The 144,179-nt window shown below is 40.5% G+C and overlaps 4 protein-coding genes and 1 long non-coding RNA gene across 7 annotated transcripts; 1 reads left to right on the top strand and 4 right to left on the bottom strand.

Annotated features, from left to right (window-relative positions):
• Positions 1-26,087: 26,087 nt before the first annotated feature.
• LOC132328317 (uncharacterized) lies at positions 26,088-28,914 on the bottom strand. Its single transcript, XR_009486734.1, has 3 exons — positions 28,793-28,914; positions 28,271-28,408; positions 26,088-26,209 (listed from the first exon to the last, which is right to left on the bottom strand). It is a non-coding gene; the product is annotated as an uncharacterized LOC132328317 (long non-coding RNA).
• Positions 28,915-41,654: 12,740 nt separating this feature from the next.
• On the bottom strand, positions 41,655-74,850 carry SMIM38 (small integral membrane protein 38). The gene is made up of 5 exons (XM_059848410.1): positions 74,757-74,850; positions 72,892-73,028; positions 53,229-60,409; positions 53,051-53,123; positions 41,655-43,719 (listed from the first exon to the last, which is right to left on the bottom strand). The coding sequence occupies exon 5, from the start codon at positions 43,158-43,160 to the stop codon at positions 43,029-43,031; it is 132 nt and encodes a 43-aa protein (XP_059704393.1). The 5' UTR covers positions 43,161-43,719; positions 53,051-53,123; positions 53,229-60,409; positions 72,892-73,028; positions 74,757-74,850; the 3' UTR covers positions 41,655-43,028.
• A 7,637-nt stretch (positions 74,851-82,487) lies between these two features.
• On the bottom strand, positions 82,488-107,330 carry TPCN2 (two pore segment channel 2). Of its 2 annotated transcripts, XM_059848408.1 has the most exons (25): positions 107,188-107,330; positions 105,155-105,219; positions 103,883-103,959; positions 103,078-103,255; positions 102,339-102,455; positions 100,912-101,018; positions 100,369-100,441; positions 98,603-98,702; positions 98,229-98,294; positions 97,804-97,868; positions 96,615-96,712; positions 96,210-96,291; positions 95,764-95,850; positions 94,850-94,969; positions 94,488-94,547; positions 94,272-94,400; positions 93,576-93,625; positions 91,320-91,419; positions 90,975-91,046; positions 88,626-88,699; positions 88,176-88,266; positions 87,971-88,053; positions 87,374-87,455; positions 85,820-85,905; positions 82,488-85,101 (listed from the first exon to the last, which is right to left on the bottom strand). In XM_059848408.1, the coding sequence occupies exons 1-25, from the start codon at positions 107,297-107,299 to the stop codon at positions 85,023-85,025; spliced, it is 2,253 nt and encodes a 750-aa protein (XP_059704391.1). In that variant the 5' UTR covers positions 107,300-107,330; the 3' UTR covers positions 82,488-85,022. The 2 variants fall into 2 exon arrangements, with proteins under 2 accessions (XP_059704391.1, XP_059704392.1); XM_059848409.1 differs by lacking the exon at positions 107,188-107,330 and having other exon boundaries at positions 103,883-104,004.
• Positions 107,331-111,443: 4,113 nt separating this feature from the next.
• On the bottom strand, positions 111,444-126,151 carry NADSYN1 (NAD synthetase 1). 2 transcript variants are annotated; one of them, XM_059848407.1, is made up of 21 exons: positions 125,994-126,151; positions 125,804-125,864; positions 125,220-125,336; positions 124,284-124,337; positions 123,865-123,954; positions 122,976-123,027; positions 122,192-122,280; positions 121,236-121,353; positions 120,606-120,737; positions 120,003-120,077; positions 119,719-119,843; positions 119,469-119,517; positions 118,790-118,892; positions 117,946-118,114; positions 117,436-117,571; positions 116,765-116,871; positions 115,871-116,002; positions 115,657-115,726; positions 114,525-114,653; positions 113,875-114,051; positions 111,444-111,777 (listed from the first exon to the last, which is right to left on the bottom strand). In XM_059848407.1, the coding sequence occupies exons 1-21, from the start codon at positions 126,076-126,078 to the stop codon at positions 111,724-111,726; spliced, it is 2,124 nt and encodes a 707-aa protein (XP_059704390.1). In that variant the 5' UTR covers positions 126,079-126,151; the 3' UTR covers positions 111,444-111,723. The 2 variants fall into 2 exon arrangements, 1 of the variants encoding a protein (XP_059704390.1); XR_009486794.1 differs by lacking the exon at positions 111,444-111,777 and having other exon boundaries at positions 113,872-114,051; positions 114,525-114,649.
• Positions 126,152-127,746: 1,595 nt separating this feature from the next.
• On the top strand, positions 127,747-134,985 carry DHCR7 (7-dehydrocholesterol reductase). Its single transcript, XM_059848406.1, has 8 exons — positions 127,747-127,880; positions 128,881-128,984; positions 129,827-130,049; positions 130,619-130,709; positions 131,360-131,573; positions 132,031-132,235; positions 132,769-132,900; positions 133,494-134,985. Exons 2-8 carry the CDS (start codon positions 128,887-128,889, stop codon positions 133,956-133,958), a joined length of 1,428 nt encoding a protein of 475 aa, XP_059704389.1. The 5' UTR covers positions 127,747-127,880; positions 128,881-128,886; the 3' UTR covers positions 133,959-134,985.
• Positions 134,986-144,179: the final 9,194 nt, after the last annotated feature.

The raw sequence follows: 144,179 nt of genomic DNA, 5'->3' as shown, positions 1-144,179 counted from the left end.
TGTGGCCATTTTCCATGCAGCCAGCCTGGTCATCCAAGTGTCCCCTCTGGAGGGACCCTGCTCCTGCAGAAGTCACTCAGAGCTGTAACTGGCACCAATTCTCACAGCTTTGTTGGCAGCTATCGGTGTTTTCTGAGAGTTCCTGGTGGTAGCCTTTTGTCCAATAATAACTACCCCTTACAAGTTTCCAAGCCTGGAAAACATTCAAACCCAAAAAACTGGCTTAGTCACAATACAGTCTTTCTATTTCTGAGTCAGTCACATCCTTTCTGAAGGTCTAACTTACAAGTTTTGACCTCCTTGTGCTTGTGACATCCAACCAAACACCAGCTGATGTGCTTTGATCCAAAGTGAGTTTTAGCGAGCCTTTTCTATAAATCAAAAGCCTCTACAAGTCAGTGTTTTATAATATTAGTGGAGAATTCTTAAAGTACTTCTATATAATGACCAATATTTCATTAGCTATGATACTAGTTATTCTTAACTTCCTGTAGTAAAAGCCATACCGATGATCTCTTTTGGTTTGATGTGTGTTACAAACCTACAGGATAGAAAAATTCACCATGGTTTGGAAAAAGGGGATGCCTGAAACGTGTCTGCCCAAGCTTTAACTGCTGTACACATTATCCCAAAAGCTCAGACCTGCCAGGAAAGGTTCCTCTATGGACAGTGAAGGTCTCTTCTCCCAGGTTAGCAAGTGAAAGGACAGTAGGAAATGATCTCAAGTTGCACCAGGGGAGGTTTAGATTGGATATTAGGAAAAATTGCTTCACCAAAACAGTTGTCAAGCACTGGAACAGGCTGTCCAGGGTGATGGAGTCACCATTCCTGGAAGAATTTAAAAGCCATGAAAATGTGGCTCCTGAGGACATGGTTTGTGAACACGGAGGGGGAAAGACTGGACTCAGTGATCTTGGAGATTTTTTTCCAATCTAAACAATTCTTATGATTCTACAAGGGAAGGAGTGTTTCTAAAGAATGATTCACATTATCCAGTAATAAATGTAAACTATTCATAAACTGTTGGATTTAAGTTATTCCTGATCCTGTGATAGTGATTCTGTCACTTCCTCACAGCAAGACAATATCAGTCAACTAGTCCACACCTGCAGTTTTAAGCTGCAAATCTCTTAATGATGAAATAAGACTAGAAAGGACAGAGTGGGGCTGCTCCTCATCCTGCTGCTCCCACTTCTCCATTTTGGACACAGACCCTGCCCACCCTTCTGCTCTTCCCCTGCTCCCAAGTTTGGCTCTCAGACTCTGCAGGAAACAAAAACTGAGCTTTCTTAGCTTTCTTTGTCTCCAGGACACTGGAGTTTACCATCCTGACCTGAAGACAGGCCCTGTTCCTCCTGGCAGGCTCCAACAACAATTACCAAAAGGACAAAGTCATAGGAAATTGTTTGCTTTTTGTTTTTTGATTCCACAGGGTATGTCAAGGACAAGCTTTCTGTTTCTGGCCTTTTTATAGCTGATAACTTATGTGGCCAGAGATTCTAGAAAAGAGAAGGAAATCCAAAGCTGTCCGCCAAATTACAGCAGACATGGATCAAATGAAAAAGAAGAAAAAAAGAAAAAAGAAAAAAGAAAAAGAGAAAGAGAAAGAGAAAGAGAAAGAGAAAGAGAAAGAGAAAGAGAAAGAGAAAGAAAAAGAAAAAGAAAAAGAAAAAGAAAAAGAAAAAGAAAAAGAAAAAGAAAAAGAAAAAGAAAAAGAAAAAGAAAAAGAAAAAGAAAAAAGAGAAAAAATGGAAAGGTGGAAAGGAACTTGATGCCTTGTAACAACAGAGGGCTGAAGACCTTGAAAATTCACAAGCTTTTCACTGCCATCTAATGCTGGCATTAAGGGTCAAATTCTGTGTACCACAGAAAATCAGTTCAGAGACCAATTACCACAAGTTACAGCTCGAAAAAAGGAGGATAGTATTAAACATTGTTTAATAATAATATTTTAATAATTAGACACTTGTGTTTGGTTCCAACACCAAAAAGAACTGAATGAAATTGTGTCATCATTTGTTCTGAATTTCTAGGTCTGATTTCTTCCAATCTCAGCCAGAAAAGATTTCAGAGCACTTGCTATGAATTTACAGCCACTTAGAGAGGTGGATCATTCAAAAAATACCACCTTTGCAATGTTTTAACACAAAAGAGAGGGAGTCTATCATGAGGGACCTAAAAAAACAGACCAAACGCAAATTTAAAAACCCAGTCAGTGTTTTCTGTTCCATGTGCAGGACATGATAATAATTAATTATAATATCTTGTTCCTCTCTGAACCTTAGGACAGAGAATCACATCTTCACCAGAAGCCTTTAACCAAAGTGTAATGTTCTGAAAGTCCCAGAGTATAAATTCATTAATTTAGTCAAACATGCAAAAGACAGGTAGATACAAAATCAATTTGATTAAATAGGGGTACATTTTTCTTTCTCCTTTCACTTTTTTGTTGCTCCAAAAAGCCATTACTTGGTTCCTTACTTCAGCTACCATTTATTTCCACAACATTCACTGAAGTTGTTGAATAATAATAATTATTCCTGAAAAAAAATCCTTCTATTGCCAAGATGTGTGCACATCCAAACTGGTCCTTCAAAGAAATAACTGCTACAGAATATTTCATTTCCATGTTTTCCATACTGGTTTTTGATTCCTGTTCCTGAATTACTTTTAAAAAAAAAATCCTTTGTGTAGGAAGAAAGGTTTTGTACCACTTCCATAGAGAACCTGTAACCATGTAGGCGCTGTAGAGAGAAAGTGACAATTGTATTTCACTTTCCAAGCCCACTTTGGAAATTTTACCCCAGAAAGAACAGGAAATCCTCTTCCTGAAATGCAGATGTCACAGGAATGACAACTCCTACAAACCCAAGACACCAAACAACATTTTAGGACAAAAGTAAAGATCAGAACAATCACATAAAACACACACAAGGATTAATTGAGAAGAAGAATTTGTTAATGTGGCAGAAATTGACTAATGATACACCAGCTCCTGAGGGAAGAAAAGATCATCTACAGAGGTAGTGAATGCAAAGTACTTGGCTGACCCGTAAAAGAAAAGCAAATAACTTTTTAATAGGAAGTGAAAAAAAACTTATAAAAGATAAAGTTATCTTCCACTTTGAATTTGCCATTTTTTAAGCCATTTAATTAATCAGGATGTAGCATCTCTCTGTTTGATGACACCCTAATTCCACACCAGATAGAAGCACTCATTTAAAAAACCCCACAATCATTTGTAGGTGAGAATTCTGTTAGAAAAAGATTGCTGAAACTATAGCCAAGCATAATTAGAGTTATACAAATGCTGTTTCACAGCCCAAAATTATGCTGCAGTCTAAACTTCCTCCCTGAAGAAGTAGGTTGATCAAGAAACACCTCCTTCTAGTTTGGGGTCATGGATTCAGAGCAGCCTGGACCAGATTGCCCCCGACCAAATGTTACTCCCAACCGACAGTCCTGCCCTGATCCACTTGAAAAGAAAAAGTGGGAAGTTTTCTCCTTAATGGAACAGGTGTTCCCCCGACACAAAATCCCAACCCATCAGTCCCATTTGGTTTGCTAACTGGAATCCTTATGCATAGCCTAAAAGGAGGACAAAGGGTGGAAATGGCCATGGAAAGTTAATGACTCTTTCAGCACCACAGATGGTCACTCCAACTCCTCTAACTCCAGGAAATTGCCTAAAACTCCCTTATTCAATTAGAACCAAAAACCTAGAAAACCTCTTACGAGCAGCAAATTCGACAGGAGTTTGCCACAGGATAAAGTGCAAGAAAAGGGACAAAGATTTTTTGATACCTACCCAGGCAGGAAGATGTTTTATCACACCACAGAGCAGGGGTTTAACAGCCACCACAGGACTGTAAAGAAGAAACATTTAAATTTTGTGATCACCTTTATACATTTTGACACCAACAAAAAAATCACTGAGAAGTGCAACAAAAATCAGAAATAATCTGGTTTGATAGGAGAGGTCTCAATATTACATAACTTGATTTGGTAAATTCCTAATTATTCACAAATTTATATTAATTCCAGTTTGTTTAAAACTGTGTTGTATCCACATCTCCCAATTTTCAAAGAGCAAAATCACTGAAGATTTATCACTGAGGATAAATAGTTTAATATACTGAACACAGATGAATAGCATTCATGTGACAAATACTGACATGACAATAAGATCTTTGAAAAAGTGCTGGTATCTCCCTCAGAAATTGGACCAAAAGGATTTAGTCCATTTATCTCAGTGAATTTTAAAGATATCCCTGTTCCTTTGACTTTAGCCATATCCCTCTGAGGTGTGTTTCTATCTTTGTAGTTAAAGTTGGCTTTCTGTGAGAGACAGATATAAATTTAAACTCAATACTCTGGACATCCTTTTATTTTCCATAGTGTCATTGTCTTTGTTCTTCCACTTTAAGAAGTGAAACTAGCAATTCATCATACTGCCCAGTTAACAAAAAGGGAGAGCCTGTACAAAAATGGAAAATGTTGCTGAGGGTCTGCTTTTGTTGCCAAACTCTATCTAAAATCATTTCTTGATCAAGGTCCAGCCCATTTTATTTTTATCTCCTTCATAACACAAGAGAAACAACTTGGCAGAAGTCTGCAAAAACCATTGGTGGAGAGAATAGCTACTGGGTACCAGAGTAACTGGCAAGACACACAAGTGTTCTCAGACAGAACTATCAGGTGCATGTAAATAAAAACATAACTTCCATATTGGACTGCCATAGCCTGAGTGCTGCTTAAATCCATCTCTGAGGCAGCATCCACTTGTGCCCAGGTCAACCGAGAGTTGAGAGCCACGGACAACCGAGAGTAAAAACACGACATTGTTCCCATGTCTATCAGAACTGTGATCTGAATCCCTCTCAATATCCTCCCATTTGTTCACTGTGGGCACAAATCATTATCAAATCCAGTCTGCCTTTCATCCCAACGGTTGCCAGTATTTCATGGGAGTGAATCTCTGGCCTCTGTGTCAGTGTGTCTGAAATGCAGCATGAAAACCAGTCTTGAGTGAAGTATTTCAATGGAAATCAAACAAGCAGTTGCTCACATTGAACAGATAATGCCCAAATATAGAAAATTGATTACAGGTTGAAGGTAGTGCAGATAGTCAAGTACAGCTGGGGTTTTAGCCAACACAAAAAAAATCACAGTCAGAGAAGGAAGCGTTTCGTTTCTGTTGACTCAATCTATTAATTAAGGTAAACACAACTATTTTAAGTTCCAGGCAATACATGCATTTTTGGCCTAGAAATGAGTAATTATCTTGTTTGTGACTAATCTCAGTAGGAAATTTATGAGGTCCAAGGGCCGTTTCAGAAACATATGGTCTGATGTGAGTGCAGGGGACTGGACTGGAGGTATTTTTCTGCTTCAAAAGAGCATTTTACAATTATTACCCTTTTTCAAACTAAAAAAGGAAAGAAAGAACTTATGTCTCTAAAACTACATTTGACTTCATTTCTAAATCTAAACAGCCTTCAGATTACCACATCTCACCCCATTCTCTGTCACAACTTAATAACCATTCACAGCCAAAGACTCACAAATCATTTGTGCACTCTGAGAGCTTCAAAATAGGGAGAAACCAAGAGGCAATTTTTCCTCTCAGTTCTCAGCAAGGAATGATCCTGATTACAGGAAATGCTTTATTTTGAGCCTGACACCACATCTATGATCAGGTGCTGTGTGTACCACGTGCAGAAAAATGTTCAAGGTCAATGTAATCTACAGTAACAAAATTAAGCAGGTTTAGTTACCTGCACTGACTGAGAGGACTGGTCTTTCCATGACACAACCTCACATTTGTAAATTTACAGTGCACATTAACCAAATAGTTTCCAGAGACATGAATTTCATGGAGCTTTCCAGGGATTCTGGGGGTGGAAAAATATATTCCATTTGAGAGTATGCTCTGTCTGTGCCACAGTGCCTGTGGCAGCCCATACTTTTTATTCATCTACATCCTGATCAAAGCCTTCATTCCCAACAAGCCCAACCACTGACATCTACAGAGGTTTTCCAAGTTACTCCAAAAGAAGAGGTGTCTGAACATTTTCCATAGGTGTTCTAACAGAGTAAACAATGATCTCATACAAAAATAGCATAAAGGAAAACCTAAGCTACAACCACACAGCAAAGCAGAATGTTTAGCTCAGAAAAAAAATCCTCCCTTCAAGGAAGGCAACTCCTCTTTCAGTGCCACCTACAGGATCGGCTTCAGAGTACTCACACAACAGAATTTTTCAAGCCTTTTCTGGAAAGCACAGTAGTACACCTGGAAGATTCATGTTCTCTGTTTGCACTGTCTGGATATCTGGATAGTTTTGATTCATGTACCACAGGATTTGTACAGAATCCAGCTGCTGCAAGCATAATGAAACTTATATATCAAATCTCTTCTCTGTGTTAAAGCTGCTCTCCAAAAGGTTGTGGTAGCCAAAAAAAAAAAAAAAAAAAGAAAAAAAGAAAATAATGGACTGCGAGGAATTTGCCAACTGTATGTTTTACTAAACTTTAGAGCTTTGTATAAATGTGTGATATGTTGCAAGGCTCACCAATGTCAACACATCTACAGCCAGGATAATTTTCCCCTGTGCATTCTGTCTTTGTTATGAGCCTGATAATAACACACCCCAGATTTACCAAATCTATTCAACCTTTATCCAGAATGCTTGGCAGGGATCAGAGCATGATACCTGCTTATTATGTTACCACTACTACTACTACTACTACTACTACTATTGTTGTTGTTATTATTATTATTATTATTATTATTATTATTATTATTATTAATCATCCAAGGGTGTCAGGAAAATAAAAGGATTTAGGATAAAATCCTGATTCTCCTGAAGTCTGGGATTTTTTCCACTGGTTTTTACAGAGCTAAGATTTTGCTCCTGACCCCTGTCATAAAAACAACAACAACAAAAAATAATAATAATCAGAATAAACAATAGACAGCACAACACTGGGAGGTTGAGAAGAGGGCATTGCAAATCCAGAGACAGAACTCCATGGTTATGCAAACTTATTATGAAACATCACCACGCTTTTTCAAAGCAAAAATATAATAACCCAAAATAGAAGGAGTGGGATAAAGTGTCAGTGACTGTATTATCCTGTTTCATAAAAAGAAACACAGAGATCCACAGAGGTTTGCACCAATTCTTGGTTTTATGAAAACCAGATTACTTTGTAACTGAAGAAGGAATTTAAGAAGGAACCTTAGAAGCTGAATTTCTGAGCAGGAATTTAGGGAAGGGATTTTGAAAATGCAAGCTTTTTGCCCAGTGTCAGTCAGCGGGACCATTTTCTATGATAGGGTTAGGATTTTGAGCTGCTGAGTTCTGACTCCCAGCCCCACATTCAGAATAGGAGGTTTTGAAACACCAGGTACTCCCCTTATGACATGGACATCATCTACCTGCCCTGGCTGTGTCCTTGTGTAGGAGGGTGGAAATAGGCTTCTGCACAGGAGAAAGAACACAGAGAAAAGGAGAGGAAAGAACACAGAGAGGCTTGGTGAGTGTCACCAAACCCCAACACAGAATTGTTCACCAAGGTCTGAGTTTCCCTATTGTGGTTGCGCCAAGATTTATTAAAGCACAGCATGTGTTCACTTATTTTTATCCAAAATTAACTGAAAAGGCACTTCACATCTGCTCTAAGGGGGGGAAAAAAAAAGTTTGCTTATTTGGCAAACTGTTTAAAAATCTGTTTCTTCCAAGGTTTGTCTCTAGTTCTTTTTGTTTGTTTCATTGAGGTTTGGGGGGCTTTTTTGAGTTTGTCCATGGGTGTGTAGCTTTCTTCCCCTCCAGCACCTCTCTTCCTCCATCTGTTGACCTCACTTCAGCACATAGTTTCCCACTCACTTTGCCAAAAACATATAAAACTTGGGGCATCTGCTCCAATTTCTTTGTGACCTGCAATTGTATCATTAAACTAACATTTGCTCTGTTAGTCCCTGGAACTTTAATTAGGCTCTTCTGCTCTGTTTGCCCTCGCTCAGGCGCTTCCCTGTGGAAGTGGCAGGGAATGGCCTTGAACAAATAAGCTGGGTGAAAAGCCAGAAACCCCAGTGCTGAGTGTTTTACAGCACCAAGGACTATCTTTCCTGCATATGAAATGCTTTCCTATGCAAAATATTTTCCTTGTCGTGCATTTCCATCAATGCCCCCTTCTCTCTGCCATTCCTGAATTCTCCTAGTCTGCGGACAATCATATTCCAAACCCTCTCAGAGGCCCAGGGAAAAAGGTCCATTCCTTGAAAATTCAGTTTTCAGCCATGGATATGGGCCACACAGCTCACCTTAATTTCACCATCAATAGAGAAGTGTTGGAGTCTGGGTCTCTAACACTACTCTATTGCATATTAAGAGTTGGATGAATACCTTGAAATAGAAAGATTCTCCTGCATCAGATGCACTAATAAAGGTAGGGAGTAATTATGTGCACATATGAAGCAGCACTTGGGGATGTTTTGAAAGCAAGTTTCCACAAAGTCCAAAAAAGAAAATTACACTGAAATAAGTAAATGCCACAATTTTCAAAGTTAGAAATAATTTTGCCTTGTTAAGGTTACCCTTTACTAAATCTAGCAGGTAGAGACAGAGGATATAATATTTTCTACCACTGCAAACAGCTCCCTGTTATTCCAGCAGCTGCACACTAGGAATCCCAGAGTATTTCAGGGACCATTCTTAGAAATCAGATCCAGTTGTTTTGTTGATTTATATCTATCTCAGGTAACAAATCTCTTAGAAGGAATGTTTACAAGCTAGGCTGCTTGACATAGGAATCTGACATTGGTTTACCTTTTCAGTTGAATGAGGACAGTGGTGTTTCCTCTTTTTCTCTGTGATCCCTTCCCATGACAACATCATTTCTTATTCACATGTTTTGTTTAGGTGTTACAAGAGGTGTTACAGCTATCCTGCAATAAAGCTAAAGCCTTACAAGGTGTTCCCTTCCATTGCCACATACTTGGAGAACACTGGAACCCATGTGACATCAAAAAAGAGAAGGCAAACCTCCCAAATCCTAATACATTCATTTGATCATATTACATTGCAGTGTTGGCCGATGGGTGGATTTTCCTGGTACTCTCTCAACTTCTTAGAGGCACAATGAATCCAGAAGTATGTTCTTTGAAGAGATTATACCCTGAATGAACAATAGTGAGCATAGGGAAAAGATCCACTTACAAATACACTGCACAGGTACTGACTGACCACCCGGCAATGCTGGGAAGTCCAGTTTCATTAGGAAATCCCCAGGCACCTTGAACAAAGGACAGACATAGCTGTGGAAAACCAGGAAAACGGTAAAATCCTGCCTCTGAATCCATTGTTCTTTAATAGAAAACCTCATTTCTTAAGGTAAAACATAGCTCAGCTCTGAAGCTGTTCCAAAGTACAGTCCCATCAAGACAGAGATCCAAGATGCAGTAAAGGTACATGAAAACAAAAAACCCCCCATGTTTCCCCCCAAACCTGTACTGAAAAGACCTAGGGTAGATCTCATGGAAAGGGACCTTCTGAAGGTTTGCTCCACCACTGTGTTCAGAAGCATTTGAACATCATACAAAGTGTAAACTCAGGGGATGTGGTCTCCTTGCCCTGGGGAAAGTGGAGCTCCTACAGTCAGGTGGCCTTGGAGGGAGTCCCCAGCCACGGTCCCTTCCCATCTCCAGAAACTCCGAGGGCAATCTAGCATCCATTTTTATGAGCAGAGAGTGAAGAGAAGCACAGAACATAGAGTGGCACTGTTATGACAGAAGACTTTTTTCTGGGCTCTGGAAAGGTTCTAATAACCACCATTGCCACTCTAAAATGCACAGAATTGTATACAACTGTAATACCTCAGAATTCCTGGGCAAACAGGAAGTTACTTTGCTTTACTCATTTAATGATGAGTCTGGGGGAAAAGGTATCTCCAGTATCTCTTCATTCCTCCCAAGAAAAAGAGATTACTCAGGAGAATTGGATAGGTGTTGTTTTCTCAATGACATACAGGAACTGATTTTTTATTTAATAAAAATACAGTGCTTTTAAATGAGTATGAAAAGTATATATTATCAAACCACAGGAACTCCCCTCTGAAGTCCCCACACACAAAAAAGAGAAAAACACAATGGGCTAATTTCTAAACAAAGAGTTGTGCATTTTCCCATTTTAAACTGTTTATAAAAACTAAAACCCAGTCATACTGTACTGAGAGTGAGAAACAAGGGCTTTCAATTTATCCGTGCCTCTTCCTTCAAGTGTGCCTTTCACCATCTAAGAAAATCCCAAACAATAACAACATACTAAAGAGCCTAAACTTTTGGCTAAGTTTCCAGCTGCTAATTTTGTCTGTCATGAGCTGCTATTGTCAGTCTGAGGGAGGGATTAATCCCAACCTTAAAAAAAAAAGAAAAGTAGAAGATGCAAAATATACTCAAAGTAACATCTGTGTTTTCTGATTTTATTAAAGCATTTTGTCTTTGTTAAACAGAAATAACAAAACACTGAGCCCTTCCCATCAGTATTCATGACGTCTGCCTTTTCATACAAAACCCTCTGAAAGAAAATTCCCCCTGGAAAAAAAAAATACTCTCTTTATAAAAAAACAGATTGTGAGACAGATGATAGCATTGTTTAATCAAATTTCCATCTGAAAACTCTTTTCCTAGTTTTAAATTTAGCTCACCCAGTAAGGCACAGGCACTAGGAAGCACGTGGAAGTATAAAGTAGCAGCTCCTCCATTTTATTATCTCCCTTGAGCTTTGCAATTGGCAATTGAAAAAAGGGGAGGAACAAAAGTAGCAGACATAAATTAAGCCCTGCTTTTTAAAGTTCAAACTGAATTTTCTTTATTTTTCTACAGCTGTCAGATAAGCAGGGTAAACCCACTAATGCATGTTTAATATATAAAAACTCATAATGTTCAGTAGTACGACCTCCATTGGAGACATTAGTTCAGGCCAGTGAACTTGGAGTAAGCCAAGTGTGGAAATGTGGAATTGGGCCAGTGACCCCCACCAGTGCCTGTCATATCTGCTGAAAGCAAACTTGTCAAATATAGAAGGGGCAGAAGGAGGACAAGAGTATCCTTAAACCAGGGAGCAGCAGCAAAGCAAAGATGCCCATCATCTATTCACAGTTGTCTGTTGTTCACTCAGGGCTCTGGCCGTCTCAGGAACAAAAAGTCTGGTTATAGCCTCAACCTTTCAACCCTGGCTGGTCTGGGGGCCTTTCATTTCACAGGCTCCCCAAAGCTGATGAGTGATCATAAAGCTATGATACGCTCCTTGCTGTTATCATCTCTTCAGACATACTCTGTACCCAGCAGAAGAGGGAGAGGGTATTCCCAGGAGTGCTAGCCTGCCATAATAAAAGAGCTACTGTTCTTCCCCTTCAGCTACAAAAACAGTCTTTAAAAATAGTTGAGTGGTAGTAATTCCTTAGGATTATTTTTTTAATAAATCAAACCATTTTAAATAACTTCCTTACATCCCAACAGTGGTTTTAATTGACTCATGAATGCTTTTCCTGCTGCTTTGGCTGTGGCCTGATTTTTTTTTGTCCCCTCAGTTTCATTTGTACAGTTTTATTCCTCAACAAAACAAGATGCAGCTGCAGGGGAAAATCCCCTACGAGCATTTGCTTTCACAGGCAGGGGAACCCCTTAAACCCTCGCCATTGTCAACAGAAGACAGAGAACCTGCACTGAATTAATAAAAAAACCCTAAGAAATTTGTGGAACACTTTCAGCTCTATTAGCAACAAGCTTTGATGACTTTCCTCAGTGTTTATTTCCCATGTTCTATGTACTGCTTCCATGACTACTCTGTATTTCTAACTCTCCTTTTTGAACAAACATGTTGCAGGTGAGACACCTGATTCTGTCTCCAGCAAGGTACCAGTGATGGCCCTTGTGTGAAAGCAGATCTCTGGGGGCTGTTCCCACCCACGGCTCCCAACCTACCTACCCTACCCACCCAGTCACACATCAGCACTTTTGTCAGACATGACCAAGCACAGTTCTGTTTTTTAAACACAAGAAAGCCTGCTGGTGCTTACCATTTTGTATTTTCCTGTTTGGAGGGTGTATGCTTAAGAAAGCAAGCTGGATTGCAAAAAAACCTATAATTTTATCCTCTTCAATACAGAATCCTGCCCACCAGATGAAAAACCTGATGGTTCTTGCTGTCCAAAGCACTCTTTGAGTATGTCCCCAGTGCCTTGCACCGTCCTGCTAACATGGTTGGGTTTGATCACATTTTGTTATCCTGGAGATAAAGTTATACTGGGATAATTTTCAGACTTCTTATGCCATGTTCCTAAAAGATGACTTCTAGGACAGCCATTTCCAGGTTAGGTATTTTTAAGAGAGAGGTTTAAGGCTTTCATGTAATTTCTCATTTTGTTTGTTCCATTGAGATAAACTTTAGTGTCCTGAGTGAACTGTGGTCTACCAAAACAAGTATTTACAAACACAAATTTGAAAAAACTACATACTACAACATGAATAATTTCTGGCTTCAGTCCCAGAGAGGTAGATGAGGCAAAAGAATTAAGCTAATATACCTAAGAATAAATAATTTAAGTAACTTATTTTCACATGAGTGTCTCCTCTTGAGTTAATTATGCACACAGGCATTGGAAGAACATCTTTGTTTCTTCCAAGAAAGAAAAGTAAGAACTCTGCAAAGATACTAAAAAAAAAAATGATATTATTTATATAACAACTAGATTTTATAGCTAGTAGCTATAAAATAAGGTGAGTTAATTGTAGCTTCTGCTGTATCAAACACAATGGTTCAAATGCAGCATCACACCAGAGTATTACATCAAATGCCATTTAAGTGATGTTACCTTTTCAATAAGTCCTAAAGCCAAAAAAACCCCAAACAAAAAAACCTCCACAAACAAACAAAAAACCCCATAACCCTTGCAAGGGTTTTTATATTACAAAAATGGAGATAAACAATTTCATAGGTGCACAAGTGATGTATTCCTTATACATTCCTATATTATTTGCCTACAGTAACCTAGTCTACTTAATGACAAAGAGGAAATCACTGCTAAGCACATCTCATGAATATAAATCTCTGTTTCAGGGAAAATCCTTGGAATGTAATTGACAAAAAAATCCTTTAAATTGGAAGCCCTTAAAGTAAACTGTGTCATCATTCAGCCTCATTACTACTTCCCAGCTTAAAATGAGGGATGGTTAAGTACTGTCAAAATGCTCTCAGCTTCACAAGCCCTGAGGATGATTCCTGTGCACTCAGCCTGGTGAGATGGACTTTAATCTGCCATCATTACCTCTGAGATACACAACACTCTTGTGGAAAAAAAATCCCATAAGATGACCTGTTTCCAAATTCTTGCTGGTAACAGCATTATGAAGCTCAGTCTATTGTTTATTATTTTACATGTTATTTATTAGAAAGCTTACAGACAGCCCTGAGAATATTTAAGGATCCAGAGATAGAAATCAGCTTATGGAAATGGCTAAACACAGAGATGTGAAAAGGATGGCAAGATCAAGTCATCAAAATTGAGAAAGCCTTAAAAGTCAGACTTACGGTTGGCCACACAACCTTAATGGAACGTGAGAAGTTCTGGGCTCAGTGTGCCCTCATTTCCCTCTGTATTTTTGGCTCTGCCATCCATAGGATTAGAATGCACTCTTAAACTGGGTGAAAACCTCCCCACACCTGAGCAGTGATCCCTCTCCTTCTGCTACTTCTAACACAGATGAGAAAGCAGAATTTCACTCCATCAAAAGGTCAGAATGTGAGCAAGTAGCACATGCAGAGAAGGGACTTTTCCCTCTACCAAGAACTCCAAGTTTGGGAGGTTTAGGGATATTCTTCAGCAATTCACATTTTGCCACACTCTCCTCTGCTCCCCCGTAGGTTTGTTTTCAGTTTGTTTTTCTGCTTGTTATTTCTGGGGGCTGAGGTGAGAAGCACATGTTTGTTTATGGAGCGGTTGGTAAGGTTGGTTGCATTCTTGAGCCCTTTCCCATTACACTGATACTGAACATTCCTATAAACCCCATGGCCTTTTCCTAACACATTCCTCGCCCATACTCCAGGTTTTACTCTAGTAACTACCTCCTTTCTGTGCTACCTGCTCATCCTAACTGAAGACTTCATCAGCTTTTAAGAAGACCCTGTAGGTAGACATTTTAAATATATGATAAAATGTGATACATTTATAGGGTTGCCACAAAATAAATTGGAAGGCTTGAAATTTGGAAGGCTTTTCACCATGGTGTTTTATGAGGAGGCATATCTTGAAAGAGCTGCTACATTTGATTTAGCATTGTTCCTAACAAGTGTTACATAGTTTTCTTTTCCTGCAAAATTATCTTTAGTGGTTATTTTTAGAGTTTGGTTCTCTATATGATCACAATAGATCACTTTGCAATTACAGTAATTTTATACATGCTATTTTTTTAAAAAGACATCTACAGTCCATTTCAGTGTCAAATTTTCAAGACCTTTACTTGCAAACTAATTTATATTTTATTTTATGTTATACACTGACAATCAAGTGGTAGGCAAACTTGCCTAATAAGAACATTAACATTTATCCACAATGCAAATGGTTTCACATGATCAGAGCTCCTCCACATATTAAGTCTTTGTTCAATCTCTTAATGCATCAGCACTGGGGTGTTCATTAAGAAACCAACTATCCCTTATTTGGAATTTTATAAATTGTCATCCAGTTTTGGATGTACAACCACTGTTTTTATGAGACCTGCCTACCCCAAGTCTATGAACCACTTTCAAAACAATTTCAGATCTTTCCTCTGACAGCAGTTCAAAACCTAAAGATGTAATTTCACTTTCTGAGCACTATCTCCTCATTTGGTCCTCCCCTGTACCACAAACATGTATCTCATTAGACCACATAACATCCATGTTTAATTATCCTTAGCAGACTAAAATGCCAGTTTCCATATGGCTGATCTGTTCAATCTGCCAGTTTTTTTCATTATTTATTCAGGAAAAAAATGGCAATTTACAAAAACAAATTCTTTGTTTCCCCACAGAAAGACCAGTTTCTATTCTCTGAGCCAAAAAAACTAGAACTAAACAATATGTACAACAGAAGCAGATGTAGCCATTTTGGTGTGGCCTGGTGCTTTGAGCAAAGGGACAGCACGGGTAAAATTAATAGATTTACTTCAATGTGTTTAACCTCTCCTACTTAACACCATTTACTTCAGTGTGTTTAACCTCTCCTACTTAACACCACTCACATTATTCTTATGAGTGCAGGGAAATTTAAATTTCTTCACCCCAGTTTGCTGCAATCCCACCACCAGAATCCTGGTTCTGCTGATCAAAAGGAAAATACTCAGAGACCACATACCTAAATATAGCCAGTGCTTTCAGCTGGTGACCAACAGCCTCTGTGGTTGTTGAATTCAGCATCAAACCCACAGATCTATTTTGTATTGACACACTGGAATTGGTTTTCCTGGATAGCATCAATGCCAGGGTCAGCACTGAGGACCAGGGCTGCAGCAGCAGAGCAAACTTTAAGTTATTATGTCCCTTTCAGAGAGCATAAAAGTTACTCTAGCTTGAAGCCATATGGCCCAGAAGCATGTTGACATATCTCAGCAATAAAGGGTTGTGTTACAGAAGGGACCATGCCCAGGAGATCAAAAAAGCTGGATCGGCTACTTGACCAGTGTCACTCCACTGAACCCGAGCAAAGAGCTGGAACAAAGTGCCATGAACTCATCTGCACCGCTGTCTAGGAGCAGGGACCCTCAACAATGGCAGCACCTGCCAGATCGCTGCTCCCCTCCCCAATAAAGTCACCAACAGCCCGCTCACTGTTCTGTCATGTGCCTGGCACAAGGCCCCTATTGTTACCAGCCACTCTCACTCCAATAATTTCTCCTCTAAATGACACTGCACCACCACAGGTCATTTCAAGGGGACTGAAAAGAAAGATTTTGCATCTGTTTTGAGTTGTAGGCACCAAGGGGGAGGGGGCTTGAAACCCCTTGATAGCTGGCAAATGGTAATAGCAAAATGTCTCTATTGTTTGTGTCTGAACAAACAACCATACTACATGAGAGTTTTTATTGTCCTCAAGGCAATCTGCCACGATTGCTCCCCTTTGCCCATACTCTACAGAGAGAGAGAGAAAGAGAGAAAAAAATCTCCACAATAGTCACAGTTAGGAAACCTTAGTGAGAGTTTAATGACCAGCTACCAACTAATGGATGGTGAGTAACATATGGCAGAGCTTGGCCTCTTCACATATTGATTAAAAATAATTTAAAATTTAAAGCCAAGTTTTCTTGACAAGGTTCCAGCTTCTCAGCAGCCACTTAACAATCTGAATAAACCTAAAAGGGAAAAGCTTAAATTCTAACTAACCCAAGGCAAAGCAGAACAAAGTCATTGTCACATTACATAATTGAATCTATTACATTTACCCATGATTAACAGCCAACACTTCACGATTTTCTCCCTCTACCTAAAAGAGTTGCTGATGCAAACAGCAAAGCAACTCTCTACAATATTTGGTAACCTTTGGAGAGAGCCTTTATTAGACCCTCCTTATTAAACACAAATATTAATGGCCATAATCAAGAGCTGCAAGTCACAGTTAAACCACGTAATATTATTTATTGCAATAGAATGAGTCTATTCTTATGCCCTTGAAGCACCATTTGAGTTCAATGGTCATATTTTTATACACATCTTTGTATTCTTTTTAGATTGATGAATGTCAGAAGTTGTAGCACTTGAGATAATTGCTCCTAGTGGATGGATTTAAATAAAGTCTAACTGGATTACTTTTTATTTGCTCTCAAAACCAGCCACACACACTAATAAATGGGTTAGATTAAAGCATAGAAATTACAGTACCTGTCTCTATCAAGAATCAGATGTGCAGCTAAGAAGATTCCAAGTATATTAAAGGAACAACAACAAAAAATGCTGGTGATGAATTTTAAATGGTGCTTATTTGGAAAAAAAAAAAAAAAAAAAGGAAAAGTCCTCTGTGGCTCAGCTATACACACAGTAAGGATCTGGATAAAAACTTGGGATATTTGGAAGCTGATATAAATTGGTGGCTAAAGAATAAAGATCTCAGTTATTCTCAGGAGACTGCAACCTGCTCCCGATTCGGGTGCTGAACTGCTCCATAACCTTAGAAAGGTCATTTTGTCTCTAGCTTCTCCCTTAGACTGTTTTTAGTGGCTTCTGCAAAATGTTCTGATCTTTGTTGAGGCTCTGCCCATTAAATCAACACCAAAGGGTCACCATTATAGGGTTCAGTGCTGAGAGCCCCTTCAGATCCACTGCAAACATTTCCCACCTCTTGCAAAATAAAAAGGCAGGTATCATAAAAATTGTCTTTGGAAATGGCACACCCCAAGTACTCAGAGAACACCATCATTACCCTGCTTAAAGTAGCGGTGAGGCAAAATATCTGCCTCACTTATGATCCATGATTGCCATGGATCAGCTGAACTGGCAGGAGCTGCAGGGTGTAGGGAGCGCAAATACTGGGAGTAGCAAGGATTCCTTGGTTCCTGTGAACCCTAGTCAGAAGAAAGAGCAACACACAGAAACTGTGATGAGGGTGTTTTTGGGTATGAAGGAATGGCAGAGGATGTGTTAGAAAACACAGCACCAATGACATGATGGCATATAAAAAATGACAGATGATGGCAGAAATTCTGAGGGAAGAAAATGTGTGTTCTTTTCCCGAGTAGCAGCAACGTGGGGAGTGGGCAGCACAAGCAAGGAGATGCAGCTTGGTTCTCAATCAACAGGTCAGTTGATTCCATATTTTAGCAAAGTGACTTTAAAATATTTTAACAGTTTGAATTGATTACATCTGCTGATTTCTCTTTAATGGAATTGCTAAAATACACTTTAACAGCTGAATTTATTTCTAGAGATCTTCTATTATGCCAGCACATTAGTCCATGACAGAATTTTGAAAGGGATTAAGCTACATGTGGATGGAAGACAGAAAGAGGGATCCCAAAGTGCCACAGGAGTTAAGACCTAACTTGTTTAAATGCTTTTATAGGAACACCACAAAAAAAAAAAAAAAAAAGACCGGATATGAAAATATCATCTTTGAGCACCTATAGATGTGTCAAAATCTGTCTGGCAACTATGCATTAACTGCAGAGTGCTCCTTAGAGATAACAAAGAATGACTGTTGCATTTTACTGATTGGAAACTGGAATGCAGCAAAAGATCTTTCCAAGGTCACACAGGAAAATCTGTGTCAACACCAGGATTAGAAGTGAGATCATCTGGCTTCCAGCTCCATAAAATCATCCTTCCTCTCAAAAAAAAATTACTTGTCTTTTCTAACGATAAAAGCAGCTGCAGGAATGGGTGGTCTTCTGTATTTGCCTTTCAAGTTCAGAAATATAAGGAATTATCAGCCCTGGTCCTGCCCTGCATTTGGACTTCCTAGATGCTTCCCAAGGATTGCCAATGCACACTGAACATAGGAAAGAAGTGAACAGCTTCATTCTCATCTCATTCCTTCCCCTTCAAGCTCCCAACAGCAAACAACCTAAATCAGGATTAAGAAACTAATCCTCAGCACACTCACTTTTCTTTCAGGTGTCTCCACAGGATCTGACCACATCCCAGCCTTTGGTGTATTTTTCAAATCTACAAGGCAGGAAGCACAGGTCTTCATCAAAAGAAGAGGAACAAAGGTTTAGACCAGGAAGTTGCTAAAAATCAGACAGAAGGTAGGTTTTTGAAAGCAGCTTCCTAAGTCAAAGCTTAGTGTTTCACCTGTTGTATCCATCTGCATCCCAAAAGTCTGAAGGAGGTAACTGGGACTCAGTGTGGGTGCCAGTACCACCTTGTATTAACTCATATCAGCCAAGCATAAAACATTAAATGATACAAAACTGGGCCATTGCCAATTAGTTGTGGCATTTATTCTGCATTTGAAGTGTAATATGTTACCTTGGTTTGGTTGGTTTTCATATTTGGGACAACATCAGTGTGCCATGCTGTCATGAACACGCAAGAACAATCCGGCGGGATTGCAGCTGCCGTGGGAGCTTCTGGCAGGCCAGGGGTATCCACCAAGTGTCCACTGAAATTATGTTCTCAATTTTATACATTGTATAAACAGGATATAACTGAAGCCTGTAGAAGGAACCTAAATGCCTTCCACAGAAAATATGCTCAGCACACCAAGGGTGCAATCATTTCCTCTCAGGCAGTTGCACGTTGCCCATAAACATCATTGGAGTTTATGTGCACACAAATGATCTCTCAACTATTTGTCGTTAAATTTAATTAAAATCTCCTGTCTGAAGGGAAAAATAATAGGACCTGAGAGTGCATTTGGAAGCCATTAAGGACAGCCTTTGTGTTCTGTGGAAGGGCACATCACAGCTGAAATAGCCCTGTGTCAGTGCAAGTGTGGAGGAGCAGGGAAACACATGGCACTGCAGAGGGGCAAGGGAAGGCAGAAGAGAGGGGCTGCAGCCTCTGCACTTCCCAGGAACCTTGGATCTTTCTGCCTGACATCAGGATGCTGGAATTTTCATCATGGCAAACATTCTCCAAAAGGAAAGCAAAGGAGGGTTAGGAAACCCTCGTGGAACAGGTCTGATTCTGCTGCTCACTGGCCCTGTGGAAGGACAGGAGGGCATTTCCAGGGAAGTCAGGGAAGCACAGGCTTTGCATCACATTTGCAGAAGCTCCTGCCAGGCTTTGCATCACTTTTGCAGAAGCTCCTGCCACAGATATTTTTAGGGTCATGGAGGACTTCCTCCTCCCTTCCTTGCCCCCCTTCTGCAAGCAGGTGAAGTAAAAGTCTGCTGCCCTGAGCTATCTCTTTTAGCAATCTGATTAACATATGGACATACTCTGGCTTACTAAAAATGGGAAATCAATTTGAAAGGCAAGACAAATATTATTTGCTTTCTTCCCGTCTGCTGTGATATGTGAACACGCCTGCTTTCAGCAGGGATACAGGATTATTGATTTAGGGTATTTATAGTGTTTGTGCCATTATCAGACCAGCTATCAGAAGACTGTAGGAAAGGCTGTTTGACCCTACAGGCTATTTAAATATGTAGCTGCTTTAATAAAGTCAGATTTTCTTATTCAAGTTGACAGCAATACTATTTTATGTCGTGCCTAAAGATGCCATTTCCTGCTTTGTCATCCACTTCTGTTTGATAGCAAGTCAAATTAAATGTAATTATTAAAGGTCTCTCCTCTCTCCATGGTGATCCCCATGCATTTCCAGGCTGCTGCTCTGACCCTCTGGGTCTGCAAAAAGCTGATTTTCACTACACCATTGCCTTTTTACCCATAATCAGGCTGAGTCACTTTGCTGGAGGAAGCACAGAAAGCCAGAGGACCATTTACTGTAAGTGCAGACTGGCTTTTAAATAGATGAATTTTGAGAACTTTCTCCATAAATTATCAAGCCAAACAATTGTGAAGTGGCCACAGACAACTATCTAAAAAAAGAGAGCACTGTGGGCTTCCACCAGTAGCCAGGCCAAAATGTTAAATACTCAATTTGGATTGCTGCTGAGAGCATATAATCAATATCTTTCATAATAATATTTCATCCAACCCATAAACACCTCTCCACATTGCTCAAGCCTTACCAGAAGACCCACAAGTCGTCAGGAGGGCTTATTTTGGAATTAATTAATGATAGCCTGTGCTCACAGAGAGCTCCATGTAGCAACGTGTGGCTCTGTAAAGGGACATTGTGTCCACACAGCAATTAGTCTCAGGAGAAAAAGCACCTTTTAGGATTGGATTAGGATGGCTGATGCTCCTAGAAATATTGGGTTATTGGTGTGACTATCTCTTGACCCTTCCAGACTTATTTCTCTATCATTTCAAGTAGAAAATAACTGGACAAAAGTGCAAGGTACCGGAATATAAGTAAAAAATAATATACATTAGTTATTAAGTAAAGCATTTAATAGCCAAGCAGATTTTTAATAACTATTTCATGTGTTATGCAGATAAATCCTGAGCTGAGACTCACAAGAGTTGTATGTGATTCTTAGGTCTCTCAAGGCCTTTCTACAGCCACCCTTAGATCTTAGACCTTGCTGCTCCCTGTGAGTTGTCATTGCATCCCAGGGAACAGAGCTGGTCCTGGAACAGGGATTCAACTCAGGCTGATGGAAGCCTGAGACAGATCAAACTAAGGCAAACCCCCAAATCTAAAGCAGGGACAGGGCCTTTAAGATCTTCCCTCCCATGAAGGATTTGGGGACCTGAGGCCTTCACAGGAGAATGAGTGTGAATAACTAAGGCAAAGATTACTCCAGGAATTCAGATAGGACAAGTCAGACTAATGGAGAGAAGCACTGACTTACAAAGCTACATGGCTTGAGGTAACTCAAACAGAAACGCAAGTTTAGAAAGCAATTCTGTGCTCAGGATCTGGAGGAGCTACAAGGTCATGAGAAAAACTCGGTTTAATTCCACCACATCAGCAAACTCCCTTCTGCAGCAGGTCATAACTGGCTCACAAACATCTGGCTGCAGTTGTAGGGAAGTCCAAGGAGAAGGAATTGAAGCAGGAGCAGTGAAATCATCTGGGGTTATATCATGTTATAATGTTACTCAAATGCAGCAGGAATGTTGGAAGTCACTGACTGAGCAGCATCCTGGCAGGACAATTCCATCTCTGTGCACAGCGTGTTCCTGAACAGCCAAGGGTTCTGCTGGGAGTTAATCACAATATTTTCTAATAACAGGCCTAATTTGCTGCAAAAGTTACAGAATTAATCTTTGGGGTCAGGTAACCCCCCATGTCTCAAAGGCTCTAACACTCTATCACAGGCACTACTCCTTCTGACCGGAAGAAGCATTTAATAGGAAATCCTGACATCTGGAAGAGCACATCTGGCAACCATAATGTTTCCAAACTTGCTAAGGTCCTTTTACATCAAATTATTACTAACTTCCTTGTGTCATGTTCTCTCTTTACAAGGTGGGCCTGCATCACCCCCATTTATCCCACACAGCACCAACTGAGCAGCATCAATTATACAATAATCACCTGTTTTGTAGCACAGTGAAACTTTTAAGACATTCCTGGTGCTGGTGAAAAGTCGAGAAGTTTACAGTGAGGTGTCTTTTGGTTGTTCGGTATTACATGGCAGCTGAAAACATCCAGTCCAAGCTAATAAAAGGAGCACAGGAAGGAACATAAAATCTGAGTCAGGCCTTAAGCCAAGCTCTGTGTACAGGGGATGGGAAGGAGACTCTTGTATTTTCACATCTACTTGACATGAGGTTTCTTGCCTTTTTCTCTGGAGCAGTCTGGGGTTGCTGCTGTCAAACATATCCAACAACATGTCCATAAAGGAATCCCTAAAATACTTTGAAGCATCTTTCCCACATTGTAGGATAAATTCACAGGGGGAAAAGGATGTCTCTGAACAGTTAGAGAGTCTATCAAAACAGCATGGCACTCAAAAAGAAGATGTTTTGGTTGCCCTTTTACCAGTGTAAGTCTCTTTTGTCTCCAAGGCTCCTCATCTGCTACATTGTTGTGACTTTCCCTCTGTCCAAGTCCTTTCTTGTGACTTTTCCAGTTATCAAACCAAGAGTGCTCCCTACACCTCTCTACTGACATAACTCAGAGACCCTCACCACATAAGGCCTTGGAGCTCCCACTCATCCCTCATTGCCTTCCATACCCATCCTTCCATTCACTGCTGTTCTGTCTTGCCAGCACTTTGCAACTGGAACAATTCTCTGTACTTGCTGATGAAAATCTTTTTGTTGGGAAATAGCTGATATATAAAATATCACATAGAAATTATTTCACAGAATCACAGAATCATTAGGACCTTTAAGATCACAGATTACAACCCTTAACCCAGCACCATCCACGTTCACTACTAAACAATGTCCCTAGAACCATATTCCCATATCTCCACTGTCTGGTGCACAGCAACAAAACATATCATTATTGCTCAAAAAGTGTATCAAATCAGGTCAAACCATAATTGGGTTTCCCCACATTTTTTAACTCTTATTTAATAAAGTCTGCTGTTAAACCAAGAACAAAGTAGAACCTGAGACCGGATGTTCCCATGTCTGGTCCAACAAAAATTATTTTTCTAGGATGGACTTAGCTTAGAGGAAAGGAGCTATATTTACAATATTCTGTGCATCTGTGCAAAGCTTAGCTAAAATTGCAATAACTGTGTGAGGCTGACTGTTGAATCACAGAGCCCTGAACCAAGTGTTCGGTTTCCACTCTGCAATCCCAGATAATTCTCCTCACACTTTACCTTCAAGTAGCCGTGCCTTGACATTTCAAGAAATACCAAGGATACTTTCCCTGACTCAATGTGTGTTCCCTGCACAGACAGAGGGCATTTCACAGGAGTCGGTGGAACAGAAACATAAACAAACCCCGTGCCCTGGGTAGGCCTCTGATCAGGAATGCCAAACACCTCCCCCTGCTCCCTGTCACGGATATCTCCAGCCTCATGGGTCACTGCTGGTGGCCACAGCTTTGAATCACATGCTGGGCCTCCAATGATTTATCACCCCTTAACAGTTTTTGTGTTGAAGATTCCCAGTTGGGAGCTCCACTCCCCTTCCCCCCCACCATGAGTACTACCCAAGAGCATCAAAACCCAAGCAGGAAAACACACTGTCCATGTGGAAGCAGAGTTAAAGCTGTTTAAGAAAACTACTTGTTACCCACAGACACTTATAGCAAATAATTAGTGAAACCATAAAAGACTTCAGGAATTATGCAAAGGTTAAAAAGTTAAAGACGTGAAATCTTGTACAGTGTCTCCAACAGACTACATGGGTGTCTGTTGCTCTCTGCACATTCCATTTAAAAACACAGTCAGTCCTGCTTTTGATAAATCCTTGCTATGAGATTCACCTTAGTTTTCAGCCTCCAGCTGCTTCTGTGGAACTTACTTCAAGGGTTTATAATGTACAGAAAAACTGTGCACAGGAGAAACTCCATCACTTAGAGAGTGCCAGCACATGATGTGGTAATTTCTGGTCGGAGTACATGACCAAGTTTGTCTCACAGGAAACACTGATGCAGCATTTTTCATCCACAGGTCTGCAAAGTTTCCAGCACCTTCATTCCAAAGCCAAGCTGACTTTCAAATTCACAATGTGGGATGCTGCTTGAACCAGGGTAAAGCCAAGCTTTCCTAGTCTCCAGTAAAAAGGCTCTGGGACTGACCTACACATTTCTCAGGAACAGATAAACTTCCTTTACTTGGTCAGACTCACTGGGCAGTAATGGTGATACCAAGTCCTCATGCCTGTGTCTCAGATTGTGGCAATAACCCCTGCAGGTGGTGGTGCTGGCAGTAGTGAGGATACTATTTGTCCCTCTCCTTCTGTGTTGGGGCTCTGGTGGATCCAATCTATCCAGTTACTTTTTCTCTAAAACAAAACAAAACAAAACAAAACAGTGGACCACTATATGTGGGTTCTGAACACAGTTAAACTACCCATTATGCACAAGAGCCACATCATTTCAGCCACTGAACAGAGTTGACCATTTATTAGTATTTGTTTCAGTGGCAGGCCTTTTGAACAAATGGGTCACACTTCACTCCCGCTTCTCTCCCTCACACCTCTACTGTCACTCAATGGACTAACCAAAGACATATAATGCCAGCAACAGAAGAATCAGGTTGGAAAACAAAATAAAGTGATACCTCTCAGTGACACAGAAAATGAAGTCCAAAAGGCAAAAAGTCCAACTCATCAGCCGAATAAGTATCTTGGAGGGATGCATGGGAGGCCTCCTGTTGCCCAGGTCAAGGACACAGCTTCAGCACATCCCTTCTCCACTCCCATCCAGCTCTCATGCTTATGGAAAGCAGGGTGACAATGTGGATAGAGAGGCACAGATCTCATCCTGGCATGGAGCTGTGATGGAGCCAGGGAACACACACTACTGTGAGAACTGAGAAAGACCTGCAGCTGCCTGATTTTATGTACTGCTTTAGCAACTACCAACATTTTGTAGGTTCTTTACTTGTACAACATGCAAGCAGGAATTCTTATGGGGAGAAGGTGTATTCTTTATACGTTTAATCCAAATCTCCCTGGGCTAAGTCTCAATGATGCTAAGCACTCACAGCCATAATCAAAATCAAGCCATTCTGGGATTATCTTCTTTAAACACAAGGTGCCCTGTTATATGTAAAGTTATAATCTGTAAAACAGTGACTCAGTGCCTGTCCAAATAGAAATGTACAATTAATAAAGCATAACCTGCAACATTACCTTAAAAACAGGTAACTTACCTGGGAAAAAGGGCAATCCACCACTAAAACAAGGTTACAACACAAGCTCTCTTCCCACTTCCTTTACAAAGGCATGGAATGATAGTAATGATTGTCCAACACAATTGCTAGCACACAGTGTATAAATAGCATTTTTGCATGATGTCACACAACTACCACTGCCCTACATGGCAACAGGTCCCTAATAAATAGGTGTCTGTGACAATGAGGGGCAGGCCAGAACCCTTACAAGCAAATTGCTTCTTTCTTGTGGTTCTACCACTTGCCATAGATTGTGAGCAGAAGTATTAAAATCAAAAGCTAATACACAGGAGGCTTGTTTATTGCATTGTATGAACCGAAGAAGAATTTCCGCAATATGACACAGAAGGCAGAGTGCACAAAAATTCCTCTGACGTCTGAAGAGAACATTGAACAGACCTTCCTCTGTAGCCTTTCTCTCACATATCTGTGTTTTGAATTTTAACACAGCTGTGAAAGAAAAACAAAAAAGAAAAAAAGCCGCACCAATAAGCTTTGCTAATTGGGCATTCAAAAGTCGGAGACAAAGGGAAGTTTGGGGAGGAGATGACTTTGCTGTGGGCAGTGGCTGTGTCAGACAACCAATGACATCACTGCCTGTGTTGTCTCCATCACAATTTTCCAGAACAGGATTACAGTGATGACAGATTCCATTCCAAAACTCCCAGGCAGCTCTTTACATAGATGTTAGCAGAACAAAAGCATTACACAAGATTTCCTCTCTCTGTTGAGCAGCATTTGATGTTCTCTAACGCTCACCTTGGGAAAAGCTCTGGAGAACCATATGGACTTGGTGAAATCACACAGGATGTCCTGTCTCATAGGCCAAACTCACGAGTCAAGAAACCTCTGTGGGGCAGACAGAGCAGAGGAAGTGGGTTTTATTTTAGTGGTGCCTTTTATTTCCAAGAAGAGAGCAGGGATAACTTCCAAAGTTTTGCACTGCACCTCCAGGTCCAATGGCCACATGTTGCATAGAAAACTGTAATGGTGGCCTATTTGGGCTTAATGGGAAGTAGAAAAACAGAAAAAGAATCAACACTATGAACTGCATTAGAGAATTCTTTAGTAGCCACAAATAAGTAACATAAATTTTTAAAATCCTTTCACTTTCATCTTTAAAAACTCAGTTCCCACTTGTACAGAATTCTGAACACAGCTAGTTGTCTAAGAAAGCACAGGAAGCCCCAGCTCTTGATATTTGGATGTAAGCTTTCATTTAAAATTAATAACCACCATTGTCATGTATTTCAATTAAAAGTGGCCCAGTAGTTAAGAACTGATGTGCTCAATTAACCTAGTTCCCTTCTCTGATTCAGTTATTTTTTTACTTTCACCATTGGCAGGAAGTTATTAAATTGATATCCTTATTTTATGTGTAAATTTAATCTGATTTGTGTCTATTGCTGATTTCATCATCTTAAACAACCTTATTGACATTGCCAATGCATTTTTCTCCATTCCTCTGGCAGCAGATTGCAGGCCTCAGTTTGCTTTCACCTGGAGAAGAGTGCAATATACCTAGAACCGACTGCCCCAAGAGTAGAAGAACAGCCCCACCATCTGCCATAGACTGATCCAGAGTGTACTAGAAAAGGGTGAAGCTCCAGAACATCTGCAATACATTGATGACATCATTGTATAGGAGAAGATGGCAGCAGAAGTGTTTGAGAAAAGAAAAGAAATTATCCAAATTCTCCTGAAAACCGGCTTTGCCATCAAAAAGAGCAAAGTCAAGAGACCTGCTCAAGAGATCCAGTTTCTGAGAGTGAAGTGGCAAGATAGACGGCGTCAAATTCCCACTGATGTCATCAACAAGATCACAGCAATGTCTCCACCATCCAGCAAGAAGGGACTTTCTGGGTTTGTCATCTCCTTTAGAGCACCAAGAAGTTTTATTGTTTAATATTAAGTTTTCTTCTTAAGAAAATGAATTCAGATGAAGAGCACCAAGAGTTTTTTTCTACTTTTCTCCAAAGAAGTATTTTCTCCTGGACCGGTTGGGGGAGGGGTGGTAGAATCTGATTTCCTAGGGGGGCCCTTTGGGAGTTCTCTCCCAAATTTGCCCTGAACCAAGACAAACACATCAATTGGCGCCCAACTCTCTTCTGTGCGTCACCTGATCTGAGGAGAAATGTTTTCTTCTTCACAGAAGAAAAATGAGCAAACATTTTCAAAATTTGATGCATACAATTGAGCACAAAGCATTTATCTAATTTTCATGCTCTGTATATTAGAGGAATGATCAGAACCTAAAAGCAGATAGAAATAATAGCATGCATTCTTTTGGAGCTGCCATTTTTAAAAATTCCCCATAAAATGTTATAGTTCTATCTTTTTCCCAGACTTCCTTACACATGTACCTCCATGTTGGTATTTAGTTAAAGGAGAATCAAAGGAAATTTAACAAGTGTTATTGTAAGGAACCACTTACATTTGAGAGAACAGCTTCATGGTCATTATCTGGCTTGTGCTTTGGAGTTGCACTGGAAGGTTTGGACTTCTTACCCAGCTCCATTCCCTGCCCCAACCTGGTTTATTAATGCCAGTGAAGACCAGGCATATGTTTCAGACAAACTCAGTGGAAGTGCCTCCTTCACAGCTACTCAGGCCCATCTCTGTTTACTGTATAATTCCTGTGTCCCCTGCTATACCCTGGCATCTCTGCAGTGTGGTGAAATGAATTCAGATGAAGAGCACAGCTACTGACGTGCTGCCCAGCCCAAGTGATTCAGGCACATTCAGCTTCATTGCTGTGACCTCCCAGGTCCCCAGGATTTATCTCTGTAGACAACACCATCACCAAAAGCATCAAAAAGTGCAAGGAAGGTGCTGTGTTTCAGAAACTCTTTTTTTAAACCTTTAAGCGCAAGCACAGGCTTGTAATAAGAAAGTATTACATTGCATTACCAGGCATGTCACTGCAAGCAAAACCAGTTTCACATCTTGGGTAGTTTGAGAGGCAGACAAATACTGTGACTGTCTTTTTCTTCTTGATGTCCTTGGATAATTGATCTTGAGCTAGGAACTTTGCATTCCAGCAGAAGCCTGGATTAAAAACATAGACCAACAACAGTCAGCCATCAATCTTGAGGCAATCTATCCTGTCTGCAACCATTTGTATGAGCCATTAGCTATTCAGTAACTCAGGAAGAGATCATCTTTCAAAGAGAATAAACTCTCAGTGCATATCCCCATTCATTCCTCCTATTCTTTTGCTAATTCCCATCTATTACTCCCTCAGCACTTGCAGTGAAATTGCATGCTCATTGCTTTGGTCATATTTATATACCACATTACTAAGCATCAGAAAAGAAGAAACAACTGCTTTGGGTTTTTTCCACATACAATTTCCAACAAAGATTTGAGAGAGAATTTTCCAAAAATACTGCAGACCAGGATGCAATAATATCCTCCCGCATGTATTCATACCTTTATGATTCTCAGTTTTATCTATTTCTCCTGACATCATTCCTGAAGTGCAATGTAGTACCAGGAGTAGCAGCATTAAATTAAATTAAACAGCACATCCTCATTGTGATGGTCCTTTCTCACTGCCAAAGCAGAGTAAAATGAGAGGTCAGGTAAGATAAAGGAGACAAAGGCTTTGTTTTCAAAAAAGGCATCTCTTCAGAAGGCATCTCCTCTTCAAAAACTTTGGGGCTGTCTTTCCTGTGCCTGAAAATACTCTCATTTTATATACATACATTTTACTGAGAGAACATTCAAAATTCACCTTGAAAGTCAGTTATGCTGCCTGCCTGTATGGACCAAGGGCTGGGAGGAGGGATGCTGATTGCTGGATCTTTTCACTGTGCCCCTGCCTCTCCCTAGGCAGCTTCCTGCTTCATCTACTGCCCCAAATCAGCTCAGTTTTCCATCACTGAGGCAAACTCAGCCTCAATGTCTGCTCTGCTGTTCGTACATCAGTAGAGAAGAAGAAAGAAACCATTCTCCTTTCCTGGGCTGAGACAGACTCCTCAGAGCCCACTGGACATGAGCACATTGTCCAGTGTGTGTCTTCAGAGCACCAACCTACAGCATCCATAGCCTGCTGGACTTCCCAAGTAACTCCATTACTCAGTCTTCTTAATTGTTTAGGTAAATTTTTCTAATTGTTAACATCCTCTGGGGTATTCCCATGGGAATCCTTGTTCCTAAAGACCAACAACAGACTAAAGCAAATTGTATTACTTTGGGACTGGTCATTAAGGCTGTTACATTGTTTTTCCTTCTTTTCAGATAGCAATTACAGGCTGTGAAGTGTTATTACTTTTTTTTTCCCCCCCCCAGTACATTGCACTGAAGATCTTCCTGACCACATGAAGATTACAATTAATTAGCTCATGATCTTTCACTTAATGGACTTGGTTAACAACATCACATTCAGAACTCCAAATATATTTCCAAGCCATCAGGTTCACAGCATTTTATATTAAAGCTAACAAATAATTTCAAGAGATGCTTTTTCACTTTTTATAAATTGAAGCCAATTTGATCAAGCCACAAGCAATTTTCAAAGTCCAGGAAAATAGTCTGGTGCCTAATCACAGCAGAAGAGTCAACCCTTACAGATTAAGGGTTGATTAAGGGTCCTCTTTAAATTCCTAGTCTAAACAATCATATTTCTTAAGCAGAAACAGCAACATTGAAATAAAAAGGTGTAAGCTATTTGAAGGGGTTTTTTCTAATATAAAAAAGTGATTTTTTTTTTTTTAATATAAGAAGCATATATTTTCTGGCCAGCTTCACTTTAAAGGAATTTGATATGCACAATTAAGATATTAAGCATGGGCCCAACCATGTTATGAATTTAAGTGTGCCAGTACTGACAAATCATTGGTGCTTAACAGTTCTGTTTTTAAAATCATCATAATTTGACTTCAGAGCACTGCAAAAAGCTATAAAAGGATTTTAAGAGCTGGAAAATGACTTTTCTTTCCAGACTGTTCAGAGAACTGTACATTCATTGTACTTTTGAAAGCAATGTGACTTGCGAAACTGGCAACTTTCCCATCCATAATGTCTTAGAGATGCTTATAGCACATGATATTTTAATTGCCTGGTGACAAAATTATTTGGAAATAGATCAGTTTCACAATGCATTTGCTTCGTATTTTAAACAAAAAAAGCATAAGGTGTGAATATTGCTAAGGTCTGGACACAAGGCTGACAAAACAACACAACTATTAGGGGGAGGTGTCCATAACCCATCATCCTTAGTGCATCCATGAATCCATATGCACAAGCTTAGGTGTGGGGAGGGATTCAGCCTGGCCAGCAATCATCCACGTGCATCACAGATTCATAACCGTCATCAAGTTTAACCCAGGCCATGTCTTCTAAAGGATGGTCTCCCCAAGCAAGCAGTGGCTGCCCCAGACCAGCACTTCTCTCTTTTTTTTTTGGTTTTTTTGGGGTTTTTTTTTGTTTGTTTGTTTGTTTAGTTTTGTTTTGTTTTGTTTGGTGAATAAAACCGCAGTAGCTTCTAAACAACTACTGCTATTTGAAATAGGGAGCTGCTGGACAAAGAAGACAGAGCTACTCAAATGGCTTTGGATACACCACCTGGGAGATTGTCTTTGACTGCATGTGACACCTCTAAACCTGGACTCTTTTTTTATAGAACCAGTATTGGATGTGGTCATGTAACCAAACTCCGGCAGTTCTGGAATTTGTGCCTCACTTTCTCTAAGCCCATGCACAGAGAAAATTCAATCTGTCAACCACACACCAACAGATTTTTTCTAAAAATCCCACCTTTTTTAAGAGGTAGCAGGAGGGTTGATTTGCTTGGCAACTACATTCAGCAGAGAGGTGAAAATAATAAAGTGTTGAAATGTTTTTCATTGCGGCTTTTTAATTTGGAAGCTCCTTCCATTTCCCAAGATTTTGGGTTGTTCGTCTTATTTTTAAGTTATAATACCAGGGTTAACAGGTAACCTTACAAGGCATTCTGAAGTTAAAAATCAGGGAAAAAACCACTTCAGTACAATCCACAGTTTTAGACTCTTGAAACTGTGTGTGCAAAGGGTAAAGAATTTTCTTTTTATTTTATTTTACAAAGCACACAAAATATACACTGTACTTGACATGTGCACAACTCAGTGCACTTAATCCAAGTACCATTTACTGCACTTGGTAATTTGCAAATTTAGGTCCTGCTGAAATATCTGAAAGGAAATCCTCTTATGAGCATGATTTTGATTTACAGCAGCTAAAGTTCTAAGCAGTAGATGAGTCTCTCAAATATTTGTTTATAGGAAAAACGTGGGCCCCACTCCTAAACTGGGATTTTACTGGAAGGCTGGGGTGAAAAAGGAGTTACACCAGCGCTCCTTGCCATATTAGAGATCATGTTTTGTAAATGGGGACTGACCTTTAGCTGTACCAACACTAGTAGGTGTCACTGTAATTTATTCCTTCACGGGATTTCCTCTCTGGTGCTTCCCCAGTTCCGTGGCCTTGTTTATCAGCTCAGCAGTGCCTGTAACAAAACGTGCCCACATATTCCACACCACATCCTTACCCGGAGCAAGGGGAGCCAGACAACCTGAAATATGGAATGTGCATTAGCCAGCATGCTCCATAAAATTCCAAAGCTTGAGACCTTTTCACAGCCTGACAGATTTTCCCATATAGATTTCCACATTCCTGGCATAACCCAATACAGGCACTGCAGGCTGAATGATAAACAGAGACTCCTTCAGGAAACCTTGGGAAAGCAGAGCCTCAGAATATGACACTTTGCTCTGAATATTCCACAGGTGACCAAAGGCTGCACAGCCCATTTTTTCAAGACTGACAGAAAAAGTAAAAATGGGACAAAAAAAGTAACTAAAAGTATCTGGCAATGACCTAGCACCACCCTCAAACACTATCTTTTGTGAAAAATAAAAAATACTTCAGTACTTTCTGATCCTGGAAAAAGCAGAAGCAGCATTTCAGCAGACACATGATTTTATATTGGTTTTGCATTAGGTGCATCAATGCATTTTATTGCAAATAAATAAAATTTAACTGCAAATAATGAGAAGCATGAAAAAACAATTCTGCTAATTGACTCACTTCTATTTTTTCTATTTTGTTTATCAGCTGTGGTTTACACATATATCCACTGCAGCCTCAGACACAGGCAAAGTGCATCCAGCACTTAGAAGGCACTCAGAAAACAGGAGACTTGCTACAGGCAGCACAAACCCACTGAGCCAGGCTCTGAGCAGCATTCAAACCATGCAAAAATATCCCAGAGTGGAGCCAGGGCAGGTACATGCTGCCAGACTCCTCCAGGTCACACCCCAGGGGAAAGCAGAGCATCTTCAGAGCTGCTCTGCTTCCCATCAGCTGCCAGGGGCTCCGAGCTGGCACAGGTCTCAGGCATTGCTGGGATGCTCTGGCTACACTCATGGCTTTGCAGCCTGTGGAGCACAGGAAGAGAGGGGCAGCAGAGGATTGACTCTCTCACAGAGTGACTTCTGTGGTGCAAATCCAGAGCAAAACCTCTGACAGCACAGCCAGGAGCCCCAGCCAGGTTGAGTAATGAGGACCTTGTGTGCAGCCACTGCACGTAGTGAGAGCAGAAAGTACAAACAAAATAATGCACAAAGGACCATGGCTACTGTGACCGTGTTAGAGCTGGGAAAGCTTCAGCAGGTACTGTTTGCAGTAGCTCCTGGGATCAAAAGGGGGAATGTGCAACTCCCATTCTTACAAAAACCTGTCCTATCTGTTATCCAAAATTATCAGTTAAAATAAAACAAACGTGTTACCATGTGTCTTACCACAGATTTGGGCAAAGCACCAAATCTGCTGGGTCATACTGTCATCAGCTGTTACCCTTGTTTATGACTGGACAGCAAAACCAGATCCCATTATCTCTGCTCCCTCCTCACACTACTCTGCAATGCCAACAAAATGATAGAACAGTATTTCCACACTGGATCTTTAAGCAGGCAAAATCTGAAGATTATTTTGACGATTTCTGCCATTCTCAGTGATTTAAAAAAAAATATTTGCAGGAAATAACCTGAAATCCTGTGTCATCAAAAAAAATGATTTTGTGTTCTTTAGCATTCACCTAACTTTTAATTCTATGCAAAAGGAAAAAGCAGGTTCATTAATTAATAGATATCAAGTGCAAACTTTATATCCAAAATTGATATCCACTCTGTTGAGGTCAAGGTGCTAAATGGCTAAGCTGAAATTCTGATACTTAGTACAAATCATAGGCATGTCAACACCTGACTAAATCTGAGAAATTATATCCCCTGTACTACAGAACAAAACAAAGCCAACAAACAAACAAAAAAAATATGCTTTCCACTGGTGGAAGTAAATATTGAGAAGTAATTGACAACTGAGGAGAGCACACATTTTAGTAATTTTGCTCACCTATGGAATGCAGTGAGCTATGAGTTGAGTAAGAACTGTCAGGATTTCCAGCTCTCCTATAAATTAAATCAGGGTGATCTGAAGACAAGGAAACAAATACATCCAGGAAAGGTTTCTCCCTTTCACACATGACACAAGCAGCATTGATCCTAGCCAGTGAGGAACTTCTGGGAGACAAAATTCCCAGGTAATGGGCTGAGGGAGAACTAAGAAAGAACCATGACCCCAGTTCTGCTGAAAAAATGTTAATATTTATGAGAAAAAAAATTATTTTACTTCCCAAACGTGTCTTTACAGTCTTGATCTAGAGACACTGATAGACACATAGATTGTATACATTATCTGTTGAGCTTATTTTATTGTTAAAAATATTACTCTAACATGTAGATGACAGAAACTGAATTCATCACTAATAATCATGCACTATTTTGCACCAAAGGCAAATTTATCTGATTTTAATGTAGAGAACAATATTTTGATTCACTCTACATTTTTGGAATCCAGCCTGAAACCTCTAAATTTTCCCAAAATACAACTATGTTAATAAAAATCTCAAACTAATCAGCATAGAAATTACACATACTCTTAGCTAGAGAAAAATATCATGAGTAGAATTTGGGGGAGACTTTTCTGCTGCCCAAGCACAGCAGAAAATTGGTAAGCATCTTTATCTTCACGTCCAATAAATATTTTCCTGTCTTACTGAAGAATAACCACTCTTGTGTGATGGAAATATATTTTAAATATATTTTTTTTTTAAGTAATCCACCACTTGAACTTTCCAATTAATTCCTGTGAGCCACGAAAATGCCTGATGCAACACTGCAATTTTAAAATCGTCTGTGGTCACTGAAGCTGACCAAGCCACCATGTGTACACACAATCTCCACCAGCAGTTAAAGACCAAGCTGCAGAACAGGTGATGCCACCATGTGGGGCCTTGACTGCTAAATGAGGTCAACTGACAGGCACTGTTCTGAAGGAGGGGGACAACATGGAAAGAAGAGCCAAGGTTGGAGAGGAAGCTTTGGGAGGCTGAGCAGCAGCCTCACAGGCAAGCTCCTATTGTGCTCAGAAACAGAAAGAATTTGACATCTGACCTCTCCTAGGAGAAAAACCCAAGCAGCATCTCCAGAGCAGGCAGTGAAGCATGGAAGTGCACTGTCCACACAACAAAGAGCAGATAAACCAAGACACACTGGCTAAACAGATAAACAGGGAGCTTCCTGGGTGTCTCTGGGAAAGCCCTGAAGATCCATGCTTTGAGAAACAGTGCTCAGATATCTTGTGAGAAGTTCTGAAACATCACTGAGACTGCTCTAAAACCCTCCACATTCACAGCTCTTTTTAGAGTTTTGTGACTTACTTCTCCACAAGACTTCGCTGCAAGCCTGATTCTTGTATCAAGCAACATTAATGTTCTCCTCTTCTTTATCCAGGCAGGTGGAATTTCTATTGTGCACACTTGTGGCAAAACAGGCCATTTATCTTTCAAAAGAGCCATTAATGAACATCCTCCCCCATTAGTATGGCTGGTAAAGGCCTCAGTACAGAAGCAGAGGTGGAAGCACTGATCACAGCCCTTCCCACTGCAGGGAATGAATCTCCATGACATCAGAATTAATCCAGAATGACTTTTTGCTCCAGATGCACCCAGTGAAAGGGGCAGCTTTGCTACCAAGAACTCCTCAATCAGACACTCCCCATTCAACAGATCTGTGCAGTAGGGAAAGCTTTGCTTGTGTGGAACACTTACCACCACATTGCTCCAAGTTTCCTTCAAAGCAATTTATGTCCCATTTTGGGCTTCATCTACTGTGTGCAGGCTGAGCATCTTTAGCTCCTTCTAAAAAACAGCGTGGGCACCTGAACTCTAAAAAACAAATAATACCTGAGCCTCTGGAAGCCTGCTCAAGCAAATATATTCAGTCAATAAAATAATCTCAGCAGAATTCCAAGTTGTGTCCTTGTCTGATTTTGGACCAGCAAAGAATGCACAATCAAACCCCATTCTACAGGGCTTTGAAAACACAGTCTTCAAAATGGGATGGATTTGAAATCACTGGTTGGCCTGCACCAATAGCTTCACTAGTGGCTTCTGTCAATTATATGACACAGGGGCAGGTGAAGGGAAAAGATCTGACTGATCTGAGACCACTAACGATGAATCCTGTCAGATGGATATTTTGTAATAAATTTCTCCTCCTTGCATTTTAATTCTCACATGCAGCCTGAGGAAAGGTAAGCAGATTTCTTTCCTTGTTTTTCCAAGTTGGCTGCAGATCCTACTCAAGGTCAGTTGCTTGGTGACAAGTTTCTCTGGCTACAAAATAAATATTCCCCATCTGAAATATTTGAGAAAACACTGTTTTTCCTAACTACATTCCACAGTACTTGGGCCATGGGGTTTCCCAGAATAGTCTAAAATGTTAACAGGGTTACACAAACGACTTCCTCCAATTAGATTATCCCCCTAAGACAGACACAGATCCATCCCCATACACAGCACTGCTCACATATTCTTTAAACAGTATGTTAAACCTACTCCAGGGTCTGGAGCTCATGTGAAGTAGTTTAACTGCCTAGGAACAAATTAGCTGGCTGGATCCTGTGCCCTTTTAAACGTAGGCGTGGTGGGAGACATTTTGCAGGGAATGAAAAACTGGAAGTCGCTGTGTTCAGTCTGAGGTGCCCGCCAAGGAAAGCACATCTAAGGAAAGAGACAAGGGAGCAAGACACAAAACCAGGTATCTCACCACCAGGGATGATGCTCCTGGAAGTACCTGCTCTGGGGTCAGCACAGACAGTGTGGGAGTCGGGTGTCTGCAGGCAGCTCCCAGTGCTCCCTGCCATCCTCCTCTCCATCCTTTCAGTACAGCACTGCTTTGTCCAGGACACAGAGAGTACTCTCAAAACATTTGTCCCAGTGATCTATTCTAAGTACCATTGTGGACAGATTCTTATTTTTCAAATGCAAAGAGAAATACTGTGTCCTGGACCAGTAGGGAAGAACCCTGGAGAATCAGTTAACTCTGCACCTTTTCCCATCATAATGTCAGGGGATGTCTTCAAAGAGACTAAGACTAGGACAAGCATTTAGTGATGATTCTTTAATACGCTTTTTCAGCTCTCAGCACTCTGTAGTATAAGAATTTCCTGCAGTTAATAGCCCTTGATGAAGCCTTTTCCATGAATTTGTCTTCATGAATGACTAGGGAGGAGAAACAACTGATTCTAGATTTTATGATTTGGTAATAATTCCCAGAAAAGAGCACCAATTATATGGAGTTTTTAAAAACCCTATGCCAAGGAAAAAGGTATTCTTGAAAGAGCAAAATAGGGACTCTCCACCTCATAAGTATCAGTTAGAAACTTGGATGAAGAGTTTTAAGGCTGCCAATTCTCAAAGGGGAGACAGTCAGGGAATGGGTTTAAACTCACATGCTATAGACAGAGGTTCAAGTATTCCTTTAAATACAGGATCCAGGTTTCAAACTCACCTGGGCCTTTCAAAAAAAAAAAAATTTAGACATGTACCACTCATATGCAGTCTGGGAATCTAAGGTCAACACGAAAAATTAAAAGCCTCCCACACATACCTAAATGCTGGGGGTGTTTTCCTTCTAAATTTTTTTTTTTTAATTTCTTCATACACCCAGAGCACTCACATCTCAGAGCTGGAAGCTCCACATCTGTGGGATAGTCAACTGTGAAAAGGGTCTGGACACTAATTACACATATCTGGGCACTCATTAGCACTTTAGAGAGAAGGAAGTATTGGTTTATTCTCATTCATATGGGGAGGTAAAGGTACTTTTCCTCCATTTTGTTATACTCCTTTGCCAAGGAGATTACTTTTCCCAGATGTTCCTGCCCTATTTGCTGGACAGGATGGACAGTAGTTGCTTTATAAAGGCTCATGTTCTCTTCATTATCAGCACTTTGTCCACATTATAGGAATTATTAATTTCCTCCTAATTTTCCTCCATAATGTGTGTTTTGCAGATATTAACACTTTTGCATATGTCCGCATTATCTCATTTTGCAATAAAAAAAACAAACTACAGAAGAATTGCTTCTTTTGAATCTACTTATTTTACACATCTTACTTCAGATTCTCAGAATTTGATTTTTCAGTGTACCTGTTAATTTGTTAAACTGGGACTAATTTATTTGTTAAACTGACAGTCTGGAGTTCATGGTGATTGGCAAAAGCAAATAGCAAATTGGCAAATAAGCAAATTAGGCCAAGGATCTTCAGGTAAACAGCCACAAAGCAAAGAATAAGTATCTCTAAGTGTTTTCACTTGGAACTCAATGACTGACAAAGAATTAATTTCCTCATCGCTGCACTCCAAACTTCAGTCTTCCTAGAGCTCTGCATTTCATAGACTATCACTCTGTTTCTGGGATATTCAAAGCACTACTCCTGCAAGCTTTAGTCCCAGAGCACTTTGTCCTGTACAACAAATGAGCAAAAGAACCTGTCATGATACTCAGGGAACGGAGCAAAAATTGTATGTAAATCCTTAATTCTATTATTTTCCTAATGTCAGTACTGAACTTCGTCCCATCCTGTTAATACAGCCCTGTAGATGCTCAGCAAAAAATGCTCCACCAGCAACAATTTTTTTCAGAAATTTGCTGACAGCCAAAAAAAAGGATGTTACTTAGGTTCCAGGATTTATACCATATTCTAAAGGGATAGTGATCCAGCAAATGTTTTATCCAGTTCTTATCCCTTTGACAGTTCCCTGGACTCTTTATTCCCAGTTCAAAGCAGTTTGCTAAATAAGTCTTAGCCTCCTGAGTCATAGAATCATAGAATGTTGTAGGTCATGTATTTCCAACTCTACTTTTGTCCTGTCTGCTGATTGTCCAAACCATCCTAATTTCATCAGTGTCTCCAATCTCACTCACTCCTGGAGCCAATCTCTGTCCTACATGGTGCAGTCCAGCTTGCCTTTCATTAACTATGCATGGCCCACTTATCCTCTTTAGCTAAAACCTCACCATAATTTATTTCCCTGCCAGCTCCCTTATCCTCATTTCCTCACATCATACCTGATCTTGTACCCCTTGAATACGTGGTAGGTAGCTACATAATTTTCTTGATGTGAACAAAAGTTACATATACCTGACAGGGCTGAGTAAAAATTAGGTAGCTACATAATTTTCTTGATGTGAACAAAAGTTACATATCCCTGACAGGGCTGAGTAAAAATTATCTCCCAGAGTGGGACAACCACATCTTTAAAAAAAAAAAAAATCCAATATTTTTGTAGCATAGGAAAAACAATGTATTTTTTTCTAAGTCTTGTTCTTGGAAGACATTAAACTGTTTTGGCTGAAAGCTTCTGAAGAGAATTCAGACAGAGGCAGACACCAAATTAAACATGGAAAAATTTAGTTTGAAACTCCACTTTGACAAAGTTGTGAACAGCTAAAAATAAGCCTTAAGGGCTGGAAGTGCCAGGCAGCCTTAGCAGTAGATGCTGTCACAAGCCCTGCCTGCAGTGAAAGGGCCACCCTACTAGGTCACCCGCTTTGGTGACAAGCAAGCATAACCCGACTGCATTTCCAGAGTAACTCCGTGTCCCTGCCAACCAACCAAGATAGGACTTCTGCCATTTAATTGTCCAACAATTTGATGCCTCCATGAATCCTGACAGGGAGACCCTCAGAACTCTTCCCCACTCTCCAGGGCTGTGACATGGAACACGACCGTGCGTTGCAAGATCCCCCAGCCCCAGTTTCTGAGGTGGCAGTTCATGGCAAACAGCTGGTGACTGAGCCTCAGCTGTCCAGATTCCCTCTGTGAGAGTCAGTCGCAGCCCTACTTGTGTCCTCAGCCTCTCCTCCCCGAATTTGGCTGTAATGGACCTATCTAAAGTAATTAGGCCACCTGTTGCATCGCCAGATCCGTTTAAGGAAGTTCTTCGGCACTCTGGTTTACACGGTTTGACAGGAATTGTTTAAGTGGGTACCAGTGTAATGGCACTGCAAAGTGAAATTGTGGCATTATTTTAATCAATAAATATACTTACATGCTCAGATGACTGTGAGTTGTTGTAATTAGTTCTCCATACCATAATGCAGTCTGAAAAATGCCAACTTTTTGCACGTTACATGATGTGGAACGGGGATTGCATTTGCAGATGATTGGGATATTTACAAACAATTGAGTTTTTACAGCTCAGAAAGATGTTTTATCCCTGGTTAAAAACAAACAAACAAACAAACAAAAAGTATCAGTTGCAGAACTTGAAAATGACTATTTGTTTGGGGAGTAAATTTGGTTTTATTTGTACCATTCCTATGGTCACCATAAATTAGCACAGTCCTTACACAGACCAATTCTGCATCCATACCTCATACAGGTTTATTTTTGGTTTAGATGTGTAAGTAGGATCTATTTAATCTATATATATATCTATATGTACATATAGATATAGATATATATCCCCCCATCTTAGAGGTTCTTCACAATAATGTCTTCAAACAAAGAGTGGGGTTTCTTCTCAGTAGGTTACATGGTAATTTTGGCCACTGCTTAGCATGTAAATTATATAAATTAATATAAACATACCAAATATTTTTATATACAGTAGATTTTAATTTTACATTAGCAAGGACTTTAATATTACAGTATTTCACTTTTATTTTTCTCTTTATTTACACATACCTTTGTTTCATGTCTTGAAAGGGCGCTCCACCCTGTAATCTTCATTCACTCTGTCCACGGCTCAAAACTGACATTAAGCACTTGTTTATTTTTAAATACATCCTTAAATGCAAAAAAATCAATGGGGTAAAAATATCTTTTAAATATCTAAATGTCAGCACACTGCTCCATAGGAAATACCAGGAAATACCAGCGGATACTTTCACATCATACCACACTTAAAGGGCTTAGATTGTTCTTATCTCCATAAAAAGAGAGAGGGAAAAGACCTGTGGAGTAAAGAGGAAGATCTCAATCTACTTTATATTTTGCACTCCTGAAAGTGTGATAGTCCTAATTTTGTAATGCAGGATAAACAGGAAGGCTTCCCACATCCTGCAGGATGGGATAACAATATGAATGCAATGAGAAATTAACCAAGTTGCTATTAAAACTGCTTAGAATGCATAAGGAGTTTACTAGGCAACAAGATCTAAATTAACTCTTCAGTCAAAATTTTTATGATTATTAAATTAATTAAATGTGCCTCAAAACATGAATGTTTTAATAAACTGCTTGGGGTTGCAGCCAGTTTTACCATTGTAGGATATAGAGCAATATTATGCCAAATAATATTTGGCCAGACCACTCTTATAATCAGAGTGCAACTCACGTGACTAAAATAAGGTTCAAATCAAATGTTTTAGGTACATAAATACCAATGGATCCAGTCCATAGGGTATGGTCCATAACAAGACCACAAGCTCTGATTTACAGGGAAAACTTGAAATGCTGCCCTGCAGGGATAAAAAAATGAAAGTTGTGAATTCCACACTGGTGTCAATTCCAATATCCCCAAACGTTAAAGGCAGTAAACCACAACTTCACCTGTCCAGCTTCTCATTACTTCCGCACTTTTAAACAATTAATACAAAAAGTACACTGTCAAATGCAATTTCTATAGGACTGAAATAAAGAATGAGAAGATTTATTTCTTAAAGGCACTATCAATTCCTCCACAAGCTTTGTTTTGCACACAACAGCTCAGAATAGCAATGATTAACTGAAAGAAGAAAAATGGAACACTGTCACTATTTTTCCAGTTACTCATCATAAAAGGTATGTCGGCACATCAAGTAGACAACATATCACTTTCCTCTTGTGGTTTGCTGGTGTTGGAGAAACAAAAAATGGACAGAACCATCATTAAAATTAGGAATCAGAGAAACAGACAAGGGGTTAGTTACATCTACATATAATTTATTGTTGCCTGGCAGGATTTCATGCTCATGACATGCACCTTCAAGCATTACAGGCTGTTTTGTAGATTGATCATCCACCATTAATAAAATCTGATGCTGAAATCAATTGGCCTGACATTTACCCTGCTTCACCACCTAAGCACATACCAGATCTCATGTGTGATTTTTAGGAGGCTCTAAAAGACAAAATTACAAGGGCTGATGAGCACTTACTAACGACAAGCCTGTAGGAGTGTGTGAGTCATGAATGGGTCAGAAGCTCTGTATGAGAATACTGTATGCTTTTACCTAGCTGAACTCTGATATCATCACGTGAGCTACTGAGAGATATAAAAATAAGTATATGAAGTGGTAATCATCCCTTTCACATGAGATAGAAAATGATGAAAAAAAAAAAAGGATTTTTAAAAGAAAATTTCAAAGAGTGACTAGGCCAAGGATAGTGCATTTCTTGGGCAAGGTAATACAATTTTCCCATATTTACTGTAAAAAATTCAGCTCTTAAAAGACAGTATTACAGAGCTGCAGTAAGATTTAGGGGTTTTGACTTTATTCAACACCTATTTTAAAAAGGACACTTCATTTGAAAAAATTTGCTTCCTTTTTGCCAGGTAAGTTAAACCAAGAAATCCCAAGTTACTTTGTCCTTGGGCAAGTAGTTAAATCCTCCAGTGTCCTAGTAGGGTGCTTGTTTCAGGCTAGGCACGAAGGTCACTTGCAGGGCTTTGGTATCAAAACTCACTCATGTCGTCACCCCACCCATTGCTGGTGCTGAAGAGCAGCCAGAGTCCATCAGACCATCTCTGAGACACAGATCTTCTTCCATGGAGCAGGTTATTCCAGTGGTATCCACCTTGTACTGGTACTCATATACATCACTTGCTAAGAAATGTGAATATTTGGCAGGGTGTGGTTGGCTAAAATCATTCAGTCAGTTTCCGAGCTGACTGGCTGGGAAGAGCCATGAGGAATTTGGTAACAAATCAGCCAGCCAGGTAAAAATCCACTCCTGCCAGCCCACAGCATGGCATGTGGACACTGAGCACTCTTGGACTGCCCAGCAAGAGGGTTCCTTCCAGCTTGTCCACATCATTTAATTGGCAGAAGTCCACAAGTCTGTTCCCAACAGCAAATTCATGCCCAAGTTGGATAGGAAGTCATTTGACTCAATCAGTTGACATTCCTTCCCCTCTGTCAGCATAAGGCTTTCTGAAGGATCTTCACTCAGCTGCAGTCTCAGCAGGTCATTTCTCTCTCATCAGATCCCAAGGTAAAAGCTGCTCTAGCTCCATTTACCTTACCCAGCTCTCCCCATTGTCAATTCAGAGCTGAACGAGCCTTTTGAAGTCTCTTAGTCCTCTTTTTTTGTGCCAGGAAACCTTTGGGACAGTTTATAATCTATATAAGCACTAAGACAGGACCACAAAATGAATCGTATTAATATAATTACAACCAGTAAAGTCATCAAAAGGAATGATTCCATATTTAAGCTAGAATAAAGAGGTAATGTGAAAATAAATACTCTGGGAGATCTAATTATATAATGCAGTATTCAGTTCTGCACGGCCAGCCCAGCAAGTCCTCTGACATTCCAATCAAAGTGATCTCACTAGCATGTGAGAGAAGAGTCCAGCTGACAGATTTGGGACATGTAACGTACTATTTAGTCAAGAGGCCCCATGTGCTATTCATAAAGAATTAACAACTCTTATATTGACAATGACAGTATTGTCAGAAGACCTTTGGAAGGGGGGAAAAAACCTCCATAAACTCCGTCTCTGTAAAGTTGGACTTTTTTTTTGGCCCCTCTTTTCCAATGCTGATGTAATCTCCAAACATCTCCAGCAGCAGCTGCTCAGCGAAACCAGGCACCTTCTCCCTAGTCCCTTTCAGCAGCACACGCAGCACTTTCCAGCTCGGTCAAGACAATCAGGGCCTTTCTTTCACCAATTAGCTATCACTTCAAGAGTCCTGAGCTGTCCAACGAGCTCTTAAGAATGGTCTTTGCAGGAAACAACACTGGAGGAGGTTTTTTTTTCCCCCTAGACAAATGAAAAGGGGAAGAAGGGGAGGGGGAAGAGGGGGACACAAAAAAGCACAAGAAAACAAATCAGAACACAGAAGCTGTCCAAAATGCATCGCTTATTTTGTACATGGACAAATGCAGAAATGTCCTCAACAGCCAAGGCTAGAGCAAAGCACACACACACACAAACACAAAAAAAATGCTCCTACTTTCTTTCGGAGATAGTTTGTTTAGTCAAATACGTTAAAAAGGTTTCATAGAAAGAAGTGCTCTTGTTACAGCAAGTCTGAGCCATGCAAAGTGAAAGGGAACGAAACTCCTGTAAGATTATGCTCTGTTTCCTTATTTGGCTCTCCAAATGTAAAGCAGCATTATTTGAAGTAGACACTATAGGAAAGAACTCGGTTTAGCTCACTTTAAATATAGATGAAATGAGTAATTACTAAAACTGTTAAGATCTTTTCAGACTTACTAACTAGCAAGTTCCTTTCCCCAGAAAGAGTACTTTCTGTCTAAAAAGAAATTAAAGCCTGATTCAGAGACATAAGGCTTTGGGAATTCTATGTTCTTTTTTCCTTAAATCCAGGGTAAAGTAACACCTTGAGATTACAGGATACAGTAATATCCTTGGAGATGCCAAGTCCTCATTAGAACTAGCACAAACTCCAGGACCCACTTCAGAAGAAAACAAAGAACTTTCATTGATGTTTAAGAAATTCTTTGCCTGGGCCTGGACATGTGGAGTTATGAAGGCAAAACTGGGAAGGATCAGCCGTAAGTGAAATTACTTGGATATGGTTCAAGCAATAGCCTTGTGTCAGAGCTGCTTCCTTGATTTTTAAAAATTCTGCATTAAGCCAAATGTCATACCAAAGTACTGACTGTCAGTATCCTCTCAAAGTATCACTTTCTGGTCAAATTTGTCCTTGATTGGGGTAACCTCATGAAAGTCAATATGTGGCCTACTACACAGCCAAAAGAACCATATTTACACTGCAATTTAAAAAATTAAATAAAATACTCTGTTCCCTTTTATTGAATGTGTATCAGAAGCAAAGCCCTGGGCTTTGTAAACAGTTAAGTGGTAGAGCAAAGCAAATATTTTCAGGGGTTTCAGGAGTTTGTTCATACTAATGGGTGTTCTCAGCTACCACACGGATTCCTTTATGGAGGTGGAAAGCGTCAGAACTTATCAGATTGCTTAAAAGGCAAGAAAGTCTGACATATTGCCCTGCATGCATTTATGAAGCAATGGGAATCAACTCAAATCCCTCTGTTCAGGAAGGCTCAACCAAGGGATGAGTATACAAAATCAAGATTAAGGAGGAATCTTTGAGGAGGCACACCAAACAATGTCTTTTTATACCTACAGATTCCAAAAGCTGCTGAGTTTAAAGGGACTGCTCCTTTCAACTAGCAAAGACTTGGCTGAAAAAATGCAGCAGGCTGGTGATAACAAATAAATACACATGTATATGTTACTAGGGTCACCTACAGCTACAGGAAAAAGGATAAAAGGGGCCCAAAAGGTCTATCAGCTTGCCCTAAAGCAAAATCAACTACATCATTCCTGACAGCTGTTTCTCTAACCTGCTCTTTTAAGAGACCTATACCCACACAGATGAGAAGAAAGGAAATCATCATCTCATCTGAAAGGGATTTCAGCAGGAAAAACAGTTTGGCAAACTGTTCAGTGGCTCTATCTGCTGCAACACAACCCCTGCAAGACAGGGGCTCCACAGTATGCACTCACCTGGGTAACTGGCTCATTTGGTAGCTGTACAATTGGTTGAGGTGATGTTACCTGAATTTTTTTTTTTAGAGAAGCAGTATCTTTGTACCAGCCCATCTGGATGGCTCCAAGGAAAGTGCATCTTTTGTGACAACCCTCTTCCTCCAGTGTGGTGCAACACAGCTGTCTGTGCTCCAGCAGCATTGCTGAGAACCACCAACCTCAGCATGAGCTGCAATCCAGCACATCCCATGCCTTGGCCACCAGCTCCAGCTCACTCTGCTAGCACCGAGAAGCCTGGTGGCTACTAAAGGGCACACCCCAGGGATGAACTGGGGGTTCATTGCACTGCCAAGGAAACAGGTGCCTCCTCCTGCCTGGGCTAACCAGCGGTTCTCAGCACCGACAGTCCCTGCGAGGTGTCAAAGCCGGAACAGAGGCAGCACATCGCCGGTGCCTGGCACCAGGATGTGCCCAGGACAGGTTGACACAAAGCTGGGGCAGCTTCCCTGCCAGCTGCCTGGGCAGTGGCAGCTCCCTGGCTCCACATGCCACGGCTGTCAGCTTGGCAGCCCGCTTTTATTCACACACAGGAATGCTGCCCAAAATGGAAGGACATGCTTTCCTGCTTGGATTTCACTCCTTGGGACAGATTTCCTCCCATGGAAAATTAATGGCACAGCATGAGCAAGGCAAATTTAAATGCCAGATGAAAACTAGTGTGGCTGGATTTTAGAAAATGCAGTTTAACATGGGTAGTTGTTCTTCCCCACTTTGCAAAGTATTTTGAGAGCAAGTGAGGAAAAGCCTATACATTGAGCATTATTATTTGGATTTTCCCAAATTTACTTTTTTACACAACAGATGTTCCTAATATCTGGCACCATTTTTAATGATGTGCCTTTTTTCTGAAGAATGTATGCTGTATCACCCATAAAAGCATCCTCTCTCTTCAAAGTTTATTTTATTAAAATCATTTTTCAACCAGTCATCTCTCTAGGGAAAAATGACATGATAGAACAGTATTTCTGACAGGCAATATTTTATTACTAACATGTGTTTTCATCACACAACCAGTATTACTACCCTATTCTGCTATAAATATTTAATAAACACCTCTAATCTGTAACTATTTCCAAGACAAATTTAATATTTTGCTTTTAAATTATCACATAATTAATTGTCCTTGTAAATGCCCATTGAAGGGTAGTTTAGGGGGGAAAAAAGTATGTATTACACAGTCTTGTTGACTTTTAAAATGTAAGGCAACAGATTTCACATCTCATTTTCCAATTCCCTTATAAAGCAATCTCCTAAAATATCACTACACTCCCAAAATTTAAAAATATCAAGTAAACTTACAAGCGGCAAAGCAGACAAGACAACAATAATCCTAAAACATTCACTGTTATCACCAGTTTGAACTATATCCCAAAATATAAGTAAATTAGAATTGAAAAATAGGTTATTTGACTTACTGCATTTTCCACACATTCAACAGTCAGGATATCTACCAAAGGAAGCAGTAAGAGTTGCAGATTGGCAAGGCTAATAAGAAGTTCTGAGTTCTTTGTTGAAAAAAAAAAGGAAAAATTCAAGAGCCACACTTATCTGTCAGAATCAAGTCCCTTCTACAGTTATCAGAGTCAAAAAGGCACCTTGCTTCAGGTTACACATGTGAAACCTCCTGAGCAAGCATTCTACATCACACTGAAAACAAAGTACCACTTAAAAAGGGTCAGATCAAGACGTCACCACTTTAGAGGACAAAAATCTGACATTCAGAATCAATTATTGCTCCACCTAAGTTGTGATAACATGCTCATATCAAGATCATTAAATCCTGCATTGAATCAAAGCAAAGTCAACACCTGCCCCATGGGTTTTCTCCTGGAAAATCCCCAGCAAACACACTCCTCCCACTGTAATCAGCTCGGTATGCCCATTTCCATGATCAAGAACAACAAGGACAAACAGAAGATACTTCATTTATTACACATTTCATCCCTTAAGACTAACTACAGCCTCCATAAAACCAGAAGTATTAGTAAAACCCCAGCTCATCCTCAAAGGGGTCAAAAGTGAGATTTAAATGCAACAAAAGAGCACAAATCACAGGAAACAGCAATAAAAGTGAAGGGAAAGGACTAGAAGGAAATTAAACAAAACCTTATAAATCAGTCTTAAAAGTGATTACACAAAGACATCTGTATTTCCAAAAAGACTTGATGAGACCTCTGCTGTCATTCCATCACCACCTCCATGTGCTGCTGGATGGGGCAATGGTCAGCAGAAGACATCTTGGTTCCCTTTCATTTACAGGAATTTCTTACTAGGAATGTGATCAGAACATGACCCAGCAGTAGCAGAATAATAACACAGAGGCCATGATACTTAATGGTACCAAACAATTAAAAGATTAGCAATGCCCAAAATGTCCACCTAATTGCGAACAAATATAAAAATACAAAAATACTTTGTGAGTCAACAGAAAAAAAACAGGGATACATATTTAAATTTACATTATAAAGTTCAGAACAGCATGTTATCAAGTAATTATTATCTCCTTAGTGATCAGAGAGACCATACACAATTTGCTAAGTTTTCACACTCAGCTAGATACCTAATTTTTGGGGTAGAAAGAACCTCAGGATTTTTTGCTGAGGAAATTAAGGAATTATCACAAAATTTGACCAGGCATAATGATCTAGCCCTAAACCAACCTTTTCTGGTGCCCTCCCTCCATCAGTAGATTATTTTTTTCCCCACTGAATTAACAGAATTCGCATCAATACAGCAGAGAATTTAATGAGTACTATTTTTGACAAAACAACATTTCAACAAAATGCCAGCTTTTCAAACACAGAAAACTGGCATAACATGCTTCAGTTTTGACGAAGTATTTGCCAAGAGCTGCCTTCCAGAGCCCTACGATTCAAGATGAGCATAAACCAGACAGATCACAGTCTTCAAACATTATGCAGTCAAGGCACTCATGCGTAAAACCACAGTTTGAGCCTTTTGACGAGTGCTGTGGTCACCTGTCTCTGGGCTATTCCCAAGCCTCCCTTCACTTAAGATCCTTGTTTCCTTTTCACTGTGCAAAAACCAGACTGGGACTTTCAGAAATGTCACAGGATGGAAAACTCACTTCCCTCTCATCTGCAACTCCATGTCTTTGGCAGACCAGATCACTTGGATTATCCTCTGCCTGCGCTATACCAAAAAGAGTTCAGACCCAAATCTGCCTCTGGTTTACAATTAAATTTGGGTGTCCTGGTCATCCTTTGTTTTGACTGCATGAGCCAGCAGCCCTGAAGTTAAAGTTCTAATGGTAGGCCCCTGGGCCTCCATAAGCTGCCACTTTCCTACAAGGTCCACCATGTGACAAACTTAACAACTAAAGAAAAATTCAGACTTTCTAAAACTAACCATAAGCAAAATGTGCTTTGGCGAACTACAGACCTTGGAAACTACTTGAAGATTATATCACCCCACTCATAAAATGCAGTTATTGAAAAGAACTGTTATCCTTTAAAGTGATGGAAGGCAAACTTTTCACATGCTGCACTGACACTGCTCCAAACCTCATTTTTAAAAATGAAAGTTGGGCTTTCAGCAAACTACATTGTGTTTTGAAGTTTTTCATTCTACTAACAGGTTATCCTGCTTACTTTATAAGTCTCTTTGCACACAAAAAGAAGGGGAGCTGGGGCAAAGAAGGAAAGAAAAGAGTCCATTTGAAAAAATTACACTGCTAGATTACAAGAGTTGAAAGCTGGTATGTAACTTTGCTCCGGGTGATCAAACTGCTAATCAGGAATGCTGTCGGGAACAGAATGGAATTCCAAATAAATTAGCCATATCCAAGAAGCCAATAAAACACAGGATTAAGGCTCACAAAGAAAACAAATTTATTCAGCCTACTTTATCAGAATTCTTAATAATGTGTACTACTTTTTCTCATCACAGTCTGAGCTCTTCCACTGGAACAGTGTGGAGAAGGAAAAATGTGTTACACTTCATAAATCTCCAGCTTGTACAGACACCTAAAAACATTACAGACAGAAAGACACACAATGCCATTCCATATCAATACATATGCTTATCACAGCAATGGGAGAAATGTGCAGATTTACTTCCTCGACTTTATTTCTGAGGCACCTGACCAAAGAAAAGATGCTACACACTTCTGGGAAAATCTACAAAGCTGAAGGAAAAGGTTAGAAATTCACTGACCTCCATGCTAAAATAAGGTTCAACACCATATATATTATTCATATATATATTGAATAACTAACTACAAGAATAAATCTCTCTCCTCTATGACAATCCCATTGCCTCATGTTTTTCATCAAGTATAACAAGGAAAATTTGCAGTACTGTGGCTGAGGTACTGTCTGCAACTCAGCGCATTTGCTGTTTTCACCTCTGACAGCATCCCAGAGAAACTCTTCATAATAGTTTATGCCAAAATCATAGGAACATTAAAAGATGTGCTTAAGCTTCAGCCTCTCCTTGAACTGGAACTTTAATCTTTTTCAGGCTGGTTTTCCTCATCTGTGAAATGGAGTTTACAAGGCTCTTACTGTACAGCAGTTTGGAGACAGAACTAAATTTTTGAAGCATTTTTGTAACAATACAATTTTAAAAAGGAGATAAAATACAAGAATTACTTCATGCAGGATCTAGACACATAGAGAAATATCTTCCTGTGGTAGAAATGCATGTACCATCTAGGATCCTGAGAAAATTAGGTAAATCATAAACACAGTCTCACTTCAAGCCATACACTGTCCAGCACACTTATTCACTGGAAAAGAAGAGTCTGAGGACAATACCAGTTGCATTTACAGGACTCTGCCATATTTCCCTGAGAATCTGTGCATGCAGGCATTTCCTATCACAAAATTCATCAAGCAAACCACCAGCTGAGTGCAAGTGTTGGGGATTCATTTGCCTGGTAGTTCCCAGCCATGGCACTGTCCTGCTTTCCAAATGACCAAACTGCATGAGCCATTTCATATCCATGGCTGCTATACCAGGTATTTTCTAAAGAATTTTTGTCCCAGAAAAGGGGGAGTCCCTGTAAGACACCAGCTGCATCCCCTCCCCTTCCCATGATGAAACAAATTAAACACTATTTTTATTATCACCACTGTATCTAGTATTTTATTAAAGCACAAAAGCACGTGTTTTATCAAGTGTGATTTATATTTATTTTTTTGTCAAGTGTTTCCTCCTCCCTGTAAGAAGATATTTACATAAATACAGAAAGAAAAAAATATATTCCTCTTCTCTGGAATTGCACCTCCAGAGAGTGAGGGTCAGATGATGAGAGCCCTTGCTGTACCATCAAGCCATGTGACTGGAAGCGTTCTGTCTATATCTCAATGCCTCCAGAAAACGCACATTAAAAAAATGTTTGATTTGCACAAAATATTTTAAATTAAATATAAACTATGCTGTTTGCTCAGAAAAATAAACCAAGAAAGCAATAAGAACAAAGAAAACTTTGCATGAATACCAAGGAAAAGGGTTGATTTTCAAAAGGGTCTCCTTGAATAAAAACCAAATTTTTATGGTTAACTACTGCAAGAAAAGTTTTGATTTAGGGAACAGCAGAAAAGGACATTTTCCCAGAGATTTAGAGCACATCAATAAACTGTTTCAAGTCATTTGAGACAACAATTGCGGCAAATGAACTACCGGTCTAAAAAATGCTACCTTGTTCTACCTTGACCTGCCAAACAGGGCTGTGTACACTCTGCATTAATGGACGATTTGTGGGCTTGAGCTGAGCACAGGTGCAAGTGCTTGAAGATTTGGGGTGGATTTCTGCATGTCCAGGATACAGACCCAGGATTTCTGAGGGAAGAGGAGGGGGGTGGCTGCTGGCAAGGAGAAATGCTTCTCCACTGACTCTCTCTTGTCTGTTCGCAGGCCAGTTCTGGATTACTACACTAAATATTTGGCTTTATAAAATAATGTCATAAGTTACAGCTTGATCAGCAAGTGCAGTCCTCTTGTACCCTGAAAACAGCATGATTGAGGTATATCTGAGATTTAAAAATAAAAAAAAACTCAGAAAATAAAGCAAGGAGGTGAAAGGTAACTGTATCACTTTACAGACACAAGCTCCCCTCTGATTACAACTAATTAAGATATTCAGCAGCCTTAAAACAATACCTTTTTTAAATCAATGTACCCAGCCAGCATCCACTGCTTTTTGTGATGACAAATGCCCTTTGAAAGAGTTAATAGGCAAAGGTTTGTACTGGCCATGAATAGGGCTACCTTTAATTGATCCAAGAGCCTTAGAGAGCTGTCTTATAGCATGATGATGTATTTGGATTGCAAGTAGGCCAAAATAAGCATAAAGAAAATCTTTAAGACCATGAGACCTTTCATTTTTTCATTGCAGGGGGGGACAGTGAGGGGGAACTGCTGGGGAAAATGAGACAACTATGATTGCGTTATCTTTGTGCTCTTGCACTTAAAATAGATAAAACGACAGAAATTTTGAGGAAAAGAGAGGAAGTGATCAGACCATAATTCTTAGAATAAACGTCAAGATGTACGGAAATGTACAAAACAAGGCTTCTTCAGAATTAAAAAAAAGCCATGAAAAAAGAGGAGATGACCTAATGGTATAAAGAAACATTGATTAAAGAGATACCCAGAGGGAGAAAGATATTCCATCAGCTTTAACAAACACTGCATGGCCCCGAATTCCCTCTTAACTTCTCAAGTAAGGGGAGGAAAAAAATGTCTGTGGAAGAGGCAGTCACATGGATCCATTTATAATTTTTCGCCTTATTCCCTGTTCAACTTTTGCATGGTTTTGTTCAAGATGTACAGGAAATATGCACACTAAAAGCATCTCACAAAATTAAACATGATGGGTAAATTGTAAATATTTTACCCTGAGTAGTCAGTAAAGAAACAAAAAAAATCATTTTTATAAGGAACATAAAATCCATTCAATCATATTTTTTCTTGATGAGACTGATTATTCATTAATATTACCTAGTAATGAAGGAAGCAGTCTATCCATGGTTACATGTCTGTTTCCCTGCACTAGTCTTTCATCAGAAACTCACTTTTGGCAGAATCCCTCCCTCACAAAGCAAAAGCTAAACAGATTTCCTTGAACTTCTACAGGTGCAAATTTTACATCAAGGTAGAATTTTTTTTGAAAGTCTAAGGCAAATCAGACAAGAAAATTCCTAGTCTAAAATACTATTTTCAAATTGAATTACTGTGTAAGCATACTATCAACAACTCTGTAAAAAAAAAAAATCAAACAGAAAGTTGTTGGCATCTGAGATTTCCTTAGAAGACAGATATAGGAGGAGCTAGGAGAAAACAGTTGACATTGCTCCTTAGAAATAAAGTAGCAGAGCAATAAAATATCTTGCTCCAATATACACATCCAGATGCATTAGGAAAAGTGAGTCAAGTCCAGTTTCAACCTGGAACAGAGAACAGACAAGCTATTCTCAAATTCCTGTTCATCCCAAAGCCATGAACGAGCTGTCTTCTAGCAGCCACCCAACAGAAAAAGGTACAGAGCCTTCATTGTGGCCTGGGTAAAAATAAGGATTGAACTTACCTCTCAAAACAGCAACATATTCCCCCATTAGGAATATTTGCCTCCTGTGAGTCTTCCCCTATGCTACAAAGCTCTGAGGAAAAGAACAGATAAAAACTTCACATCACAACTTCCAGACATTTTCCCAATTAATCATTCTAAGCCCACATCACCAACCACCACAGAATTACAACCATACCCAGGTGAGCACCAGCTGCAGCCTTCAAAATAACCCCTCACTTCAGGGCACAAACATCAGCAGATGAGGAGAACCAGGACATGAGGACAGTGGCAACCGACTATGGAAAGCTGAGACAAGCTGTGCACATCCTTGCTTACTTCTGCATGAAGAGACTCAAAACACTGTTTGCATTTTGTGTTTTGAGTTGCTTTCATTAAAAAAAAAAATAATAATAATTTTGAGAAAATCTTCTCTCCTTGTTCCATTCACTTTCAATTCAGACTCCCAGAATCTTACGTTGTAGTTTAAGCCAAAATATTTCCTTCCACCTTATCAGGCAACATGTAAATTCTAGCTACCAATGGGTTTTCTGAAAAGTAAACAAATAAATAAAAAATTAGGATATACAAGGACGTTAAAGGATATCAACTTCTTTCGGAAAAATTCGAAATCCACTGCTTTTTGTGCAAGGGACAGCAAGTGGATTGCCCATCCCACTCTCCCCAAGCATGGTGGAGCGCCATTGTGTCACAAAATAGAAGTTAATCATATCACAAAATAAATATGTCCAGTAGCTTCCTATTCAACAGAAAAAATGGCTTTAAAAGTCCCTTGCAAACTACTTTATGATTCCATTCTATGAACTGGTACAATCAGCTTATTTGTAGGACACTCCATGCTAGTGAAGATTTCTACTGCTGCCCCTGGAGACAGCCTACAAAAATAGAGGCAATATTCAGATCCTGTTCACACACATTCAGTTCCACCAAATAACACACACTGATAGCAAATACCAGCAAAATCTGAGTCTTTTACCCAAATAAAGCCTAAAGGGTGTTTACAGGTCTGTTTGTTTACACAGAGACAAAACATGTCCCATCTGGAAGCACCAGTGGGAGCCAACAGAGCCCTACAAGGATGGCACCTCTCTACAGACTCAAACTGACCACCAATGTCAAAACTGTAAGAATCCCATAACCACAGGCTTCTCTTTAACCAAGCAAATAGTGTACTGATGAGAAACTGAGGCATGGAAAGGCTGAATAGAAATGAACACAGATTTTCCAAGGGGCATCTAATTTACAGCTGCCTCATAAAGCTAAGAGAAACATTTTTAAAGCCAGTTCATGTTGTTTTCTTGAAGGACTTCCTGTATTTGGTTAATTTTCACTCCTGCTTACACATGCATATGCACACACCTGGAACAGCTAAAACAAAGAAGGTGGGGAAAACTGATGAAGAAAGATAAATGGGTTTTCCAGTGCCAAAGATGGACTCAGTTTCAGAGAGAAGATAAAAACCCATCAGTTTTTGTCCCTCATGCAAGTGCTCAGACAAAAGTTTCCCAGGTTCCTTATAAACTGATAACCCTCCCAAATAATTAATATTTTTCAGAAATGGTCTCCAGCAAGCTTTACCTAAGAGCTAGCTGAGTCTCCTTACAAAATGTGATGTTTACCTGAGGTTTAACTAGACTATCATCTACAATCCCAGGCCCAAATACAGGGAAATAAAACCCACAATGTTTTCCCAAAGGAGGCAGAAGTAGTTTACACGCTGTATCCTGTAAAGAGGCAACAGGCACAGATAAAGTTGTGTTTTCAGCTCCACCAGAATAAATCCTTAGGAACTCCACGTTGACAGAAACCTCCACCCTAACTCTCCAAGGACTTTCCTCAGCTCAGCTGAGGATACTAAGGAAGCAAATGCTGATCCTCTTTTTTTCCCTAGAAATCTGCTTCACAATTCAACATCTTTGATGTAAATCTTTTAAAAGACTGTGATGGCATCAAGTAAGGAACAGGATGGGGGAAAGCCTGTTTCCGATTCCTCTGTGGGGGGACCATTAGGAGGAGGGTTAATAGCCCTGGGCATGCGATCAAATTAAGGTTTGTGCCAGTTCCCCCAGGCTTTCCCTTGCAATCAGCAGCCTCCCCAGGCTGGGCAGCTCACCCTCATCTCCTCCCCAAAGACAGCTCTTAAACAGAAGCACGACAGTCTGCTGGGAGGAAACAGAAAGATAATCACACAACTAACTTATATGGACAAAGTATGAAACAGGCTGAGGGAGGGCAAAGAGGGAGGGAGCCTTCGATAGCTTCACCTTTGGAGTGATACAAACCTAATGCACATTAAAAACTGAGAGGTGGGGGGAGCTGGAACTCAGACCTTCCCAACATGTGGATTGCAGCACTGAAGCAGCCCCAAGTCTAAACAAGGCTGGAGTTAGCATTCAGAGCACACAGCCTAGCAGATTATGGGAAAGGGATCGAGCAGCCAGCCCAAAGAGCTGGCGCCATGAACTGACGAGCAGAGCGCAAGTGATAAAGATTTACTGCGAGAGAGGAGGAAACAGTCCGCTGGCCCGATTAGAGCTGTGAATACCGAGTTGTTCAGGGAGGATTTTGCAGCTGACTGATCACAGGCTGTCGTAGCAGGCCTTGGACAACAGCTGCAAGGCTTGCTGGGCTGCAGAAACAAAAGGCGCCTAGCACGGTGAAAGAAAGAGTTGACAGGTTGTTGTTAGCAGTGGCAAATGTGTGAGGTATGTCACTGTGTGTGAGACGAGCTGGGCTGGGGTGCTGGGGAAGAAGGAGGGCAAGAAGCACAGGCAGCACTCAGAAAAAGAGGGGGCATCGCGGGGGAGGGAGCAGGGACACAGGCTTGGTCAAAGCGTTTTCCTAAAATCAGGCCGGTGTTTGTAAGGAGGACAATCACAAGGTCTGTTTACTGCTGCCAAGATGAATTAGCCCATCATCTCATTTATAGGACGAATCCGGTGGCACAGACTATAAGGTGCATAGCATTAAAGGGACTAATTAGACAATTCTGGCAAATCTGAATTAAGACCCTTTCTTTCTTTGAAAACTGGAAAGCATTTCTCAGGACTCCAGTCAGATGGTTTAGGTTTTGTTGGGCCTTCTCTTTCCCTTCTGAGAAGGGATATCTTGTGCAATTCCCTAACTAACAAGGGTCTACTCTAAATTCTTCTCTGAGCTTCAAGAACAGTTGTTAGGAAGCTGCTGGCATTTACATCATATCTAAAAAGGTCCAAATGAAAATCCTGGATTCTGCAGGAATTCAGCTCCCAGGGACAAACTTTACAGCTGGTCCCTCCTGTTAAGAGTGGGTAAACCAGAAACCCAAATGAGAACATACCTGAGCTTGGAGCCTGCAGATGAATTCTCACTCACACACAAAACAAGCGAGGTTTTTCAAAAGATGGCTTCTAATCTTACACCCACCCCCTTCAAAATCAGTGCCTGCAGCCAAGTGCTTTCCCCAAGCAACTCTGAGCTTTCTGGAGCCATGGTTCACTAAGCATGTGAGTGCTGGGCAGAAATGTATCAAAGAAACTTCAGAGATGATCAAAGACTGGAGCTGGAGAACAGGAGACCTTACTTTTAGCTCCCTGTTTGGCAAGTTTAGGATTCAGTTCTTGAAGTCTGGCAACATTTTACTCCAATTCTGACCAAAACAAAGTGTTCCAAACACCTCCGAAGCAGTGGTGCGTGCTGTTTGCACACAACCACTATATTACAGTGGTCACTATTAAAATGTTTTACAAGCAGCTAAGGTTACCATGGCATTCACAGCATACTCATAGAAGGCAATACCATGAAAATCACATAAACATCCAGCACTGCAAGCTGCAAATATCAGATGTTTCATAGTAATTAGTGACACTTTGTAAAGCAGAGGCTTCTTGCATTTTAACACACATATCTATCACCAACAAATAAGAGATGCTAAGAAAGTGCAGTGGCCTTTATAGTGTTCAATCAATTATACAATAAACCTTATTTTGATTTTTCACTTCTAAATGGTCTCTGGGACCCAGTTAATCTAGTCCCAACAGGCAGCACTTGATACACTGTAAAGGGAATTCAGAACAAGAGGCATTTCAAGTCTTCTAACACAGCTCCATTCTCCCAATATATATAAAAAAAAAAACCAACCCAGTGTGCAGAATACTCCATCTAGGGGCAGAAATGTGACTCAAAGTTTCCTTAGCCTTTGCTTTGACATGCGTTAACCTCATTGTACCAGGCCTGAGTGGATGAGAAATAATCAGACATTTCACAGAGGTTCCAAATAGGTCTTCTTCAGTATGAGTCCATAGATTTTTACTTTTTTATTATTTTAAATACAGAGTTTCCAGCTTGAGTTTCCACTTAACAGTGATGAAGAACACAGGTACCACTTTTATACACCTACTAGCAACTGGACTATACTTTAAACAACAAATATTATCTTAGGAACAATTTATAATCCATCATCCCCATATGCTCAAGGTTTTCAACTAAATAAGGGTGGCCAGTGAGCTCAACTAAAAAGAATACTGAAATGCCTGAAGGACTACTTGTGTAACTATATTTTTGGATGTAATTGTGCTTCTGCTGGAGTCAAAGCAAAGTCTGAATTTGAGTGCAATGAGAGCACAAATAATTCATGGCAGAGGTATATTTCTGAATCACAAATTCTCCCTGTAGCTGGAAAATTCAGTATCATTTATGATTAATGGTATTTGTTCCCCAAACATAATTGAGAGCAAGGTATACAGTAGACAGAACCAACAATTCACAGGCTCTGAGAAAACCCTGAAAATATAAAATAATCCCCTTTAAGAACTTTTTTCATCTTAAGGAAAAATCAGTTACAGAAGTGTATCAAGCCTTGCCTTCCAACGATGTTGTCTTTACAAAAATCGCTTTCAGCTGACAAGTCCTCACTGATTTTCCATAGTCAGCAATGGGTTACGGCTTGTCCATAACGTCACAGCTTTCCACCGCACTGTGTCTTGCTCTTTGTCTCTCTGGTACAGACAGGCTGCTTCTGAAGCTGTTGTAATACTTTGGAAAGTCATCAAATTACTTCCTACATTTGCTCTCCTTAAACACCTCTGCTTGATCCCCGCCACTCTTCCTGTTCAGCCTCTCAGTCGCAAACTTCATACTTCATAAATGCAGAGGTTAGAATTTTCTAGACACCACTTTAATTTTTCAAATAGCAATCCAATTACTGAGCAAATTGGCACATGGGCCTGGTTACATAGTGACTTGGCACTGCCCCCACTCGCTGCTGGCAGTGATGAATGTGCTTCCCCTTCAGCCCTCCTCATCTATCTGCCCCAGCCTCCGAGCCAACACCAGTGACCACATAAGGAGAGTGCCTGGCAGCTGCAAGCCTGAGGTGCCAAGAGACAGATTGTGTTCTGTAGCAGCAGGATCTGGGTCTGTGACTGGCTTCCTGGCTAGTCTTTTGTAAGACCTTTTCCATGGCCTCTAGGTTGGCTCTAACGAAGCCAGTACAAATGCCTGCAGGGAGCTGGTATAGAAGTGAGTTAAGTCAAAGGTTTAATTTGGTTTCTAAAGTGAAGTGAATGTATACTGGCCCTCTCTTTCCACCCTGCAATTATATTCCTGCCACATTTATGTGAAAATACAGTATTCAGTCAAGAATAGCAGTGCATTCCTGGGTATGTCTGCACCACACATTGGGGCAAAGATCCCCAAGCCAGTCTCAATTAACTTTGCTGCAGAACCAGGAGCAATATAGCCGTGTTTGTTTGCTGTGACACCCGAGCTAATTAACTATGTATGGCAGTAACAGAGCTTTACTGTTTCTGGCACCGAGGCTGCTGTCCCTGTGTGGCAAACTGCTACAGACACGCCAGCTCACTTGGAGGTAACCATAGGGCTCCCCAAGCCAGTGCTGCTTTGCACTGCCCAGATGTGTTTAGGAATTCCTCCAGAAACTGGCAGGAATTTGTTGGCCATCATGTGAGAGTGGTGAGGCTACAGATGTGGTTACAGTAAATGTGGACTGTTCCATCACAGTCACATTCTTTCAGTACTCACAACATGATGGTCACAGAGCATCTTTAAGTAATGTGTTGAGCATCTTGAGCAGCATCTGTCACATGTGCTGCTTTCTCAATATCTCACTTCCTCCTCCAGGGGCAAAAAGCTGGACAAAGATATTGTAAAATATTTCTCATATTTGCTTTTTTTTTTTCCCCCCCCCCCAAGAAATTTGGGTCTTATTCATAAGTTAATTTCTTTACACTATTTAAAAAGCCATTTTCAATTACTGCAATGAAGCAGATAAGAACTTTCCCACAACAGGATAGCTCCTCCCCATGTGGGTTTTTTTTGATCCCCAAGAAATTAACTTTCTTAAAATAAATGAGTGCAGGTTCCAACAAACAGAGATGCACTATGATCCCTGTAATTCAAACAGGCTTTGGTGAAGGTAAAAACAAAACACAACTTGCCAGCTATTCCTCTTTTGGAATTCCACCTCAGGCATACCAAGAAGCTACCGGAGAGAATCAGAGTTATTTGTCCAGCAAATTTCTGATGCAGATGATAGTCTGGAAAATATCTGAGTGGACTATGAACTGCACACACAAGAATATTTCACTGAGTTTGCTTGCTTGGACTTTACTGTATGAGTTGCACTTTATGGCTACATTTGCTTGTTACTGATGGAATTTTTCCTGTCCCTTTATATTTTTTCCCCTAAATCAGGTGTTTTGACAGAGGTACTTAATGAGATGTACTCAGAGGTACTCAGTGAGTAGTTAGATTATATTTAATTAAATCATCTGCATTTATTACAACTCAAGACCCTTTACCAGTGTTTATCTGTGGGAAGATAAGAAGCCCAAGGTCTTCCGTTGGCTCCCTAGATAAACAAGCCATGTTGTAATTCTGAGAACCACCATAAGTATACAAGGACTTTCTCTTCAAACCTAATCAATCACCCCAGCTCTCAAGACTGACTTCTCACAAGTCACCAAAAACAGTGATAAATTTTAACACACACACCTCTTGAGCTATCCCTCTGTACAAACACCCACAATGTGGTGCTGCAATGCAGCAGCCTGGATTTTAATTAACTGTCTACTTTCTGAGTGTGACCTTTTTCCTCTGTGCTCTCAGTCTTTGCCACAACTTTTTACGGAGTCACTTTAAACAAACACCATTAAATCCTGCACATGCACCAGGCAAGGTAAAGTTACACACGTTGCTGGTAGGCTTCAGGCCATTTTTCAGCACTCTGTACCTCTGTATTCCAGTGATGTCCAAGAGAAGGATAAAATCCCTGGAGCTGAAAATGAAGTGCAACCCCTTTGCCATCTTCAATATCTCCTATGGGAACTGGACACCGGACCCACACTCCTGGCCACAGGCCTGTAGGGCACAAGGAAGAATTAGTTATCCAGAAGGGCACGCAAGCATGTACCTCTCACCAGGCATGTGAATGTCCCAAACATGCCAAAGCTAGCAACACTGCTGTAGCCAAGCTGTGCTGGAGCTAAGCATGCACTTAAGAGCTTTGCTGGATGGCAGCCATTTACAGATGTACAATCAGTACAGAGACATGAAGGCAGAGACTTCCTTTCATGGGTCCTCTAAATTCTCCTCCTGAAGACACATACTTGGTTATTTCAATTAACATGTTTAGAAAACCAAATACTCTTCTTCTGATTACATCTCAGACACTGGCATATGTATAATTTTTCCTGGAGTCCCTAATTTACCATGCTTCCTGAAGATTCAGGGCCAGACAAACAACTGAAAATCAAATGCAGAAAACAGTCGGATTCTGATAAGACAGAACTCTTCCTGCTCCTGTTTGCCTCTTGCTTTATCCTTTATTTGTTTGAAGATGCTGGTGGGTGCTTGCCTGCATGTAATGATAACTGTTAACAGCAGCTTGATGAATAAGAGAAGAGAAAGTGGAAAAGAAACCAATAGGAAAGGCATTAAGGGCACTAAGTCATTCTTTCTGGGATGGGCATTAGGCATATGTTCACTACTTCAGTCACAGTGCAATCAAAGCTGTCCTGTGCCACTGCCAAAAACTGCAACAGGTGCCAGAAGACTACAGCACGGGTTAAATCCGCTCTTCAGGCACCAGCTCAGGGACTGATCCAAATACCAGGAACCAATGAACACCTTCCCCCAGATGTCAACTGTTTTCAAATAGTTCCCCTCTTGTTTCCAGTGTGATGCTGGGGAGGGACAGGGGGATAAATAAATTTGGCTGCCAGGAGGCAATCCTCTGATTTCACCCCTGCCAGTCTGGCCAGGTGCCAAAGTCATGTACAGCCACTCAAACACATTTGTAAGGTAATTAATATTTTATATTCACAAAAATAAGAGAGCTTCATTCACACAGAACTATTAAGACAGTTTCTGGTTCCATTCTTCCCAGCACATTACAATGACAACTCCATGCCAGCAGCAGCCACATGGCCTAAAGGTGCCAAGCTGGCAAGGATACTCTGTCAGCATTTGGCATCCAAACCTCTTGGCAAAGCCCTCAGCAGTTGTGCTTGGCTGCCTGCGGATCCGTCATGTGCTCGGGCTGCTGATAGCACGGGAGGTTGCTGCGTCCCCTGGGCACCATTTTCCTTTAACACCTGTCTGAGTCGAAGGAATGCACGCACATGCAGAGTGAGATCCCTGCTCAAATCCTCCCACAGACCCAGAGCACGTGCTCCATTTCTTACTGAAAGGGCTCGTTTCCTCAGAACCACCGTGCCTTCTCTTTTTTTTTTGGGTGTTTTTTTTTTTTTTCCACCTCTCTCCCCCCTCTTTCCCTTCACATATCTGTATACAGCCCTTAGAGGGTCCTACATCCTGCCACGCATTCCACATGTGTTGGAGGTTTCCTCTGTGAACAAGGAATACAAAACATAGCCCTTTTGTATATAATGAAATCTCATATTTGACTGTGCTCATATAAAACCATTTCTTTGTGACTAAGATTCTTTTTATTTGTGACATTTTAATGATCTACAAATGTTTGGTATAGATGAAAGGAAATTATTCTTTCCAGGTCACCTTGCAGTAATACTTTTTGATAGGCACCATAATTCCAGTTAAATTGAGTAATAAGGGAGGGGGAAACTTCAAACATTTAAAGTGCCACTGAAGCAGAAATATTTTTAGGGGAAAACCTAAAAACAAGCACACATCCTTTACCACAAACTACAAAATATCAGAGGAGCACAGATAAGAAAACCCAAACCCCTTTTTCCTCTGGGGACCATTTAAACAAATGCAGACTATAAGAATGTGACACTGTGCCCAACAAACACCACGTTTTTGTGTCACAGAATTGGGGCTGGCTTGGGCACAAATTTATTGAAATACTCCCAAGTCCCTTAGAGGTACCTGTCAAAAGCACAGCTACCACCCCAAGCTTGGCAGAGGCAGCTCCCAGGAGCTACAGCAAAGAAGTGCGTTGAGATGTTGCAGAGCATCTCCCCAAATCCCTGCCTGTCCCAAAGCACTACCCCCATGAGCCTGCACTGGTTCTTCTGGTACATTCTGACACCTTTGTGCACAGTTATCTTCGGGTCAGACACCCTCAAACCTGTGACACACACGCAAGCCTGTGTTGCTAAGTTCACACCACAAAATAGCTGCTATCACTCACTCAGGAGGGAAGGCTCTGCGCGCCCATCCCACCCCAGCTGGAACATCCACACACAGGCCACGACCCCCGTGCTCCCCCTCAAGCCATACCCTCTGCCTGTCACCTTGTACTGTGATTTTTGGTTTCTGTCAAGCTCAGGGCCCACAGACACCAGCCAAGGCCTCCCTGTTCTAGCACAGAACATAAACCCTGCTGGCTGCACGTAGTATGTATCAGTACTCCTGTGTTTACCCACAGGAGCTTTGCTTTTTTAAAATAATTTTTTTTCAAAATTGTTTTGAGGGAGCTGATTTTTGTTGCTTGTTGGGCTTTTTTTACCTTCTTGAACAGTTCTTCACTATTCATTCAGGAAAAAAAACTTCTCTCCCCCTCTCCTCTGATACATGTTTTCTTCAGAAACATGTATCAGAGGAGAGGGGGAAAGAAGTTTACAGTGTCCATCCTGTATTCCACATACAGGATGGACACTGGGACCATGACAAATTTAAGATCCAGCATCCTGGAGGCTTTCCTGGCCACAAGCCATACTTTTCTGGAACGGAAAAAAGCTTTTTAATAAGGCATTTTCAGTAAGAAATTCACTATTTAACCCTGGGGAGGTAAAGAAATACTCCAACTTAAAATTATTATTCAGTTGCATATAAAAATGTTATTTTAGATCATTTTTAGGACTTGCTGTAATTGCATTATTTTCCATTTTTTTCCCTGCATGACCTGGGCAGTGAATTTCATTGTGATTAAAGCACCTGGCTTTTGGAGCAAGGGAGACAAAAAATAAGTACCAAATAAACACATAAAACTCTCCAGCAACATTCCTGGAATAGTTCTTCTGTAAAGTGTGTGGCATGTTCAGAACACATGATTTCCTAGTACAAAGATTTTATTGGCTTCACTGCTCAGTGTGATCATCTCAGATTCATGCCAAATAAACCTTCCACATCATATTGACATTTTATTTTTCATTTCTGGCTACACCTACTCTTTCTAAAAAGCAAGTTCCCAGCTCCTGTGGGATTCTCCAGGCTGAATGCATGTTTTATTAACCTCCCTTGAAAATTATAACCTAGAAGGCAGTGCTGCATGTCACTCTTGGCAACTAAAGTGGAAGGGAGTAAGTACAGGATTTCAGAAAATGCAACAAAAGAACAAGAGCCAGGGAGGAGGCTTTGCCTCCATCAAGTTCCTGGCACCTTATTTTGGCAGCATCCCAGTGCCAGGCACCAGGAGTAGACTTGCTCTCATGTGAGCGCCAGTTGGAGTGAACGCTGGAATGAGTGCACCCTACAGCATGATTTGTATACAAGTCATGTGGAAGATCAAGGAAAGGAAGAAAAAATTGATGTCAAAGTCAGAATAGCCTCCAGTTTGAACTACATACACGTAAACCTACATGGACAGACCTTGCCAGGTGTTTCCTTATCATAATCCACTTCCCCCATTAACGTGACTAAATAAATGCAACTTACCCAAACCAAATCCCAACCATTTCCCCATTTTAAACTTAATGAACTTTTTCAGATTTGTGCATTTCTTCAGCATGCAATGTAAAGTCAAGAGCGCCTTCATGAGAACATGCCAGACTGGGAAACTTATTTTTTTCAGAACAGTTACTGTGCCATGACACAAGGGTAGAACACTGCTTTAAAGGGCTGCTGACTCTGGACAATTTATATGCTAATTTCAGAAATGATTCCTCCTACATTAAATAAGGAGCTGAGGAATGTTCCAAAGGTCTAGACAGACCACGGCATTAACAGATTGGGTAAATCAACATTAATACTGCCCACAGCATATTACACCGTGTGAACTTTCTTCACTGCCCACACTTTACTAATTTTAGTTCCACGTGGTTCCTCAGTTGACTGGCCAAAATATAAACTACACCAGCTCCCTAAAGCCTCCCTGTTCATCTTGACCTTGGACTTGCCTTTAATATTAAACTTGAGAAAAAAATCCTGAACGGTCACACTTTTTTATTCAGGGTATGTTTATAAATGCTTTATAAAGGGTTAATAATGATTAATAGATTATGAAAATGTTAAAGAAGCACAGACAAATACAAACACTAAGAATAGCTGTTTGGCACCCAATACTAACTGATCAGCCATCTAGAACATACATTCTAGCCCAAATTCCATCAGTGTGAAAATAATTGAAATATCTTCAAGCTTGTTTTAGCATTGACATGTTTTCCAGCATTTATTAGCAGTATTCTGAGGCTATTATTAAAGTACAAGACAAATCTGTTTCTGAATTTATACTTTGAATAAACAAGCTGTTATAAAACCTTAGACTAAGAGAAAAATTTCCAGTTTTTATTTTACTTTCAATAAAAATGATCTTAACACAATTTATCATATGTTATATGTAACGCTAATAAAACAGAATTTAAAAACTCAAAACACATGCAACAAGCATCACTAGATGGATCACAAACTACTAAGATCAATTGAATTTTTAAAACTCCTTCTGTTCCTGTATCTCAGCTTAATAGCTACACTGCTAAAACAAGGCACTGATGAAAAGCATGATGCCGAGTCTAAGTGCTAAGCTGTCACAGAAAAAAAAGTAAATCCCACTTGGGATGAAATTCTGGGTTTAGAAATAAATCAGCATGCAAAGCGTTTACAGCATTTGTGTAAGACGTGATGAGCTCTTGCAGTGTCACTTACTGGTAAACCCTAAAACAATAAATACTGTCAGCTACCTTCACATGACAAAAATCTGATTTATTTGCAACTGAAGTTATAGCTGCTGACAGGCTTTTCTTTCTTCCAACCTCATCTCTCTCCCCTTTTTTTTTTTTTATTCCTACTTAACCGAGGATTATACCAAATCTATGTGAATGACAAAATCTCCTCACTTTCTTAACAGACATGGCAACATTTTGGGGGCACAGAACTGAATATTAAGTCAGAAGAGCATTGGGCAGGCACCTCCTCTCATTGAATTCAACAGCTGAACTTCCACAGAGTGCCAAGGGATTCAATTAGGTCTGCTTATGGTGTGGGCGCTAGCAAACTCTTCGTGCTTCACCACACCCACCTCCCTAACCAATAACTGCACTAGGACTTAATTATTTCATAAGAGCTACCTCTTAGCAAACTACAGGCAGGTATGGAGTGAAAAAGCCTTCCAAAAACAGTACAAGCAGGACCCCAAGACCTGACCTAAGTATAGAGGTATATATAAATACATCATGCACAGCAAGAACATGCTTTGCTATACCTGAGACACCTTAGCCAAATGGCTCCTGATAATGATCAATGATGGCAAATTGGCAGCCAGGCTACGGGAAAAATTCCAAGCTTCACCTTTCAGCTACAGAAATGAAGAGGATATAAGTGAATATGATCTTTGGCAGGGAAAGGTACATTGTTTCATTGCTGTGGGAAAAAATGCTTAATGCCCCAACATTTCCTTAAAATAAGATTACAATGAAACATTAGAGGTAGCATTATTAGATACAATCAACTTTCCTAGCTAAATGAAAAAAAAAAAAAAAAAACCCAACCTTTTCCAAACCCATCTCCAAGCTGCAGGAAGAAAAGATATATAGTGTTTCACCCCTCGGTTTTTTTCTGAGCACTTCAGCAGAGATGCTACTGCAAAGAGAACAGGCCTCTGTGTGCTTTGGGTTTTAAAAACCAAGGCAGCTCCCAACTTTCCTGTCCTTTTTCCTGATCAACAAATGAGGAGGAGATTAATCAAAATTTTGGGGTTAGATGATAACACTTGATATACTGAAAACAATAATCCTCACACATCTCAAATTAATTTCTGAGTGGTGAACTTTGTGCAGGAAATAGCTCGTGTCTGAAAAGAGACACAAAATGCATCCAGCTTTAAAAAGGATTTGGAGATCTCAGAATCCAGAGTTGTTGCTATGCTTCGTGGAACAGAGAAAACCTGAAGAGGCTTTATAACCTTTGCATCAAAACCTAGTGATAAGAATGTTGCTAAATATTCAAACAGGTATTCTTCCTGAGAAACCACAAGTGACACTCATGCAGATGTCTGCTCTTGAGTGCACAGAAATATATGTGTAAAACACCCTACGCTTCTCAACAGGAAGGAAATAATTCCAAAGTCGGGGCTCATCCAGAGGCTCTGACTCATCCCTGTGTGTCACCAACATGATTTATGAAAAATCCTATCCTTAGGATTTTTCCCTCCTGAGAAGCTGAGAAGCCTCAGGAACAAACTGTAAGCAATTCTTATCTGCTGCTGTGGAATGCAACAGGGGGAACCTGTGATTGGTCTCATCTAGTTGTTTTTAATTAAGGGCCAATCACAGATCACCTGTGCAGACTGTCTCGGCCAGAGACAAGCCTTTGTTATTCATTCCTTTTCTATTCTTAGCTTAGCCTTCTGATGAAATCCCTTCTTCTGTTCTTTTAGTATCGTTTTAATATATTATCTATCATAAAATAATAAATCAAGCCTTCTGATACATAAAGTCAACTTTCTTGTCTCTTCCCTCATCCTGGGACCCTTGTAGACAATACTACACCTGTGCATCCAGTTTAGAGCCATGTTTCTCCCCTCCTGTCTCAGTCTTTTACCTCAGCTTCCTTCCAACATCCCTTACCTCCTGTGAAGGTTCAGCCAGCTCCTTTCCTCCACCAATCCTCACATTTTCCCCCAGAACATACCTTATTTCAACAGGAAAACAAAACATTGCAATTAATGTTATTTTATTATATCTTTACTTCTCTCTCTGCCCTCTCTTCATGCTGCCTTTTAGGTTAAAGTTTCTTTATGACAGGGATTAGTTACAATTCTGTGTACTCACACACCACAGGCTGGATCTTAACCAGCCTTAAGGCACTACCATAAGAAATTGAGAATAGAAAGAGACTGCCTTTGCCCTAGGTAAATGCTCTCCAGAGTGATATCAATCATATTTTTCCATCTTTGCAAAAGGAAAGCACATAACAAATATGCCAAACGTTGTAGAACCTAAATCACCAGTTCTTTTGAAAACTAAGTATTTTAAACAATTTCTATAGCATGAAATGGAATTACATTTATTCAACGTATCTCTGAAATATTAAACCAAGGTGGAAATTTTTGAGTGTCGTTCATGTATCTTTTCAGGGTACTTCGGAGTAAATTTTACCTGTTCACAGTTACCCTTTTCATTGAGCTACCTGAATACAATTAGAAGAATATTCAAATTGCAAAAATTTTCCTATGAAAGACCATAATTGAATGTAGAAATATTTCAAAATACTCAGGAAAACACCCATAAAAACATTTAAAAATTTATTCTGAACATGTTTAGCATCTAAATATTTTTTTACTGATAATTTTATAGCAACCATGTACTACATTTTCTCAGTGGCAAAGCTCTTGGAAAATCCAAGAGCTTAGGCTATAGGGATGTCGCCAATCTGAGTTTATCATAGAATCCTAGAATAATCTGGGTTAGAAGGCACCTTAAAAATCATCTCATTCCAAGCTCCCTGCTCTGAGCAGGGACACCTTTCACCGTCCCAGGTTGCTCAGAGCCCCATCCAACCTGGCCTTGAACAATTCCAGGGATGGAGCAGCCACAACTTCTCTAGACAGCCTGTGCCAGGGCCTCACCACCCTACAATAAAGAACTTTTTTTAAAATATCTAATCTAAATCTACTCTCAGTTTGAATCCATTCCGCCTTGTCCTGTCACTCCAAGCTCTTGGGAAAAGTCTCTCTCCATCTTTCTTGCAGGCTCTGTCCAGGTACTGGAGGGCACAGTTAATCACCCCAAAGCCTTCTCTCTTCCAGACTAGCCAATCCAAGTTCTCTCAGCTTTTCCTCACAGGAGAGGTGCTGCTTTACCTTTCACTCCAATAGCTCCATCTCCTTCCTTTGCTGGGACCCAAAAACTGGAAGCAGCACTGCAGGTGGGGTCTCACCAGAGGGGAGGGGCAGAATCCCCTCCCTCCCCTTCCCACTGCCCACAGTGCCTTCGAAGCAGCCCAGAAAGCCACCTATGTTCTGGGCTGCAATTACACATTCCTGGCTCCTGTCCAGCTTCTCACCCACCAGCACCCCCAAATCCTTCTTGCAGGGCTGTTCTGGATCTGTTCATCCCCAGCCTGGATGGGTACCAGGGGCTAACCTGACCCACATAGGTGCAGCATTGTACTTAGTCTTGCTAAACCTCATGAGATTCCCACGGGCCCACTTCCTGAGCTTACTCAGGTTCCTCTGGATAGCACCCCATCCCTCAGGTGTGTCATCACCCTGAGCTTGGTGTCAGCTGAAAATTTGCTTTAGGGTCAATAAAAGCCACAGGGACAGTCCCTGTTGTTTACAGAACACATGCCAGGCCTGACCAAAGGCCACTTAAACCAGAAGAAATCTTTCCGACCTTTAAGTGGAGTTAGAATGAAGAAATAATTCACTCTTCTCCAGAACAGCACAAAGGCAACTTAACCACAAATTCTGCAGAGTAGCAGCTGAATTTCTACCACTCCTAAGGAAGTGGGAACTCAGAATCTCAGTCTTTCCATTAGGGGGAAAGCATGGAGTTATTGCAAGAACTAACCCATTCTGACATGCCAAAATGGAGCTCAGGTTTCCACCTTTGGCTATGTTGTCAGAAAAAAAAGTTCTGTTTTTAACCCAACTCAGCAGGGCAGGCAACAAGGAGAGTGGGAGAACTTTCCTGAATGTGTACTGAGCAATCAGCCAAGGCTTCTGTGGAGACCTCAGTTTCACATCAAGATGGGCCATTACAGCCACCTTATTGAATCATCATCCCTCACACAGACCAGAAAGCTCAGGAAGATCTAAAAAGCTCAAAACTGCACATTCCAGAAAGGCATCCACTTGGCAGCTCTGCAGTAAAACAGTAATGCTTCAAAAGGCCACACTTCTTTGAGAAGGGACATCCAACAATTTTGCTGCATTACTCAGCTCTGGAGAGGATGGCCCTCCAGGCTCAGCATGGTTTGCAGCCCCCAACATGCATTCAGATAGCACAGAGTGACAAACTCTGGTTTGTGGCAGGAACAGCATAGTTTGAGTATTTTAGCTGTGAATTCAAGCTAAATTAAGTAGGTGATCAATCCTTCAGCCCTCTGCTGGAGGGAAACAGACAAAAGGATTGAAACACTATTTTATGAACAATACATAATGATTTCCTTTTATATAGGGCCAGATGAAATTCCAGAGGTCTGTGGTACTCTGGAAAAGAGGGTAAACCCCTAATTTGTAACAAAGTGTCCCAAAAATGCACTGAACATTTTGATGATTTGAGGTGCCCTCCTTCACAATGGTGGTACCTTCTCTCCTCTTTGTTTGCTCAAGAATTTATGTAGGGTCTTTCCTAATTGCACATTCTGAAGCTTTCTAGATAAATCAAACTCTCTTTAAAATGGGCAAGTCATTGAGCCCAAAATTCAACCTTTTTAAACATGTGAGGTTTGGATGCCCTTTTGCCAAATGCACAGCAGATCCAAAGACACCTCCTGAAGTTCCTGCCAGCATTACTGACAGGAGTGGCTTTTGGTTGCAGTCACTGAGGCTGTAAGGGCTCTACAGTCAGTGCTGACCTACAGATCCTTGTGTTATTTTGTTAACATGATGGTTTTATGCCTCTTGGAGATTTGCCTTAAGATACATCCTTTGAAACAGGTACGCATGGAATTATCAGCCTGCGAACTACCCAAGCCATCAAGTATCTTACACATGGGGAAGCTGAACTGGAAGGAAATGGTGGCTATCCTCTTGAAGTAACCTCTACAGAAGATGAGGATGTCATTGCAAACTTGTGGGAAAAACCAAGTTTTCCCATTGTCAGCATGCAAAATAGGCACAGGACAACAGGCACCATGATTTTTCTGCAGTCAGGTTGGCAAATCCTTGAATGTGAAGAAAATGAAAGCCAGAGGCAGTATGTTCCAAAGAACTATTAATTAACTAAGGGTTATAAGCTGAGATTTAGAGAGCTGATGCCTCAAAGAGACAGAAGCAGCACAGAGCCTTGAACAGAATGTGAAACTTCAGTATTAGAACAGGTAAAATGGATTTCTCTAATAAAATAAGATTTTCCAGTATCAGCCTCTTTTGTCAAGCAGTGTCTTTGTTCTCATTTTTTCATTTGCAGTACATGTAGCAAAATTCTCTTATTTTCTTTTGGACATTCTCATTAGTCACCAACATTTTCCTCCACCATAATCCCAAAGTGGCTTTTAATCAATTCCCTACCGATAAAAAGCTCAGATGTTATTTCTACCATCACATTAACACTGATGACTGTGTTCCTAGGTTAGACATTAGAGCCAAAGTGGGGTGGCCTAACAGTTTGTACATTTGACCTGCAGTACCACAATTCCTGTAACTTCCTGTCTTCCACCTTAAAGCTCTGCAAAAGGTACACAAAGCATGGAAGCAAATAATGGAACACTGCATAAGGGGACATTTCAACCATGTATAGGCAAATAAAGACAATACCAGAGCTGTGTGGGTGCAACAACTAAAAAGGGTATAACTAATAAGAGAAAAATTCAGGAATGAAGTCAATTCACTGTTGTTAAATCACTGCAGATAGAACCAAGATGACCTAAGGAAATAATTTCATGACATCTGGTCCAAATACAAGGAACCTTCCTATGACAGAACAGGTTTATTTTCTCACTTTGATTCTTGCCTAGTTTTCCAAGCTTTTCAAGACAAGGGACATCTGATATCTTAGTCACTAGAAGTTGAGACATCAGTTGAGAACCTCTTGCAATAGCAATATAATTTTAGAGATACCTTTCTTCAGAGAGTTCCCAACAGTACTCACATGCAATATAAAAACAGGCTTTATTAAGCTCTGCAGGAGCCAAAAGCCTTTATTCCTTGAAGAGGCCACATGCCACCAGCAAACAGAGGTTTAGGGCTCCCAGGGAGCTGGGATCTAGAAAATGCTGCCTCTTACTCATGCAAGACCATAACTTTTGGAGATACAGAAGCAAGCACTGAATCCTGAGCTCAGTGAGAGCTTGAAAACAGGGCAGTGCTTGATCAGAGCTTGTTCTTGTTTCTGTGGACTGCAGGCCTTTGGATTGAACCAAACAGAAATCAGTGTAGTTCAGAAAAACCTCAGCATTACTAAGGCAAGATCTTCAGGCCAGACTGTAAGGATTGGTACCTGACATCCAGTGCTCAGTAGGAGCAGTGAACCACAGAGCTCCCTCCCAATTTCAGGGACAAACAATTCCCAAAGCCAACCTGTCCCTGATGCCTGAAGGAAGTCCATGGGGACAGTTATAACTTTCTTATTCCCAGGAGAAGTAGCAAAAGAAAGACACTAAATTCTTTCCAGTCACTGAGTTTCCACATTTGCAGTGACATTGCCCATAAAGTAGGAGACTGATGGCATTTCCACTGTGGTGACAGCAGAATGGACAGCTGGAAAGTAAGAGATTTACTTATAATAGCAGCAACTCACAAACAATTTTCAAAAAGCTAGCTAACAAAGATGTAAGTCCATAAAGGAAACAGCCATGTTTGTATGTATGCCTGCTGCAGATTGTGCTCCCCTTATGGCCATGACACAATCCTTTGTGTGAGCTACACGGTGAGGTGTTAAAGGAAAACTCAAAACAAAGAAAACCAAATGCTCTCTCTCTTCACCAAAATGAACATACCCAAAACACTCTTAGCTCCTAGATCTAACTATAGGACAGATTTTCAAAGCCTTTCAAGCACTATCGACATTATCCAAAAAGGCAAATACTCACACTGAAGAATAAATAGGGAGAGGTTAGCTTCTTCCTAAGAGGATAACAAGTACTGTCCTGTTTGTAATATTTTTACTACAGAAAACCAAAAATTACTAATAAAAACTATCACTTCTTCTGGCAACATTCACAGACCCACTTGATTCTTTCTAGTAGAAAAATTAATTAAGAACTTTAACATGCTTTTATTCACACCAGCTCACAGATGTATCTCTTGGGAACAAGCTTGGTCTGCTGGGGATATAGGATCTAATCTGGGAGCTGGTAACTGCAGTCATCACAATAAAGCTCCTCACTCACTATCACAAAGCAAACCTCACCTGCAGACACATATCTTTTAGGTTTACATGCATTTGCATGTTTATATATAAATACATATATTTTTACATATATACACAGACACATAGACACATGCAAACACACTTCTGGAGAGAAATCATGTGTCTAAAACACAAAAGGCTGTCTCACCATAAATACCATTCTGAGATGTCATCTGCAGTTACCTCTATCACAAACATGCAGAACTGCAGTTCTTTCTGGCTTTATTTTGCTGGGATGCCATGGCAAGTGGTAAATACTCTGCTGCCACCCAATGACGTTTCCCGGGATTGTTCCTTTCCCAAGACCCTTTTCTCCTAATCTACAACCAGATTAAAAAAAAAAAGAAAAAAAAAAAAAAAAACAGGTTAAATTAAAGGCAGCACTTAGAGCTGGAGCACTTTGCATACCTGTGGTGCCTTGGCCTCTGGGGATCACAGGACATCACCACCTCACCTCACCTGTATGCAAATGGCCCCAGTCCTTTTCATCATTCCGCCAACAGCGGCAAAACTTTATCTGAATTCCCAGTCACAAAACCATCATTGTGCTGTGGCAGTTAATTTTTACTGGTTTACAATGTGCTTTCCTGTGCACAAGAGATAATTCCAGCTAAGCACAGCAGACCTTTCACACAGCTGTTATTAGGCTTTATAGGCCATCAAAGCATTGATTTCGCAGTGCTGTGTCAATGCCAGACACGCTGACTCCCCGTGCTGCCTTCATTGCTCAGTTCCTTTCTTTGCCCTCCTGACAAAGCACAATTTGTTTTAGTCCTTACTACCTACATCTAAATTTAGTTTGCAATGCTGTATAAACACAAGTGGTAGCCTGTCACGTTTAAGTGAAAAAGGGGAAATGCTGTCATGTGGGTCTTTAGGTTCACCCCACCTATAATTAAGTCCTCAAAAGTTTGAACACTTCAGCTTTCCTTACAGTAAAAATAGACATTTGTATAGTGCCAGTTTAAGGAAATCTAAGAAACTAGGCAAGTAGTTTTTGTCAATATGTATTTGCACACTGGAACAAGCTGCTCAATTCTGAAGAACCTGTCCAGAATTCTAGGGTAACCACATGTGCATCTGCTCAAATTAGTGTAATTCAACATTTGTCAGCCCAGAGTATACAATGACTTACTTTAAAATGTAGTTTACATTTTCAGTTTTCAGCTTGAGCTGATATAAAAGACCCCGACTGCTCAGGGGTGAATGCTCAGTTGAGAGTTTATTGTCACATAGGAACCACAATTACAGGTTTAAATGAAGGAATAAACCCAGCAGCGCTTGGTTTATTTTCACCTATTTTATTACCATTCTTGTTTTGGCACACAAGATGTAGTAGGATGTTCCTGTCACCAGAACATACAGGTTGTAGAATAATACACTAAAAACCAAAAGGAAGGAAGAACTAACTCCCCTCCCCATAAGCATCTACAAGAATATTTGATCACTGCATTAAAAAACAGAAGTTATTTCCAAAACATTCCGTCCACTGCTGCTCTCTGGGATTCTCAAAGATCAGAGATTGTGTTGAGGCTCATTATCAGTTAATGGTATTTAACTATGAGACAAAAATACCCCGGATTTGGCACTTTATAAGAAGTGCCACTTTCTTACCCTTACAATTTCATATTCCAAGCACAATGCAGAAGTGTTACAGATACAAACATCTTGGTACAAACAGATGCATATTACTGATAATTCACGGTCTCAAAACATACCTTTTTATGTTTTCCCATTAAAAAACAAAACCAGATGGTATTCCAACCCCCTTGATTCAGGCCCCAGCACTTAACTATGCTGAGAATGTTCCATTAAGTACATCCAGAAGGGCTGATCACACAGCCCAGCCTGCACCGTCAGTGTAAAATGGGGGCTTGAACTCCCTCTGCCGGCTAAAACTACAGCTAAAGAGTAAAAAAACCTCTCACGTCCAAAAAAAGAAAAGGACAGAAAAAACATTTTTAAAATAAAATAAATATAATCTTTATCTCTTCTTTAGAGATTTTCATACTTTTAGTTGTTGGCATCTCAAAGCAATCTTGCAGTACCTGAAAGGAAGACTCCTGACCTCCACTGTTTGTTGCTCCCATGAAACACTGGTCTGTGACTGGGAAGCTCTGCAGATGAGTCCTGCACAATTTCCTTCTTAAGCACTGCCAACAGATCACAAAGGACAGTAACTGTGATGAAACACCAACCAGTCTGTACAAAAAAGATGGAGAACTGCTGGGAAAAATACATCAGAGTAGCAAATTAAGATGTATTTTGAGAAGGACTAAAATTACTACTTTAGGTCAAATTTACTGACGAGAAAGGTCTACTAGAGGTAACAGTGGCAAATGGGGTTCAGTCCCCAGTCCTAGGAGAATTTTTTGTGCTCCAAGTCACTTTGTCTCAGTTTCTTCCCTGGAAAGTGTTCCTTTCCTTTATCTATCTCAATTTCCAGAAAGAGGATTTCTGCCCCAAGGAACCTACAGAGCAGAATCAATGCCTTCTGCGATAGGTCAGATAATCCATTTTTTTTTAATTCTTCTAAAATTATTTTGAGAGCATTGTGTCTAACCTACCACTACCTTCATCCCTTACATCCTTCATACCTTACATCACAATTAAGCAGCCAAGAAGATATTGTACAGTCAGAAGGACTGTAACAGCAACCCTATAAAATGACCTGAAGCATAAATGGCAAAGCAGCCTTTGCTGGGCAGAGAGCTCCCTTAGCCCCACTAGTAAGTCCAGCTCAAATGGCAATATGTAGCACATATTCTACTTAAGCCTGAACACCACCACAAGTGGGATCCAGACATGCACTGATGGGTCACAAACCTTTCAATCCAAACCTCCATCCTGTGGTATTTGCTGGGTCTCCAGGACAAAGGAGGAATTGAGAATCTGAATCCATGTTCTTAGAAGGCTAATTTATTATTTTATGACATTATATTATATAAAAGAATGCTGTACTAAAACTGCACTAAAGAATAGAGAAAGGATACAGACAGAAGGTTACAGAGAATGATAATGAAAGCTCACAACTGCTTAGAGTCCCAACACAGCTGGCTGTGATTGGTCATTAAGTCAAAACAATTCACATGAAGCCAATCAAACGCCCACCTGTTGGATAAACAATCTCCAACCACATTCCAAAGCAGCAAAACACAGAAGAAGCAATGAGATAATACTGTTTTCATTCTTCTCTGAGGCTTCTCAGCTTCCCAGGAGAAGAAATCCTGGCAAAGGGATTTTTCAGATGATATGACAGTGACACCATCTTATCTGTGGGACTGGGATTTAATTCAGCTTTTCCTCATTTAATGAGCCAGATGTAGCCCTCCCCCAAACAACTGGTCATGAGTGCCTGGTGAAAAGCCAGGTAGCACCTCTCTGTGCAGATTAGAAACAACACACATGAAAATTCAGTGCGGAACTGCATGTAAGGTGCCTCAGACCTACATTTCACAAGGTCCACCTATACAATGCAAGTGTGTTGCAGCCTGAGCAGCAGCTGGTAAAGTCCAGGGTAGAGAAGCAAAAAGGGCCTTTGCATGGTATCCACAGCTGTTTTATTCAGCTGCCTGGGAAGATGTTCAGGTCAGAGGCACGCACACATGGAGGGTCCAGGTTTCTCTCTCCAGGGGCCAGGGGGTGAACCTGGTCTCAGGGCCGCGCCAAGATGAGATCCAATCAGGGAACAGGGAGGGATGGCTCAGGGACATAGGAACAGACATAGGAACGGGGAAAGGAACCAATGGGGTCGAACAGCTTTGAGGGGAGTTTCTTGCATCTCTCTGACTTAGGGGATGCTCCCCAGGCTCCCCACACATGTGAGCCTCAGAATATTTAAGCCTGAACGCAAACTTTCCTCATACCTCACTTTTCAATGTCTACACAATCAGGAAGTAGAGGATCCTCCTTTACAGATCTCCAGAGGACTGCGTCAGGATCTCTCAGGAGATGAGAAGAGAACCAAGGGCTTTGGAAAACGTCAGAGGCAAAAGTTAATAGTCACTGTGGATGGTCTCAAATAAGCAGATGTTTCAAACATGTGCCCAATTTTAAAGTGCTGAGTTTGATGGCAGTAGATATTACAGTAAGCACCAACCCAAGACACAGCTAAGGAGGAAAGGCTAGTGAACAAAACAGGAAGAAAAGCAGAGCATGAAAAACATTTTTTCATATGCTCTCTTAGTCTGTGTAATCTACCCTAGAGAGGCCTCAGCAAGCAAGTTAACTTCAGACCTCAATTACAACATGTGGGCAACTTTATTGCCCAACAAAAAGCCCATTAGACATTTATGATCTCATTTTATTAAATTTTCCTACTTGTGATATTTACTATGGGGTGTGTATGTATGTGAGGTTAATACAAAAATCTATATTATTTTGTATATTAATAAGATTAAAAGCTCACCTGCATGGCAGGTGTTGCTGTGGGCACATGCTTGGATTATGGATTAACCAATTCCTATCAAAAACTGGGGTCTATCACCAAATCTAAAGCAAGGAAGGCAGGTGCTTTTCCTGATGATCATCTAGCTGAGGGCTCTGATTGAATTACATCAGGAAAGAATAGCTTTGCTTCCTTCATGAAATCTGATAACAGAAAGAGAGGGGTGACATCTCACACAAGGCAGTGAAGCTTAAAGGACAACCTGTTCCTCTCTGGCCCCTTCTGCTGGCTACTTTGATCTAAGTGTTATTATCTGGGCTTAACACCTTCACCTTTCATTTTACAGGGAACTTCTTTGGAGGCATTTTCCTACTGCAATTGTCCAAGTCTTTTCAGAGACACCACCAATTATCCAGGATGCCGGGAACTGAACACTTGCAGTTTTGGTGAAATACAAGATTACTCTCACTGGTATTAAATAGGTATGGGAAGACACATTAAAGACTCAAGTTTTACTTTCTAAGAGCAGTACTTATCTACCAAAAAAAAAAAAAAAAAAAAAACCAAAACAAAAAACCACAAAAAAAACCCCAACACTGTCAGCAGGTCAGCACATCACGTTAGGAACCATTTCACTCCTAAAGGCAAGGAGACCTAATAATACACTACGGGCCAGACTGGCTTCCAGCTCACTCTAGAAGGATGCTCCTTGTACAAGGCCATTGTTACAGCACCACCACCACCCAGCTCAATACTGTACAGTTACAGCTTTGCAGCAGACACAAAACAGCAGTTCTTTCCCAGGAGAGAAATACAGTCTGCTTTTAGCCAGAAACCTACACAATAACCTAATTTTTAGCATAAAAATCAAAATCCCTTCTGGTCTTACCTAATGTGACAGGCTGTGTAACAGTCTTTACAATTAAATTGTAATTTCGGCATCCAGCCCAGCAACCTGTGGTTGTATTAGAGGTAGTATTTCACCTTACACAGACACAAACACCTGCTACACAGCAGAACTTGGTCTAAAAGATGCACTCAATTTTCTATTTTGACATGAATCTCCACCCTCTTAAATGCTGATGATCCTTTGCCAGTGAGACTGTGCAGGGCAATTGGCCTCCTGGGCAGTTTTCCAAATTCAGTATGATGTTGCAAGCACCCACCAGCTCTGAAAAAGACTGTTTACTCACCTCCAAGAACAAAATACAAGAAGTACAAAGGAAGATGAGGCTACAAGCATTTTTGAAGTGTGTTTCAGGTCAGACAGAACGCTGGAACTGTTGCTTAGGATGTATTTTTCCTCTAATTTATACAGCTGAAGTAGTGACTTAATTGCTAGAATCTATGAGTTTATTTACACTGAACAAACTTCCAGCACATGTGCTAGCTGCAGCTCATCCCTACTAAATATTTATAAATAAGATGGCAAACCAGCTATAGTCCTCCCTCCTCTTTGGATAAGATAGGAAATAAGTAGATTTAGAAGTTTAGAGGTTCCAGGATTTTTTTTCAACTTTTAAACAAAGTAAAAAAGTTCTATACAAGAATAGGCAGCAACAAAACTATAAACCAGTTGATGTGGAAAAGTTAACATCATCTCCTAAACATGCAACTGAAGCTTACAGCTGGTGAAAAAAAAAAAAATAAAAAGAAGGCAGCATTGTGTGCTAACAAAGGCAGTGAGCAGGGACTGCAGGTTGTTTTATTCTTAACTCTCCCACTGATTTCAAGCTCAGCTGTGGGCAGATCACCAAATATCTCAGCTGATCATCTCCAAAATAAGGATAGTAATAATTTTCCTATCAGAACAGGATGTTTTCAGAAGAGTGCTTGGGAGACACTCACTGCAGCGATGGGGTCCATGAAAGTCTCTGCACAGAACAAAGACAACACCCGCTCCACTGGTTAATGGGAAAAATATGACTGAGACTGTTACAAGGAATTTCTAGCATTAAAGGACAAGCTACAATTGCCTCTGGCCCACAGTTAAGAAATTCAGCATCAGTGAACCATTCTTTTATACAACTACTGTGGAAAAATTTAAGTATAGGACTAGACAAGAAAATAATGCAAATAAACTACATCCATGGCTGGAATTCCCTATCAAAGGCAGCATTTAGGTTCTCTCTTATAGTGGGTAACATACATTGCTCATGACAAAAATATCCTTTTGCTTCCTTTGGCAAACAAGTTCAGAGCTGATGGAGGTAAATGCACATACAGTTTTTCCTCAAGGATTGCAAAAATTTTAGTTAACTAAGACACTTTTGAAAAGCATTTATTATGCCTTGTGATTCCATTTTATACACATTGTTCTCTCATTCTTTGGGTGACATAATGATAGGTGGCTCTTCCAGTGGCTTGCTGGACATATTCCCATGTACTTAGTATTTGAAAAATGCCAGCTCAGCCTTGAGGGTTTTTTTTTTTCCCCTGACCATCTTCTTTCACTTTATGCTGGGAAAATTGTAGCTCTACAAATATAGAAGATGTTTTGAGTTCATAATGAAATATGAACTTTAAGGAAGTCTGATGATCTGGTGTTTATTCCTGAATTAGCAATAGATTTCCTGTGACCTTAACTTCATCACTTAGATACTTCATGATCTATTCCATCTTTTAAAAAAGAGAGTGCATGTCTGGAGGGTGCAGAAAAGAAATCAAGAGAGGCCTCGGATTCTAGTCTGCCTTGGATCCAGGGAAACATCAGACCTATTTAAATTAACAAAATTAATTTTTAATCATCATTACCTTTGGTAAGGTAAGGTTCTGTAATATTAAGCTTAATTACTACATCTTTCCTTTTTGTAAGATTTTCTAGTTGTTCCTAGGATTTATGCTGCATCAGTCCCCTGTTATTACCTTTTGAATTCATTCATCAAATCAAGTTTGAAAGAAGAGCTGAAGTGTGACAAGTATGAATGTCATGCATTTTGTGACATCTGGTAGCAGGCAGAGCAGAGTGCCCAAACTAAGTGCCTTCATCAAGGGAAAAAAATCAAGTTATCCGACCTACTTGGCTTGTCAGTGAGCTAACACAAACTGGGAGAAGGACAACACATGCCGCCTTCTTGCCAAAAAAGCTAAAGGTTTTAGAAATGAGATTAAAGGGAACCCAGCAGAGCGAATTGCATGGAGAACTACAGGGAGCTAGTGCAAGGTCAAGTATCAGCAACACAGCACACACAACTCAAGCTCATCTTCCTGGGTATAATGGGAAGCTGGAGGAGTATAATTTCGTTTTTGCTATCCCTACCTGTACAACACTTGCACACTGTAAACATTTGTAAGCCATTAGACCCAGCAGAACACACTGTAACAACAAAAGCTAGGTTTGTTACAGCCACGGGAATTGTTCCCGGTGGAAGCACAGAGACGTGGGCAGGACAGGATCTCGGGAGCAGCTGAGCCACCACCACACAGGGGCAGGTTCAGAAATATCCAGAGAAAGCTGTAGCAGGTGACTGTCAAATCGCTCCTGAAACAGCTCTCCAGCAAAGAGGAGTCTGCTCCCTCCCAGACACAGCGCTTGGAGCTAGGGAGCAGCCTCAAATCCAAACTACAGCTTCTCCTACAACTAGCACACAGCAATTACACAGCATCAGCACTTCACTCCTCTCACCCATTTAAATATCTGAGTATTGGTTTTAAAAGTATTTGTCTGTCTCTTGGTGATCTGAACAAATTGCTCTCTCTGAAGTTCTTCTAAACTCACACCTTTCATATGTCTTAAGACTTCTGTTATTGTCCTGTAATGAACACCTTTCCCCAACTATTTATTTTAAAATGCAGGGCCCAAAATGGACAGAGAGAGATACATAGGGAAGTACTATTACAAGTTACAGCAAAGCAATTATCTTTTGATCTCTTTCAGATGTTGTTAGCTCATTCAATTTGCAGTACACTACCAGCCCCATAATATTTCTCTCCTAATACTACTTTTTTCCTGCCTTGTATTGGTAAATTGTAACAGTGCATATTTATCTCAAATTTTTTTACTTCACTAATTTTGGTGATTTCCCCCAGTTTATCAAGGTCATTTTGAAACAGCATCAAATAGAGCGTATTCCTTAGAGATGGACTACAAAGCCAATTTTACCCCTCTACCCTTGAACCCCAAATTATTCCTACCTGGAATTCAGAACCAGCTGATTTCTGGAAAGCTCCCAAGAGTTATATACATTTTTAATTAGACAAAAATCTAGTGGAAGAAAAAAATCATTAACACCTACATGGACAACACAGGCAAAGAGCTATTTTTATTTTGTTTTCAATAAAACCTCAAGACAGAGCACTGGAATGACTGGATCTGATGAAAGCACAATGTTAAACTACAAAAGCTGGGGTAACACCCTGTATTACTCCTGTTATACAGGCAGGTGAAAAGATAAACCATCTAGCAAGGTGAGATATAGCTCTGAAACGTGAGGTAAAGGTAATCTAATCTATACCCTGCACCATTTTCCTATACGCCCTCTTTTTTTTCTTTTAGCTTTATATGTCCTTTTAAAATTTTTTTTCTGCACTTTAAGAAGTGTTGAAGGGATGCAAACCAATATTCCCCAAAATGTGTCAAGTTCATAGCTGAGTGTGCCTGTGAGGTTCATCACTGTATTTCTGTATTTTTACCAAAAGAATCAAAACCACTTCGGCTGAATCCTTCCTCTCCCTCCACTCCTAAATCTTTAAGCAATAAAAATTCATGGCAAATCAGGAAGGAAAAAAATGAATGAGGAATCTCAAATTAGCCTTAATTAGGTGATTAAGGTCTTCCTTCAGAAGCTAGAAATATCTGATCCTGATTTAATAACACAAGGTGATCTTCTCTTTGCTCTGGCTTTCACATGCTCCACCCAAGCATCTGCAACAACCACTGCCAGAGACATCTGTTCCAGAACTGATTTTGTTCTGCCCTTAATAAAGCCCCACCATCTACTAAACCACAACATGCTACCAAAGAATACCACAGACTCTGCTAAATTATGTGCACAATCTGCCCCAGCTGAAATGCTCTGAGAATGCTTTTCCACCGGTCTCTTGGGGAAAAGAGAGATGAAGGAATACCTGGTTTGTAGAGATGGAAATGCAAATCAAAATCAACCTGCTCAAAACCATCAATGCTCAGTTCCAATGAGGTTTCACCTTAAAACTGGCTGTGCCAAGTACCTACAGACAATGCTATGTACCTCCAGAATTGGAAAATAACAAAGCAGTGTCCTTTAGTTCTGCATTTTGAAACCCAGCACTTACATCTCACTTGCACGTAACCTCCTCCATGGGCCCAGCCTTTAACTGGCAAAAACAATGGGAACATAAATGTCTGGCACTGCAGAAATCAGTAGCAAGGAAAAGGCAAAAACAAACCACAGGAATCATTTCAACACCCCAATTATTTTCATGGTTCAAGAAGGAAAACCTTTTTTTAATAATGCAAACCTCAAAGTTTACCTAATGATGTACATTCATTTACATGATTTATACAATTATTGCAAAAGATTTGTGGTCATTTACATCTTCCAATTCAAGTGACATTAGGTAGCACAATTTTGCATTAAATTCTAGTTACACCTTCGGTCAATTACATAAGTGTGAAACAAGAACAAGACAAACTATTCCCTTCAGAACACCTTCTCCACATTTGTCCAGACGTAAAGATGGCATAATGGAAACAGTTGTGATGTTTATGGTAATCCCACACCAATTTGTGTTGCTTTGGTAGATTGTAGTGTAATGTTGTAATGTAATAGAAAATAAAATAAAATCAACCACAAAACCTGAAGAACCTCAAGAGGCCAGAAAAAATAATCAAACTTGTAAGCTGATAAGAACCGGACACTTCCTTTTTGGCAAGGCAAAGCTACTTCAAGTATTCAGAAAAGTAGACAACAAAAATAATTCTTTTTTTTCAGTAGAAAGGTAAAATAAGTGTTTAACCACTGTGTAATAAGTCCCAATACATTGGTGGCAGTGATTATACATCACGCTAGAAGGAACAGAAACCATCCTGACATGAAGCCATACTGAACAGAATAAACTCAAAACCAGTAAAACCATGTGCTGATGCCTTTATCAGCTTGCCATGAAGAGTGTTTTAAGTGCATGACTGAAAATAAGCATGGTGATGCCACTGAAACCAGTGCAAGTGAGTTACTGGGTGGCTTAATCTGGAACAGAGACCACATGCAGACAAGGGCACAGCTTAAGAGGCAGGATTACAGCAGCTAAAAAAAACTGCAGGAGTAGCTCAGAACTCAGCTCACATTTATCCTACACATATGAAAGCTACAACATATTTTGCTCCACAGCACAAAGAAAATACAAGCAGAAAGGTAAAGAAACAGACAAGGATCGTTAAGTAATTTCTGAGCAGTGAGACAACAAGGCAAAAATATGGCTTTGACCTCAAAAAAACCCATCAGCACCATCATCCTGGATATTTTGCTCTCTTTCATGCAGGACAAAGAGAAATGGCAAATGATGAAAAAACACGAGGAAAAGTACAGACGATGGCTGCTTGGCACTTCTGAAAAACATTTTTTAAATAAAAAAAGAACTAAGGGACTTATAAATAGTAGCCAATTACCTCCCCCAAGCCTTTGTCAGTACAGAGATGACCACAGTAATGTCTGTTTTGATGACAAGTGTCTCAAGGAGAAGGCAGTGCCCCAAAGGGCAGTTTCATTTTTACATATAAAAACAGTATTTGTGGTAGATTCTATTCTTCATAGCAGTTTACTAGTTATGTGGCAAGAGATTCAAGCAAAAACCCCTTTTTAGAGGAACACTAAGGGATAACAAAAAGCATGTGGACACAGCTTACTGTGAATCCTCCACTTTGGATTTGTTGAGAAACTTATTTACCCAAAAAGTTTTACCCTGGTAAAACTTAGTGGTACACAGCACGCGGTTATTAAGCCACAAAGGAATGTGATCCTGCAATACTGGTTGGGCACCTTCAACTCCCACAGGCTCGAATTAAAATTTCAACAGTTAAGCACTTTGATTATCCCATTCTACCATTTATTTTCCCCTTCCCCCTTTGAGTCGGTGACTCCAGTGATCGTGGTACAACACTCCAGCCAAAGCTGATTCCCCTTAGCTTTTTCACAAATTACAACACAGTGTGGATCAGGACTTGGAAGAAAGTAAAAGGAAGAGGTTCAGTAAAGAGCAACATGAGAATACTGACTCTGAAAGAGCTTAGTTTTACCACATTCAAAACCACAAGTGCAGCTGCTCCAGTCCAGGTTCTAACTGCTCTCAGTGACCTGAATGGCACAAGGAGCATGAGCCCCCCATGGAAAGCAAAGAAAAACAGAGGATGTGCAAAGCAGGCAGTCCCTGTTACTAAGCTGGAATTGTTTGTGCTCCGATGTGATTAACTCCCAAAAATTTGGTAAGATATGCTGGTGTCACATTAAAATAAAAATAGTGTTTCAGCTCTCACTAGAAGAAGATTAAAGATTTTGTTCTGGTCCTGCCTAATCTGTTCATGAATTGCAGGGTGCAGCCCTTGCCACACTTGCCTGCCAAAAAAGGCAGCTCCGTTTTCTTGTGCTAAAAAAAGTAGCAGGCTTAGTGGTTATAAAGTTCACGTTTTAAAGTGCACTGTCATTTTAAACAGACTTTCCCTATTAAAAAAAGTAAATAAAACCTTCTGATATCAACACCCTATAAAAATAACAGCTGCAATACTCCTTCTGAAATTGCAACTTAAAATCAAGTTAGCCGGATTCAAATATTTTTCAAAAAAAGGTATGAACCCAAAATAAAAAACCTTTCAGCTGAGAATTCCCAAGCAAAATCTCACAAAGTGTCCTACAAGCCCCTCTCCTAACAGCATCTCACAGAAAATCCATTCAGTTTCTTCCAGCTGACAACCTCAAGAAAACAGAGGTCTAAATAAATCAGTCCTTCCCACCAGTCACCTACATAAGTGCAGGTGTGGGTGCTGGTGCAGTTTTTCCATCAACTCCTCCTCTGTAGGTTCTTCCAAAACATCTCTACAAAGAAAAAGCATGAGTTGTTAGGGGCAGCAAAGGGAGCTTCCCAGCATTTGTTTTTGCAATGCTTATACTGAGATGTAATGTGCACTTGTTTCAGGAATGAAACAAGGAATTAAAATTACAATAAGCTGATGCTCCCTAAAGATGCATCTAGTCGCAAGTGATCCATCCTCTACAAACGTGTCATGGAAACCAGCAGCTGTTTTCCCATAAGAAGCAGGGAAGCAATTTCCTGCACACAGTACAATACAACTGAAGGTCAGTAGATTTGTTTTCCTGAAAGAAACTCCCAAGTGAGAACACGCTCCCAATGCTACTATTGAGTATCCAACATGCACCACAAGTTCCACTAATGCATGATCATCAAGTATTAACTCACCACCCACAATTTCATAATAAGCCAAAAACATGCATCACTTCCCTAATCTTCCCTTTTCTTCTTTCCCTTGTTTTTTCCTCCCTCTGCAGTTGTTCCCCTCACCCCACACACCTCTTCTCCCATCCTACCATGAGCACAAAGCATATAAAGGTTAGGCTACCAAGTCAGCTTAAAGCAGGCCTAACTAAAGCTCTTGCTGGATTTCTCCAAACTAACAAATTAAACAGTTTGCTTCAGAGGGAGGAAAGAGAAGACATCTTGCAGCCAGCACACATTCCTTAAAACAGACAAAGAAAGAAAAAAACTACATTGATTATCAAGTCCAGCCCAACTCACCTGAACATGAGTTCAACTGTCCTCTGGTATTCAATATCTGAAAGAGACTCTCGCTGGCAGCGACGGTCCCACTTGTGAATGAAGTTCTGAAATGGAAAAGGAGCAGCAAAAGATATAAAGGCTTCTTCTGATGGCACCAGAAAAGAGGTTATATCTGGTCACTGTGTTTGCAGATAAGATTTGGGAGGCAGGTGAGGGTTGATTTTACACAGTGAACACTGATTTAGTTAGGCATCAGCTTATTTACTTGCTGCAGGTCACTACTTTACTCAGGCCTTTGTCCAGCCATGAAATAACTTTCTCATCACAAACTGAAAGAAGAGCAGAGCAGAAGACAGCCCTGCTGCCTTCAGTTCCTAGCAAGGACTGCCTCCCCAAGACAACCGTGTGAACTACCCACAAGACTTCACCTGATACTAATTTTTTCCTCTTTAAAAACCCAACAAGATATAAACATACTGCTTGTCCAAGTTTTGCCATGTTCCCTTACCCATTTTGAATAGGTAACAGATGGGTAACTCTGACAGATGGATACCTAGGGAGTATACATACAGCTCAGGAAAAAAAAAAACCCAAACAACAAAACAAAACGAACAAACAAAAAAAAAAAACCACCACAAAAATAGTGACATCCTGCTCTCCTGCAATGGAATGCTACATCTTGGCTCTGACAGCAACATTTGGCCACAGCCCTGCAGAAACAAGTAGGTATAAGATGTCCTAGACTGAAAGTTTGCCCTTCTTCATACTGTAGTAAATTTTAATTCTCAGTACACTCAGCAAGGTCAAGAACATCTCCAACAGAAACTTTCATAGGGTTTGAGATGGGATGAAGTGCCCTCTACAGGCTCTCAGTTCCTTCCACTACCTATAAGAGAAGTCTACAATGGTGAACCTGGAGGAGATGGTTATGATTAGCATTCTCTTCTCCATCAGAAATTTGGATTTGCAGGAAAGCATGCCATGAGTAACTAGCAGAACCACAAGTTCTTCATGGCATTGCTCAGGCAACTGCACTCCCACAGTTTCTCTGAAAAACTCTAGATTATGATCTCTTGAAAATAAGTACTCAGTTCCACTTCTCCAGAGTAGCACTGAACAATTGTAGTAATTCAAACTGGGGTGTGAAGAAACACAGGAGAACCAAATAAAATAAAAATTTTGAATTTAAATTGCTCACTTCATTTGCTGACAAATTAAAATGCAAAAAAGCCTACAGCTTGAATAAATAATGCTGAATTTAAATGGTAATGTATGAGAAACAAGCAATTTTATAATACTTTAAATAATTCTCATCTTTATAATAAGGAGAGTGTTACAATGAAATTGTACATACCCAATGAGACACAACAAGTTTTGTGACAAAACTGCAAATTAAACATACAATTGTCTAGGAGAAAGAAAACAATTCCTCAGCTCCTTGGGCATAGGGCAGCAAGAATGGCAAAATAAGCACACACACAAACCCAACAAAGTTGTTTGGGTTCTTTTCATTTCCTGCACAAATTAGAACCCACTTTCATGATCTCACACCAAATAAACACACTTCCTTACCTCCAGAAGTAAAGCTACAAAGAGATTAACCCAGATGACAGAGGAGATCAACCACCAGGCTACAAAATAGATCTTTGCCCACCTGTGGATCAGATGAACAGACAATACATAAAGGAGGCAGTAAATAAGCTCAGCCTGAGCAGAGCATCATAAAATCACATTTTTTTTTTCCTTGAAATATAATACTACTAACTTTCTTAATGGGAAAGGGGGCCTGAATCAAAAAATTAAAAATAAAAAATGTTTGCTTTTCGTTAGGTTAGCTAAACAAACTCACTCTACTGAGTTAAACAGCCAAGGGTCACTGGAACAGCTCAACCCAGGCACTATCCAGTTCATTCAAACATTCCCCATGAAGTCAGTAAATACAAATGAAAGGTATGTCCAAAGTTTTAAGTCTAGAAAAAATTGTTCATCCACACAGAAAACACAGAAGCATTAGATTTATTTCCTATATATCAGAATTGGTCCAAAAGAAAGATAAGCAGCACCCCTCTGAGCAGATGGTAGGAACTGTGCTATGTGTATACTTCCTGTTCAGGCACATTATAAGCTGGATTTATATGGGACTTCTTCAGTATTACTACAGCTACTTACGGACTTGAGTATCTTGAAAATGCATCCAAAAAGACTTGCCAGTTGTTCACCACCATCACATCCCAGAGGGTCACCACTGCTGCCTAAAAAACAGGAGTAGAACAGTGTTTAAATGGCTGTACCACAGATCTAAGCCTCAGAAAATGAGGAGGAAAGACAAGCAGAGAGTGGAAGAACAAGGGATTTCATCCATGATCACACTCACGGCAAAGTCATCAAAGTTGTTGGGCCAATATTCCAGCTGTTCATAGGTCCCACACTGCAGAGTGCCATTATCATGTGTGGTGTTGGCAGCACTGCAAGAGATTACAGGCCGATGTGAACACAGCTCTACTTTAGAATTCTTCTGAGCCCCTTGGAGAAAGTTAGATTATCTCAAACGGGCAGAAAACAAGGGAATAAGTTCAAAAAACATATTTCAGATAAAGCAGGGTAAAACTACAGATAAACATTCCTGCAATGTCAATGCAGCAAGAAGAAACAGAAGGAATAACAGATAATGAAGCTGTGTGATTTAACATTAAAAGTAGGGTGGTTCAAAGAATGAGAGCAAAAGAAACCCAAACAAAACCAACCACAAACAGCTCAGAGGTAAAAAGATGCAGATGCTTTTGAAAAACAGATTATTTCTGAGCAGTGATGTTTAGAATCTTACCTGGTATTTCCCAAGGGAACAACAGCACCTTTAAACAGCATTACTCCAGTTATAGCAAATGCATAGAAAACCACCTGGAAGGAACACAACCAACTATTAGCTTTGAATATTTCTGTCACAAAGTAAGAAAGCAAAATGCAATTAACACAGAATTTATATTAGTACCACAGCTGAGGTAATTGCATCAAGAACAGTGCCTGAAGCTTTTAAAGTGAAAATACTTTTCAACTGCTTACTCTTACTTTTTAATATTCTACCTAATTTTCAGTTATTAAAATGCATTAAATAATTTTATCATCTATTTTACTTCTCTGTGTCTCAGAATGCTGATATTTAGCTATAAACATCGCAGAATAGCAACTTAAAACCAAAGCTCAGTACCAGTATTTACAAAGAACTTAAATATCTGAGTTTTCTGCTGGAGCCAATGAAAATAAACTTTTAGTGAGCTTACCTGAAAGACAAAACTATGTCATTATTTTATATTTCAACAACAACTTCCTTAAAAAATGCTAATTAGTCTAAAAATCAGGTTTTGGATAACACAAAGAATTTGGGAACTTGTCTTCTAATTGTTAGAAATACAAACTTCTTTTTAAAGAGATACCTTTCAGTCTATAGCAGTTGCCTAGGTGATATCGCAATTTTTACCCTAAAAAGATTGTTCTAGAAATAACCTACAGTTTTGCTTTGCTTCTCTGAGAAGCAGCCATTTAGCCCAGGAAAGCTTGAAGCAAGCTGAGTCTTCAAACAAAAAGCCTGGTGTGGGGTTTTTTTGTTTGGTTGGTTTTTTTTTGTATTTTGCTACAAAACAAACCCAAGAATGGGAAGTCTGGAAGGAATAGAAGAGAGATGCCCTGGCCTACAAACTTTGAACACCACTGGAGTAAGCTGAAGCCGACATTTCATAGCCTGCCAGAAGATGGGGCATCCAGCCTGTCAATAAAATTAATATTATTCTTTGAAAAAAATATATATTTAAATCCCTCACTGCCTGAGAAATTAGCAAATCAGTTACATTATTTTATCTGCATGTGTGTTCCAGGCTAACATTAGGAAAGATATTTTGCATCAGCTGGCAGGGGAGTCAGATTTCACTACAGTAGAAGCTCAGTGAGAGCTTCCATGTAGCCTCAAGTAAAAGCAAATTAAATTAATGGAAGAGGCAAACACTATGGCAGACTTGTCTCAGAAGTGTGAGTTGTACAGCACAACAAGGTTTTTACCATCTTAGATTTGCCCCAACCAATATCTTTATTTCAAAGTGCAACACAAGACAATTTAGGCCTATCCTCCACAGATAAAAGGAGAGATTTTTAATGACAAAAATAGATATTCTAGTGTTGTCATCTTATTGCTAGGGGTTCCATACTGCTGTCTCTTTATCACAAAAAGTTTCATACCTTCTTGGTGTTTCTTGTGGGCAGCTCTCAGAGCACTGACTCTCTCTTCTTTACAAGGTAGCCAACTGACTCCAGCTCCCTTCTCAACCAGCCCACCACTCTTTTATAGCATTCTTCTCCTTGGTTACAGCTGTGGCCTGTTAAAGTCAGGCCTGTTCCTAATCTTTGATAATTGGCCCAGCTGCAATTCCTTAAGAGTAAGATTATGTTCTATACTATCTTTATTTTCTTATATTCTATCCCCCTACATTCTGGTTAAATTGCATGCTAGGTATATAGACCAGAACAACAAATCATTATCTTTAACCATTCAAATTAAGGTACCCTACAAAAACCCAGGAACAATAGCAAAACCAAACCTGCCCAGGCACTTCTTTGCCCTACCAGGAAGACATGGTTGCAAAGCCAGAAACTGAAAAGTTAGGAGAATTTATGTAATGGACATCACACATTGTGATCCACCCTTTAATCACACTTGTTGAGTCTATGTTCTATACAGACACACCTAAAACAGGATGGCAGAGGCTCTTAAAAAATCATGTGCAAACATGCCATCTTAAGACTTTCTCAGCCAAAATCAATTTTCAAGTTGTTTTGCTATTTATTTTAACATATGCAAACCAGGGTAAGGAAAACTGGTCGACTTTTAGCATGGATTAATTTTTAATTTGAATCCACCCTATCCAAGCTAAGGCAAATACTCAAAGGAAGCTTTAATTAATCTTTTAAAGATACTCCTCCTAAAGGAGGCACTGCCACTGTGTGCTGGCTGTCACAAACCAAGAGTTTATTGTGGCTTTCCAAGACATGCCCTGGAGTAGAACTGGCTGGTAAAGGTGAAATGTCACTGCTCACGGTGACTGTACAAGAACCTTGTTAACTTTGTTGGTGACATACCCTTATTAAACTATAACAAAGGAAATTACAATCTTGCATCATGACTTACCACAAGGATTCCTGCAAAGGCTCTTAAGTTTTTCACCAGATCCAGCAGGGTAGTAACAACCAAAGCCATGAACTAAAACAGAGCAGAATTTTGTACCTATGACATTCATCACTCTTCCAATCCAAATCAAATTTTTACGAAAAGGACAAAGAATCATATCAAGAGAACTTGAGCTGGTTTTCTCTGGTGAGGGAGCAGGCAAGAGTCAGTGATTTTATGAGGGGCTGTGCAAAAGTCAGGACAGTTAGAGCTGAGTTATTCCACTCATGTGTTAGAGCCTGAAAGGCTCTAACAAAATTTATTGACCAACAAAGAAACCTAAGTTGTAGAGGGAAGAGCAATCACCTTCATGTTGGGGATAATCCGCAGGAACCTGAAGACAATTAACATGTTCACCAGACGCACCATATCCCACAGGGACAACAAGCCCATGAATTCAGGCCTCCTAGGAAGGGCAGAAAAAGGAACAAATCAGAGGAACAGCCCATGACAGAACAACACTGGGCTACAGGAAAATACATTGATTTACTTAGCAAGAATCTCAGCTACAGTAAACTAATAACAGATGAAGGAAGGAATCCCTTTAGCCTGGGCTCTTAAATATGTACAGAGAGCTCTCTGAAGTGCATGCTTGTGCCTTTTGCTGGAGAGAAGGCACCAAAGAGAGTCCTTTCAGAAAACAAAGTGAATCAAAAGGACTGCCAGAGGGAGATACTTCAGGAACTTTCACAAAGATGGGCATTAATCCTTCAGGGCATGCCTGGCTGAAGAAAGGCTTTGAAAACAGCACTAGGTTAAAGGACTGTCTTGTCAACCTTCTTCCTTAACATTCCATGGGAGATGGGCATACATTTCACAACCCAACCCTGATTTTGGCTTTTACATGAGCATGCTGAATGCTTCTTAGCTGGAAAGGAGGGCAGGTGGTGGGGATCTAAAGCTGCCAATGACTTGGCAACACTGATACTATCATTATTTGTACCTCCAATATATTCAACCCCAATAATGAATGAAATTATTTAAGATAACACTGCATAGAAGGCATAGTCTAGATAACAGCAACATCACTGTCCTGCCCTGAAGGTGGCAGTTGCTTGGTCTGTGGATGTGACAGCAGCACACATCAGGACTCAGAGGGACTCATCTGGATTGTAACCTGCTTGCAGAGACTGACACAAAGACCTAACAAGAATTACTGGTGCTCCAAGATGATAGAGCAAGCAATTGCCTACATTTAAGAATCAAAGGGCAGAATCAAACACAAATATAATGAAACATCAATAATTAACATAATTAGTTAATAGTCCATAAACAGTCAGTAGCAATTACTCTTCTGGCAACTTCAAGGTGATAGGAATACAAGTAGTATTCAAATATAAACCCTTCTAAAACCATAAGGTCTGACTTGTCTAAATCTTTTCAGAGATTCTAGTGTAAAATAAGAGAACTTCTTGATTGTTGGAATGTTGGGGGACACAAGACAGATGATGGACTTTGTACCTGGTTAACATAAGAGATTTGATACCAGGATGCTTTTGAAAAAGCAAACGGAACTTTGAAAATTAGACCTGGATTGCAAGAAGATTAAATCAAGCGGGTTTACCAGAAAAAGAAAACCCCATTAAACTCTGCAAGCAAGAGATGTTGTCATATGCATAAGTTTGTGTATGTGATTTGAACCCAATCATTGTAGTACACATTACTAGTCTCTCTGAAATAGTATATAAGTGTTTGAATCCCACAATAAAATCGGATTCTGACCACCGAGTCAGTCTCCCCTCCTCTCTCCATCACCAACACTTGATGGCAACATAACAAATCTCCTGAAAAATCAGGGAGTGTCAGTGTCTTAAGTGTGAGCTTGCATGATGACACAAAGTAGCAGAATGTGTTATGAATCGCTTATGAAGATCCAGGAAATCTTCCAGAATCCCTTTGCTTTCCTCTGTTCTTGTGGAGACGGTTTTCAAATTTTAAGATGAAGCAACGACTTTTATGTTTTTTACAACAAAAAAGAAATAGTTAAAGGATAGTTAAAAGGATAGTTATCCAAAAGCTGTTTGAACTTAAGAAAATCAAAAAATAACTGCTTGCTATTACAATACCAACAAATAGTGTTAAGTCCATGGGAATTTTCTTATTACATTTTATAGCATGAAAAAACCTTAGCCTTCAATCTACATACAGGGTTGAAGAGCTTTCATCAGCTGCTTGAGAGTTCATCTAACTGGATTTATGGACAATCTGATACTGAAATATTTTATGTTGTGTATGTGGTACCATATTCCCACTCCTGCACCCCTGGTAAGCACAGACCTGCCAAGATATTATTTTAAATCACATTACAATTAAAACAAATGCATCCTTCTCAGAAGAGCTACACAGAACTCTAAAACACTAGGAAAAAAAGGAAAAATATTTCACTTATCCATATTGCATGGCCTCTAGTGACTACAAGGGTGCAAAATTCTACCGAATTTGGTAAATTAAAGACTGGGCTGATGATCACAGCATCATGACATGTACACATGACAATGTGTGTGCTCCCCTGACCCACCCCAGCCACTGAGCAAAGGGCAGCAGGTCACAGAGGTTACTCACCAGCCAGGGTGAGGAAATCCATACACAGCAAAAGTTGCAATCTCCAGAATCTTCAGTTAGGAAAGAAAAAACAAAACAAAACAAAAGTCCAAACTTTACTTTATAAATCTGAGTTCCAGAAATTATGTAAGCTTCTTGACAAGAAACATTTTCAAGAGCTTTAAGCCACTAATTGGACTCACTTTAAAGCTCTGAATTGTCATATTTGCCTAGAAAATCTCCAAACAAACCAAATGTACATAGAACATCCAACAGTGACTCACAAAAGGATATACAGTGAATATCATTAACCATTTTGACCTCATCAGTCACAGGGGTGTCAGGCTTTGACCAAATAATTGTTATAATAGTCCAGCAATTGTTTTTAAATTTAAAGAGAAAAGTGGTTTTAAACTACAAATCAGAATGTCTCATGCAATTATTTCAGGAGCTGAATTTTTCCAAACAAAATTTAAAAGTCTTCTTACCAGGAAAAGCACCTTTTCTATGGATTTAAATAAGCCTATCTTCAGAACACAGATCCTAAGAGAACCATGTAGCACCATGTAAACTTTCCAGCCACAGAAACCCACAACACTGGCTCATGTTGAGCTCAGCAAATCAGTGTTTAAAAAAAAGCAGTCCCATCAGCTCTTGTAGTTCCCTAACCTCTCTAGCCAACAAATCCAAGAATATGTAAGCTAACAAAGCACTTACCAGCAAAATTACAGTCAGAAGTCCATCAAATCTATTGCTTGGGTAAGACAAGTATCTTTTCAAGCCCATTGCTAAGATTTTCAGCAACATTTCCAGCAGATAGTACAGGATGAAGAAGCAGTTGATAGCCTTCACCCCCCAAAAGAAAAACAACAATTAGAATTCCTGACATCTCAGGGAACAGCAAAAACTGCATGGAATATTGTTGGATCTTACCCCTAGGAAGAAGTCATCCCTTTCAGATGGCTGCTTATCTGCATCTATCACCAAAACCACCTTAAAAAAAAATATTTTATGAATCTACTGCTTTACTGCTACATTAAACAGATTTTTAAGTACAAGAATAGTCTTGTGCATAGGCCTTTTCAAGAAGCTCAAAATACACTTTTAACTGCAAGTATTCCCTCTTAACACTTTGCATGACTAAAGCATACCAAAAACCTAACTGCTAGAAAGAGCAGTTATTTAAAGAAAATTAAAGAACAAAACTGGAAATTAAATTTGTAGCAGAGAAAAACCAAAAAACAATGACAAAAGAAAGAAAACCACTGCCCCACAACAAAAAAACCTTTACTTACACAAATAGAAATAATGTTTGCCAGGGCTACCACATTCCCCAGGTAGCCAAAATAGGGATGGCCAAAGGCAAACTGCACTTTCTGCATAAAATGGGATTGGTACTCTGGACTAGAGGGGTGCTGAAAAGAACACAAAGGATTTGCTGAGCCACAAAGCATAAGCATTTTAAAAATAATACAATAATTTTTAAAACACACCCTGTCTCAGATTTTAAAAACTCCAGACAGTTTCAAAGCAAATCTTCAGGGCCACAGGCTAATTTTGACATTTGATCAGGAAAATGTTTTCCAGCTGTGGCTATTAACAGCAAGAGACCATTTCTGATTATGGCACAGCACAAGGTAACGGCAACGAATAATCCAACCTCTCTACAATACCCCAAGCAGATAAACTAAATCCCAAGCTACTATTTGTATACATCCCTTCCCCATTTCCTAACATTTAATTTAGAAGTCTTAGATACATGCAAACATAGAAGAGAACATTTCCTAACCCTCATATAATTCAGTTTTTTCTTTCTCTCTTTCTCCAAGTGGAGAAAACTGCTTTCTGCCCATCTTCATCTGAACACTCAGAGAATCCACATTTTCTTCTTCATTCAGGGACTAGGGGAAAAAGACTGAACTATTTTGCCTGAACAACTCACTTTCAAATGCTGACAGAATAAACAAAGATGTATTTTGTACATTTACCACCACCTAGCAATCCCAAACTAATATTGTAAAAGCACCCAGAGCAATTTTGTCTGTGGCTACAAAAGCAGCTCACAAAAAGCTTAAATATCAATGTGATCACACCTTGTGTTCCCATGTTGCAAAGTTTGGTTATACATTTTATACTAGAGTACTCTAACTTATTTTTGCACAAGGCCAGACAACTTCTGATGCTTTATAAATGATGATTACATACATACTTGCTTAATGGCATCTTTGTCTAGCTCTTCAAAGAGCTTCTGGAACTGGGCAGCTGACAGCTGGTCACAGGAGCACATTTTGAGTGACTTCACATGAAAGAGAAACATTCAGATCAACATGTGCAATAGGAACATCTGCAAAGTCTGCCAAAAGCCCTCGGACTACTTTGGAAATTTAGGAATAAAGATGTAATTCAAGCTGTTTGAGTAAGGTTCAATACTGCTCTGCTTTAACACCTCCAAGTGACTGGAGGACATGTCTGGCCTTTTCTATTTTCCCTCTCTGGGATCACACGCTCTTTTGACTAACAGAAATTTCAGTACCATGTAGTAGTGCCACTATTCTGTTGTGATCCAATGAATGCTGAAACAGAGAGCAGATCTTTGGATTTGCTAGTCAGGATTGACAGTCACCAATGTAAAGGCTAAGAAAATCCAGTTCTTACTCTCATGATGGCTTGCTTGCAGCGAGAATCCATCTCAGCTTTCTGCAGCACCTGTAGTAAGGCCCCAACACTGACACAGGACCTATTTAAAAGAAAACAGAATGGTCCCTGCTACAGATCAGTTCACAGGTGGCAAAATGAGCTGTTCCAATTGTGTTCCTGCCTCTTTGTTTTGAAAAGCAAATGAAAGTAGAAGTAGGAAAAAAGGAAACAGACCCCATGTAAGAGTCACAAACAGCGTGTTATGAACATCCAGTTGCAGAAAAAATAAATAAACTAGATGAGCAACAAACTGCCATTTTTGAGAATGCGTCCTCAGTAAATATATTAAAACAAGATGAGCAAAAATCTACTCTTTTTTTTCTTTTTGCTAGATAATCTACTGTTTCAAGATCCTTCACTTACTGTTGTGCACTAGCAGGTGTCTCTTTCAGGGAAGACAGCACCTCAAACGCAGCCCGGATTCCCAGCCGCCTCCTGAAGAGGGAGGACTGAACTGATTTCTGAGCAGCAAAAACACCACAGAGGAAACAATTTACTCACACTTCAGGCACTACTGTGTCCTATGGCCAAATAATATACTGATGCTCGGGCACACATCCCAGATTTGTGATTAGAGATCAGAACAGGAGACTGCCCTAGGCCTCACTCCCTCCAAGAACTCCGTGTACACAAGGAGGAAGGAAGCAAGTAAGCAAACAAGTCCCTGGAATTCAAGTAAACATGCAGGTTATGGTTTATTTTCTATTCTGGAGTGCATAGGAATATGCTTCTTCCAGACACACTGGCAACAGCAAAGCTCAAGCATTCACAGAAATTCACACTAGCATATAGAGAGAGGAGTTAGAGAGCTTATTGTACTCCAGCTTCTTGCCTAAAAGCACAAATCCAGAGCCATGTTTTTTCATGGGTTTTTTAATAACAGTAATCACTTTCAAACTTAGTTACCTTATTAATAGTCAGATTATGTCATGCTGTCATGTAAGAAGAAAATTGAGAAAGAAGGGATGAAACAGAGGAGGAGGAAAGGATTACCAAAAATCCCTTCTGCACCTATTCTGTTTACACACTCCTCTGCCACAAGAGGGTGGGGGCCATTCATTCTGAGTAATACTGCCGTGGGCTTATCATCCAACAAACTTGACCTTCTCTCTGTAACGCTACTAGGAAAGCTACTGGGCAGGTCTGGTCTAGCGGGAAGTGTCCCTGCCCATGAATGATCTCTAAGGTCTCTTCCAATCCCTTAATGTTCTACGATCTGCAACAGCAGCCATATAAACAGCAGATTTCCTTCACACAGTTTAAGTTACTCAGCCACTTGTCCTTGGTCAGTCATACAACAGTTCATTTTTTTTTCCCCCTACAAATAGTCAAAATTGCAGATCCACAGCATACTTGGAAATATGCAAGCAGGTTTTGTCACCAGAGGGGATCAAGCTGTAACAGCAGATAAAAGGAAAAGGATCTGCATCAAAAAGCATTTAGTACCTTAAAACTGTATCTGCAACCAGAGTGGGAAGGCTCCTTCAATACCTTAATTCTTCAAAGATTCAAGGTTATGGCAGAACACAGAAATTAGGAATGCTTTACTCACCAGAAGGTACCCTCGAAACTGGTTGTATATTATTGCTGTAAGCAAATTCATCAAAAACAAGTTGCCTGTTGGAGAAAAAGAGGCTGTAACATTTACTGAAAAATATCTGTTTCTTAAAAAAGTTTCAATGTATGCAGTAAATCAAAAGAAAAACTTAAAGGAGGTTAGTTTTCTTGTGTTTCATTTCCAAAAGGTTTTTAATGTTTGAATATACTGCAATATATCCATTCCCCTGTGACACGTTACCAAGAAACTCCAAACCATAAGTACCTTCCATGAAAATGATCTCTCAGACACTTTGCAATAACTGGAAGAATCACAAGAGTGAGAAATTCATGATTAAACTTTCCTAGAAAAATAAAACAGTGTAGATGGTACGCACAAGTGTCAAACTTGAAGTGCATTAAAGACAAGAGGTAACTCACCTAATACAGTGAAGAGGATGAAGAAGATTGAATATGCTCGATTCTTGGAATATGCAGGTATCATCACTGAATCAAATTTAGCAAAAATAGGAAATAATATTTTAATGCTTGAGATGCACAGTAGAGACCTCTGTAAACTTTTGGTAATTGGTAAAAGCTCTCATACAGCTGAAGTTTAGAGTGGCATATAAAATTACACCACAGAAAGGCAAAAATCAAGTTACTAAAGGCATGAAAAACCTTTACACAACCTTCCTCTGGCTGTACTAAGAACCAGCATCTGAAAAGAGTGGTTACAGTAGTCTGAACAGAGCAATCTTACTCTATTGTTCTTCAAAAGGAGAGACAAGTGTTATTTCTGAAAGACTGCTCACCATCAGGATTATTTGCAGTAGTCAGCAGGACCAGCAGTGACGTCAGGGAATCCGGCAAATTCCGGAAATACACCACCCACTCCTTATCCTGCTGGTTATCCTAGGCAAAGATGGGTTCATTGTTAAGAGACATACCAAGGAATCACTGTCTTAGCAAGGAAGGGGGGAAAAAAAAAAGTTTAAATTTTTTTTAACAATTAATATCAGTCAACAATCAATTTCTTACACACATAATCAAATCTACCCTGTGGAAAAAGCACAAGCCAAAAAAATAATTACACATTTTCTTAATAAAAATTAAGAGAATGTGTAAGAATATAGAGCAATCACATCATTTATTAATAGCAATAAAAAAGCACAAGGAAGAACAGGAAGACATGATGTTATGTCTAGTTAGCACCTCAGACCCAGGAAGAACAATCATGCCACAAACTGACAGTGTGGCACTCAGAACCTTCATCAAAAACACACTGGGAGGCTGATCTTGGATCCTTGGATCCTTCACATATATTTTTTTTTTCTGGAGGTCAAGAAGAGACAGACAAAAAAAAGATGCAGAGTGCAAACAACACAAACATGAGTCAGGCAGCACAGGACAAACAGCTCTTGAATCTGCTGCAAAGACTGGAACATGGAACCCTAAAGGACATAACACGACACAATGCAAAAAGTCATGAATTTCATTAATAAACCTACTTTAGAACTTGCCTGCAGTATTTTGCCATGTTACATAAAATTAGTTTGTATGGATGCCAGAGCAGCACACCAAAATAGCGAAGTCCACTCTCTAATTTGTTATTTTTTACCTCAATGTACACACAAGTCATTGGTTTAGGTATACAAGTATATTTATATATACATCTGCAGGGGAAGCTCATAGCTGAAATTAGATGTGACAAACAGAGATCATACAAAGGTCCAGAAGGCAACTAACAGTGGTAAAACAGACCTCTGCTTCTAATTCCAAAGATTCTGTAACATGGGAATTCAGGGAATTTGTTGATTGTGAGGAAGACTAGAAGCTGGCTCGAGTGCAAATTACAGCAGAAATGAAGGCACAAAACTGAGAATAAGGACGGGACCAAAATTACTGGGAGAAGTATGCAAGAATTGTTGTGTTTACAGTAACATATTTATGGAAGGCCTTATAAAGTAAGAATGAAAAAAACTCCAAATAATCTGAGTGTGATAAATAGGATGTCTAGAAGAGAAGGAACATATCAAGATTACCAGAACACAAAAATAATTTTAACCACAAAATTTAAATTTCACTTTTCAGAAGCAGGAAGAGAAAAAACAAGAGGAAAACCCAAAGGGATCAGAAACCAAAACTAGTACAGGCAAAAACCTACCAGGGCGTGGCCTGGTAGGTATACCAGTATCAAAAAGTAAGAAAACACAGAAGAAACTAGAGTTAGCAGAAAGCTAGATAGGGAAGAGAAAAAAAATAAATGAGTGATAATATAAATGAAAGAGTGTCAAGAGCTTTGGAGACAGAACAGCACAGAGGGTTTCAACAAAAGCAGAGAAAGTAACTCAAGGGATCAAACTGGGTAAATGTACAAGGAAGTCTCCTGCATACACAATACCATGCACATGTTAAAGCTCTCAAGTGGACTTCAAACTCATCTCAGCACATCTGACAACATGACCTTTCTCAGGGAAAACGAGTTTCACTAGTTTGACTCTAAAACTAGACAAGAAGCAGCTGTGCAGGTACAGAAAAAGGCACCCAGATCTACCAAGGCAGCCAGAGAACTGATTACCTTTGTTCGAGCAAAGAGCAGCATGGCAAACATGGTGAAGAGAGACAGATGAACAGCCAGTAGTAGAAGAACACTGTTGGAAAGCAAACAGATCAAAGCATTAACAGCAACTTTATCTTATTCTTAATATCGTCTTCTAAAAATGCAAAATATGCCATATAAAGAAAACCAGGAGAGTTTAAGAAATTATATGGAGAAACCAGGAGGAGATGTGAGTTTTGATACAAAATAAAAATCACACATATGTGCCTCAGTTCTTCCCTTACAAAAGGGGAGAAAAGCAGAATCAAAACCTCCCACTTGAGTAGCATTAAAAAACCTATGCCACACACAAAGTCATGTCAAAGTCTAGAGATCCTCTAGAGACTAAGGGGAATCGAAAAGTTACCACAACCTTCACCCTCTGTTACCTGATCTCACTGAGCACTTAGCTACCCTATCCAGAAGGAAGCTGCTCAGATGCCCCACACTGGAACTCCAAGGATAACAACCTGCCTGGTACCAGCCATCCTGTGAAAGGATGCTTTCTGTGCTATAACCCACCTTGCCATTTCAGGCAATGTGCTGTTGATACTTTTTAATGTTTTCTTCATCATAGAAGAATTCTGGAGGAGAAAGAATGGGCGAAGGATTCTTCTTATTCTCACACTCTGCAAAAAAACAACAGATCAGACACTGAGTTCCTGCAAGACTGGCAGCTCAAATATTTTGAACGCAAGTTTGTCAGAAAGCACTGGACACACACATTGACTAAGCCAACAGTGGAACAGAAAAAGAACTGAACTCTGCTCTTCTGAGTTCACAAAACACTAAAAAGGATTCCACAGCTCATTAAAATGAGGAGAGATTGTTTCCAGTTAGTGGCCTGATGAAACTATTGAAATGTTAATGTGTGTTTTTAAAGCAATCTAACTTTACTGCTCAGTAGACATAACAATCTGGCAAGAGATGGCATTTTTGTATTTTCTGCCAAGGTCCATCTCAAGAAAGGGATTAATAGAGAGCTACCTTCCATAAAAACAAATATATGTTCTAAAGATAAGTGCTTAACTTCAATATTCAGACTGTTTTATAACTAAGGGCCTGGTAATTACTTAGCAATTCCTGACAAGATACAAGCTGTAAGAGTTTTTTTTCCCCGACAACACTGCAGCAAATAATCTTTTTTATTCTTGCAGTCAAGACATTTGCAAGCCTTCAAGTTATTCCTGTCACTTATTTCCTACTTCAAGTGTTTCAGCATCTTGCATTTTAGGATCAGTCTTCTGTGGGCCACACTTAGCAGCAAAAAAAACCCCATAAAAGTTACTTTCTTTACTTCTATTCTCTTGTTCATCCATCCCAGCAGTTCGACTGCTCCTTCTGCCACTGCTTTGTGTTGGGAGACTCCTGTTCAAACTCCCTGTCCACTATCACACCTCAAGACTTCACATTTTAAGACCATGTCTCCCTCATTCACTTCCCAGCATTTTTACCACATCAGTGTTTTCTTAACAAGGATTGCAAACAACTAATTTAATGTAAATCTGTGGCAGACAAAACCAACTGGGAGAGTGCAGTATTACATCAAGGAGGGCACTTCTAGAACCATTTCCAAACTTGATGTTTCTCTCAGGACACAACTGTTTTGAACACAGCACAGCTTCAGGTTAGAAAGCAGTTGTTAAACTACCTAATTACCTTTCTAATTACCTTTTTCTTATACTTCACTACAGAGGCTTTGCCATTCAGTCAAGTTAAGCACATAATTCTCCAATTACATTTCAAAATTGGTGCCAGGCAATGAGTATTCCCTGCACTCTTCAACTGCTCACAAATTAAAGCAATGAGTGCTATTTAATTTTACCAACAAACACAAAACTTGCATTAAGAATCAAATAGAATTCTTTACTAAGCTACATTACACCAAAGTTTTTCTGTGCTTCAGTGAATTATCCAACTATGAAAGATCAAAGTAAAGCTGTTCTTACCTCTTTGCAGAAAAAACTCAGTGACACAATCCAATCAGCAAGGGAAACAATTAATGTCATTATATAAGCCATTAGCCATTTATTTTTCCAAAATTCTTTCCATCCAATTAAGTAACTCTGGACAAGGGAAAAGAAAGAACAACCATAATTTACTTTAATAATAAAATCCAATGCCCTAATAAATCAGCACCAATTTTTTTTCAGGTATCTGCAATTTTACAATAGTGCTTTCATAAAGCTCTCCAAAATCCAAACAAAAATACGTTGCTGAGAGATTATTTTCTACAAGAACTAAATAAAGGTCAGCAAAAGTTGCACAAAGGTTACAAGAAAGAAATCCTTTGAATGTAAGAAAATTCTCTACTTAATAAACATAAAAAAGGGATTTTCCAGAAATAAGTATCCTAAGAAAGGTGAGTTTCTGAGAACTTTTATTTTGTGTAAATGAACTGACACATATTTATCATATTCCCTGATTTTGTAGCCTAATACAAGCAGCTAAGCCAAAATACTTGCACTCTCAGCAAAATTTATTTCATTTTATTTCATTCAATTAGGAAAATCAAGTTAACAAAAAAGGGAATAAATGTCTTAATTAATTAAATATACACTTGCTAATTTCTCCTGAAATGAGGCTCTAATAAAGTAAGGCAATTTCATTCCGAAGATTCAAGATTTGAAAAACAATTGTTCCACACACCTACTGCTTCATTCAGTAGCAGATGAAGGAGATGCTCACCTTGACAGAGACATCAACCACAAACACCAGGAAGCAGAGCAGCTCCATGCTCTCCGTGAGGCCACAGGGAGGATTCCAGGCGGGAAGGCGGTAGCGCACATCAGACGTGATGGTGAGTGAGGAAGGCTCTTCAACAAAAGCCAAAGCCAAGATTACAGTAATGGTTAAGCTCAAAATCCTGTTTGGACAGAGATTAAATCAAAAACAAAACCAAGAAAACCATAAAAAAATGTATGAAAAAACACCAGCCCAAAACAAACCCCATAAAACAGCCACAAAATGAGTCAAAATATTAACAAAATACTTAAGAGTAAAGCAATATTCTTTGAAGTAAGCCAAGCTTTATGATACCATATTTCACTCAAATGGGTTAGACCGCAAGGCAGCACTTGACTAGCATGTTGTTGCCTGCGCTCGAGATGTAACTGCTGACCACCAAATAACCTGAGGTGGTGTCCTTTGAAACTAACAGCAGCAAACTATCTTGCTGGTTTCCAACATGTTTAGAAACATACACTTTGAAAACTCTTACGGCACAGTGCTTTAAATCATGCTAATTAGTCCACTCATGCAGCAATCCTGTGTCTGTTTCCAAAGAGCCATCTCTGTCATCATACTTCCATAAAATTTTCTGCTTTCCACTTCTATCACATTCACATGTGGTCATAAGAACTTACTTGCTTCCCAGAGTAAGTTCTCATAAAGATAAAAACACAATTACCTAATTATCTAACAAGTAAGAAAGAGGAAGAGTAGTTTTTCAGGAAGACTAACTCCCAAACAAAAAAGCAAAGAGAGTTCTTACCACTGGCAAGTCCTGGAATAGTACCATCGATAAAGCCACAGGGATTTGGAGTCCACACGATGATTTATAGATCGGTACTGAAGGCAGGAAGCAAAAAGGCTAATTCAAACATCACATTCAGTCTGGGTCAAAAACAAAGATCAAGTGACCAAAGCAAACCAAATTAGTACATGTTATTAATTATTAAATTATCAAGTCACCCATGACCACAGTCATACTCTACATGGGTGAAAAGGGCAAGTTCTGTTATCTAAGGACCACAGAACTGCTCAGATAATTAAACTGTGTGCCAGTCATTTCAAGCAAGCACTGTCAACATTTCAAATAACAGCACTTGTAATAATTCAGTGACTATTCTATGCACTCGCCAAAATGGTCCACCCACTTAATTCCCCTCTCCAACATTCATTCCACTCATGGCTCTTCTTTTGTCTTTCTGTTCCAAGAGGCCATAAGATGCAAACAATTTAATTCTGAATAGAAGAGACTTCAACCTATGTCTTTGAATAAAATATGCCTCCAGATCAGGAAGTGCCTGTGATTCTTAAGGAATTCACAAAATAGGTCCCTCCTCTACGACACCTCCTGGGCTGTTCTTACCCGCTGAGTAGATGCTTCCAGAAAGGTGGCTACACCTTAAATACATCTGACCCCCAGAAATCTCCCAACTAAAAGCCATCCAGATGCAGCAAGAGAGCTCGAAAACGGCCCTTCAGCATTCCCATGGCCTGGGAGAAAACAGGATGGAGGAACCTGCAGTAATGGCCAGTAAAGGAAAACAAAGAGGGAATCAAGACTTCAAAAGGCATCATGTTCAGCTGAAGAGTTCCAGCTTCACACTTGAAGCCAGCCTTAAAATCTTGAGCTTTTACCAGTCTTAAGATGTGCAAGTAGTCAGATGGAGAGGCAAATTACAGGGCTTGCTCAAACCTTCTCTTAGCAGTAGGTTAGTCACCAGCAAAACATCCACAATCAAACCAACCCAAACAAATAAACAAACAAAAAAACACCATGAAAATCACTCCACAAACCAGCACGTCTTCTGAAACCCTGAAAGAGATTATTTCACTGTGAGGAAAAATATATTTCTCCTAGGCAGAATTTCACTGAGACATGCATACCACAGGAATTTGGAATTCTGATTTTGCTTTGTGAATTGAGATGGAGGTTTACAAACATTGCTTGAACACAGAAGAGCTTAAAAACTGGCAGAGTGTGTGACAAACATCCAGCATGGGAAGCATAAAAGCTAACAAAAAAATTGCTACTTACTTGTATTGCATCTTCAATAAATACTACGGCTTGGTTTATATAAAGGTCATTATCAGCTCCAGCACCTATGAAGTAAAAAAGAAATAAGAATCGCTTGCTGTATTTTGGATAAAAAAAATTTGTATAAAACTGCTAATCAGTTAAGAGAAGGTGCACAATCACAGTTCTCATAACAAAGTCCAATGTACACACAAAAAAAAAGAGTTCCTGCCACATCTGCTCTGTCAGCAGCACTGTGCATTACATTAAATAAGTAATAATAATATCAAACACATCATGCACCTTTCTGAGTTTTGTTAAAAGGTTCTCTTTTGTGTTTAAGTGGCCAGATTACACTGGTAGTTAAGTATCACAAAACTACACAGAGACAAGTCCTAACAGACAAAATAATGGAGATGCAAATTGCTCTTTGACAGAGTATATAGTCAAGCAAAGCCAGGAACATCAGGCACTACTATGATAGCAATTTTTATTTTTGTTTAATAAAGATATTGCGGTTTTTGTTCCTCCAAAACCAGTAGGAATCTCCAGTCATATGACAACTAAATTAAGTGCTTTTTAAATTTGTTCTGAGAGTTACTCTTACCATACCAAACAGATCAGAGCTCAAGACACAGCAAGGGATGTAAGAACACAATTTGAAATAAAATATCACTAAATTAGTTACCATGACACTTTTTAAAACCCATAATTAAGAAGTCTATGTGAAAATAGGCACACAAAAAATAAAGGGCAGCCACTTGTGTTTACTTGAAGTAAGACCTTTCAGGAACTAACCTGGCAATTAAGCTAAAAAGAGAAATAAAGGTAGTTAAGGTCAAAATAAGGAAAGAAAAAATAAAAGAGAGAGATAAAAAGAGATAAAAAACGGAGGGGGACTCCAGATATCAAAAGCATATGCTAGTGTAACCTTCCCACAGAGGGGAAGAGTCCCAAGGAGCACTTCACACCATCTCCACCCAGGAGACAGCAATCACAACCCGGGACACAACACGAAGGAGTCGATCACAGCAGTAACACAATGCCCTCCCACACACACCAAGCAATGCCAGAAACACCATTGATGAGAGCCACAGACAATTTTATGTTCCACATGATTCAGCAGCATCAATTTCCTACAAAAACTGCAAACGGTTTTTAAATGTCACCCTTTATCTGAGCATCAGCAACAACAGTTTTGTACTGATCCTGATACGAACCATGGCACGAGAAAGATCTGAGCATGAACAGGAGACAAGCCAGGCTCACGCAGTAAAGACATTATTTTTTATGACATCTCACACTAGTGAGATAAAAACAAAAGTTGCTTAAAGGAACCATTAGCTAAAAGGATTGCAAGGACAGAAAAAGCTTTAGGTACTTAAAGCACCCAGCAAGCCACTAGTGTTGATGTCAAGGATTTTGGAAGGGCAGAATCTAAGTGACTGTTCACAGTATAAAAATAAAACAAGGAAATTAGCCCAAAATGTTACTATAGCAATTTCTCCATGCATTCTACCATGGATATCCAACTTATTCTGCAACTCTTAGTCACAGTAAGTGACACTTAGTCACAAGTGATGATTAAAGCACTGCTCGCTTTCCATCCCAGAATCCATCCCAGACCACGCTGCACTTCTGGAACTGCAAAAAAGAGCAACAAAAAGTGAAGGCTCCCTTAGGTGATGCAATATCCTAAAAAGAGCGAACCTGAAGTCTCCAAAGGATTCCATCCTGGGAAAACTGAGATGTCAGACCTACGACAGTCACTGGGTTCGAGAAAACCTGTCAGCACTTTAGTGGAAAACCCTAAAATTACATAAGGAACTAAAGAAGCCTGGGGCTGCAGCAGCAGCGCGGGGCTCGCACCTGAACCCAGCGCTAGCGGCTCCCGCAGAGCCGTCCCCGCCGGAGCTGCCGGGAGCAGCCCAGGCAGGGCGGCCGAGCCCCGCAGCACCCGGGGGGGCTTCCTGGGCTTCCTGCCGCTCCCGGGAGCGCCCCAGCTCTGCGAGAAAGGCAAGAGCTCCGCCCGCTCCAGCGCCCCGAGCACTCACCGTCCTCGGCGGCCGAGCGGGCACCGCCGCGCTCCCGCCACAGCCCGCGGCCCGTCCGCCAGCGCCGCGGGGGCAGCAACGGCTCCGCCTCAGCACCGGCCTCCATCGGCATCGGCGCCGCCGACCGCGCTGCCGCCGCACCGCCGGCTTGCGACGGGGTAGGAGGGGGCGGGCGGGGAAGCGGGCTCGGCCCGCCCCGGGCGGCTCCGCCCGCCGCATGCGACCGGCTGCCAGGGAGAGCGGGAACTGCGGCCCATCGGGCTCCTCCCACCGGGCCCGGCGCTGCCCCGGCTTTCGTCCCCTGGGCGCCATTTCCCGCCCGCCCCGAGAACGGGGGCAGGCGGGCTGTGGGGGAGAAAAGTATCGGGTTTTCACATCCCGCACGTCATTTATGGGCTTAAAAAAAATACATCCCTGGTAAGGAGTTGCATCTTTTTTGTCTCAGGCTAGTTACAGGCTCCTGGCTGGGTGCCTCGGGGCAGCTGCGGGGCCGATTCCCGCATAAATCACAGTCCTAAGTAACCATTCACATCCCTGGTTGCAGAAAGTACTTAATTTGTATTTAATCACCTAGGCATTCCATGAGCAGCCGTGAACTTCACTCACGTTGCTTTCACTGTTAAAGATGCTTCACTTGTGCTACTCGCCCGCTTTTCTCACGCTCCCCTGCACACGCCCTTGCCCTGGTCCATTTCATAAAGCTGCAATTTCAAAAGAGGCGTCAGAACAATTTGCCAACGCTTTTCTGCCGCATACTGGGATCTGTGACAGCATAACGATGAACACGAGAGTTTATCAATCCCTCATTTTAGTATTCCAGCCTGGCAAGTAAAAGTAGACCCATCCTTTGCTCTCTAATTGAAAGCTACAGGTTGTTTATCAAACGGGGTGCTCTTTACTTCAGTGAATATTTTACACATTTACTAGTCAAGACTGTTATAAGGTGACTCTTAGTTGTATGAACTAGTTGAATTGCAAATAAAATCATGGACCAGGGAGAAATGTTCATTGTGGACAATGGTGTTGTGATACCACCAGCTCTCTTTTCAGGGACCTGGTGGTATGTAGGGACTACAAGCTCATAGTCGTGATGTGTCAAATTCAGCCAATTGCCAAAAAATTGATTGGTCTCTAAGGGCCACCTTTATTTAACTCTGAGAGGAACATGTATAATTTTATGTATGTTTGATAAATAGCAATGGGGTAGCTTTTGCTTTCATCTGGACTGTTGTGAACAAGTTTACAAGCTAATACTGAGTCGTTAAGGTCAATTTGAAACTGTAACAAGTTGTGTTATTTAAATTGTGGTTCCTTTAAGTTACCCCTTTCCCTCTTACCCTGTATTTGTATCCCTTTTCCATTGTGAACAAGTTCATAAGTTAATACTGTTAGAGTTGTTAGTGTTAATCTGAAACTGTACCAAGTTGTGTTATTTAAATTGTTGTTAAATCTTTAAGTTACCCCTTTCAGTCTTACCCTGTATTTGTATCCTTTTTCCATCATACTCTATATTTGTACCCCTTTCCGTCTTGCCCCAGAGTTGTATCCCTTTCCGTGGGGAACCACTTCCCATGCTCCCAGAAGGACTCGCACCCAGGCTGAATTTTAATGAGAGGCTGATGGTACTGTATCAACCCTCTCAAAAACAACAAAGCAACACATAAACTGACTTAACCCAGCAGAATCTCACGAGATCACCCACCAGTGACCAGAGCTGGATTCTGTTCTGTCACCATAATTTCAATGGCACTCAGCTTAGATGACATCCCTAGACTAGGAGGCACCAGTGTCTTCATTAGGACTCTCGTCAGGATGGAAGCTTCAGCTCTGCTGAGAGAAAAAGCTGCACTCCTCCTACTCAGTGTTGCCCTGTGGGAGCAGCAGAGGTGTGTGCAACCTGTCGGGTTCCCCACCCAGAGCTGTTTTTAATAAAGGCCTTCTTAAAGGAGCTAGTCTCCTGGCCCTGTTTACTACATGGATCACTGTTTAATCAAAACATAAGTTTAACACTGACTTCCAAACAAGTCAGGGTAAGATCCAGCTGAAGATAAAAACGAAAACTCTTTGATGTTATCTTTACCATAATGGTTGTGCAACGGATTGACCTGGGCTGCTCCATCATTCCCCTCCTCAGCTGGACATGGAGAGAAAATATGAATTAAAGCAGGGAGAGGTCACTCACTGAATACCATCATGGGCAAAACAGAATCTACATAGCAAAATTATGTGACTTTAGTACCAATCATAACAAAACAGGATAATGAGAAATAATCCTAAGGACAACCCAGCCCTCCCTCCTTCCTGGGCCTAAACTTATTCCTGATTTTCTACCCCTCTCCCTCACTGGCATAGTGAGGCAGGGTATGGGGTTATGGTCAGTTCTTGTTGCTTCTGCTACTGCTTCCTCCTTAGGGCAATTAGTCCTTCTCCTTCTTCAGCCTGGGGGCTTCCCTCTCACAGAGAACAGTCCTCCACAAACTTTTCCAAGACGAGTCCTTCCCACAGGCTGCAGTTCTTCAGGAACAGCCTGCTGTGGGTTTCCTGCAGTGACACAAGTCCTGCCAGGACACCTGCTCCAGCATGGGCTCCCCTCTCTACAGGTCCCTGCCAGGACCCTGCTCCAGCATGGGCTTCCTATAGGTTCACAGCCTCCTTTGGGCATCCCCCTGCATTGGTGTGGGCTCCTCCATGGGCTGCAGGGGGATCTGGGCATCCCTGTGCCCTCCATGGGCTGCAGGGACACAGCTGCCTCACCAAGGGCTGCAGGGGAATCTCAGCTCCAGCGCCTGGAGCAGCTCCTACCCCTCCTTCTGCCCTGACCTGAGTTTCTGCAGGGTTGCTCCACTCACATGTTCTCACCCCGCTCTTCTCTGGCTGCATTTACTTCTGCACAATACCTTTTCCTCCTTCTTAAATGTGTTATCAGAGGCATTACTCCCATCACTGGTTGGCTTGGCCTTGGTCCATCCTGGAGCCAGCTGGAATTGGCTCCGCCTCTGCTGCAGGAAGCTTCCAGGAGCTTCTCAAAGAAGCCACTTCTGTAGCCCCCCCTGCCACTAAAACCTGGCCACACAAACCCAATACAGTTGTCTCCAGTAAAAAGTGAACATCAGCAGCTACATGTTAGAATTATTTCCCATTCTCAGTAGGCAACAATGAACTGATAACATTGGAGTTAAGTGTTGATAACAGTTGAACTAGAAGCATCAGATGGAACAGACACAGTGAAAATTTCTGGATAGTAAAAGGAAAATAGGAGTGAGCTGGTACAGTCTGTAGTCAGCATTAGCAGGCAAGAAATAAAATGCAATTTGTACACGTGCTGTAAATGCAATTGCTAAAGAAGAAAAGTGTTTGAAATAGTTCGGGTAACAACACTAACACTAACTGTAACAACACAGGAGACATATGTAAATATTGTGGTTTTGTGCTATTATTTTTTATTTGAATGAAAGCAAATGTCTCCTCTTTCCTCTTCTGTGATTGTCCAGAAAGAGAAATGAGTAACTTCCAGAGGAAACAAAGAAAGAAGAAGTCTTCAAATACACAACAAATTTTTGAACTTCTCTTCAGAATTCATCCGTTCCCTCTAGCTGGAAGTGCCCAACTAACTGTGAAGGAAGGCAAATCACAGCTGGGGTTTTCCATTCTTCCTGCAGCATCTTTAACTCAAATGAATCAAATGTGAAGAATGTGCCCTTTTTAGCACACATTTTCTACTGTGCACAATATAAGACTATTTTAACAGAAGTCTCACTGGGCCTGAGCTTTCCTGTTGTTGCAGTTAAGAATACTGTTTTCCCAGAACAGCAGAAATGCATTTCTTGTTTTCCCTATTAGAAGTGCACCTTTCAAATCAAAGTTTAAAAAGGAAATGGGAACAACTAAACATTAAATGAAAAAGGGACAAGCCCATCCTTTTTTATTGCTCCACAGCCCTGAACAAATTTAAAAGATCAGTTTGAAGACAAGAACTTAAAAATTAAGCTTTTGCAAACTGTAGGAAGGATGTGGGTAACATTCTAATTGAGCTTAGAGGACACTGGTTTTATACTTCATTCTGCAATATTTAAATGAAACAAGAAGTTAAACTCGAAATTTGACTCCACTAACATGAAGATTACCCATCTGCTTCAAGACAGACATGCTTCCAACACCCTGCAGAGTTTGACTTTGTGGCCACTCAAAACACTGGACCAGTCTACAAAGCCAGTGCCAGGTAAATAAAAAAACATGTAGAATAAGAACTGAGTCAATTAGCCTGACAAAATTACAAGTTTATTGCAAAGTAAGGTGAGTTTTTAAATTAAAGGCAATTAACTCAAGAAGTTGAAGGAAATCCTTAATAAATGATCCTTTAGCCAAACTACAGTTTAAGTATATTGGGAGTAAAAGAGGGAGTTGATTAAAAAAATTGATTACAACAGTCAACTCAAGAACTGTTGAGCAGGTTATCCCTGCTCATTATCACAATATAATCCAGTTTTGAACATTCTGTCTGGCAAATTAATTACCACAGTTAAACAAGACAGGAAGTCAGTCCACATCTTCAACTACAGAAATTCCTTCATTTTTTTCTAGCTTGGATACCTGCAAGGAAAAAGAAACCAATACGGTAGCAAAAATAAGCTTCTTCTTCCATCAACATCTCGTACAAAGATCAGGTTTTATGAAGTGGATAAATCTTTTGGTTTGACCAAATGCAGCTAATCTTGTGGTGTAACACTGGAAAAAGCAGAAGATGGCCTGCAGATATTTCGTCCTTGCAGGCAGATGTGCCAGCTTTCTTCTGAGCTGCATCACAATTCCTTCAAATTATGGCAGCTATTAAAATCCCAGTGAGTATTTTGGCACCTGGAATTGCATCATTTGTGCTCTGACCACAAATCCTTTACTTCAGACACAGCTCCAAGGCAGAAGCTACATATAGCACTGCCAGAGTTCCTAGGGTTGTTCTAAACCCCCTTGGCCACAAGAGCTGAATGACATGAAGACTCCAAGAGCAAATCTGGTAATTCCCAGCAAATGCTATGATCTTAAATTCCTTTTACCCCTGCTCCTTCTGCAGCAAATGCAAAGGGAATTTTGCACTAAAAATGAGTGGATAACTAAACTGACTTGACTTCACTACAGACATCCAAAGCAGAAAAGTACTTTCTACAAATCCAACAGATTTCTCTATCATTAGCACTCCAAATTGTTTCCATTCACAAATGAGCTCGAGCTATAACATGACTCTCCTACAGGAAAACCTGGCATTACCTAACTAAAGGTGGGGTTTATGTCAAGTTTATGTCATATTTTCACAGTCCTGTTACAATGCCAGAAAAATCTTAAGTGCAGATTGAGTCCCAGGAGCAGAATCATCAGTGGGACACTGTCCTAGAGAGTGATTCTCTTCAGAATTATAATTGTGCTGAACACCTACAGTAAGAAGAAACTCTTCCTGTATTCCTTTTCTTGAATAGGGCAGATTTGACTCAAACCACTGCAAGTTATTATTTTCCAGTCTTGCTAAGAGTTGCAGGAGTTATCAGTTCAGGTTACTCTAAACTACACAATAAAATCTTCCCCAAACTTGCCTCCTGGTTTCCAGGAATAAGTTGTAATGGCCACTACCCTTGCAGAGCACAACTGCTATTACATACAAATCTAGTTAGAGAATGTAACAATATCTGCATCATTAAAAGATCTTAATCACATTTACTGTAAGCATAAAATAATTGCATTTTGGTCCAGACTCTACAAAAACATTTTCCCTGACTCCCACTGAGACCAAAATAACTTTTGTCCCGGACTTCAGTGGAAAAAAGTCCAATATGATGTAAAAAATCCCCCACTATACTACTTTACAATAAAGTACTGCACATGGTAGCTTTTATCCCAGGTTTCAAGGTAGTAAAATACTATTACAACATGTCTGGCATTTCACAGATGAAGGAATTAGTATTTTATTATATGTATAAACATATTCTTAAAAGCAACTGGGGTGTAAAATCTCTGGCAGAAAAAACTTTAAGGTGCTAAAATTCTTCACCCCAGCATTTGTGCCATAAAAGAGGCATTAAAAATAAGTTTGAAGGGGTGGCTAAAAACTATAAAAAGTTAAGCATGGTTCCAATAATCACCTGGGCCCCTCCTCACCTCAGTGCTCAAACTGGTACCATTACTGCTGCTGAGTTTGAGCAAACACGAATTTGTGAGTCAGCTAACTTGAGATTCAAAAAAGAAATTGTTGCAGAAGCAGCAGGGAGAAGCACTCACAGTGAATTGCTGCCTCTTACACAGTGTGGCTCTCTCCTCACTGATGTAGGTCAAGTCTTAATTCTGCAGTTAAGCAGATCCCTTCAGACAGGTCCTGAACTGAAACCAAAACACAAAAGCTTGTTTCTCCCATTAGCATAGGACTTCATGAGTCTGGGTACATCTATTGCTTCTAGTCCTCAGGACACATATTCTTTTATTTTTTCTTGTTCTTGTTTTCATAGCAGTATGACAAAAAAGAACCTAAACAGCCTACACTGAAATCAGGGGATTTCAGTTATGTGAAAAGAACAATCACAGTTATTTCTGTAATATCTGCCACCCTAAGTGTTAGCTGTCTTTTACTGGAGATTCACTGGAACCAGGCTGGACCCACTTTGAATAATTTAAATACAGAATCATTCCAGAAGCAGAAGGATTTACCTGTTTGTCTATACACCTGAACTGCCAGGACCATGAGGTGTTGTAGAGGAAAGGCCTCAGGTCGAAGCGGTTGTCATCTGGACTGTAGTTTTCAGCATGGTAGGAAGGAGTGAGTGTGGTCATTTTGTGCCTGTTGACGGAATACATCCTGAAGAAATGCTTAACCTTGGATGCCACCTGGTGTACAAAGAATGTAGCTCTTAACCAAATGAAGTTTTTTAGTATTTTAATTTAAAAATTGAGAGGAGCACAGTATTTTGAAGATTGTTTTCTACTTTTACATGGTCTAGATATTCTTGCAAAGCAAGAGCCATTTTTTGTCTCAGAACACATAACCAAAGGCTTCAGGAGTAATTGGCCATCTGTATTTTAGAGAACAATTTTCACCAAGGTATAATTCTGAAGTAATTGTTTTCAGATTACCCCATTTACAATTGTTTTAACAATTTGCAGCACAAGACAACAAGCTCCATTTAAGAGAAGCAGGCCAGCTTTTCCAGCATATTCTGCTGCACCTCTAGAATAATCTCTAAACACAAAATAATGAAACTATTACTTTCAGTTAAAAGGAACCTGATCTTTCTCCAAACATGCTCCATTTTGGCAAAAGCATTAAACTATTTGATATTTTTTTCTCTTTGGTATATTACCTCTCTTGGAGTAAAAATTTCCTTCCATAGATTAATCAGCTTACAGAACATACTGTATGGTCCAGCCTTTCCAATTTTCCTTAATTTCCCATAGACTGAGAGCTCTGCATATGTCATCCCCATATCTGCCTGAAAACACACACAGAAGGTCAAAGAAAATCTTAACTATCCAACTTTTAATGAATATTTTCATGGAGCAATTAAAATAACCCAGTTAAATCAAAGAAACACCAACATGATATTGTCAATGTCAAAAAGACATAGTAACACTATGAGCAGAAATAAAATACCCACTGGAATTTCTCTGAATTGGGAGATTGGAGGCCACAGAGGTAGTTTTATCAGTCCTCTCCTTTCCAAAGGGATAGCAAAGAAAAGGATGTGGGGAGAAAAGTGCTTTTCCACCAGTCATTTTCACAGCAGTAAGGCCCTGACTTTCTTTTGATATTAAAAAAAACATAAACTGCATTTTACAACACCCATCCTTCTAAGTGTCCAAAAATCGAAAATGTTAATTTGCTGTTTTGGAAACTATAGTCAACACAGGGCAGGTATGGGGAACTAATGCCTTGTTGGCAGCTTTAAGACTGGTTATAACATGCCTGTCAGTAAGCATGGTTACATACAAGAGTAAACAACAGCTATGGGACAATCTCCAGATTTTGGAGTAGGGCTTAAAGCATTTTAAAGGCACTGCCCATTATTACCTTGTTACCATAATATTTTCTGAAAAATTCCTTTGCCAGGATTTTTCTCCTGAGAAGCCTCAGAAAAGAAATATAAACAATAATTATCTGATTGCTTGGAATGTGGTCTAGAAGTTGCTGACCAACAGGGGCATCTATGATTGGTTCCATGTGAATTGTTTTTAATTAATGACCGATCACAGCCAGCTGTGTTGGACTCTCTGAGTCTGTCATGGGTTTTTATTATCATTTTTTTTCAGCCTTCTGTCTGTATCCTTTCTCAATAGTTCAATAGTTTTAGTATATAATTAGTATTAGTATTAATAGTTTTAGTATATAATTTTCTTTCAATATAATATCATACTATAACAAATCAGCCTTCTGAGAACATGGAGTCAAATTCTCATCTCTCACCTTGTGTTGGGGACCCAACAACACCACATTACCTCATCAGTTTGAGCCACTTGTCCATCCACCAGGGGCTCCAACTCTGCAGTGGGTGGAGCTGACATTATACTGTAAGGGAGAGGGAAAAGGAAAAACATGGATTCCATGCAGTCTTATGAGTGTTGGTTTGTTAAAACAGCACTTCATCCCAAAAATTAAGCACCTGGCTCAGACAGTGGAATGAACAAATACAGTCACTGAATCATTGCTCACCTCCTGAGGGCTGTGAGCTGGAAGTTTTCAATGCAGTACTGAATGAAGCTCTTCAAATCAGTCTTGCTGATGCCACCAATGGGGTTGATATCAGCACTGGAGCAGTCGTACTTGGTCAAGTAACCACGGAGACTGAGCAAAACAGGAAATTTTATACAGCAACAGTTAATAATAATGTAACTGCAGCATAAGATATAACCCTTGACACTACAGAGAATTTATATGTAGCATGAAGAAAGGGAGAAACAGACTGCAGATTAGTAACATATTTATACCTAAAGAGCAACATGTTTAACTGCAGCAGGGCTATCCTAAAGCCCTGAAATTTTCAGAAGATGATACTTTAAACAATCATAAAGCACTGCAAAACTATCCATACTGAGGCAATATGTTCAAAACAATTAAAATACTGTGCTGACTAATTAAAACAATAAATCTCAAAACACCCACACAACCAGTACACAGTACTCTCACAGCTTTAGAGGTTACCACTCCCACAATTTTACAGGGATTGCTTTAATCTTCAAATACTAGCTCTACTAACAGTACTCCAGATTTTAAGGTCTGCTTTTTCAGCTCAAAGTTCACATCTTCATTCCTAATACAGCAATTGAAAATTCAACAAATTGGGAAGTTAGCCTAGTGAATGCACAGGTAAGTTCTACTGAAAACAGCATTTTATGGGAAAGCTATAGCAATACTTTGGCTAAACCTCTGAAAAATACACAATTTCCCATTCAAGCTGATTTAACTATTTTCATTAATTTCATTGTTACCAGTGTATTCTTAGGTTGTTATCTCTTCTGAGTAATAATCTACAGAGATACTTGCTAGAGTTGCAGGAAATGACAGTAACCTGTTTCATGTGGGTTTGGATTCCAAATTTTCACCAACCTTTCATCCACGTTGGCTGATCCCAGCACTAGCAGTCCCCCTGGCATCCCACGAGCCCACAGTGTCAGCTGAGCAAACAGGTAGGCAAGGACCATTCTTATTCTAGCCTGGAAAGCAAAATGGAAAGGAAAGCAAAATTCACATCACAGAGTGATTTCTCCCCAGTCACTTTTATAAATCAATTGTCTAAACAAGCTCATGAAGAACAAAATGCAGGCAGATAAACCATATCCTTTTACAGAGTAAATAAATCCCTCTAGTATAATAGAAAACATTTGTAAAAAGTTTACATTGTTTTTGTCCCCATTCTGAAACTCAGCTTTTTCTAAGGATGGCAGCAATGCCAAACCAACCTGGGATCCAGCCTCCAGCTCCAGCAGCAATTGTTGATGATGTTAAGCAAATATCCACACTCCTCTCTGACTTAAACACCTCCGGTTGCCAAAAAGCTGACAAAGAATTCAATGTTTGCTTCCAGAGCAAACAGCTGGATTTCTCCAGTAACAGCGAGAGAAAGATCAAATCCTCAAATTAACAAAAACTAGCAAACAGGATAACCAACACTTGGAACTAAAGCAGCATTGTTGGTTAGTTTGGAAAACCAAAAAAAATCAAACCAAAACCCACAGAACCAAAAGAGTGTGACCTGATTCAGCCTAGAGGACACACACCTGCACATTCTGGAGTGCCAGGCTCTCTCTGCTGCTGCCTCCATGGGCAGAAAACTGGGGAGTTCGACCTGTCACCACACCGAAGATTCCCACAACAGCTTTCACAGCCGCATCGATGTTCAGGTTGATGTGGTAGCTGAGAAGAATTCAAGCACAAGTGACTCAGCCAGCACAATCTGACTATATAAAATAGAAAAAAAACGCCAAAAATCCACTCATCAAATGAGGCTTTAAAGGTGCTAAAATCTCAGATCTGGTAGGAAGAAACCTAGGAAAGAATAAGAGTCTGTTCCAAAATTTTTCAGAGTCTGTTTCCAAAATTCCACGTCCTTTGCCAAATGCTTCTAAGCTGGCCTCACTTTAACGCTTTAGTAATGACATCTGTAGCACTCCCACTTAACCCATCTCCTATTCCTCTCTTATTTTTTTCCCGCTTTCCGAGTTTGAACATTTTAGATGTAAATCTTTGCCAGAACATGATGTTTTTTCCTACCACTTCTGAGCTTGTACCTGCCTATTTGCTCAGCCAGCAGTTTGGCCCTGTTGCAGGTATCCTGGGAGGAGTTCTCACTAGCCATGTAGCATGTGGTGAGGACACGCTTGCAGAATTCCCGAGGATCCTCAGGGATATAGGTCTCATCATTCACAATCCTGCGTGCATCAGCCAGCACATCTGCATCTGAGGACAGAGCAGAAGAAACAGGAGTGGAAATTATTGTGCTCCTCCCTTTGCAGGATTTGCAAATATCTTGTACATCCTTTGTATTCCAATTAAGCTTTACAGTGCCCATGACAAATAAGACGACTACATCTAACTTCCCCAAAAAAATAAAATAAAAGAATTACTGATTTTGCTTCAGATTTTGAGCACAGAAATGTTAAATCCTTTAGATCTACTGAAGAATTTTCATAGAAAACACCATCCAGTATGTACAAAGACTTAGCTAAAAGCATGAAGTCTGCTTAAAGCCAGAACTTAAAGAATTTAAACCATTCCTAACCATGCTTTGTTCTGTTCTTAATAGAAGGGGAAAATTCTCAGAATAAACTGAAGACTACATCAGCCAATATTTGAACAATAGTCTAAACTATTAATAGTCTAAACAATAGTCTAAACTCAGAAACTAGTCTGAGTTCCACATCCAATTCTTAAACCCAAAATGGAAACTATTATGCCAATTCAGAGAATCTGAATTTGGACACACATTTTCACTGGAATTTCTGAAGGACTCCATTAGAATGACAAAAAAAGGGTCTGCCATTAATAAGCTCTTGCAGCTACTGCACCCAGCTAATATTAACCTATCCATAACCATTTGTAAACACAGCTGGCCAGACACACAGATCTACTTACTGCCATTCTTGACTGCTAGGCAAACCTGGTGACACATGGAATACACTATGCAAGCTGTAGCAGAGCTGTCAATTCCACCACTCAGAGGTAGGAGAAATCCTGCCTTGAAAACAGAGCAAGGAAGAGGTTCCACATAGCACAATAAGGAAAAAAAATAAGTATTGTACCACTCAGAAACACACTCCTATAGAAGAATGACAGGCATTTTCAAGGCTTCATATTGTTCAAGGTTTATATTCTACTGGGGAAAAACAGAAAAAACCACCCAGAGTAAATCCTCTGAAACTCTCCTCAACTGGGTAATCAAACAAGTAGTCAGTGTAAAACCCTTTGCCTAGAAAAAATTCCAGTTGTCTTTACCCTCTAGCAAGACAGAAATGCTAATGAAAAGGATTACATTTTTCATATATACTTTACTTTTACACTGAATGACTACTTCATGTCACTCTGCTGCAGTGAAAAAAGCACAATTCCTAAGGGAAGGGTGCACAGAGCATACTGAAGTCAACTTGGAATACAGTTTTTAAGTCTGACTGAGCTACCAGTGAAAAACTCAAACATTGCACCTTGGACTAACATCAGTTTGGGTTACCAGCAGCACAGGAAAACAATTTGGATTGTGCCTGTGGCACAAAAGAAGCTGTGTATGCCAAGGGAAAAACAAACCCAGTTTTTTTACCTGTTTGCTGCGCCTTAAATAGTCCCAGAGCCAATATGCAGGTCCAAGGCTGAAATTACAGAACATGATTGTTCGAAGAAAGTTAGGAAATAACACCCAAGCAAGTCAACATATTCACTGTGGTCTTCCAATGAGAGATCTCCGTTACTTAAATCTGAACAAAATCTTATGTTTATCTCTTTCTTTGAGTTTTGGGTATTTTTTTTTAAACCAAAATAATTTTCAAGCAACAGATTCAGCATTTGATTACCTGATCTCCTCCTCAGGACTGTGGTGTCTCCACTGGATTGGCATACAAGTAGGAACAGCTAAATCATCAGGACACGACAGAGCAAAGTTCACTTTTACCCTGGGATAAGGATTCACTTTACTTGCCTAAGCAATAGTACAGAAGAATTCAGAAGACACCAATTTTAACATAGTTTAAAAAAAATCAGCTCTCTAAGATACTGTGAAAATCAAGACATGCAAATACTTCTTACATCCAAGAACTACTCAAACTTTGCACAGTTGACAAACACAAAGAGTTCTTACCGCCAAGTTACGAGATGAAATCTCTGCTCTGTAACTTCGAACATCCTCCAGGTCCAGAGTGGCAACCAGCACCTCCTGTAAAAAGGCTTTCAACATTAGATCACTCTACACAAACAGATAAACAATGCTTGGCAAAATAAATACCATCAAGAAATGCCACAGCATCAGCTGTGGCAAAGGAAAAGGCAAGAAACATTACTGGGGAAAGAGATGGAGCTTGCTTATAATGTGAGGAAAGCTAGATGACAAATCTACTATTTTCTGAAATCAAAGTGAAACCTTGTGTCCACAAAACTGGGTCATAATTAGAACATTGCAGTCTTTGACCTTTCTTCCTTTAAATAAGGGAATCTCAATTAACAGGGTCTCTCCTTGGTGATTGCATATAAAAATGTTTTCATGAAGTTCTTCCACTGTGACAGTTCTTCCTTCATCACAAAGCAGGAGAGCTACAGTAGGTAATCTGACTAGGAAAACACTCAGATCTAGTTGAATAGCATAATTAAAATACACCCTTTTTAGTCTAGAGATGTGGACCTAGATCTGGAATGTTTGGAAGTGTTGAGCATAAATGCCCCAGCAGCTATGGGGTGAATACATTACCACATCATCCAGTGAGAACTGGGATCCTTGTGCAACTGTTTCTCCATTCAAGGAAATCATTGCACAGCCATCATAATACAGACGATCTCCATCACAACCTTTCTGGTTTGCTAAAATATATATACCACCATTCTGCCAGGGAAACAAACATGCAGGGAAGAGGGAAAAAAAAAAAAAAGCCGTTCAGAATGCAGCACCTGACAGGATGTTAAAAATCAAAATGTTGTTTCTCTGCTCCTGCCCTTCTTAAAAATTTCCTCTCCCTTTACATTGTGAATGATTTATGGCTGGGATTCTCTCTTGACAGGAGTCTCTTAGTAGCAAGAGTCATTCCCTCAACCCAAACAGAGAGAGCTGCACTTCTAAATTGAAATTCTGAGTTCAAACTGAGGTTGGCAAAAGCAGATGATGACAGAAGTTGTGTTTGGATATCAGAGGAGAGAGCAGATACTGTTAAATATAAGCAGAGTATGTTAAATTACAATGACAAAGCAGCTTTTTCACAGTGTAATGTACACTCATTGCTCTATTTTTGTCCCCATCACTGTTAGATAGGATTACAGACCAAATAATAAGTGTCTTCTCATCATTTTTCAAACACACAGAACTTTCCAATAGAAAAGCACACACCTTTGCTGTGGCAGAATTCACCAGATCCACCCGGGTGTGAGCCTTCCGCAGCACGTGGTGACTCCCAGAAGAGTTGGTGAAAATTTCCACTCCATCAAGTCCCATCTCAATGTGAGGGCTGTCAAAGCAAAAGGCACAAAAAGAAATCACTACTGTGCTGTGAAAACTGCAAATGTCATTAAAAATCACTGACAAACAGAAACATTTATGTCACTGTCAGTTTTCTGCATGTCTTCACTCAAACAAGGTTAGGGCTTTCAAAAATATCTGTTTTGTTGCATTGCCCAACTCTTCTGTGAAAGACCAGCAGTGGCTGCTGAGGTCAAGAGGGCTTTTGATCAGTCTGTTCTAAATAAAATGCCTTCTACTCTATAGAAGGCTAGATCTCAAAGAAAGAGAGAATAACAACCTTGGTCTGAAAGGGCAACATGGATATACACTGCGAAGTCAGTTGTCCCATTTTCTTTGTCTCTTAGTAAATTCAAAAACAGAACCACAAGGAGAAAATTTTTACTGCTTTTTTTTTTTTCCAATGTCATAAGAAAGAAATACTAAAAAAAAAAAATCACATCTTCAACACACCACATCTTCTGCATTTACAAGGAAATTAATGTAACTGGGGAGATTTGGTAAAACATCAGGAATGTGAGCATGAGAGTTACCTGTCATTTATTTCCTTAGGTCACTCTTTTCATTCTGTTTGGTTTTGGTATTTCTCCCCACCTTCTTGTTTCAAATTGATTTAATTTAACAACCAACATTTCCTTACCATCCTGGACCTAGCCTAATGAGGTCTTTCCCATGATGTATTTACTGCTCCTAATTATATTTTATCTTACTGGTACTTTCTAAAAGATAATTACACAGAAGAATAATAAGCAGATCTCTTCAAACATTTATTTCAGGCAGCTCCAGGGTATGTTTTAGATTACTTTTTATTTCTTGTTCTCCTTTACCTGTTTGGTGCCCAGAGTTCTTCACATATTTCTGCCCCTAGGCAGGTATCTTTGGTTGCTAGCACTGCATCCCCAAAAGGAACAGTTTCCTGAGGAAAAACAACATTCTTACATACAGGCAATAGAACAAGCTGTTCAATTCAAAAACTTGAACTACAAATCTTAAGAAAATATAAAAATACTTATGTGAAATTAGTGATACAATATCAATCACATTATACCTTCTTTCATTTTATACCAAGTCAGTTTAAAAAAAAAGAAAAAACAAATCTGAAATGCAAATTTCTGGACTGATTGAAATTTCATGTTTTAGTTTCAGTAGTATTCAGATCCAGTGCTTTGCTTAAGGACAGGAATTAAACAATCTACAAAATAGAGACTGTCTGTTGCTAGGAATCACACTCATGCTTTAGTGGGAACTAACATAAATTTTAGATCCTTCTGAACAAATAAGGTTTAAATGATTTTTAATTTAATTTTTTTAACCTAAAAACACTTACTCAATTCTAGTCTCAAGCACAGATAAACTCAGTACCAAAATAGTGCAAAATATGGCAATCATTCTGCATGTACAAATAACTGAGGCAGATTTAAAATTTACTTGCTTTGCTGCCACATACTAACATAAATAATGTGAAATTATGCTCTCATTTAATGCAACTTAGAACCACCACTGAAACATATGAATCTACAACATGACTGGCAGCAGAATTTTGGAGACTACAGGTTTTAATTGCTGAATCTGGAAGATGCTAAATTTAAAAAACAAAAAACACCAGCTTACCTGTCCAGTTACTTCCTGAATTATCCTGGGCAGAAAATATTCCTCCACATGCCTAAATCAAGTTAATAGATTGTGAATACATCATGACATAGATCACAGCATAAAAACTGGTTCTCATATCACCTTCTAACGCTGCTTAAAGAAACTGTATTGAAGTTGTACAGGGCTGTGTATGCTTAAAAAATTAAAAAAAAAAAACTTCATATTTTCTGTGGAATTAATGAGAAATGCTAACATTTCAAGATAGCAACATCTGTGCTTCAGAAAGGCAAGGTAAAAAATGCCCCATCCTGGCTAGAAAGTAGAGCACACCATGCAAGACAAATGCCAGGTGTAAGTTTCTCTTTTTGGAGGGTTACTACATGAGCAGCACAGAACCAGCTGGGTCTCAGAGGAGAGATCAGAAGTGCTTTGCTGAGACCCTCAAGATGGAAACATTCCCTGACTACAAGATGGAAGAAACGAGTGCCAGGCATGTTCTGCAGCATCATAAGGTAGGCAGCTTTCACTCACTGTGAAGTTCTGACAGAGCTCATCCATTTCAGTGTCTGCCAGTTCAGTACTGGGATGCAACACTCAGGAGACAAACACAGCCTCTCCAGCCCTGAGCTGGCTGTTCTTAGAAAGCACACACCAGGAAAATGACACTTTACACTGGCTGTAGGATCAAGCAGCCCCCCTTTTTCTTCCAGCTCAGCAACTCAAGAGTTTGACTGCTCAATAAGGTGCCTAACCAAGCTGCAACCACACAGCTTGGCTTACTTACTCTGTCCTGCTGCTCTGCCTGTAGCAGCCAATGAGCATTTGCTGTAAGTATTTCAGCCCTGTTGCTGTGGCTGCAAACAGCAAGCTGTGTTTTTTAACACAATTTCTAGAGTTGCCAGAATACCTTGCTTTGCTCCATGGGGTGAACCATCTAAGTTCCCTGTAGTTTCCTGCATTTGCCAGTGATATTTTTGGTCTGATCAGAAGAATCTTCCTTAAATAAAACAAAACAGAAAAACTGAGTTAATACATGACGTACAGCCAAACAAGCCTATATATAAACACTGATTAAGAACAACTTCTTTTTTTCTTTTATAATGTAACATTTTTAAAGTTTCTTGCAGACTCAAGGGGTTTTTCTGAACTTTTCCAGAAAGCAGTGGGAATTTAGTTTCCACAAATCAGAAAAGAAAAAATAGATCATGAGAAACCTTAGTTGTCTCTCTCAGACTGGATTTATCTTCCTATTTAGCAAATAGGAAGATAAACTGGTATCTGAAAAGATAATGTGTTACCTCACAAAACACATCAAGAACTACTTACTTATTTAAAAAGATCACTCGACAATTGTAGCGAACATTTCTGTGCAGAACAGGCCTGGGAAAATAAGAACCAAAATCAGCAATGACTACACTCACTAAATGAAATTATAAAAAGCTACAGAATCTACTTTACTGCAAAAACCATTTGGAAGACCTCACTGGAGGGAATCAAGCAAAACAATACATGAAGTTTTAGCTTCTAATTTTTTAGTTAAAGTAAGAGTTTGAAAAAATCTGAGTTACTGACTGTGCTGTCAATCTCAGATATATCAACTACTACCTGAGCCTTACAAACATGAGCACACCAGAAGATTCCCCATGGCTTGGCCAGGTTATTTAATCAAATGTGACCTCCTGTGATACTGCCAACCCAGTTCAAAATCAAACTAGCTTTACTCAATTATATCAATACTAACATGTTAATTTTACAGATATAATTTATCACCCTTCTGTCTCAGCACAAGGCTTACAATGGCTTCAGTGAGTTTCACATACACTTAGGTAAAGATGTCTGTCAGTGAAAGCAGCCCCCACATTCCCACAAGACAGTCAATTTATAAAACCCTTTGAGTTATACCTCACACAAAGTCTGACCTATGGCAAAAAGTACCAGACATTAAGTTTTCCAATATATAACTGCAATTATCCAATTACAATTATCCAAAAGATAACTTTAGTATATAACTGTAATTATTATGTATTATTTCTCTCTTGAAGGGATCAGCCACCAGCAATCTTTGGAAGGATTATCTTTTAGAATTTGTTCTGCACGTTGCAGTCCTGGTCATGGTAGTTAAAAGGGGAAAAGTAGTGCAGTTCCTACGATATGTGTGACATTTGGTGCAGAGCCCTTGCTATCCAGAGCATGGCACAAGCAGCATTCCCTAAGGACTTATCGCTTTATCACAGGTTTACAAAAAAAAAAAAATAAACTTACATTCCCACATCACAGATAATATCTTGAGTAGCTGGAGACTCCAAGAGCTTTTCCAGAACTTGAAACGAATGCAAGAGTGTGTCTGACTCATAATAGTGATCTGAGCAGCCATAACCACTGTGTATAGAAACAAGGAGAAATCAAAAATTCAGCCAGATCAGCACCAGAGCCAAAGAACCAAAACTACTTCAGACAGGAAGCATTTTACCCACATAGGTAATTTATATAGAACATGAAGAAGCAGTGCTGTCAACACCATCCCTTTTTACAGCATTTAAAACTCTGCAGCGTTCTGTATCACCCCATGATATTCCTTCCAGGACAGCAGCCTGGGCCCAGGCAGAAATCAAAGCACCACAGCTCCCCTGACGGAAAACTCACTGAAATTATCGTTTCCAGTCAGGCTTCCAAGACAAGAGACCCAGTCCTGTGCTCAAAACTGCAGTGCTTTTCTTTGCCCCGACGGCCGCACGCGCTAAGCACGGCTCAGGGCACTGCAGCACCTCGGGGCTAACGCTGCTTCCGACTGTTCTTCCACAGCGAACTGGAACCGCACGAAAGCAAGGCCAGCAAAGCGCCCTTACCAGATTTCGAGCTCTGGCCCAAGCCGGTACCGGGCTCCTTTGCTCTTAGCGATGACGATACCTAGAAAAGTGTTGGGAGCGCAGTGCGTGAAACGGGCACGGGCTGCGCTGCGCCGCCCGCGGGGGGAGGCAAGGAGGGAGCGGAAGAGGCTCCTGATGGCCGGGGGCAGCCAACCATCTCGGCACTCACTTCGGAAAATCCTCTCCAGGTTGCCCTCAAAGTCCAGAGCCCACTGGTTCAGGGCGCAGGTGGCCACGGTCACTGCCCGGCCCATGGCGGCCCTGCCGCCCCCCCCCCGCTGCTTCCGGGGCGGCGCCGGACCGGGACTGCCGGTCCCTCTCCGGCCACTCCTCCCGCTCCCTCCTCCCGTCCTTCCTCCCGGTCTTCACTTCTCCCGGTCACTTCTCCCGGTCTCTTCTCTCGGTCCTTCCTCCCGGTCACTTCTCCCGGTCACTTCTCCCAGCCACTCCTCCCGGCCGCTCCTCCCGGCCGCTCCCCCGGTCCCTCCTCCCGGTCCCTGCTCCGGCGCCTGCAGCAGCCCCTGCAGCAGCCCCTGCACCGTCAGTGCTCCAAGCCCGGGCTCCATGCGGAGCCGCTGCCCACCCGGGCTGTGGCTCTCCAGCGCCGTGCGCTGCTGCACGCCCTTCCGTACATTCCGCGGTTTTATCTCCCCAGAGCCCTGAATAACGGGAATGCAGCCTTAGCCCGTTTCTTAACCCTGCAGCTTCTTTTAAGTGTCCCTCAAACTGAGTTCAGAGAGCGGGTGCTGAAGGTAACTGGAACAGGGTGCAACCTTCTGTGCGTTGTTCTCATTTCAGCATCATCCCAGCAGCTCTCAGGGTGCTGACCCCAGAGAGGCTGACTTCTTCAAAGTCCAATCCCCTCTCTTATGTCCCTCATAATATATTTGGCTGCTGTGAGCCACCTTACCCACCATGGGATTCTAATTTCTTTTTGTACTAGAATCAGAATTATTTAGGCTGGAAAAGACCTGTAAGGTCACTGAGTCCAACCACTAATCCAGCACTGCCAAGCACACCACTAAAGCATGTCCCCAAGCGCCACATACACACGGCTTTTACCTCCAGCCATGGTGACACCACCACCATCCCGGGCAGTCTGTTCCAATGCCTGTCAACACCTTCCATGAAGAAACTTTTCAATGTCTGATCTAAACAAGCCTTGGCACAATTTGAGGCCATTTCCTCTTCTCTTGTCGCTTGTCATTTGGGAGAAGAGCGTACAGGGTACAGCCTCCCTTCAGGGATTTGTAGAGTGTAAGATCCCTTCCTTGAGCCTCCTTTCCTTCAGGCTGAGACCTCCATCCCCCCTCCCTCCCCTCAGATTCTGCCCCAGATCCATTCCCTTCTCTGGACACACTCCAGCAACTCAATGTCCTGCAAAAAGGTGCCCAAAACTGACCCCACAATTCAAGGTGGGGCCTCAGCGGTGCCCAGAACAGGGGGATGGTCACTGCCCTGGTCCTGCTGGCCACACTACTGCTGACAATGACAGGATGCCATTGTCCTTCTTGGCTTCCTGGGCACAGCTGGGCTCGTGTTCAGAAACTCTCGGCCAGCACCCCCAGGTCTTTTTCTACGGGACCATTGGAAATTGCAGAGAACGGTCAGTGGAATGTGGAGAGCTTAATAACGACTCAAGGCGGCCCAGTCTGGCTTAGGGGCTCCATGTTGTGACCCAAGCGCAGGTCACACCTATTTCTTTGGACACCATTCCCCCTCCATCGGTGCGCTGGGCTTTACCCAGCGCTCCCTCCCCGCGCTCCCGGCGGAGCGCAGCTCCCACGGCAGGGGGCGGGACCCGCGACCCTCGCGCTCCTCGGCCCATGGGACGAGCGCGCGCCACCAATGGGGAGGTGCGGAATGGGCGGGCCGCGGCGGGGATTGGCTGAGGCCGTGGGGCGGGGGCGGGGCCCGGAGGGGCCGAGGCCGCCTGAGGGGCCGCAGGTGCGACAGAGGCGGAGCGGTGGCGGCTGGGGTGGCTGCGGGTAGCGGAGCGAGAGTGGTCCCCGGTCGCTGATCCCCGGCCAGTGAGAGAGCGGCCCCGGGCCCGCAGGTGAGTGCGTTCCTTCCTTACCGTGTCTGGGATCAGGCCTGGAAGAGAGCCAGCCGTGTGGGCAAAGGGGAGCGACGAGCCGCCTTCCTCTCACCTGGCTTCTGAAAAGGAGACTACCGGGGGAGGACTGAAGGAAATGGCCTAAAGGCGAGGTAGTGAAAATTGGGGTTTGATGCGAGAGAGTTTTTTTGTTTCGCTGTTGGTGTGGTCAGGCGTGGGAACAGGTTGTCCAAGAGGAGGTGGTTGCAGAGGGTATGGACAGGCTCAGTCCATAGATAGTGGACTAATTCCATTAATCCATTAGGATTAATGGAATAATTATCCATCAGATAATGGACCGGGTTCGCCGTGATGAGGCACATGAGCTGGGACGTCAGTCCATAGTGCCGATTATAGGGTGGTGATCTTTAGCATAACAAGTGTTTGATCAGAACGAAAGATTGCATGTTCCATAGAGAGAGTTAGGTGGTGCCGAGTAATTAATTCTCCATTCCCACTGATTTTTTTACTTTAGATGGGATTATATCTTGTTTTCTGTGGTGTAAACAATGCTTATGGAGCAAGGATTCTGGCCGAAAGTATCCAGTTGACAGGGTCTCGTTCGGATAGTGTTACAGCAGTAGCAATTTTTCAAATTTAAAAGGCAGTTAAGTTACAAAGGTTTAGGACAATGTGGTGAAACATTTTTTTTTCCTTTTGCGTCTACATGTAAGTAATAAGTGATATTGATTGGCTATGCATCTTAAAAGAAGTTTCCACTTAGCAAGAAGTTTAATGGATTACTTTGATATCAGTGTTTTGATTAGGTTTTGCTGTATGTAAGTTCATAGGGAATTAATTGATGAAAATTTTTTGCTTCCTGTCCTCCACCCCTAAATTTTGTGTGGTCTGAAGTCTATATAATAGATTTCAGTAACTTGTATTTGTGATTCTCTTGTAGAGGATTAAGAATTATTGAGAACCAGCTGGAGTGATAGGATTCATATTTTCTTTCCTACAGGACATCATGGCAGCACATCAGGAGAAAAAACTTGCTGAAGATAGAAAACACCAAAACATGCAAAATGATACAAGAACATCTCAAGGCCAGTGGGGAAGAGCATGGTGAGAGAAGCCAATGACCCCAAGTAGTCCTTGTATTTCCAATTGCTTCATTCTTACTCTTAGAGATGCTGTATTCCTTTTAAACTTCCTCTGTTAGTAACAGATTTTTGGGTTGCCCTGCTCTGTAAAGCTCATGGGTAATTTGCTGTAGCAACAGGTACTGAAGAAAAGTTCTTCACATTTTTTAAGGCAGAGAGTTTGCCAGATGGTTTGGGTTAAAGCACACTCCTTGCAAAAAAGAAAAGCAAATCATAAAAATTTTTGGTTCTTTCAAGGAAATAAATATTTCCTGAGGTTTGGAAAACAGGCGTTCTGGCATCTGTGGCATTCCCACCTGACAAATCCTGCTGTAGCAAGATTTATGACTCATGTCCCAGTTCCCAGAGTTGGGCAGGTATTAGTAGGGCATTGTACTGCAGCTGGGAACAGCAACAGTGGCACAGGAAATTCAACATATGGCTGTCCAAGGTCTGCCTTTTCCAAGTTTCCAAGCTTTGCATAATGTTCTTGGGATTCCATTATCACTTCCAACTGAGTACTCCACCAGTTAGAGCCATGATTGCCATCAAAAAGTGTGAAGTCTGTAAAAATAATCTGGTTTTGGAGGGGTGATTTTATCTAATCTCTTGCTCTGATCAACTAGCATAGTTTTAGAGCATAAAAAGCTCAGCAAAGTATGCTCCTTGCTGAGATTTTTATGGCTGTTTGACCCCCAGACATGTCTGTGCCCTGTACACATTTTCTGTTTTCATCCAGTTAAATCTAGAAGATGCACTGAAAAAATTCTGAAAATTCATCTGTCTGAAACCTGGGGAGACAAAATGCTCTGTTTTGGATTACAGGGAGGTGGACTGGTTTTCCTTGGCAAGCATCCTTTTCCTGCTGATCTTTGCACCGCTGATTGTGTATTACTTCATCATGTCCTGTGCCCAGTACCAGTGCTCTCTGACTGATCCACTCCTGGATTTGGTGACAGGGAATAAACATCTGTCTGACATCTGGAACAGGACTCCCATGCTGACCTACAGGGCTGCTGCCATTTATTCCCTTTGGGTCACTTTCCAGGTACATTATTGAGTTATGATCTGGATACAGTGTCTGCTTTCTCCCACAGCTGTTGGATGAATCCTTTTGCACAAAGGATGGTGGAATGTTGCACTGGCATTTACTCTTTGGTGTTTCACAATTGCCAAGGTGCTTTGGAATCCAGATGAAGCCTATGTCCTTGGAAAATAAGTATAATGGGAATATACAGAAATATTCCTTGTGTGACATATTCCTTAATGAAGTTTTTAAGAAAAAGCAGCTATTTAACAACAATACCCATTTGTTTTAAAATAATACACAAGAAATAAATCAAAAGGACAAGGATCTGAATGTAGTTACCAACTGTCCTGCCTCCCCACCAAAAAAGGATGACATCCTTACATGAAATACATCTTTAGAGCTGTAGAGTAGCCTAGATGTATTACTAGCCTAAAAGCACAACAGCTAAATATTGCCATTTTGGCTTACCCAGTCCTTACTAGAAACTTAGGAGAAATGTTATATTTGTTATTAATATGTGAGGGGGTAGTGTTTTGAGGGGTTTTGTCTTGTCTGTATTTACTGTGAATATATTCTCTCTCTTTTAGGTGTTTTTGTATGTGTCCATTCCTGATTTCTGCCATAAATTTCTCCCTGGATATATGGGAGGTGTACAAGAAGGTGCTGTCACCCCTGCTGGTAAGGTCTTCCTTGGAATACGTGCACACCATGCAATCTTGTGAAATGATAATATATCTGTTCTTAGAGTCTTTTATAACCCATGTGTAACCAGAGGAAACGTGGACATAAATGCTTTCATCTTCCTCACAGGTTCAGTTCAAACAAAACTAGAAAGCAATCTAGGTAATCTTTTAGAATAAGTTATAGCATTTCTATCTCTTATAATTAATAAAACTGTTGATCTGGTAGGCACCACACCAGCAATGGAAAAGTACTTGTTGATAGTTTTGGCACTTGAAGTTGTCAGTGGACTATTGCTGGTATTTGACAAGATAGTTTTATCTCCTCAAGCTCCATTAACCCAGGGGACTTGGACAAAATGTGTGATGTGAACTGTTACTGGTGGCTAGTCAGTTGTGGGGAAAGTCTAAATTCAGTTTTATGAGAAAAGTTCAGCATAACAAAGCCTAATGGGTACAGCAGAGTCTAGTGGAACTTTTAGAAAATTGCCTCAAGGTATTTAATTGGGCAATGAGGAGAGAGAGGTCATTTCATGAGCACTTGATTGACCTTCTGTGTATTCTGTGCATACCCATATTAATTTAAAACTGTATTAACGCAGGGTCACTAACACTTTTTTTTGTTTGTTTGTTTGTTTTGTATTTTAGGTGTTGTGAATAAATATGAAATAAATGGACTTCAGGCCTGGATCATTACCCATGTGCTTTGGTTTGCAAATGCTTCTTGCTTCCACTTCTTCTCACCTACCATCATTTTTGACAACTGGATTCCTCTCCTGTGGTGTGCCAATATCTTGGGATATGCAGTGTCCACCTTTGCAATGATCAAAGGCTACTTTTTCCCTACCAATGCAAAAGACTGGTATGTGGATTTTAGTAGTGAGAGAATACTAGGTGTCAGAGATTAAAATTGTTAAATAGAAATCAGGTATATAAATTGTATGACAAAGTATATCTCACTGACACAGAGAGCTAGGCCAGTGTATGGCAGACTCATTGCTTCACCAGCACCATCGCCTGTGTTTCATGCTGCATGCCAAGGGTCTAGCAGCCTCAATGGCACAGATACACCCATCCTAAAAATAGTTATACTGTTCAGAAGTGTTACCAAGAGTCAACTCGGGCACCTCTGAAATTCTACAATTTATGTCTGTTAATGTAATACTTTGGTCAGGTCCCTTTGTGTTACCTTGCACAACGTTACATGGTTTTATGATTTTTATTATCACTACATCAAATTAATCTGAATTGTGTAGGCAGAGTAGCAATTACCTGTATTTGTATATAACTGTGTTAATTTCTAATTTTTTTTTTTACAGCAAAATCACTGGCAACTTCTTTTATGACTACATGATGGGGATTGAATTTAACCCTCGAATAGGGAAGTGGTTCGATTTCAAGCTGTTCTTCAATGGGCGCCCTGGGATTGTAGCCTGGACTCTAATCAACCTCTCCTTTGCTGCCAAACAGCAAGAGCTGTACGGTGAAGTGACAAACTCCATGATCCTTGTCAATGTCCTCCAGGTAAATTCTGAGGAGGAAATTAAGAAACAAGTTGGGAAATAAGCTAGTATGAAAGTAAGAAAAAAATTCCTTCCATGGAAATGAAACTGAGGCATTTTTTCCTGGCCTGAAACAAGCTCATTTATTGATGGGACTTCTTTGGATTTATTCCCTCATCTGTGTAAATGGAAGCCTGCTCAATAGAAGCTCCATCCCTCCTCTTTGTAACCCTATGACTCTAAGCTGAACAGAGATCACGGTCAGTTGAGTGTTCACTTCCCAAGGGTTTGTCCTTGAGTTGTATACTTGCCTTAGTCATCCTGTTATTGCTTTATCTGTCTAGGGAGATAGATATTGTGTATCCAGGTAGGTTGTATTTATGTGATAGTTCTTCTTAACTGAGTTCTGAAATATCTGGTTTTGAAGTGCTAACATTAAAACACCAAAGATTTTTGAGATCATATCACCAGGCAGCACAGATATTAAGCTGGTGCTGTTAAACAGGCTAACTGGTGACAGTGCTCCGTTATTAATGTGAAATTATTCTGTTGCAGGGTATTTATGTTCTGGACTTCTTTTGGAATGAAGCTTGGTACTTGAAAACCATTGATATCTGCCATGATCATTTTGGATGGTATTTGGGCTGGGGAGACTGTGTTTGGTTGCCTTACCTCTATACTTTGCAGGTAAAAATGTGTACAGTGTCTATTTGGGCTAACAGGAGTGAAACTTTCCAGAAACATTCTTTCTAGCAGTTTAATTTGTACTTGAAATGTTTCTGTGTAGTCCCACTGTTGAAAAATTATTCCAACATTCTTTGTAACAATTCTCCTCTAGGAAGTCTTCCTGTCCCTGCATGGGTTTGACATCTCTTCCTCTCCTGCCCTACTTTTGTGCCTGTTTCTGTCATTGACAATTGTGTTTGCATACTTTTCTAAATCCTTTCAGTTTTCTTTCTTTTTACTCTGGCTCATTGTGGGTCTTTTGGTTAGTGGTGGTTTGTTTGGGTTTTGTTCCTTGGGTTTTTCCTTCTGTACAGTTTGCATCCTTGCAACTCCTCTCTTCTTGTTTCACAAAGAAGTGCAATTTTGGAGAGAGAAAGAGAGAAGAAAACTCTAGGATGCAGAGTTTTCTGAAAAGTTTTGTGCAGTTTTACTATTGCAGTAGATTTTTCTATTCCCTTCTTCTGGTCTGTTGAGGATCACAGTAGTCAAGGAATTGGTCTGGCATGCTGAGCCTCTGTTGGAAGTAAACAGCTGACTGCTTTTGTGCTCCCCAGGGTCTATACTTGGTTTACCATCCTGTCCAGCTGCGCACAGCTTATGCCATAGGGGTCTTGATGTTGGGCTTGCTGGGTTATTACATCTTCAGAATGACCAACCACCAGAAGGACCTGTTCCGTCGCACCAATGGCAACTGCAAGATCTGGGGGAAGAAGCCAGAGTACATTGAGTGCTCCTACACGTCCGTGGATGGCACCACGTACTACAGCAAGCTGATGACCTCAGGATTCTGGGGCTGGGCACGTCACTTCAACTACACAGGAGACCTGATGGGCTCACTGGCCTACTGCCTGGCTTGTGGCTTTGAGCACATGCTGCCTTACTTCTACATCGTTTACATGACCATCCTGCTCACGCACCGCTGCATCAGGGACGAGCACCGCTGTAGCAGCAAGTATGGGAAGGACTGGAAGTGCTACACTGCTGTAGTGCCCTACCGGCTCCTACCCGGCATATTTTAAGGCTAAAATATGCAGGATGCAGGGGAAAGAAAAAAGAAGAAATGTGCAGGCATACTATGTTTAAAGTAATTGAAGTGAGGCACTGAACTGCCCCATTTTTTTAGAAGACTTTTTTAATTGGAATACCCCTCTGAATCACCCCATTTCCAAATTACCTTGGAGTTTAAGAAAAGATGCGTGTATTGAGACTCCTGAGAAATCCCAAAGCTGGGAGGTGGCCTTACCCTTGGTGGTAGCAGGGTTCTGGAAGCAGTTTGCAGTGCTTCAGGAGAAAAGAAAACAGTTCTGTCATCTCTTTAGGAAAGAAGTTTTCTGATGCAGCTGCTTGTGGCCATCAGAAACTACAATTGAGAACAGCTGCAAAGGAGGTTTGATTGTTGATTGCTTGTGAAGAGATGAACAGTTTGAAATAATGAACTGAAGAAACTGGTCTGAAATAACTGTTAAAATCTAAAACAAAAGTGAAAACTCATAAATTAGTGCAATTTTCAGCACCTGACAATATAGAGCATGACCAACTGAGTTTTATTTGCTACTGAAACCAGACTTTGTGAAACTACTGAGCTGAGCTGCTTGGGCTGGAGTAGAGTTACTTTTTTTCCTAGTAGCTGCTATGGGCATAGTTTTGGATTTGAGCTGAGACAATGTTGATAACACAGTGATATTTTCACTGTTCCTGAGCAGTGTTCGCACAGCATCAAGGCTTTTTCTGCATTTCACCCCACCCATCAGGGAGTGGCCTGGGTGAGCACAAGGAGCTGGGAGGGGACATGGGCAGGACAGCTGACCCCTGCTGACCTAAGGAATATCCCAGTCCATATGGTATCGTGCTCAGCACATTAGGCTGGAGGAAGAAGGAAGTGGGGGATGTCAGGAGTGATAGTAATTGTCATTTCAAGCCACCATTACATGTGATGGAGCCGTGCTTTCCTGGAGATGGCTGCAGGTGGCAAGTGGGGAGTAGATCCCTTATTTTGCTTTTTTTGTGTGCAGTTTTTCCTTTACCTATTAAACCATATTTATCTCAGCTTGTGAGTTCTTTCCTTTTCCAGATTCCCTCCTGCATCCCACTATGGGGGAGGGAGCAAGGAGCTGTGTGGGGCTCTGTGGAGTTCACATTCTCTGAAAAATCCCTTTGCCCAGGATTTTTCTTCTGAGAAGCTGAGAAGCCTCAGAGAAAAAGAAAACAATTCTTATCTCATTTGCTTCTCCTCTGTTTTGCTCATGTGGAATGTGTTTGGCGATTGTTTACCCACAGGTGATTGTTTCATTGGATTCTGGTGTGAGTGTTTTCACTCAGTGGCCAATCAGTGCCAAGTTGTCTCAGGACTCTGGAGAGAGTCACAAGTTTTCATTATCTTAACATTGTGTAGGTATCCTTTCTCTATTCTTTAGTATAGTTTAGTTTACTATTCTTTAATATAGTATCTTAAAATAACAATTTAGCTTTCTGAGAACATGGAGTCAGATTCATCCTTCCTTCCTTTGTCTGTGGGCAACCTAAATACAATAGTGCCAGCTTGGGTCTGGGAGGCATCTGTGCCATGCAGAATTTCAGGAGGTGGCCGCCCACTCAGGGCCACAGGCCCCTGAACACCCACACCAGCCCTTTTCCCAGTGAAACCAAACTCACCAGCCCAGGTTCCTGGTGTCAGTTTGCAGGAGGTGCTTGGCACTGTCAAAGCAGCCCGAGTTCCCTGTGGTGCTAGCTTGGGTCTGGGAGGCATCCTGCACAATGTGGAATTTTAGGAGGCAGCTGCCCACTCGGGGCCACAGGCCCCTGAACACCAACACTGTTCCTTTTCCCTGGGAAACAAAACTGCATCCCTCTGGTTTACACTCAGCACTTGCTGGAGCAGCTGTAATGTTGATTGACATCAACTCAGAGGAACAAATGCTCATTTTCAGCATCTGAGGATTTGGATGTTGATTGCAGATATTTGTGAAAGAATATTTAAACAGCCGGTCTGAAATATCAGAGTATAACTCTGACTCTAAAGTGCAGCTGGGTAGGATCAAAAAGGCATATTTTTGATGCACTAGGCTGGATGCACATGGTTGAGTTAGGGAGCAAATATCCAAGCAGAATGATGCTGCTTTGCAAGGCTGGCCTTGAACTTAAGGTTGCCTGGGAAGCCAGTGAAGTGTTTTTTTCCTCCAGAAACCATTGGTATTTAGCAAGCATCATATAGTTAAAAGGAAGATTTCATTCTGGAGCTTTGAAATCTGTCCTTAAAGGAGCCACTGGACCTAAAATATGCTGTGTGAAAAAGCTGTTCTTGCATCAAATCCTAACTCTCTAAAACTGTTAGGGACCTTTTATAATTCAGCTGTGTGTTGGAAGTGCTAAGAGAGCACCCCAGGAGTCCTTAATGCTCACAAAGGTGTGTCCAGCTCCTGCCTCCTCAGGCTGAGCAATCAGGGTGGCCCAGCACCCTGATTGCGTTAGGAAAGGACAGTGCACTGGAATGGACAGATCTATGGACATGCTCAGATATGACCTCATCACATTGAGGACATTCTTAGAGAACAGGATCCTTCTGGAAAGGGTGCCCTACAGCTGTGTTGTCACTAATGCCGCAACCAACAGGTCTCTTGCTCGTGGTAACTCTCACCAAACAAGACCAGGAAAGCTCTGTGCACAAGTCTCAAAGCTGAAATCTACCTGCAATAATGGGAAATATCTCCCAATGCTCCCTGCATCACTCCTGTGGGTAGAGATACCTTTCCATGGCATCATGGAAAGTTGTGGAGACCAAAAGCTGACCTGATTTGGTGTGAGAAGTGGCATTCCAGCCATGGGGCTGCCAGTCTATTTTTGTTCTGCTATGTAACGTGGACCAGCTTTGGCACAAGGGATCTGACACCTGCAAGAGCACAGATTTCCTACTCTGCCAGGGCTGCAACCTCATCTTGTCTTCCCTGTATTGATCCTCACAGAGGAGTTACACAAAATTTGCAGGCTGGATTTTTAATTTGCAGGCTTCTTGGATGTTACTAGGTGTTTCACTTCTAGGATGTTTCACTTTGTGTATCAATGTTTTGTGCTCTCCAGACACACTTATTTTCTTTCCATTAGGCTTCACTATTTTATCTATGTCTGTTGGGGTTCTCTCTGGGATTTTTATTCCTAATTTATAATTGGCCCTCTGCCACACTAAATTCCATATTTCCGAAGAAATGTGGATAGATATTGTTCTGCTTAGTTTATAACTCTGCTCTTTTGAAGCATGATGTGATGTAACAGCTCTTTGCAAAACTACAAACACTGATTGGAATGGTTGTCATTTTTTGTATTTCTGGAGAGTCTCACACTGACGGCTGTTATTTCTGGTGCTAATCCCACCTCCATGTAATAAAACACTTCTCTGTATTATCTCGCTGCACAAATATGATAAATACCTTGTCACAGGCATTTACTTGCATCCTAGTCCTCCAGTGATGGTGAGACACAGGTGTTCGCTCAGCTTCTGTGCCTGCATTGTAAATAGCATTAGACAAACTAGGTGATGATATCACATCAATATTTTGCATTTCCACAGAAATATCTCACATTTCTATTTTTTTAAGTATAGACCATGAAAAAATGCAAAGGGCATTTAAAATTTATCAGTGCTGAGAAGAGACCAGTCTATGTAACATCTTTAAAAGAGGAGGTTTTCAATGATCTCATGTTTCCAGAAACACTTAAATACTCAGATGTCTGTAGCACAAGTGCCTGCTCAAAGCAGGGTTGACAATTAATTCAGAACCAGCATGCTTTGTTCAGTTTGGTCTTGAAAATCTGCAAAGAAAAAAATCCTGGAAGCTCTCTGGGTAACCTGGTTAATTACCTTTGAGTGAAACCCTTTTTTCCTTAATCAGAATCTCCCATACTTCAAGCAGCAGTGATCTTTCCTGCCAGTCCTTGCCCAGCCATTACTATGGCAAGGTGACTATCTTGCACTAGTCCAGCCCAAGCTGTGATTGTACAGGAACACTGAAAATGTTTGACCTGCAGTTTCTCTACCCATCATTCTTGAAGTGAAGGGAAAAACCATGTGAAAGACATGCAAACAACTCAGATAACAGTTCCCACCATGTCTCTGAAGCAGTTGTTGGTTTTTTAAAGGATTCTAAGCTGAGGTAGTTACATAGCAGCTTCCAATGAAAAATAAAAGCAAGAGGGAAAATAAAGCAAATATCATGTTTAAAGATATATAGAGTGAGGTTGATTGAAAATAATAAAGCTTTAGCTGTACAAAGGAAACTGTATTAGGCTTTTCAAATGCCTCTTATAAGCCAAGTGATGCAGTAACTAGGGAAAGGAGCAAGTTATGTAAGGTAGGTAGAGGATCTTCAGTATTTAGTATTCTTTACACTAAGGAAAACATTGAATAGAAATAGCCTCTGTTCTAGGGGACAGTGAGCAGGTTGTATCTCTCTTTGAAAAAGGCTCTTTGGGTAATCTGGTGTATTATACAACACCAAGATTTATTTAGGTACATTGGTTTTCTGAATAATTAAAATGGAAACCACTGCAAGAGTCACCAACATAAACAGAGGAGTTCCTGCCTCACTCATCTCTCAGAATTATTTGAACATGCTAATAAGTGGTAGACAGAGAAGATAGATCTTGAATATGACCAGATTTAGAAATTTCTGTATTCCTAAGAATATCACGTCAAGAGATAACATCCACCCGTGCATGAGTTTCCCACAAGGATTTTGTCCCCTCACTTTCTGTTTTCATCAGAAAAGGAATACAGACATGAAAAAAAAATTTATGTGAGAGTATTTATGTAAAGAACACTTGTGCATTTAAACAGCTTTTCCATCAGTGTGTTTTACCTCATTTAGGATTTTTTATCATATATTACTTTGGCTGTAAGTTGGCTTTAGCAAGTAGAAAACTATTGCAGCTCAAGGAGTTTCAGCAAGCACTGGCAAAACATTTGAATACAAAAGCTTTTGAAAATCTGATGTATTTGCAGCATCTCAACAACAAGTGTTCCATCATAATTAAAATGATGCCATTAGTCATGAATATTTGCAATCAAGGGCAGATCTGCTGAGGTGGAGGTATCACAAAGGTCATTTTTTGCCTACCATGCACTTTTCTTGCCTCATCTTATCATTACATCTGTACATCTAATTGATTTTTCCAAGTATCTGTTTCAGAACTAGAAAAACAAAACAAAAGGACTGAAGATTATGCGGGAGGAGGTGGGGTTTGAATTTATCATGCCGAAGCACGCACACAACAAGGAGAAGCAGCCCTTTGTAATGTTTCTCTCTTTGCTCAGTGTATGCACACGGTGCCTGAAATGTTGAATAATTAAGTTTGCTGACCCAAAACAACTGTGACAGCACTTCCAAGAGTTCAGTGGCTGTGGCTTCCTTCACTGTAAATTCAATAGACCAGATTTTCCTGGGTGGTTCTTGAAACCAGACTGGCAGGATGTTGGGGTTTTTTATTGGTACAGTTTTAAACAGACTCTTGTGTGAGGTTCCACTGCTCCCACAAGCCAAACGTTCTTGCTGGGAAATGTTCTCTGTGCCAGTGATCTCAGAAGGAGAATCTGGCCTACAGATCAAATTCCCCAGCTCTCAGCTTTCTGTTCCGAGAGGCAAGCAGGCATTCCCTAGTAAAGACAGTTCTTTAAATGCTGTAGAGGCAGGGGTGCACAGCAGGAAGCTCAGCCTCGGCCAAGGAGCTTTTTTATTAAATCTTGATATCTGATGTGAGTGCATTGATGTCTCAATGGACTCACGGTCTTCAAAACCACACAAGTTTAAATTTAATAAAAGGCCTGTAAATTGTGTCCCTGAGGAGCTGGTGATGTTTTAGGGTGGCCATGGGTTCCTAAGAAACTAACTCTTACAGATATAAGTTCTGGAGCTTAGGGTTTAACTGATGTTTGGCCTAGGGACCTTCTTTTCGATGTTTTTTTCTTTTGATGACATCCACAGTAAAAGTTACAAGAATCCCATGTACTACCAACAAGAATAGGGGTTTACTTGCTGGGGAAATGGGGAAGAATGATAAGAATCTTGAGGGGAAATTGCTTATCAGCTTTACATGGATATTCTTCAATTTTTGAATATGTTAGAAAGATATTTTTCTCTTACTGTTGCCCTGTCCAGGGCACGGGGGACCAGCAGGTGCACAGTGAATGGGTTTGCATCTGCTACTGAAACTAGTAATATTGGGTTCCTTATTCATGTCATTGAGAAACAAATCTCTCACATTTGTGAGAAGAAAAAAAATAGCCCAGAACCCTATTCCTAAGAAAAAATGAATCTGAACAATTTGCTCAAATAATACAGAATATAGAATTATAGAATCATAGTATGGATTGGGTTAGAAGGGACTTTTAGAGGTCTCTAATCCAAGAGCCCAGCCAAGGACAGTGACACTTTCTACTATCACAGGTTGCCTATGCCCCATCCAGCCTGGCCCTGAGCACTTGCAAGAATGGGGCAGCACCAGTTTCTCTGGGCAACCTGTGCCAGTGCCTGACCACCCTCACAGGAAGTAATTTCTTCCTAATACCCAATCAAAACCTTCCCTTTTTCAGTTTGAAGCTATTCCCTGTGTCCGGTAAATACTCTTTCCCCATCTTTCTTGCAGGCTCCCTTCAGGTATTGGGAGGTTGCAAGGAGATCCCCCCAAAGCCTTCTCTTCTCCAGACTGAACAAGCCCAATTGTCTCAGCCTTTCCTCACAGGAGAGATGCTCCATCTCTCTGACAGCCTTGGAGGCCTCTCTCTGGACTGGCTCCAGCAGGTCCATGTCCCTGCAGTGCTGGGACCCAGAGCTGGATGCAGCCCTGCAGGTGGGGTCCCCTCACTCAGCCTGCTGCCCTCACTGCCTTTGGTGCAGCCCAGGTGTGACAGAACCTTTCCACAGCCACTGTGACAACAAAGAGAAACTGGGCCAAGTTCACCCTGCAGGAATCCTGATGGAGTCAATGAGCTGTGGTTGCACAAAGGCTCAATCTGGATTGTCATGTGGCTAATTTCTTGTTCAGTTGAAGGGTTGACAGGTGAGCTCCTACCGATTTAGAAAGAATGCTTTAGGATGTTACCACCTTCCAGCTGATTTCTCCTCCCAGCTGGGTCACTACCACAAATACTGAGCTGAACTAATCAGGCATATGAGTATTTCTAATCAGCTGCAGAGCAAAGACTGACAGATTCCTGGACAGAAAAAAAAACGTCAGAAACTGGGCCTGTATGAAAAATTGTGTAAGTATTTGAGAGAAATCAGATGTAAAAAGTAAGATGCAGTGGTAGTGATTCACGCAGTACCTAACACAATAGCACTTACATCACTATTCTGATGCAGTAGTGATGTCTTAACCTCAGAAATCAGCAATCTCCAAAGATCTGTTCAGTCTGAAAGAGACTGTGCCAAATTGTTCCTAATTCAGAACTGTCACATGGCTTTTGTGAAAATATAATTTTTAATACTTTAAAAGCATACAATTAAAAAGCTTTTTAATTTTTTTTCCCTCCACTTTCTTATGACTTGAGCTATATAATTTGATCCAATGTAGAAGACTTGAGAGCCACTGATCTATGTTAAAGTAATTTTCCCACTTTCTTCTTAGTTCCTCCTTAGTTCCAGTATAAAAACCATACCCTAAAGCCCAAGGCATGCAGAAAACAAATACCCTGACAGGTTTTTTTTTCCCAATAAGAATAAAATTTTAATTGCACATCTTCATGCTGGTTTCAGCTAGAGTAGAGTTAATTTTCTTTGCAGTGGCTGCTGTGGGGCTGTGTTTGGATTTATGCTGAACACAGGGTTTGATCACACAGAGATGTTTTTGTTGCTGCTGAGCAGGGCTGCACAGAGTCAAGGCATTCTCTGCTTTTTGTGAACCCTGCTGGTGAGGGAGCTGGGGGTGCCTGGGAGGGTAGGAGGGGACACAGCCAGGACAGGTGACCCCACTGACCACAGCGACATTCCAGACCGTGTGGCATCATTGTCAGTGTATAAAGTGGGGGGAAGAATGAGGAAAAGGGGGGCATCTGCAGTGATGGTGTTTGTCCTTCCCAAGTCACCTTTACTCATGACAGAGTCTTGATCTCGTGTAGAAGGCTGAACTCTTGCCTGTCCATGGGAAGCAGGGAATTAATTCCCTGTTTTGCTTTGCTTGTGTGCATGGCTGTTACTTTCCCCATTAAACTGTCCTTATCTCAGACCATGATTTTTGTAGCTTTTACCCTTCTGATTTGTCCCCCCCCAGTCCCAGTGGTGTGGGAGTGAGCAAGGAGCTGTGTGGGGCTGGGTGGCCAGCTGGGGTTAAACCATGACAAACTTTAAAGTTGGTTTCCCTGTGGAGAGCCACATATATCCTCAAGGATAAAATCTGATCCTTAGAAAATAGCAGAGTGACCTGGGTTGGAATGGACCTTAAAGATCATCCAGTTCCACCTTCCACTAGACCAGGCTGCTCAGAGCCCCATCCAGCCTGGCCTTGAACATTTCCAGGAATAAGGCAGCACCAACTTCTCTGGGTAGCCTGTGCCAGTGCCTCACCACCCTCCCAGCAAGGAATTTCTTTGTAATATCTGATCTAAACCTACTCTCAGTTTGAAGCCACCTCCCCCCTTGTTCTGTCACGACATGCCCTTGAAATAGGCCCTTCCAATGTCTTGTACTGGAGACCCTTGGTTTCAATGATCTTCTGATATCCTCAGACCTGAAATTATCCGTCAAACCTGGAATTATCCTTCAAGTAAATTTCAACTGCCATCCCAGAAAAGGCTTAAATCTCCTGCAACATTCAAAGGTAATTTTGTTCTCTGCTGTAATTACCAGGAGTGGGGACAAGTGCATGTTTGACATTTTGTCAGGTGACGTTTGTTTCTATCACAGGAAGTTAAACCCAGTTTAGCCACATATTTAACTACATCTTCAATACTCTGCAGGTTCTGTGTGCAGGTCACAGGATTTCCGGGCCCAAAACCTAAAAGAAAAAGAAATCCATGACCTTAGATCTTATCCTCCTTAGCAAACACTTAGGAAGCACTAGAAGTACAAAGTATAAGAAGTATTTTAATAATCATATTAAAACCTTAGGATCGATACATTACTTTGTGGCGGCAGAAAAGGAGATACTGGTATCCGGGAGGATGGAAACAAGAGGTTCAAAAATTCATCCCCCATGTTTAGAGGAATCTTCAAAACCACTGAGAATTGCTGGGAACACTGAGTTTATAAAGCAGACTTTAGTGCCATAAAATGTATATCTAAGGCATCTCTGTGCAGCTAGGTGAAGCTGCAAAAGCAATAAAGCTTAATTAAATAATCTAGCTACTTAATAAAAGAAGCATGGTGAAGGCCTTGTGGCACCAGCTTCACCAGGGCCTGGCAGCTAAAAAAATGTCTCTTTAGATGTTCTTATTGATGCCAGTATGGCTTGAGCCAATAATTTCTAGCTGGTGTGAATGAACCTACCAAGCTGAAATGACCCTTTCTCTGGCTGGATAGCTGTGGGTAACTGGCTAATTGCAAATCTCAAACAGCATTGTAATTGCTTGAGAGTGTTTGTCAATTTGGAAATATTTATTAAAAGTATATTGAACATAATTCTGAAATTCTGAAAGCCCCTAGAATTCTGAAGGAAAACGTGATTACCTAAGGAATTGATGCGGGTTTATGCTACAGATTATGTTGTTTGCCTCTAGATGGTGCTCTCACGTTGAGATGAAACAGCTTTTTATTACAACTCTCAAAATTAATGAATAACAGCTAAACACTTCTCTCAAAGTCAAAATTGTCAACGTTTTCAAAAGAGCAAGGAGAAAAACTTGCTGGAATGCATACAGGTGTGCCATATGGTAGTTTCAGATCACTGATGTCCCCCAGATGGCTTGAGGAAGGGATTTCAATTCTAGGAAAATTAGCACTAAAGCCACACAATACTTCATTAAAAAGGTAAAAATTCTAAAAAAATTTAAAGCATGTGTCAAATAATACCTTTATGGTTGAATAACATCATTGCAAATGGGTGATTATCCAGCATTACAAACTGGAAAACAAAGGCAAAGGGATTTAGCAGTGAAGCTCAGTGTTTTACTGTAAGGACAAAGCCCACTGTTCCCTGTGTGGTTTGTGCATATTTCTACTCAACATTCTCCTTCACATGATGCAAGCGTTATGCCAGAAAGTAGAGGTGATTTATGTGTCTCAGAGATTTCTCACTGTGTCCATTGTGTTTGAGCAGGA

This window comes from Haemorhous mexicanus, chromosome 6 (assembly GCF_027477595.1).
Source record: "Haemorhous mexicanus isolate bHaeMex1 chromosome 6, bHaeMex1.pri, whole genome shotgun sequence".
NCBI classification, from domain to species: Eukaryota; Metazoa; Chordata; class Aves; order Passeriformes; family Fringillidae; genus Haemorhous; species Haemorhous mexicanus.
The sequence above is the reverse complement of the archived record's forward strand: the minus strand, read 5'-3'. Positions and strand labels throughout refer to the sequence as shown.

Excerpts from the sequence above, each read along its gene's own strand:
- DHCR7 (XM_059848406.1), top strand. The coding sequence starts at position 128,887 with ATGGCAGCACATCAGGAGAAAAAACTTGCTGAAGATAGAAAACACCAA. Across the intron at positions 132,236-132,768 it reads TCCTTGTCAATGTCCTCCAG|GGTATTTATGTTCTGGACTT; the intron begins GTAAATTCTGAG and ends ATTCTGTTGCAG. Across the intron at positions 132,901-133,493 it reads CTTACCTCTATACTTTGCAG|GGTCTATACTTGGTTTACCA; the intron begins GTAAAAATGTGT and ends TGTGCTCCCCAG.
- SMIM38 (XM_059848410.1), bottom strand. The coding sequence starts at position 43,160 with ATGGAATCATTCCTTTTGATGACTTTACTGGTTGTAATTATATTAATA.
- NADSYN1 (XM_059848407.1), bottom strand. The coding sequence starts at position 126,078 with ATGGGCCGGGCAGTGACCGTGGCCACCTGCGCCCTGAACCAGTGGGCT. Across the intron at positions 122,281-122,975 it reads TTCAGGAAGTAACTGGACAG|GAAACTGTTCCTTTTGGGGA; the intron begins GTAAGCTGGTGT and ends GTTTTTCCTCAG. Across the intron at positions 111,778-113,874 it reads TCAGGTGTATAGACAAACAG|GTATCCAAGCTAGAAAAAAA; the intron begins GTAAATCCTTCT and ends TTTTCCTTGCAG.
- TPCN2 (XM_059848408.1), bottom strand. The coding sequence starts at position 107,299 with ATGCCGATGGAGGCCGGTGCTGAGGCGGAGCCGTTGCTGCCCCCGCGG. Across the intron at positions 96,713-97,803 it reads AGTTTCGAGGGTACCTTCTG|AAATCAGTTCAGTCCTCCCT; the intron begins GTGAGTAAAGCA and ends TTTGCTGCTCAG. Across the intron at positions 95,851-96,209 it reads GCAAGCAAGCCATCATGAGA|TCACTCAAAATGTGCTCCTG; the intron begins GTAAGAACTGGA and ends TTTCATGTGAAG.